The 144179-nt window shown below is 37.4% G+C and overlaps 4 protein-coding genes across 4 annotated transcripts; all 4 read right to left on the bottom strand.

Moving 5' to 3' along the window:
* Window positions 1-4098: 4098 nt before the first annotated feature.
* Window positions 4099-10117, bottom strand: slc17a5 (solute carrier family 17 member 5). The gene is made up of 11 exons (XM_046862586.1): window positions 9962-10117; window positions 9013-9206; window positions 7250-7483; window positions 7069-7156; window positions 6879-6965; window positions 6315-6433; window positions 6051-6212; window positions 5771-5903; window positions 5419-5566; window positions 5186-5276; window positions 4099-4349 (listed from the first exon to the last, which is right to left on the bottom strand). Exons 1-11 carry the CDS (start codon window positions 10041-10043, stop codon window positions 4218-4220), a joined length of 1470 nt encoding a protein of 489 aa, XP_046718542.1. The 5' UTR covers window positions 10044-10117; the 3' UTR covers window positions 4099-4217.
* A 3086-nt stretch (window positions 10118-13203) lies between these two features.
* On the bottom strand, window positions 13204-40034 carry rin2a (Ras and Rab interactor 2a). Its single transcript, XM_046870702.1, has 12 exons — window positions 39747-40034; window positions 31279-31380; window positions 28209-28297; window positions 27258-27456; window positions 26245-26363; window positions 25388-25459; window positions 24392-24483; window positions 20843-22147; window positions 16527-16835; window positions 16308-16439; window positions 16032-16195; window positions 13204-15228 (listed from the first exon to the last, which is right to left on the bottom strand). Exons 2-12 carry the CDS (start codon window positions 31336-31338, stop codon window positions 14905-14907), a joined length of 2865 nt encoding a protein of 954 aa, XP_046726658.1. The 5' UTR covers window positions 31339-31380; window positions 39747-40034; the 3' UTR covers window positions 13204-14904.
* A 3433-nt stretch (window positions 40035-43467) lies between these two features.
* Window positions 43468-47541, bottom strand: si:dkey-187a12.4. Its single transcript, XM_046863838.1, has 4 exons — window positions 47107-47541; window positions 44272-44489; window positions 43888-44047; window positions 43468-43724 (listed from the first exon to the last, which is right to left on the bottom strand). The coding sequence occupies exons 1-4, from the start codon at window positions 47402-47404 to the stop codon at window positions 43549-43551; spliced, it is 852 nt and encodes a 283-aa protein (XP_046719794.1). The 5' UTR covers window positions 47405-47541; the 3' UTR covers window positions 43468-43548.
* Window positions 47542-48735: 1194 nt separating this feature from the next.
* Window positions 48736-129090, bottom strand: slc24a3 (solute carrier family 24 member 3). Its single transcript, XM_046834938.1, has 17 exons — window positions 128507-129090; window positions 112828-112929; window positions 70878-70954; window positions 63224-63298; window positions 62556-62640; window positions 62328-62431; window positions 58864-58938; window positions 57770-57795; window positions 57524-57577; window positions 57303-57430; window positions 57010-57170; window positions 56059-56329; window positions 55729-55895; window positions 55534-55648; window positions 55068-55180; window positions 52592-52657; window positions 48736-52421 (listed from the first exon to the last, which is right to left on the bottom strand). Exons 1-17 carry the CDS (start codon window positions 128673-128675, stop codon window positions 52278-52280), a joined length of 1932 nt encoding a protein of 643 aa, XP_046690894.1. The 5' UTR covers window positions 128676-129090; the 3' UTR covers window positions 48736-52277.
* Window positions 129091-144179: the final 15089 nt, after the last annotated feature.

Below are 144179 nucleotides of genomic sequence, written 5' to 3'. Positions count from 1 at the left end.
TTAGTGAAATATCCACACTAATGTTACAGAAAATGTTGGCTTTGTGGTAGGACTCAGGCCATAAATAAATGTACAGGTTGATACATTTATTTCTAATTCTAACTCAATAAAAACTCAATAGAAACTGTTCAATGATGGCTTGTTATAAACACAGAGTGGTTGTAACCCCTTTATCAATAGCATCCAGTATCACTGAACTTCTGAATGGATGGTCATACCAGGCAGCCATGGCTGGGCCCTTAAGCTGCTCAACTGCTCAGTTGATACAGTAAATGAGGTAATAGTATTAATATGTCTGGTTAAGGGCATCTATCAAATGCCATAAATGTATCTATTAACCTACAATTTAAACCATTATAATTATAATAATCTGTACACTCACACTCAATTCATAAAATCATATCAAGAGCTTTAGTCAATGTTCACATCAAACGGTTCAGGAAGAATGATGTCAGTGAAACTGTTTGTCTGTTGTCCAGACAGCTATTAAGTATTTCAGAAACGAATGAACCCCTGGGATTTTCACTTTATTTGTCTCTTTGGTGTAAACCCAAGGGACAATGGTCTCGAGTTTACACAGAATTGTGAGAGTAAAAGCAGAAGAGAAAAACACTACATCAGTCACAGTAAATGCCGTATTGATGAGAGGTGTCTGAGACGATTGTCAGACTGATTAGAGCCAAACTCAGAAAAACATCTCAGACTTCTATCAGGCATTACAGGAATCTGAGACTACAGTGGATTTTTAGGAGTGTAATAGATACTGCACCCAACATTAATAGAAGGTATTAGTTCTACTACTTAATATGCTGAGATTTATTTAGTGTACATTTTGCAGCTTGGCGTGGATCTTTTTTTTTTTTTAATCCTGTGCAATGTTGCAACACATTTAATAAATCTTATAATTTATGAACACTTATGAACAATTTATGAACACAGCCTATTCTTTATTAAGAAATGTCTGTTTAAAATAACACAATGGGCTTGTTAGCTAATTGAACACACAACAGTTAAAACAAGCCATTCATGAATAGCCCATGCTAATGCAATGTTATTTTAAATGTTCTTAAAATTAGACCTAGAACCAATTTATTTACTCTCCACAAAATACAAAGAATATCCAAACAGTATAAGATAAATGCATTTTAATTGAACATGATGTATATATGGTCAGGGAAAACTAAGCAAATGCAAGACTTCTCACTGGTGAATGCTCAATTGACACAGCAATACACAATACTTCAGCTATGTAGCAAAATACGTTGGGACAAATGCTCTTTTTACATAAGGGGTTCATCCTTACCTTCTTATCCATTTCCATTCCTGAGGTATCTGACTTCAGTAAACAATAGATTACAATTGGCTACAAAAAAGTGCAGTGTATACAAAAAAATATAAAAAAAAAAAAAAAAAAAAACCAAGCAATTATACCTTTTCATATTATTCATTTTACCTAAACAAAGAAAAAGAGGGTCATGTTTATGATAAGTTTACAATGAAAGTAAGGCACAATACAAAAAAATACAAAAACTGCAAAAGTTATGTAGCTACTAAAATTGCTTTATATGAGGTTTTATTTTCTCCCAGTAAAAGAGAAACGAGATTCAGTTTTATTTTAATGATTTTCAATAAAAGAAATAACTGAACAGTCATTCTAAACAGATCAATTATAAATTGAACATAAATATACAAACAACAACATTTTGTACGTACAGTGTAATCAGTCACTGCTGATATCAAACCTGTGCGACTAAAGCGGAATTTTTGCAGACACTGAACCTTTTAAATGTACAAATGCACCAACATGATAAGTAAACCTCAATAACCAAAAAAGACTAAACAGAATTTTATTAACAAAACCAGTCTTTAGACATGGCAGCTTTTCCCCCCGGTGTGTGCAAAGAAACTGTACTGACTGTACAATTCAAAATAAGCAGCTTCTACAGTTTCTGCAGATTTTATTTGCCACATTAACAGTAGACGTTGGCACCTCTGTATTTTAATGTTAACTTAAATCTAAATGGAATATTGAATGCTCTAAAATATTTGTATTATGCTCTAAAAGAATTTATAGGAATTATAGATTTTGTAGGCAGGACAACATGATTAACAAATAAAATCACAGGGCTATCACACATTACCAGTGTGACAATCTAGTGAATTCCTGTACTGAGCAGTTGAGAGTCAACATCATACAGTCATTCGGAATGTCATTTCACAGCATCTCACGTTCACCTTTCACCCTAACACTGTGTTGGGAACAAGGTCTCCATGATGTAGACAAATTGTTCATGTTCAGATATAATCCATGCCATATTTCCCTTTTTAAAAAATTCCCTTTCCAATAAAATGATTCAGAACATCAAGGACACACAGTGTGTACTATTTTAGATTTAATTATGAACTGAGCATTATAAAATAAGATCTAATGGTTTTCAGACTGGCTAGTTTAAAAATATTCTGCCAGTGCTCTTAACGATCCTCCTATACAGAAAGTGCTGAAGGAGCTGTTAACCAACTGTTAAATCTCTCACAGAACAAGCTCTAAGATTCAAACCAATCTGGCTTCAAAGCGGCACATTTCACAGAGACGGCCCTTTTAGCCGTCACTGAGAAACTACATGCTGCTCGATCAGTCAAGCTGTCATCTGTACTTATCCTACTAGACCTTTTAGAAGCATTCAACACAGTCTTTCTTGTCTATCCTAAGGAGCCTCGGTATCCATGGAGCAGCATGGGAATGTTTGCTTCCTACCTGGAAGGTCGGTCATACCAGGTAACATGGAAAGGGTCTACATCTGCCCTACGCAGACTGTCCACTGGTGTCCCACAAGGCTCAGTACTTGGTCTCTCCTTTTCTCCCTCTATACTCATTTACTTGGTGAAGTCATATCCTTACACGAGTTTTCTTATCACTGCTATGCTGATGACACTCAACTTATCTTCTCTTCCCTCTCATATACCACAGCTTCCGCTCGGAACATGCCTGGTGGACGTGGTGCTCAACAACTAAAACTCAATCCCAGCTAAACCAAACTTCTGGTCATCCCAGGTGATTCATCTCCAGGTCAGGATCTCAGAATATCTTTTTAGAACTCTCCTCCCCTTCAGCCACAATTTGCAGCCTTGAAGTAACTTTAGATGATCAACTGCCACATTCAGATTTAAAACACTGATGCTTGCCTACAAAGTACCTTCTTACCTCAGATCCTCTAGCGTTGTTTAACTGGTACCACCTTTTCTCAGAGTAAGAGGTAATTATACCTCAAGGCTTTTCTCTGTTCTGGTACGGAGGTGGTGGAATGAACTTCCCCTAGATGACCAAACAGCGGAGTCCCTGGCTATCTTCAAATGACAGGTGAAGACCTTTCTCTTCCTGAAACACTTAAACTAACACTTTTCCAGGTTTGCTTTATCATTTATCAAAAAAATAAAATAAAATCCTGAGCAGGCTGATTTATCTTATGTTGTAATCTAGCGTACCAGAGTAGATTTATTCACTGATAGAGACTCAAAGCACTTTTGTACGTCACTCTGGACAAGGGCGTCTGCTAAATGCCATAAATGTAAATGTAAACTATTGGTTCTTGCACTTTGTTGCAGTTCAAATTTTGACCACTAGACGGAGTAATAAGTCTTTGGAAGTTAAGTTAGGAAATTCTGACCTGCCCCATGATTGTGCAACATCTAGAAAAGAAAGCAAGGCAGTGGATCATTGGCATATTTCTTTCAAACGGCAATATTTTCAAATCATTGGCCACTTAAAACGGTACATAGTAAAGGAGTTTTGAACAAAGACTTTAGGAGGATTAATGTTTGTGGAACAGATAAAGATCACCTCTGCCCTATTTGCCACCTCTGGTTTTAAGACAGACCAAGGTTTGCTAAGCAGGTGAAATTAACCGAAAGTACTCTTTAGACCAAGAATTTAAATATATGATATTTCTGACTGGTTATAGACGTATGTAATGTGGAAATATTGGCTCCCTAAAATAAACAAGATGCTTTAAAACTATTTAGACATGAAAAACACAGAATAAGCAACAAAAAACCAACTGAATCTCCTATAAAATTTGTTATTAGAGAACATTCATCCAGTTGTTTAACAAAACCAGTTTCATTTAATCAGCAGTACTCAAATCTTCAAACAGAATCATATGAATCCATCCCATGAATTCTTCATGCAATAGTGTTCTTCAGTCCTATAAGAGATTGTTTTATTCTATATTTACTCTCTGGACGGCCCAGGGCTGTATTGTACCTTTTCCAAACAAAGTGTAGAAAACAGCACCGAACAGATTTATCCCCGCTGAGATAAAGAAGACTGTTCGCCAATCAGCAATAGTGTTCTGAAATCAGAAAGGCACATTAACACATTATGCAGTGTAGACATACAGAGTGTGTTCAAAAAGCCAGAGAAAAATGGAAATATGTTGAAACAATTTCAAGCACAAAAAAAGCCTGTGCTACTGTGGCTGGGAAAACATGTAGGGAGAACATATGTTATAAGTAATAAATACTGAATTAAGTATACATCATTGTATTCTCATTGGTTCCTGACATCCTGACACCATGTTGATATGCTGTATGTAAATGCTGCATGCAGTTTGTTTCGTGACAGTAAATGTGAGCATTATTGACAGTCGAATTCTTAAGGATATATGAAATAATTTCCTTGTATGACTCATGTCATAATCATTTACAAGTAAAGTCGATATTGAACTCAAATCAGTAATTATCCAGAAAACACTTATTCCGCAGAGTCGGCTGACTGCACTGGTTTTTCTGGAATTGTGATGAGTAGCTGTGGGGAGATTTCCAAACGCAATCCTGTTCCATTTCAAATTGGACACCCTCGAACTCTCAGGATTTTAATGTAGAGAGGGTTCTGCAGTTGTTTTGTATAATGTATGAAATGACTTATTTTCGTTGTATTCAAACTTGTGAAGTTTCGGAGGGCCTTGAGAACCGGTTTATGAACAATGCACATGGGCAAATTGTTTATTTTGTTACTTAGCTGTTACAATTGCAAATGATATACTGTTCTCTAATAGTTTAATAAGCCTAATAGTTCTCTTATAAGTCTGAACCAAAAGTTAAACAAAAAGATAAAACTAATAGAACAACTATATCATTATAAGAAGAACTATAAAGATATGGAAAATACAACAAAAAACAAACTTACAGATTTGGTCAATGATCTCGCAATCACAGGACCCACCATGCCAGGTATAGTTGCAAATGTGTTTGTGATTCCTAGCAATATTCCAGCATACCTATGGACAGAATATAATACGAGAATTTACAGTTTTAAAATCTAATTTGCTGCAAATACAGAGGCACTGCATTTAGATAGTTTAGATAGATGCTTGTTAAAATACTTTAAAAGTACCATACAAGAAAAAAAGATCATCTTACGATGGTGCAATGTCAAGATGATTGATGTTGAAGCCAGATGCTGAAAAGCCTCCCAGACTTGAGGAGACAGTGAGAAAAACAACAGCCAGAGTGTAGTTGCAGTCAGTGTATCCTGCTGCCACCAGGAACACAGCTGGTCCCACCATACCTAAACACACACACATAATGCTTGAAACTCTTATCAGTACTCCTGCAGGGCAAGTTAATTTCGACATTCCATGACAGAGCAGTTTCTGAATTCACATCATTCACATTTCTGAACACAGCATCCCCACCCTTCGTCAAAAAAAAGAAGAAAAAAAGGAAAAGGTTTTTCCATGCTAGTTTTTTTTTTATCTGTTCGATTGCTCACCAATTATAGTGAAGGCCTTGCGCACAGACACAGTGTGGAAAAGGCAGGTCTCCCTCAAGTAGTCAGCTAACTGGCCTCCTCCCATAGACAGCAGCCAGCAGCCCAAGTATGGCAGAGCAGAAAGCATCCCATTCTACAGGAAAATCACAGCACTTTTCCTAATTAAAATAATCCATTGTTCATGCTGTACAACAATAGCATACTTAAATGCAATTTATAAAACATTCAAAATGGAACAAAAGCCATATATGTATAAGTCAAAGCCTTGAGATGAACTAACCTCCTTAATGCTGAAGCCCAGAATGTCATTCATGTAGGTGGGTAAGAGAGTCAGCAATGTGTAAAATGTCCAGTTGTAGGAGAAGTGTGCAACAACTATGGCCCATAATGGAAGAGATGTAAGAATGGATATCCAGGGGATGTGGGCTGAAGTTGGAGACAGCTTCACAGAAAAACAAATATATATAAGTTCACTTTTGGTCAATTTATTCATTAATGACTTCGGATAGAATAGCAGTTGACGTACTTAAAATATAATGCTCACCTCCTTTTTTAATGAAGCTTTTATGTAGGTCTTCTCAATCTCTGATATCCTTCTGTGTGTGTCGGGATTGTTACTGACCAGTAAAGCCCACAGGAAAAACCAGAGTAGCCCAATAGCCCCTGCAAAACACATATATACATATATATTAGATACAAGTCATTGTAACGTGTTGAGTCTGGGTCATGGGATTGCGTGCTACTCCAGTTACAACAGAAATCATATAAGCACAGACAGGTTTCCAAAACTCGTGCTTTTTTATTTTTCTTGGCAACAGCGTTAAGGCTTAGTCAAAGAAACTTAGAAATCAGCATCAGAAAATAATGACATAATCCTCGTCTTGAACACATGTAGTAATACCGTAAAAATGCAGTGGCATGCTATTCCCATTAAAGCCTGTGTAAAGTACATTATAGACGGCTTATAGAAGGGTGCAACTTATTTATGTTAAAAATTAAAATATTTTTAAAATTTAGTGGGTGCGGCTCATATATGGATGCGCTTTATAGTCCGGAAATTACGGTATGTATGTATGTATGTATGTATATATAAACACCTTTACCTTACCAAATATATAGAACACATATGTCCAATCCAGATAGAAACATATCTGACCAGATAGGGGAAGAGCAACTACCGTGCCAAGTTGGGCTCCTAAAATAAAAAGAGCAAAAAAAGAAAAAGAAAGAATTTTTTTCCAATTCTATCACAGAGTACATTACTATATATACACACAAGTAAACAAATCTAGTTCTACCTGCGTAAGAGATAGTAAGCAGTCGACTCCTCTCCAAGGGTGGAGCCCAGGAAGCCCACATAGCATGCATAGCAGGAAATGTCACTCCCTGACAGCCCATGAAATGTACAGCATTATAATAATTTCAGTGCAAACTTCAAGCCAAACTTTATATACACACATTAAAAATATGAGCACTTACCTCTCCTATACCCTCCAGTACCCTGACTGCAATGAGATAACCAGCTCCTAGGTCTGCAGCCACAGGCGTCAGCAGAGTGAAAATCACAGTTCCCAGGATGCCGAAGCCCAGCAGCCACTTGGCACCATATTTGCGTGCCACGTAGCCACCTGGTATCTGAGTGACGATGTAGCCATAAAAAAAGGAGCCCAAGATCCAGCCCTGAGTCTCTGAGTCCCAGTCATAAACACTGGCCTGGAAAAGTCAAATATCGTCTGAGTATCAACTCACATATAAGGTGTCATGTGTGGTTCTACATTTCAGAGGGAATATTTAATCCAGAGTTTGCATTTAGACTAGAGGTGTTATGGTACATTAAATGCATGATTCAGTACAGTTTTTGGGCAGAAATGCAAAACAAAATGTCTTGTCTTTTTTTTTTATTAAAGCAATTTATTATTATTAACATTTGTCAACATAACCAGTTTACATTTTTAAAACATTTGAAATAAAATTCCTTAAAAAATGGTTAAATAATATATAAAATAATATATTTAATATTTTATAAAAATAAAATAGAATAAATCAAAGTAATACAAATTTAATACTTTTGGTACAAAATTAAACTGATTACATACAATTAAATAAATAGAAATAATTATAAAATTATGACATATTCCATTAAATTAATTAAATAGTTTACATTTGTTAGACCCCATTTGTGTAATACAGGTGTTTATGTAAGTGTGTATGTGTTTTAAATTTTATATTTCATATTAAGACATTAAGAACATATTAAGATGTGATCTATTTAAATCTTCTACTTATTTAAGCAAACTTTAACAAATGTCTCTATTCCTTACATCCTTCATTCATTCATTCCCCTAAAATAAAAAATTATCAAGATTTTCACATTTTAAGAGAAATTCTTGAAGCTGTACATAAAACTCTGCTAACTCTAGCACAGTGGATTCTTTAGCGTTTTCGTGCATGCGCAAAACAAATGTTATTTCTGGTGAGAAGCCACAGTAACACTGCGCTAACTCTAGTTTCTTTTTATATCCCAGGTATTGTATGTTTTTAAATTTAATAACAATTAAGGCACATAAAGTCCAAGGCGGAAATAATCAAACTTGCGGTCCCCTACCTAATACGTTTCTGTGGGAATTCAGAACTATGTTCCACACATAAAAAGGATTGCATTCACTACACGTGTACTGAACTGAAAGCCCTGTAATGATAAATTTTGTTACGAATACGTGTACCGTTACACACCTAATTCATACTCATTTAGAGTGTCAGTGTATTCTTATGTATTGTGCAAATGTGCAGCTTTTTCAGGACTGTTTGTGGAAAAATAGTTTGTGTTGAGTTTGCTATCCAGCATTAGGCTATTTAAAAGCTCTACCACTTAAGATGCATTCTCTTTTCACTTTAAATGAAAAGAACAGTGAGCAAATAAAAAGCAGAAATCACAGTAGGGATATATTATTTTTCTGCTTGTTGGTGAAACATCTATTCTATAGCCACAGAATTGGACAATAGTCCCTTCATTAATAATTAAACATGTATGAGTATAGAAATCTAATAATCTAATTTAAAAATGTAAACACTCTGAGTGCAGATGTAGTTAATATATATGCATATATATGCGGTTTTTTTTGTTATAAAACTCTATTTTCATGGATTTGGCCACTTCTTTTTAAAACGCAAAACCAAGAAGTGTTAAATATCTTCATAGAAAGTAATAATAAAGGTATTGTGGTAAACTGATCTGCTCTTACTGTATGATTGTGTATGGGCCGTGCCGGACTGGCATGCCGTGGGCACACAGAACCACTGACATTGGTACTGCTGCTACTGTTCCTCAGCATATCCACCATGGCCACACTGAGATTCACCCGCAGTGCGTATGCCACAAAGAAGCCATAACAGGACAGTAAAGCCAGGCCATAGCGTGAAGAGCATAGCACAGGAGCTATAAAAACAACAACAAAAAGAAATCTTTCTGAACAAGTACACAATGGCATACAAACGGATAACTTGTGGGCAGTTTGGATAAGTTGTATTATTATATACTTATAACCAACATGTCTATCTCCAAAGCAAGTCACAGCTTGATTTCAAAGTTATTCTTGCACAATGTTTACCATGCAGATTAAATGGTGGTATGCAAACACATTTTGGTGGTGGATGAGCCTGGCATTAATTCGGTTGACCAAGCAACCTGCTTATCACATGGCCCTGAATGACGTCATGACTAGGTCAGCTGACTTCTAAAGATGCTCTATTATATTAAAATGTTGCAGTCCCACCAGGTTTTAGATGTATAAAATGAAACATGGATTAAAATATCATAGCCGACGCGATGCACCTAATGACTGGGTCAAAGCCAGGATGTAAGATATGTACCATGAATAAAAAGTCCAGCCGGTTCACTCAAAGTGAGTGCGGCTCAAGAGACCACGTGACTAATGCAGCTAACAATAGCGAGCTAGCTAGAAGTCCCGTAGTCCCATAAATAAAATAAAAAAAACATAACAACGGCCCATAATGGCGTGGCCTGTAACCTGTAACACACACATTCACAACACTCACAGCATTTGAACATAAGCCTGAGACTACTCCTGGTTATTTATGGTTTGCAAACAAACATCATGAGGGATCTATTGTTTTGGATTTCCGCCGCTGCTGAAATCAGAATACGCATGCGCACATACACCAACTATTCACCTCTTTTTACGTCGTCGTTTTTCCGTTGAAGCAAAGGCTGCTCATAATCATCGGTTTCTGTATCTGATGCGATGCGGTCCATCTCTCATGCAGTCTCTGTGAAATGTTTACTTCCCGGATATCGGCGTATCCCAGTTACGTGTCAATGCAAATCGCAATGGCGCCATGTGGGCGTGGCTTGACTCACAAATAACGGTCATTGGTTCATATATTAGCATACACCGCCCATTTATGGAACGTTACATACGCCCATATGATGACTGAGGCTGAATATGATACATTCAGAGCTGAAAGAACAAAATGTCGTTATTATTGGACTAATGTGCTTACTGCACATCCCATTACATTTCCCACTTATGTTGCAGCTGTAAAAGCAGCCACTCTCCTGGAAAGGCTTTCTACACAAGTTTGAGAACTTGTGGCAATTCATGCACAAAAAAAGCATTTGTGGGGTCAGACACTGATGGTGGAAAGAAGGACTTATTAACAACTTGGAAATTAGATCAGTGGAAAACTGTGCTTTGGTCTGGTCCAAATGTGGCTATAACTGCTGTGTCTTTCTTAGACATTTTAGGGTAAACAGATGATTCCTAAAGATGCGGCGTTGCATTGCTGCTGATTCTGATGATGATTTAGTCTTAATTGAGGACACATTTAACCAGCATGGCTACGACAGTATTTTGCAGCAACATGCCATCCAATCTGCTTTGCACTTAATCTTTTTTTCCCACAGGACAATGACCACAAACACATTTCTAGGTTATGTAAGAGCTATTCGTATAAGAAGAAGAGTGATTCCAAAAATATGGAATTGTCCGCTTATGTTGCAGTTGTAACAGAAGCCAATGTTCTGGAATGGCTTTCTACAAGATTTTGAGAATTGGTTTGTGAATTTGTGACCATTCAGGCAAAAAGCATGTCTGATGATGGATGAGAAGGTCTGGCTCACAACCGATGCCCCAATTTATCCTAAAGGTTTCAGTAAGGTTGAGGTCAAGACTCATCAAACTATATCTTTATTGACCTCACTTTGGGTACATGTGCACTGTCATGCTGAAACACGAAAGAACCTTTTCAAACTGTGATCATAACTATGGAACCATACTATTATATATATATATATATATATATATATATATATATATATATATATATATATATATATATATATATATATATGTCAGTATATGCTGTAGGATTAATACTGTCTCTCATAGCACATAGAGCTCAAACCCACAATAGGATAAGTGGCCACAGACAGGTATTCCTCCTTTACACACTTTACTGGTGGCAGTATGCATTCAAACAGGTAGCATTCTCCCAGTGTTCACAAACCCAAAAATAGTCCAGCAGGTTGAGACAGATCAAAGTATGATTTATTATTCCAGAGAATATCTTTCCATTGCTCCATAGTCAGTATGTGTTACACCACTCTAGTTGCATATAGTGATGTTAGGATTGTGTGCAGCTGCTCAGGCATGAAAGTTCATGAAGTTTAGGATGACCAGTTCTTTTATTGATGTTGCTAATGGATGCAGCATGGAAATTTGTTTTAATGCAACCGAGGACAGGCTTTTCTAATGGTACTACTTGCTTCAGCACATCATGGTACTTCACCTAAGCACTCCACATGTGTGATATTGCTTAAATTATAGTCTGAGTCTATAGGCTAAATATTATTTTACTATAATATTTATAATAATGCTGAGGAAAGTGCAGAATATACAATTTATAAATCAACGAGGTTACTGTGGAAGGTTAAACACAAAAACCATGAAGATGAACTTGGACTGTGATAATATAAACAGTCTTCTATAATGGCTTAGGACTACAATCACCATGAACAGTTTGACACTCAGGTCTCCATCAGTGAACAGCTGATAACCTCAACAATTTTGGAACTATAATCAATGGATGTTCAGTGTCACTCAGATGAGGATGGGCTACCTCTGGAGTCTGGTTCCTCTCGAACTTTTTTCCTTACCACTGTCACCCAAGGCTTAAACAATTTTAATGTATATGTTAATGCATATAAGTTTAGTGCCTTTAAGTTTGTCTCTAATGAGCTTAGAGACTAACTTAAAGGCACTAAACTTATATGCATTAACATATACATTAAAATTGTTTAACCTCTTTATCACTGTAAAGCTGCTTTGGGACAATGTTTATTGTTAAATTGAACTGAATTGAATAATGTTATGTATATGTTGTATGTATACTTGGGAAGTTTTTCTTCGACCTCTCTTAGGTTTTCTACCTGCTCAAATCAGACTAAACAAGAATCATTTTTGCCTTGAATGAAATTAATAACTAACAATCCCCTTTATTTATCATTTATTTGTTCATAGTGAAGTGGCCAAACGTGAGTAAATAGACCAGTGTGACTGTGACTCATGTACAGACAGTGAGACAAAAGCAATTACATGAAAAAATAATTTTTGTCATGTATGTGTAAAAGCCGCTGTCAACCATTTACTTCCCGGTTTACAGATCTGACTTAATATGGACGTCGCTGTGACCATTGACCAGTGTGAAATTAACCATACTCTTCTTTACAAATAGTTGCAAGCAGTCTCGGCTTTAGAGAAATTGATATACAGACAAAACTTAATGAAATCTATAAACTGACCATTCTAATCCCTAAACCATACTAAAAAGGTAATCAAACTCTGGCTTTAATAATGTACAGGGACCCAATGGCCACTGGGGAGCGCTAAAAGAAACCCTTGAAAAAAATGTGCAAAGCAGACAATCCCTTCTCTAGAAAATTACCAAGACATTTGACTAAGTGTTTGAGACATTTTCCCATATATATATAGATATATCTATATATATATATATATATATATATATATATATATATATATATATATATATATATATATATATATATATATATATATATATATAAATACTCATACATTCATACATCCTTATAAGTAAAAAAAAAAAAAAAAAAAAATATATATATATATATATATATATATATATATATATATATATATATATATATATATATATAAAAACTAGTCATTTGACTGGTTGTGCTAGACTGTTCCCAGATACAAAATGTGTCCGGATAAATTTTTGCTGCTCTTATGGACTAACATCTGATCCCAGTTGTATTCCTTTTATGCATCCAGTTTTCCCCTGGAAAGGCTGCAGATTTCCTGTGACCCGGAATAAGGATAAAGTGGTTACCGAAGATGAATTAACGAAGGGTAAAAAAAGATAGACAAAAGTGTATATATTCTTGTTTTATTGTGTGCAAAATAGTATTGTTCATGAATAAATGCAACATAAAAAACTTATGGGAGTGCTAGTAGTGAAACACTTACAAAATAATACACTTTAACACATTTGAATTTTTTTCCCAAAAAAAAAAAAAAAACAAAAGAAAATCTGTGAAAATCCCTGCACAGATCACATATAAATATATACTAATAACACTTAACATATCTAGTTAAAAATCACATTTACATTATATATTTAGACGATGTATCATCACGCCTTGTGTTTGTCCTGATGGCCATGTTGTTTGTGTCAATGCTACAGGGGTTACGTTTTGCATTGATCTGATCTTATTTTTACCAGACAGTCTAATTATCAGTCTTTAACATATTTACCATCGATATCCAGGCATAAAAATGCACAGCACTTTAACAGGAAATAACACAATGGGTAAATCTCAATCTTTGTAATTAGGCATACAATTATGATAAACAAAACAAACAAACAAACAAAAAACAATTTAGTCAATTGTTACCTGATCAGAATTTACAGTAAAAGGTATAAAACCACTGCTTGAGATGTTTTTCCAATGAACGTTATTCCATTCTTTTTATTACCTTCCAGGTAATCCATAATGATTTCTCTGCTCAACATTACATTCTACTTCTGTAAACTTTACTTCCAAAACAACCTTCCTGTCCTGCTGCACACTTTCAGAATGGACCATAAAGCACAGAGATGCAACTCAGCGTTATTCACACACAAGCCTTTAGCTTGTCAGTAGTACAGTATTCTCTACAACTTGGATTCAAGATTTGATTTATATATGTCTTCATACCAAAAACTGTTTATAAATTAACAGGGGTGGGAGCATGAACATGTTTTGTGGACTAGTGATAGATTACCAGCACTGACACATACAAATTCATTCATCCAAATATGCATATGATAAAACATCACTGGCAACAGTGCCTGGTTCTTAGTTATTATTTGTGACCGACAAATGCATGCATTGTTATACTAATGATATTTCAGATGTATAAAAAAAAGAAAGCAGTTTACCAGCAACTGCATACAAATGTTAACAATAAGGTTTTCAGCATATAAAAATACAAAGTGTAAAGTCTGATATAGATATCTAATCCTCCACATCCTAGGCAGTGGAATTGCTCATTGCTCGACATGTCAGACTATCAGCTAAGCAGCTTCCTGAAGCCAGCCACCATACGAGCATTAGCAGGCTATTTAAAACATTCCCAGTACACTTTACTCTTAAAAAAAGAGCAGTCAACCAGAGCACTGCATTATTCATACTGAAGCAGTATAGAAAAACCTCAGCATTAAAAAAAAGCACTAAACATCTATTAAACTAGCCTCACTCAATAATGGCCATGCACTGTCCCATCAGCTCTCTTGCCTAAGCCCACCTCTTTTGTAACGTACACAACATAAAAGGAGCTTCCTCAAATGTGATGCTCACGTTCCAGTTCCCAAAAGTTAAACAAAAAAAGAAAAAAAGAGCTGAAAATGCAGCATCTGTCAGACACATCCTTCCTTCCTTCTTTTTCCTCAGGGCCCGGCATCATTTTCCGTTTCTTTCAGATACATACATTTCCAAAACAGCACATTTTGTTTTATGGTGCTGTAAAAAAAAACTTGCAGTAAGTAGGTGAAAGGAAATGCACGGCACATACACTTCAGAAGCTTAAAGTTCAGACAGGGACCGAGTTGCCATTTAATTCATCTGATGGAGCAGTGAGGTTGAGGTTCTGGATTCGGCGGTACACAAAGTAAAAAGGCAGAATCTGTGGGCGACTGTGCAATTCTGCTTTGATCTTTTGTGGGTGTGTGTCCGGGGCCAGCTGCTGCGTGCTCTCCTCTGTCAGAAGGAACAGGGCGTGTTTGTCAGGGTCTTGCACCTTGAACTTTTCAGCACATAACTGACACACCTCCTCTGTAGTAGCGTATGGTCGCACCTGCAGAGTTTTAGCTGTACAACCACTGTCCGGTTCCTGAAGCGCCACTCTTAGGTAGTTCTACACACAGGGAAAATTACATTAGATTTTCAAATAGCAACACAAAACATGTGATTACCCTTTTTATACACCATACTATAAAAAAAACAACAAAAAAACAATGTCAACAATACCATATCATGACACTTGATAACAAGATACATAATATGCATAACAAAATCACTGTTTTTTTTTTATAGCAAATAAACAATAGATTTATAGCAATAATTCGATTAGTGGGGCGACAAAAATAATGTCCGTTTAAAAAAATCTGTATGATATAGGGTTATTATGCACATGTGCATTATGGCAACATTGAGTTGGTGATTTCCATTTGGACTATTTTAATCCTTATCAGATCAGTAAGGCTGTGCTTGTAAGTGTGAAATAAAATATAGTGTATCTTACATGCTGTTAAGTTAATACACCTTTTATCTCGTTAACATTCAAGTGAACCGTGATGTAATAGTAGATTATTTATTTTGTGTTGTGTAATTATACATTGCTTAAGCTTTTCCCACCCCGTCTTACATTTATGGCATCCTGCAGACAACATTATCCAGAGCGACCTACAGTTACGCCTTTTATACACTAAACGGTTGAGGGCAAAACGCCCTGTTCAAGGGACAAGCAGTGGCAGATTTAAACTCATGATGATCTCATACACTCAGTTTGTTTTCTGCATTCAAAAAGCACTTTTTGCAGGAAAGTGAGTGAATCAGTGCTCTTCATCAAAGCTAACCCCAACTCAAACACAAACATTCAAATTTGACCCTGGCCCACAATTAAGACGAGTCATTTGTAGTATGTGGTGAGTTTGTTACCTGAAAGTCGTCCACGGATGGTATGCTGCGCTGAGCTGTGCGTCTGCGGTGCCACTGGTGGAGTGTGTTACGGGTTTCTGAGCTCAGCACGCGTGCAGCCTGCTCTTCCTGGAAATTCTTGATGAGGGACATGGCTCCATATGCACTAGTCAAGTAGTATCCACCTAGAAAGAAGAAAAAAACATGTACAAGCATTTGTTAATGTTCAGCTTAGTACAATGTCTAAATGGTGCTTTTTGGATGTGGCGTCTTGCTCATAAGTCGAGAGTGCTATACCTTCTCCATGCAACAGAGAAGGATCCAGTAACTCCATCATGTACTGAATCTCGGTGTCCAGTTCAGGCATGTCACATTGAGCCAAAACATATGTCAGCATGGGTAAGAAGTCATCTGCCCCGTACATTCTCCCTAAAACCATACCGCATTTTAAAACCGGGTTCAAACATCACCTTAATAAAAACATGCTGTAAGTAACCCTTTTACATTATTTCTTACCTGAATTGTCTTCCATGATAGTGTAAATGAGCTTGCAGACACGGAGCAGTAGTGATACTTTTTTCTCAGGTGAGTACAACTTGCTCATATTATGGAACTTATGACGAATCTTCTCTATGGCCACAGGGTCTGGTGGCATGGCTCCATCTACACCCATCTCTTGTGGCTGCTTGGCTTTGGCCAGAGAGAGGTTCTCCTTTAGCTGCTGCCAGACCCCAGTTCTCACCTGGAAGCTGTACAGAGCCGCCTCCACCACGGGCTTCAGAGGTTTCAGGATGCACTTGTGCATGGCCTTCTCCAGTACCTGATCTGAAAATAGGAGATGGAGGAGTTGGTCAGAAATGGTCAGCACACACAAGTGACAGCTGAGGAGAATTAAAGAAGAGGATGATTCACACATTCCTACACATGTGAAGAAAGTAGAATCAGTCCCTGGAGTACAACTGATACATCTGTAAGAAAATAACAAAACCACTTTAAAAACAAAGGGTTTCCCCTCCCTATATATAGATATGACACTAGTTTCTGTATTTAGAAGTGTTACAAGCTGAAATAGCTGTGGCTGTGAATAAGCGACTGACACCTCCCACAGAGCTAATATTATATTTCTTTTTCAGGAAAAGGCCAAAATACGTTTATTCAATATTCCCAGAGCAAATTCCGCAAAACATTTCGCAGAACAGTTTAGCCATGCATTAAAAAGTAGATGTTTTACCTCTTTGTGAGTACAAACTGGTTCAAAGCTCAGGACTATATTGCAAAAAGGGAGTAATTGTGTACTAAAAGTTAAACCACAAGGCTCTAGTTGCAGAATTTAATGTCTAATTGCCTACTCAGGTGACCAAAAATGCTGACTAAAACGCAAAATGTGCTTCAGTCAGCTTAAATATCGACTTATTCGCTGAGGAAGTAAATTATTCTTTGTCAGTTCTCAAGCATGTGACGCTCTTTTCTCTCTTTCTTCTTCCCCACTCTGCAAAGAACAAGGTGATGTAATGTCTGTGGTGATTATACCTCTCTAATATAAGCTAGAATACAATAAAAACATACCTCGCAAAACATACTTCTTCCTGCATGTTTGCTACAGTATGCATTGTTGGGCCATTAAAACTTTAAAAGTCTAATGAGCAAAATGTAAAATTTATTACAAATGCCACAGGCTGGAAAAATGTATTCATTGAACATTCTTTCTAGTTGCAATGATAATCAGGTAAATGTGCAAATCAAGAGAAAAGCTGTACGTTTCCATGACGCCACAGCAATCATTTTAATTCATTAAAATCAAAGAGTTTTTTGCATTGCTTCCATTTATCCATTATTCATATCATGTTAAACATTTGTAGTTGATAGTCTTGTGCCATGCGCTGACCTTAACTCCAACACAGTGAAAATATTATAATACATTTTCTAAATGTAACCTTTTACTGTATGTTGTAGTGCTATGAAAGTGATTGTGCACCTCTCTATCGTTTGTGCCTGAGGCATGCACAGTGAATGCACTGTCTGTTAGTAATGAGGGGGAGTGAACCATACACTCAGCCTGCTGTCTTGTTTTTCACATACAGTACAAAGATGGTTGGTATTCATGAAGCCCAAAGCTTGGAGCAGCATACTTTGTGGGGGCCACACCATATGTATCCAATTTTCAACAAATACCCCACAAAGTAGGAGTTAAACAATCTCTTCACCACACTAAAATAAAATCATTTTGTGTCATGCAAAATGTCATTGTCCACCAGAAATAATATGTCAAGGTGACCGCACTTGTGTTATCGTCTTGTTAATATATAAAAAAGATAAACACTGTAACACCACAACACTATCACTACAGGAAAACATGTGTCTGCTTATATACTTATACATACTCATACATACAAAGCAGCTCAGTAATTAAAAACTATTTTTTGCCTCACAATATGCAGAAGGGGGGGAACGTTTTATTAACATATCAATTATTAACACATTATTCAAAACGTAATTTAGCTTCCAAGTTTGCTAAATGAGGGTAGCCTTGTTGTGTGATGTACAAAAAAGAGAACACAAACTAGGAACAGCAATCAGTCAAGGCCAGCCTAAATTTTCACCATAACATACACCCCCCCCTCCATCTAGCTTCACAGTCCAAATCAGGGAAACAAGCCACAGGCTAAAGGGAAGTGAATCCAGTGGTGCATCCCACACAAAAAAACGAATGTCCATCGTAGTGAAAAAAGTTGCGTCATTCTCCAACACACAAACTAAATAAAATAAAAATCCCCTCAATGTTTGCGGTAATCTTCAGTTCCTTCAAACACACCTTTAATTTGTTCCAAAAGGATTTTTACTCCCACCTAATTCCGTTTCTATTCCAGGTTCAGAATTTTGGAAAGTCCTCAAAACATTGTCAGTATACAGGAAACAGGGTTTCCTGAGGCATCTCAAAACCAAGAGATGTCTACTCCTTCTATCAACAACAAGTGGGTTACGTAAACGGATACAAACACTTTATCTCCCCCAACTTAAAATAGGCCTTTGGAGAGGAGACAGCTTAAACTGAATAGTTCACCACATGATAAGAGTTCATTTTTTGTCTTTGAAAACTTGTGTATACGAAGACCACTGACTGCTTACACATTCAACACACTATGCTGTCCAAGGGGGACACAGCCTAGTACAAAGTTCAAAGTCCCAATACAAGAAAAAAAAATTAAATAATTCCTTCTGTCCCCGCTTACTACAATCGCTAGTGACAGCCACCTACTCATTTACTAATCGGTCAACAAGTGAGAGGGGCTGCCTCAAAAGCACTAGCAGTGATTGGTGGAGAGCACTGCAGGGGCAGGAAACACTGGCCCACTTGGCAGGAGAGATATGCAGAAAACATCTGGAATGAAACACATTTACTGGAGCACAGAGCCGACTGTTTATGTCCAGAAACAGAACTGTACTACACAGCATTCCTGTGGAATTCAAAACAAGTTTTCAAGCAAAATAAGGAAAAAAGAATGGATTGTACTCCTAACCCAACCTATGCTGCAAAAAGGATAATAATCAGAATTGGTAATAACTGGCTCACATTACAATAGGTATAATCGTTTATGTGCAACATTTAAAAAAAACATCTCAGAGAACAGAAAACTCTGTTTCACAGGAACATACCTGCTGACGTGTTTCACCTACAATACTAAAGAACACCATACAAAATAAACACCTGCAAATCTGTTGCGACTTGCATTAGGAGTACACACATTTACAAGAATATGAGTCATATGGAACCAGTTACAAACTAAAAAAAAAAAATGTTACAGCAGGTGAATGATTTGAGATCACTATGGTATTGCTGGCACTTATATGAACTTTAAATACAAGTTAGTTTCTTTTTTCTTTAAAAACTTTTTTCAGTGAAAATGAGAAAACTCGATTCCAGTTACATCAGACATTTTGCCTACTTCTACATTTAGAACTCGGAAAAACATTACTGGCAAGAATGATATACTTTCATCATCCACATCAACTTTATAGCAATTGAAACACGGGCCTTGTCGTCATTGCCTGGTGACACTTTTGGTCAAATAATCACGATCATGATTTTTGTTGATTAAATGTCTTGTTAGTAATATCTTTTTATTTGTGGATTAAAACATTTTAAACCTCTGTCTATGGCTTTTTTTTTTTTATCACAACTAGACGAACTTTGCCAAAACAACGTAATCAAATCAAGATCCTTCCATTGCGTGAGAAGGGTTTTAGGCATCTTTAGGGGGATGACTTTATTTGCAAATGTTGCTTTTAAACTGGTTCCGTTCACAATTTTCTTTGCAGGCAGAAAGCCAGGCCAGGCCAGATATTGTTGATTATAGTTATGTTTTCATAACATACATATACTGGTAATGCATGGAATAAAGTATTTTACTGACCGAAAAATATATATATATATTTTCCCCCAAAACCTGTTTACCAGAATTCAACCACAGCTTTACCAGAACACCACAAAAAACAATACATGACACGTCCATCACACATGATTGTAATATCTACAAGCTAATTACTTACTACTAACACAGACCATGACATTTGCCATGATTTAGCATACCTTATAAGTATAGGATTAGCATTTCATTGAAAAATACAGCAAAGATGAAAGCAACAGACAGTGACTGGGATTAAACAAGAAAATTACATAACTGATATGGAAATACATTTAGGTGTTATTGGGTAGGAGGAATATTTTGCATATGTTTTGCAATTATCAGAATAATTCTGTTCGCCTTGCACTGAACTGTTATTTAGGTCACCCTCTTATGAAGATTTTGAAATGGATTCAAAAGTGTCCTTACCAATCTGGTCCTCTGGAATGAGGGACTCAATGGGAGGGTTGAGTTCGGAGCTTTGCAGCAGGTAGGATTTCATTTGAGTCATGAACTGCCGGACGGTCTGCAGCAGCTCAAAGCCTGACTCATGGCAGCTGCAATTCTCCTGCATGTAACTCATGTAGTCCTGCACCAGGGAGCCAAAGTAGGTGCCTTTGTTTTGGGACTGCTCTACAATCCTTTTGACCGCTCTTTTCTCAGGAGTCATGAGCGAGTTAAAGACGCCGCTGACCTTACGCAAATGTCCTTTGAGTGCCCGCTGCAGCACAAACGTTCCAGCGTTGTGCCGCTTCTTGGGTTTAAAGGGTGGTTCCATGCTGAGTTCCTGATCACTCTCTACACCAACTCCAAAGTCTTCCTCTTCTTCCTCCTCCTCCAGGCTGCTGTCAGCTCTGGACGGGCTGGCTGCTGCTGGCAGTGTGAAGCTGTTTGAGTAGTCCAGAGAGTCAGAGGAGGAGGTGGAGATACTAATGTCACTGAGTCTCTCTTGCCCCACAGGACTGCCCTCCTCTGCAGGGCTTCTACTGTCTGTGGCTGCATTCCTCAATGCCTGCTTGGCCAGGCTCTGAGACACTGCCTGCTCAATAATCTGGTCCTCCAGTGCCAGGTGGCAGAGTTGTCCGTCTACATCAGGAATGCTGGGAGCTCTTTTTCCACGGCGAGATGGCATAGGGATGGGTGAGCTGATCTTCTTCGGTGGTGAGGATGAGGGTGAGATGGAACTGAATGAGGTACTTAAACGCCCCAGCAAGCTGGTTTTCTCCTGAGGCATTTTAATCCAGCTAACACCAGTCTCAGGCATACTCTTCTGCTTGATTATAATGGCCGATCTACGCGAGATGGTACGTGGTGGGGGTGGTCGAGGTGGAGGGGAGCGTGACAAACTTTCTTCTCTATTGAAGCCTTTGTTTCTGGTGTAGTCTGTGCTGATGGCTCGGCGAAGAACGCTTTCAGGCCTTACATGGCTTCTGCCCTGAGTAGAGGAGCTGCTGCTGTGTGAAAGTGCACAATTTTCTCCAGATGCTGACGAGGTGGCAGTCTTTGTGGAAGCACGTTCAGAGAGGTGAGTCTGTAGGAACAGAGGGTTGATGAAGCACAGAGCCCCGTTTGACTGACTGCACTCTAGCTGGGACGGGGTTCGAGTGTGTGGGATGGGTGTTGAATTGTCTCCAAGGGATGTGCTTCGCTCTGCCTGCTTCACTCTCTGCTGGACAGCTGATCCATCAAGCACAGAGCTTGTCTCCGTTTGACACAGCTTAGAGTGCCAGAATTCTGAAAGAAAATAAAGACAGCAAATGACACAAAACCCACAATGTCATATAATGTAACAAAAAAATGTAATTTAGAAAAATAAAATTATGATTATGTCCAAGTATTTAATTGCTTGATGGAAAAAAAAAACATTTTCAAGAATAATAAATAACAATCATAATTTCATAGAAAAACTTTTGTCACAAAAATAAACACACATTTTATATATATATATATATATATATATATATATATATATATATATATATATATAAAACTCATACGATAAATCAACACACTATCATAAACACACACGAGTATCCCACAGTGTAACTGAAGAGTTGATCAAAGTATCAGCATTTAAAGAGAAAAAAAAAACTTTAGTCATAACTATATCAACACACTATCAACACACTATCAACACACAGCAGCTCACACTTACAAGAATTAAGTAAAACTCTTCTTGTCTGTGGTTCTTTCAGAGGGCACAGTTGAAACAGCTATAGCTCATAGCTTCAGCTCAGCGTGTGGAAACAGGAGTGCGACTTACACACATACTGAATGATATGAGTCATGCATGCTGGAGAGCTGGTGGGAGGAGCGCAGACGACGCTTTCTCTTCCCACTTTTTCTCACTTGCACGTTCATTGTAAAGGCCGCCCCTTTAAATGCATTCCACTCAACCTATATGCAAAAACAGAATTTTCTTCCCCAATAGAGACAGATTTCTACGAATAGTATAGGAGTACTTCCATTTTATACTGACAACCACATTTCCAGTCATTGTTATAAAGCCAGAAGTCAAACAGGTTTTTCTTATTTGTTCCTCAGAAATGAAACACCTGGCTGATGTGTGGTTGTATCGCACACACAATCAGTCTGGTTTCTCCCACTCTTTATTCCTCTCATTCTTTGTCAATTTATAAAAATGTGCTAAAACAAATTAACTTCCAAATGGGTGTTAGACTTTTATTTTTCTGTCAATTCTTCCTCTTGGCTTCCCCTCCATCCCAGTGTCCTCAGTTCCCCCGAAAATTTTCCACTCAGAATATTCAGGCTGAAACCTGACCTGCACCACCTATAGCCTGTATTTTATCACATCCTCTAGGTGGGGCCAATTTTGGCAGTGATCCCAGTATAAACATTTCCGAACCTTTTCTTCAGCCAGCAATGCCTAACTGGTTCGTATCCTACAGTACTCCAGTACACAACACGCACGCAATTTGTCTTAAGGCTGAAAGCGGTTCAACTTTGCATTCTGACTTCTGGGATTCTTTGTTCTGTATCAGGTGCCATAAATCTTCCTTAAATTTCAAGTGTTTATAACGTGATATGCCTTTTCCTAACACTTGCCTTGTTTTTGTATAATTTGAGCTCTTTCTTTGCATCAAGAAACACCAGAGTTGAAACTGTAGTTTTATTCAGGAAAGAAGATTCCATATAGTCTCCTCGCCGGTATTGCCGTCAGTCAGGTGCAAGTTAATACCTCGAGTTAAGTGTACTATTACGCAAGCCGTCTTTGTCTAGCAAACTGAGTACTGTGATAGCCCAGGGCCATAAGCAAGAAACTGCGCTTAGACAAGTTCTAGTTAATGACATCATCAGAATAAGCCATCCACACGCAATCACTTTAAAAATTATGTACAGAAAGCTGAGCGATTTCATGGTGTTTAAAATATAAGCAAACCGGCTTAGGCACTTGAAAAGAAGTTGAAATGAGTAAATTCATCCACACAAACATGAAAAATCAGATTCTATAAAAATCTATTATCGCAAACAACCAGTAAGCTGATGAGTGATTATCAGGTGGTTAGAAAAATTTATAGGAAAGGGAAACAGACTGGAAAAAAAACCTTACTGTGTAAGTTTCAATTAAGACTGCATACGTCAGTGTGGGGGGGAAAAAAGCAGAATTAAATGAATCTATTGAAACACTGGCAATAAGGACAAGCTCGACAACACACTTCACAAGTTGAGTGAATTTCCTCAAGGCAACGGGGCTCTCAGATGGCACCCATTCTCAACTACTCACAGATGCCTTATTGTATTTATGACGTTGAGTCTGATTCAAACACTTCTGAGGTCAGAGCTGAGTTGATATTTAACAAAGGGCTTTTCTGGTTTATTTACAATCAGAAACGTTATGCAATCATGATCAGTCATAGAACTCTGATAGTCTTATTGGGTCAGATGGCTTACTAGGAAGGCACACTCATGCTTGAATATTAAAAGAAGGAGTAAAGGGTAAAGATAAAGGCTACTTACCTATTCCTAACTTGGCTACTTCTTCAAGATCAGTAGTAGTCTTTGCAGCAGAGATTGCCTCAGGAAGCTTCAATGTAAATGGAAGAACATCCCTAAAGGATAGAGGTGCAATCAAAAGGTGCTAAGAGCATAAATTGTACTAATAGGACAGTTATTAAAACATTATAGAAGAAGCTCTGCTCTTAAAACAGAGAGAGACAGAGGTTTGGTTTTCTGGCTGTGAAAAGGCTGACATACAGAGGCTTGTGTTTGTCTACAGTGAGACACTGACAAAGATACAAGGCAGAGAGACCATACAGAAATGCACCACAGGGTATAATGAGGTTTGCATGGTACAATAAACTTGCAAAGCAGAATAACAGAAACAATTCAGCTTTGCACAAAGAAGCATATTCAATGATTTATGTTTTTAGTGGCAGTTGAGTCAAAGACAGTTTCATGCAATTATATACTTTTGGGTTTGTAGTTTTATATGGCTGGCACAGACTGGCTGGAATAAGACAAAAATAATTTTAGTCTAACAATCTTTTTGTGTATAACTGGGCAGTCAGCAGCAGCTCACCAGGATAAAGAGTTTTTTAGTAGACACCAGGTTGGCACGAAGGCTTAAGTCAACTGAGTGGCAATGCTGTGTCAAATTTGGATCAGAGGGCTAGGGCTCAAATATAATTTTGTAACATAATACCTCTTTCAGGTCACCCAGCGTTGATAAGTTGTTACAACATAAGCTCAAAACAAACCCGCTAACTTCCTTTCTATGTGATTTTAAAAGATAAAGGTAAGTAATAAAACCCACTATTCGCATACTGTTATTAAATCATCAAATGTATCTTAAAGCAGAGCATGGAAAAAAACCCACGATAAACACATTAGTGCCAACTAATGTGCATTAGTTCCCTGAGAAACTTTTGTTATTTGTTATACTGTTCACTCGCTCTCAGAAATTGCAGCAAGGGTTTTTTTGTGTCTTTTGTTCAGTGATGTCGATCCTCTTACCTGCTTATACAGCAAAAAGCCACCAGTCGAAAGAGATCGGCAAAGCTGATCCCCGACCCTTCCAGGAGAAGGCTGAAATACGCACATACATACACACAAGAATTACTACTAGCACTAGTAATGCACAACAAAGCTACAAAAGTTTGGGTTTGCTCCGCTGTGAAAGTCCACGTATGCACAAGTACCGCCCTCTCTTAGTGAAATATGGGACAAATACAGGGAGAGGACCAAATCTGGGTTAATGCAAAACAGATGTGCTAACTGGCAGCAAGTTACTGTGGAAATGTCATTACCCCTGTTGTTCAGCTTTAATAAACATTTCAATTGTCAAAGAACAGACTACAACTTTCACAACAAAAGATGGGACATGATCAGTTTTAGCTTTAATAAAGGCATACAGTATTTTCCCACCTTAACCACATAATTTAAACCTTGTCTTGTTGCTGCTGTTGTAAATGTTGTAAGCAGAATGTGAACCAATACGATTGCTGTCTTATAATGTAGGTGTGCAATAACAAACAATTATTAATACAATAAGTGTATAGGATACAGTAATACCCTTTGTGTATTACTAAGTGTATGATAAAAAAAACATCTTAACATTAAACTCTAACACTAACTACTTGCCTGTAACACAGCTGGAAATAAAAATAAAGCACTGACAGCACACAGTCTGAGAACACTAAGCCACACAGCTAAATCGAGTTCACACAGAGTCATTGTAATGCCCAGACAAGCACAATGGATCGATAAAAGGGACGAGTAGACAGGTAAAACCAGTCAGTTTTTTTAAGTTGTAGGCGAAAGGAAGTGAAAAAAGAAAGGAGATGTTCAGAGTTCTCTGGCACTTTGTAAACTCACTGTACTGGCTCTCTGTCACTGGGAAGTCCCTCACAGTCACTGGAGCACTGTCTGCGCCCATACGCAAGGAAATCACCTTCTTCTGGAGTTTAGATGACCGTCTCACCAAAAATGTCTACAGTACATCACATACGCACAGAAACAGGACAAAAGATAAAAGGCAAACATTACACTAATGTTCCACACTGTGTCGTGCTACTGTAAGTGTGATTAAGATTTTAAATGTCACTCAGGTCAAGTTGTGCAATGCAAGATCATGAGTTTAGATGTGGAGAGCAAATTCAGCAGTTAAAAAAATTAAAAATGTTCACTATACTATATACTACTCTGATGTCAAAACTTGCGTGATATTTTCCACTCTCCAGATTATAATATTCAATAGTCAAACATTAGGAAACGTTAGGAAACATCAGGAATTTCATTAGCCCAAGTGTAACATGCCAGTATGCATGCTACTCCAAGTACATTCCTATTATTTATATATAACATTTATATACGTCTATTATTGTATACATTTATCATCGATCGGAACCATAAAATCGCTTGCTTCAAAAATGAGCTTACTCCTAAATCTTTCTTACAGCAAGCAAAAAAATTCGAAAGCGTATTGTATTATTATTCTGTAACATTGATTCATCTAACATTGATTCAACTACTTCTGACTCAATACACCTGTATAATAAGCCATTACTAAATATACACTCCTGTGAATAACAATTCCAAATTAGTGCTTAATGTAGCCGTATAATGTTAATGATAAATAAATACCAAAATAATAGGAATTAAATATTGTTGTAACTGTTAGTTTCAGAGCAAAAACAATACAGAGCAATAATAAAAAGAGTAATCATAACTAAATTTAATTGAAACATTATACAGATGTGCCATACGGATCCTCTGTACATGTAATGTAACTTGATGTAACCTGACACCAAACTATATATATATATGTGTGTGTGTGTGTGTGTGTGTGTGTGTGTGTGTGTGTGTGTGTGTACAACAAGCTTACCCCTGGTGGCTGAGGCTGTAGGATGCGTTTCGCTTCTTCATCGCTGAGTGGCAGTAAAAGCCAGACTGGGTGTGAGTGTGTTAGTCTGTCCAGCACGCTCATATGCCGACGTAGAGAGTCATAGCCAGAGTCCCGGACCCCTGCTGCTCCAGTGCAGACTGAAGACTGCAGGAACAGACCACTCACCTCCCCCGCCAGACTAAAGAGAGAGAAATATGTTAATGGGATGCAGTGTCTGTCAGTTGAAAACTGGCCTGTCATATCTGATATTCATAGGACCATCAGGAAAAGTACTCCCCTGACCGTGCTCCCGAAGCACTGCTGCATAGCTTAACGTTTTCTCTACTCTGTTTGATAACTTGCTATATATAGATGAGTTAGAAAAGAGAATTGTAAAATGTGTAGTGCAGATGTTCTTCAGTTGCATGACAAAAAACTGCTAGCTCAGACTACCCTCCTGATGTGCCTCACTAGTGCATATTAAATCTTTGTTATTTATCTGCTACAAGACACTGAGTCTGGGTCATAAAATGTAAGACTATCACTTAGAGAACTGTTGTGAATACACACACACACACACACACACACACACACACACACACACAGTATATTGTACAGTATACTACACACAAACTATAAGTCTAGTCACAGAGTGAATGTTTCACAAAAAATATGCATAACTAGGCCAAAGACATTTTGAAAAGTCCCATTAGTATAGAATTCTAACAAAATTTCAATCACAATGAATATTACAAAACCTGGGTTTCCCTGCATATGAAAAACAATAAACATAAATATGTATTTTACTATGCAGAGGAGCTGAAGTGGAAAATGCCACCTAGTGGCAGGATGAGTACGAATGTGAGAGTGCGAGACAGTAAACGATCAGGAGGAAGCAAAGAAAAGAAAGAATATGAGAAAAAGACAGTGTGAGAGTTCGAAACAGCTCACCCTTGTAGAAGCTTTGTGTCTGGCTCTCGTGCTGTTTGAACCATCTCCTGCTTCAGCTCTGAGATCTCAGTGGAAAAAGAGTTGATCAGCTACAGAGAGAGAGAAACCCAGCAGTGTTAACGACCTGTAACATGTTCATGTGCACTTGTGCGTGCGTGTGTGCGTGCATGCAGCAAAAATGATTTTTGCAAACTCAGATGTTAGTCACTGCTCCTCTAAACCCAATCCAGAGCTGCTTCCCTTTTATGCACATTTACCCTAGATTCAGAGAAAACAAAACCTAAAGTCAAATTGCAAATCCAATTAAGTGGAAATTAGGAATAATTACATCATATATACGAAAACAATAAACGAAAACAATACTATTGCCGGAAGTCTACTTCAGCAAATCAGATGCCGCATACTGGAAGTCTGAGATCAGGATTTATTCATGTCTTAGTGCTCAATGATCACACAAAGGAGAAATGAAAGTTGGGTTTAGTCAAGACTACAATGTAAGTGTCGTGAAAACTGGAACTTTTTTTTTCTTTATGTGTTCCGGTTAAAAAGGATCAGTTGTTGTTGTGTAAATGTTGTATGTTGGGTGAACTGACCAGATATCAGATTTACATAACATTCTAACTTAGTCGGTTTACCGGAAAACTAGAATACGTTTTGTTAGCAACAGACTAGCTAATTCTTAGCAAATTACTAACACTAGCAATTATTAATTCATGAATTCATTTTTTTTATCCTTTCTTAAAACAGCCAACTGTCTGGTCTGCATTCTTTGAATTTGCAGTGTGATTAGTTGCTAGCAGAATAAAAAAATACTTCGCATGTGGATTTCTGTGCAGAAATTTCAGCCTGTTGGAAAAGTTTATGTTCCATTGTGAGTTTTTGTACTTACATGGGAATTGGAGAATAAAGGCTTTTAATCTTAGGGAGTTTTTTAAATGACATTATTGTGCTTAAAATCTATAGGGACTTCAATATTTCAATTGCACTAGAAGAGCAGTGCTGTTCAATACCAACAGGGAGCAGTGTCTCATCACTCTCTCTCTATGTCCGGATTGGCCTGTTTTAGAGTCTAGTATGATGACAAAGGTTTAGTAAAAACAGACATTAGTATGGAACCCCAAAAAGAAATTCAGAATTAAATATTTAAGCAAATTGTTATTTCTTGAAGCAAACTTTTTTTCTGAGCCAGCAAATTTCACTTACACTCTAGATTTACCCCACAATCCTAGTCAGCAAACCACAATTACACCCTAGTCTCTTGTACACTGCCTGCAGCTCACAGCCCCCAAAGAAAACAAAACAAGACAAAAGGCAATCCAGTATTAAGATTATTGTTTTAAGCATGTCATTGCATATCTTCTGGCAGATGACAGAAACATGTCAGGAACAGAATCTACACATTAGTGTTTGATACTGTAAGCAGTGGAAAATAGTTTTGCACAATTCCTTGGAAAGACCCGGTTTCCATGAGATCAGCAAGTATTTGTAATATTAGGTAATCTATAGAAGAAAATGTAAGCTATAAATGAAGACAATTAAGAAGAAACTGAGAAAATGTATGACAGATTTAACATTAAATGCAGCACATTCCTCAGGGCTAACATCAGTAAAAGGAATAGTATCATTTACAAGTAATACAATAAACAGGTTTTTATATAATGAAAAAAAAAGGACAGAGGATGAGAAGAAGACTCCAAAACATTAAATGAATAAAACATCCATGTGAAGGCTGCTAGGCAGAGTTTATGTGTCCAGGATTTTGCATTTAACAAAGATTAACTAAGAAGAAAAAAAACCCTCAATGTATTTTTTTTTTGCCTGCTGTAGGAGATTTAAAAGGAAAGTATGATGCCTGTGAGGCTGGCGAACTGGTGACTGGCACCTTTTTCAAAAGGTCAAAACTCACTCTCTCACACTCTCTCTCATACACACTCTAATGAGCTCCATGATTTAGTCATAGGCTGTGTGGGCATCCAAAATAGCAGCCCAGACCTCTGGAAACGACATATTCTTGGACACGTTGTTAACTTTTAGAAGACACACGAGATAGTCTAAACAGAACAAATGAATAACTGATTGTGGAAATCCTCCACACACACAAAAGAAAAGAAAAAAGTAGCAAGAGGATTTTTGTTAAATAGCACTGAGAGGAAAAAAAGAGGTAATAGAGCTGTTGTTCGTTCAGCTCCGTAATCCTCGCTAAAATCCACTCTAATCAAAGAAAATCTTCAGAAGTGTGCACGGCTGAATTATTCAAGACTTTGGCTGCAGCAAAACTCCGAACTGAATCACAGCCAGAGACTTAAGTCAGTGAGTAAAACTTCCTTCATAAAACAGAGATTACGTCACACTGTACAAAACAAAAGAAACATGAAGTGAAGGCTTCAGTATATCTGGCCTTGGAATATCCGATTGATAAAGGCAGTCCTTACAGACAACACACATTCAACTTTGAACCATATGCTAAAAGAATTATTGTAACTGCACATCTGAACCTCAAGCACTCGAGTTGGGTAAAATAACATTCCAGAGGTTTACACCAAATACTGAGGGAGCTGTGAGTGGTGTGTATTTCTGTCCAGCTCTAAAATCAGACAGCTTCAAGAACTACACATGGTGTGGAATGAAGTGCAAAAGAGCCATTAAACAAAGATACATGGACATAACAGCAGCATAACAGCACAAGCTGTCAAAGTCCTGATATACCATCCTAATATACAAAAGTGCTTACAAATATGTTATTTCATTTTTTTCACAGCAATTTATTAATGACTAGTTTTCATATTTGTAAGTGAAGTAATTAATGAATTAATAACTGGCAGAGTAATAACTGTGGACCGGCTGGTTTTCGGACATTCTCACTGGCTTCAGCCCCAGCATGGAGGCAGCACACCAACAGCAGACTAAACAGGCTGCTTCAAACCAGGAAGCACTTCCAACTACAAAGAGAACAGTTCTTTGTGAATTCTGTTTATATAATTACTGAAAGAAGATGGCCAATTTAACTCCTGAAACATACCAAAGCATTTTGCAGTTCGCAAGAAAGCTGATGTAAACTAGATACTGGTACCTTAAAAAAGCTGCCACTGCGGTCCATTTGGCAGGACTTCACCGACGCGTCTGCGGCCATGCTGGCGTTCTGCCTGTTTGGCTGTGTGCTGCTGCCAGGGCTCTGTGAAGCATAAACACACCGTTTATCTGAGGAAATTCCAGCTTATACCAAAAGAGCAGGTCAGAGTTCTGAAGATCAGATGGAAATCCGACAGACGGAGCAATTGCTGCTCTCATACTCCTGAACAAAAAATGATTTCGTAGAGTCCTCTCATCTCTCAATGTTTATTTTTTTGCTGCATGGAATGTATGCCAAACTCAAACCATCCTAAACCATCCACAAAAAGGTCTTCTCTACACACACAAGATCCACCCCTTCTTGTAAAGAGTGCTTCAAAAGTAGGTGCTTGTTGTGATGCATTGTGAATCATCTCCCATAGGCAATTTTGTGAACCACAAAAAGAAAAAAAAAATCAAAGCAAAGCAACGAAAAGCCAAAAGGCAACTTTGGGCTCTTGTGCAGTTGTACATGAGTGGGGCTTTTTCAAAAGCTTAAGACAGAAACATGTCTGGAACGTTAGCCTGGGGGATGACTTCAAGTAGTAGGTTAGAGGTCAAACCTTGTAAACAAACAGAGAAGGTAAAGATGAACAAATGGAGAAGTGCTCAAAAACAGTTCATTCTCAGGCTAGTGAAATACGACAGTGAGCAACTCATGAATGTACAACTTTATTACCAGTGGCATGGCATATTGAAGTTCAGACATGACATCATGAAGCACAAATGTCTAGATATTCTAATGAAGGTTTATGCCACTGTCTGTACTTGTTGCACTGAAATGACTGGTTTTCTAAACTGCGGTCATCTAATACAGAACAAAAACTTGCATTAGCAAGAATTCTTCTTTCTATTTCCTGTCTAGCATCATTAGAAATTACCCAGAAATGTGCTTTGCACACCTTAGATTCCATATGCCTGTGGCTGTTGTTAATGATGAATGAGAATAACTCAACCCGTAAATATGATTCTTACTGGCTGGAAATCAAGCCACATCTGATCAACTTGCACATGTTGGAAATCCTCGACACTCAGAAGACTTTGATCCAGCACAGCTGTGCACAACATATGCACGACAACTTCCTTCGTTCCTCCAGTACAATTCACAAAACCTCTAAAACGCAGTACAACCACTTTTGGTATTATTGTCAACAAAAGAAACAGAGCAGTTTTGTTTTTCTATACTCCTTTACTGGTGTGTGTTTTTTTGAGGGTAATACACCGTTTTTTCATCATTTGTAGCGTGTACTAAGTCTTTTCCCTCACCTCTTTTGGTCAAATGATCACATATTTTCCTTTTCTAGACTACAGTTAAATATCCAGCATGAAGCTGCAGAGAAACATAGACACACAGATCTGCCTGTAGTCTTGTTTGTTCTATAAAACCAAAGGAAAACAGAGGCTTGCTTTTCAATATTGTGACGCATGTCTCAGGAAATGATTGCTGCATCGGGGGGAGCAAGAGTTCTGCTTGTCCTAAAGACATTTCCTGAAAAGCATGTAGCCCCTGCTGATGGACACATGCCAAGTTTCTTTCTTATGGCACGGTTCTTTACCTCTTGTGCAAGACATCAACACACATTCATACTTGAATGAACAAAATCAAACTAGTATAAGATAGCCTTTGTGTTTTTTCTGGGTTGAACCCATTTGCCCTCTAACACAACACATACATGCAATCCGCCCACCAAGTGTTAGGTAAACAGGAAGGCCTCTAAACTGCCAAGCAGAATAAACATTGGGGAAAGTCATTACTTGGGTAAGTGGAGACCAGAAGCTCACTGATATGGTCAAGAAGTCTAACAAAACACATACTTTATCTTAACCTATACATATGAATAAAAGAAACATCTTTTTAGAGACATTAAGCCTTAATAATAGTCAAGTCAAGAAGCTTTTTATTGTATTTTCAACCATATACAGCTGACCCAGTACACAGTGAAATGAAACAACGTTCCTCCTGAACCCTGGTGCTACATACAACAACATAGAGCTACATCACAGAAAACACAAGGCTAAGGACTAGTAAGCGTCCTCGCCACATTAACTGCAAATAACATAGAAAAAATAATCAATGACAGAGCAGTGCAATGGGACTAAGAGAAGTCCATTAATATTTTCCCACATCATCATGCTCTGAATGTTGTTCTCTTAAACGACAGCAATATTTAAATTATTATTATTTTTTTACTTATTAATGAATGACACACAGTACTGTTTATATATGTATATATATTAATAACTGTTTATAGTTACATTTAATGTTGTGGAATGTTCATTCAAAAGTTAGTTCCTTTAGTATTATTATTTACTTTACAGGAGCTATAAACAGTCACTCCTTCCTCAGCCTTGTGACTGAGCAACAAAAACGCACCATTTTTGTTACTGCTTTTGAATTGTTTTTGTATCTGTCAGTCACCCAGGTGATGGTACACTACGCAAACTACAGTGACAAAGACTGCCTGCTATGTGTAAGTGAAAGAGTGTCTGAGTTTGTGTGAACGCCAAAGGAAGGCTCTGTTTAGAAACACAAAGGCACATCTGAGCTGCATATCACAGACTCGCTCTGTCTTCAGAAACACTCTTCCAATACATACACACATACACACACACACACACACACACACACACACACACACACGGCAGGTGCAAAGAATCACTAAGGCCCATGGCAGTTTTCTTGGCAGAGATCAACGAGTTTTTTGAACGGAAATTGGAAGAAGAGACAATTAAAGGGACGTGTTTTAAATCAACACATCAGCTACATATAGAGATTTGGAAACTTCTTATTCGCTCTCATACATAATGAAAAACACGTTTGTAAAGGGTGTGCCCTTGTGTGCATGTTTTTGCAGCTGCAGTTTTTCTGATGAATGGCACAAATTGGCCAAAATATGCTCAGTTTAAAAAAAGATCCCTGTTTGTCATTACTGTTATAACTCGTCTAAAAGGGTAGCTGAGGGCTGGACGACAATTCAAAGCCGATTGATCTGGTATGCAATAAGCCAGAGAAAATATTTCCCACTGCTGGCACGCATGTTCACAAGCAAAAAAAACAAAACAAAAAAACTTCAGAACAAATAAATAAATAGGTGTGTCCTGTACTGCACCCTAGGACGACAGATTATTATCTACATTAAAGAAACAAGCTAAAGTAAAATAAACTAAAAATATTCGTCAGGAAATCTGTTGCAAACTTGCCTTTATTAGTGATAAAAGAGTCCAGTTTAAATAACACCAATAGAAAAACACTCAAATAAGTATGCCCTTTAAAGGCAAAGAAATCATTTCTGAATGACTACAACCTCCACATTTCTATATTTTTTTTTGTTGTTGCAAAATTTAACTGAATTTGTCTTTAAAATCTGTATCAAGAACTCAAACCCTGGACTATTCAAGGAATTCAAGGTGGTACGTTCCTTATATTTCATTTCCTTATGCTTCAGAGAAATCAGTGGCGGCCTGGAAAAAACCCTACCTAAATCTAAACTTTATAAACCTTTTGAAACCTAGAGGTTTTACAGAACTGAAAAAATCTTTTGCTATTTTTGTAGACTCACATTTGTTAAATTAACTCTTTATCTACATTATGTAATCTGTGATGTCAGTAAGTTAAGAACATTTGGGGAAATATTTTTTGTCCTCTTAAACATGTCAAGTATGCTAAAGACAGAAAATGGTTTATTGCATTCAGTCCCCCTTTCATCTAACTGGTTTTCCCCGCACATATTTTTTCCTTCTTCCTTCCAGACACTGGGCCCAGACTATGCCAAGCTTGTCATTCACTTTTTGTTTTTATAGGTTAACATACGAATTCTGAACATAATGCAACATTTTGTGTCTGCTAAAATAAAGAACAGAATACAAATACAGCTTTACAGACACTGCCTTTCTTTCTCAAGATAGTGTACAGCAAAAATCTCTATCTTTCACAAAAAAAAAGAGCCAGAAAATCTATCAATATGCACAATGTAAAATTGTACATTTAATTTACATACATGGAAATCTGAACCCCATCAAATCCAGATGCACAACTCAGATTAAATTGCTTAAATCATCTCAGTCCATTTGATGAGGAAACTTTGTTTGTACCTCAACTACCGTAGTTAAGCAAAAAAAGGAAATCAAACTCAATACCTATAATTTTTCTGAAGGAGTACTCCAGCTTCACACTGAAGCAAAACTAAATTCCTGAAGTGACAGGTTTAATAGATTCGCTTCTTGTCGAGTTCTTCCAGTACCTGCTATATCTACTATAACTCCTAATACAATGAAAGAATGTAGATTTTTCCATTAGAGTTAATACAATACTTATTACATATTATAAGCGGTATAATTATTATAATATAATTCACAAATCACCTAAATAATATAAATGTAGGCGCACATTAAGTTCCACGGTGGCCTTTTCAGTTCCTCAGCATTTAACAGAACCACCGGTACAGAAAACACCTGCTGATAGAAATCATGAATCTAGTGTTAAATGCCTAGTAGTGCGAACAAAGTCAGTTTTCTAACACTTGGGGTTTCTTGCTCCTTATCTGTGAGGTTTAAAAAACATTCTGCCATTAATGCTAATGACATCAGGGAGTTAATACACATAGAAACCCACTGCAGGCCTGGACTTGCACACATGTACAGGACAGTCTAAGAGATACACACAAAGCAGAAGACACCAAAGCGAAACACTCACGTACATTCACAAACAATGAAAGTCCACAGTGAGGAAGTACATCCTTCTGTAAATATACTGTATTTTTATTCTGGCCAGGCCTTCAGGCAAATAGTGTAGGTGTGGCATAATAAAAAAGAAAATTAGATTTTGGCTAATGAAGGCTGAAGCTGTCTGTATTTTTTCATTAGGTTCCTAATGCTATGGCTTTCTGTCTAATTGGAGCACCATAAAATAAACTTGAGATGTGGTCTGCACAGACAGAAGAGGGATGGCTTCCCAGAGCAGCTGGGGTTACATCAATATCCCACACAGGAAGTGGAAGACATGGCAAGAAATGTATTTCTTGTACACACATGCAGCGGGCATGTTCCAATACGCGGCCCGGAAGTTCTTATATAATGTATAACACATTGGGTTTCTGTTGAGTTGCAATCTCTGTGTGGGATTGATATAACAGACAAAAAAAAAATACAATTGCTAAGTTTTCATAGGTGGAATTTGTATGTTAGCACACTCAAAATGATTAAATACAAATTTGCACCTAAACAAGCACATCTCTCCCAAAACACATACCCCCATTCACTACATAAGATGTCCATGGCTTATAATGGTCGGACCAAGGACTAGCACATGTACTGATGGAGTAATAATAAAATAGTTCAGCCAACACTTCACAGGATGTGGGAAGAAAACCTATCCAGCATTTCCCAGACACAGCTCCAGCAATTCAGAACGAGTCAGGAAATAATTCACATGTAATGGCAAAATCATACAGTAACCTATAACACAGTAGCAGTAAGGTTTATTTAATATTTTCTCATAGTTGGTTTATTGCTGCTCTCATTCACTCTGAGCATCTGCTTCTTCAGACACCTTCTACCTGGACAGTAATGGATTCAATGTGATTAGTTTTAAGTGGTCCTACAGAAAACTTTTTGCCATCTTGTCTGGTGCTCACTAGGTCAAAACAGCACTAGATCAAATGAGCCCACAGCCTTCTTTCCCTGGGAATGAACAAAAATGACCATGTTCTCAGTCAATCACAGCAACAGTAGCCAATCACAGATGCCTATGAGTGGCATCCTCAGAGTGTATTGCGCTGTATTGTGAGTAGGAGTTTGAAAACATGATTTGCCCTGTCTCTGATTAAGCACACATGGAATGTCTTCCACCAGCTCGGTTTATAGACACTGTATGAGTTGGCTGGTGGGTGGAAACTATCAAGATCAAATTAGCAGAACAAACAGGATTTCTTTATCTCTAAGTGTTCTTTTTTCTCTTTCTACAAATCTACTAAATCCAATAAAAAAGTGGAATTCTTCTCCTACACACAGTTGGCATGTTAGTCAATACAAATGAATACAAATAACATTTGTTAGTCAATACAAATGTCAATACAAATGAATCAAGGTGTCAATCTGCAGTGAATCTATTTAAATGCTTTAATTCCTAGTATCCAATAACAAAATCATATTAACGCTATTTACTTTTAGATGTCAGTGGCACCTGTATACAGTTGGTTTTTTTGTTGTGTTTGGTAAAGACTTGTGAAAGTAAACAACAACAACAAAACAATAATGTGGATATGACCTGATCATAAATTAGGCAAAAAAAAAAAGTCCTGTCCCTCCCCTGTAACAACTTAAGCTTACACAACTTAAGTTGTCACACTTCCTTACAAATATTAATACATAATAAATATATGTAGGAACTATTAAAATCTTTTGCATAGTGTGTTTCTATAGATGCTATTCCTGGTTTGTTTGTTTTGGTTTGGTTTGCTTAAGTTGACAGTTTCCTGGTTTCAAAAATGACTATTTTGTTTTTTATCCAGTGTTATCTGTAAGTTGTATATTAAATGTAATAACACCACACCTCAAAATGACAGCAGTGTTGTATCTATTGTATGTCTGAACTACTGTATTGCACTATTGCACACCTGTAGGAGAAAATTAAATTCTTATTTCCCAGCCAGCAGATTTAAAAATGATGTAGTGTATAACACACAGTGACAACTAAGTGAACTTCCTGGGCTTGTTACCAAATTGCGGTGGTTCAAATTTCATTAGACACTGTAATGAGACACTGCAAGGCAACTTGCCAGTTTTTTCACTAAGGGAACCCTGAAAATTGTTTCTCTATAAATCTATGCTCTGTGACTCCTTATTCCTTATTACTAACAAAAACAGCTAGGAAAAGAATGCAGGATTAACATTATGCCATATGGATTAACCAACTCAACTGACACAGAAAAGAACATAAACACTAGTACAGGTTCAGTACAATATACCTACTAATAATCCAGATGCCTAGCATAAACCCCTTGACATGCTGTAATGCTGAATCACGACAAGACAGCCTGCTATACTCGTTTCAGCAGATACTCAATTTTAAATCTGACTAACGCCATCAATCTCTTAGGAATGTAAAAAATCATGACATCTCCATTTCATCAAAACAAACAACTTACACTTTGTTTTCAACCATGGTTGAGGGAAAACATTGATTTATTACATGTTAATACTTTGTATAAAAAAAACCTTTTTATTACGTGCTTCGGGCATCCTGATCACCCTTATCTCAAATGATGTATGCGCCAGCATCCCACTGAAACCAAGTGTGTTAACCCATTTCACAGGCGTAGGAGAGACACGGACACACGGTTTAAGCAGCATATCTATTTTCTTAGCGCAATAGAAAAACAGCATGTCACTTTGGCTTGTATGAATAGAAGCACTGACTTCCGAGTTTAAGCTCAACCATATAATTATACGAATTCAATTCTTAAGGCAAAGGCATGATGTTGGTCAATCTGGCATGTTTTGATATGATTCTGATGAACTGAATTCAGAATTGATTTTTAAAATAGATCAATAATCTATTCAGAAAGACTATTTCTAGCCTAATAATGATTTCCTCTCATAATCAAATGTAAACTAGGCTATAAAACATATAACTAATTAATTGTACCAGTCATTGTTGATGGAATGTAACTTCAAGCGTACATCTTACGTACATTACGTCTCTTTTACCTAAAAAAAATAAACCTACAAAAATTAAAACCAAACCCTGGTTGTGATTTTTTTAACCTTCACCCAGACACCCTGGTTTCCACCAGATATTTCAAACCTGGGTTTTCAGGGAGAAAGAAAAACCAGTGATAAAAGACAGGTTTTCCTCTTCTTCATGATGCATTGAATATGTATCCAGATGAGACAACCATTAAACAAACACATTTCCATGTGAGATGATCCACTGAGTGTCCACAAGTTTTTTACAAACAATAACACGGGTTCGGTGAGTAAAACAGGAAAGATTTAATCACAGTAAATTGGTTACACAGTGTTTCAGGTTTGTTTTGTTCCCACACTGCTTCTTTGTGTGCCTGCACTTTACTCACTGGGTACATGAGCAGGGACTGGGAGGGTTTTTTTGGAAAGCTTACTGCAAAAACAGGTGCTGGTTCGGCATTTAATAGCCGAAATGTACAAAGTTGGTCAAGAAACTGTGCAACAAACAGGTGCAAACTAATTCTTATTAAATACGCGTACACAGCGAGTTCAACACTGTCACAAACAACCCTTCTTTCCACTCCTTTTCCTGGGCTTGTTTTTAATCTACAATGTGTCGCAAACAACGCAGAAACAGTGACGCAGAAACAGTAGTGGTTTTAACTGTTTTTGTTAAAGCTTTCGGAAAGAATTCTACAGGAACATTTCTACATCTCGAACACATAATAAAGGCAGAACGCTCACCTCGGCGATGTCCGGACCCAAAACACAACTCCAACTACACGCCGTTCACAGCCCACTTTTCCATCGCAAACACATACTTCTGTGTTACCTTCTGAGTTTGGTCCATAACTAAGCTAGGAGGAGTTCCTCTTCTAGTCTAGAGGAACGAGATCTTCCATAATGACTGGGTTCTCGTTTGGATAGAATATATGCGACCTCTCCCGGCAAAAAAGCGAGAGAGAAAAAAAAAAGACAATGTCCGGAGAACAAAAGTAAATCCGCGTCGGGTTTCAGGATCACGTGGTTTCTCGGTGGAACCTCCTGGCCGGGGACGTGGTCTTTGTTTGAGACATATCCAAATTCACTTATAAAAGCATGGCGATGTCCTGATCGATAGCCCGCTGAAGACCGATCACTCCATGCTGAAGCTAATGATTAACCAATAGACATCCAGCTGCAGTAAAACACGTCTATAAACATCAGGATTAAAAAAAAAGACAAACAAACAAACCTTGCACCCTTTAACCTCTCTTAACGCAGAAGTGTTTCCATAGACTCTGCAGTATCTCTGTGGGTTCATTTCAATCGTGAACCACAATAAATTCAGCTCATTCAAATGACAAAATAAATAAATGGATAAGATAGACATGATGTTTGTGTTTGTGATAACAACCACTGTTTAGTAACTCTTTAGGAACCCCACTGAGAAACAGTGTCTTCAGCAAGTACTGCTATTTGTTTACACTCACACATGGTAAGCTATATCAAACAGATGGAGCCTTCTCTACCCACCAAATATCATTTGTGGTTTTAATATGTTATAACTTTCCCATTGGACTCAAAACAAATAGCCTCATTTGTGTTTGTTCGAGTTTGTTTGGCTAGTCCCGCCTTAATTCATGTGCCAAAGCATATTTAATGATGATAAATAATGATACACATAACACAAGACTACACTAATGGAGGTACATTTAGATCAGATCGCAGGTAATATTGCTGACAAATAAACCATGTGCGTGATATCTGAGGTATACTGCATGTACACATGAGTAAATCCAAATATTCCAGATTATATACTAACATTTATTCATCTATCTTCACTGGCTGCATATGTATCTTGAGCAAGATAGTGGGGAATCCAGACCATATATCTTGGAACAAAGTAGGAATACAGCCTGAAAGGGTTGCCACACACACACACACACACACACACACACACACACACACATCAAGTCAAGAAGCTTTTATTGTCATTTCAATCATATATAGCTGACGCATAACACAGTGAAATGAAACAATGTTCCTCCTGAACCCTGGTGCTACATACAACAATCACAGAAAACACAGGGCCGAGGACTAGTAAGTGTCCTCACCACATAAAGTGCATGTGTGCAACCTGGTGCAAACAGTGCAAAGACAACACAGGACAGTGCAAGACAACACAAGACAGTACAAGACAATACAGGACAGTGTAAGACATAAACACAAAACACCAAATAGCTCTGCCAGTAAACCTGTTGTATATTACACACTGTGGTGTGTAAGAGACATAAAGTGAACAGTAGCAAAACATTTAAACAAAATGTTGTGCAAAAGAGTAATAACAGCAATCCAGAAAATATGTGCAAAAATGTAAACCTGTAAACAGTTTATGGTAATGAAGTGATGCAATGTGAGTGGTACTGAACACATGGATGTGTGAAGTGAGTATGAGTGTGTGTTGAGTCCGGGTTGTACAGATCAGTCACACAATTGTGTGTGTGTGTGTGTGTGAGTTCAGATCAGTTATGTGTTGACATATATACATAGGGCCAATTAAAGTAGCCACTCAACCTACCCAGGTTTTTGGTAGTTAAGAGGAAGCCGGAGAATATGAAGGACCCACACAACATATGAAACTCCACACAGACAATAACCTGAGCTCATGATTGAACTGTGGATCCTGTTGTTTTGAGATGATGCTACCCACTGTCTCACCAATTTCACTAAAATGAATAAAAAATATTGTTTTGCTTTTAGCATTATAGCGCAAGGTTCATTTTAAGGTGATGCTGATTGGTGACTTTTATTCATATAATTTATATAGTTTGGTAGCCTACATTAGGTCTTCAATGGTAGGACAATTGATATAAGGTGTGCATTAGTAAACCAATAAATGTGTAGAGCATTAATATTTTACAAACATATCTCTGTGAATTGATTAAGTATATAATCAAAATATGTGGTGTAACATGCAAGTCTGCATCAATATAGTCAAATAATAGCCTTAAACTCTTTGTTTGATTTTTTTAATCAAGTAAAATGCAGAAACAAATGTACATCCATTGACTGCCTACTGCTCTACTAGTGATCAGATTATCATTCATACTGATAACCCTTAATTATATTTTAGAGTTATAATTCCAATACCAGATTTAGCTAGAAATACTCATTCAAAAGATCAGTTACTCCTTTAAATCTTTCTTTCCCAAAAACACTTTCTGTACGTTTTTAAAAAGCCTGCTAGATATATGGCTTGCACAAGGATAAGATCACCAGGAAATCAAATGAAAGTCAGCAAATTAATCTCTATTCATTCTGATGCTTGAATGAGTTCATTAACAGAATCATTAACAGAATGTTTTATGTTGTCTTCTCATATGGAATAATCATATGGAATAATGCCCTGGACAAAGTCTATTGTCAATTTTTTAGAAAGGCACTTATGATCTTCACACATCCGGACAATCATATGGTGTGAAGTTTAAGCCTCACGAATGACATTTCAATTAAATTGTGTTATCTATAAGAATATAGGCGAGTAAAACTAGTAAAGCCAGAATATGTCTTCCAACTATTAAGTATTATGTAAATAATGATAGTGAACATAATCACTAAACAAATGAAAACATTTAATTATTCAGAAAACCAAAATATGTACTGCTTTTAAATGGCTTTAGGACATAAACAAAATTGTCTACACTTTACAGAATCCAGTGAGATCCATTTTCCTGTTGTATCTTTCTTTAGAAGTCTCGATATTGTGATTTGTGGTGAGAGTAGGGAGCAGGTTGAGAAGAGCCTGGAGAGGTGGAGGTATGCGCTGGAGAGAAGGGGAATGAAAGTCAGTAGGAGTAAGGGAAAGTATATGTGTGTGAATGAGAGGGAGGGCAGTGGAGTGGTGCGGTTGCAGTGAGGTGGAGAAGGTGGAGGAGTTCAGGTACCTGGGGTCAACAGAGCAAAGTAATGGAGAGTGTGTTAGAGAAGTGAAGAAAAGAGTGCAGGCAGGGTGGAGTGGGTGCAGAAAAGTGATAGCAGGAGTGATTTGTGATGGAAGAGTATCTGCAGGAGTGAAAGGGAAAGTTTATAGGACTGTGGTGAGACCTGTGATGTTGTATGGATTAGAGACAGTGGGATTGATTAAAAGACAGGAGGTGGAGCTGGAGGTAGCAGAGCTGAAGATGCTGAGATTTTCATTGGGAGTGACGACGATGGACAGGATTAGAAATGAGTTTATTAGAGTGAAAGCACATGTAGGACATTTTGGAGACAAGGTGAGGGAGGTGCGATTGAGGGACCCGGGGTACATAGGTAGAAGAATGAAGACATGCAGGTCGTTGGTTTTGAAAGAGGCAGATGTAAAGGACAGGGTAGTATGGAGACGGATGATTCACTGTTGCGACCCCTATTGGGAGCAGCAAATAGAAGATCTTCCTTTAGAAGGCTCACAAACAAACAAACAAACGGACAAAAAAAATCCTAATTCACAGTAAAACAAAATGTGTTTTTTTTATTGAAATATTACTTTTTGAAATGTGTTTGAAAACAAGATAAGACACTATTGTCACCCTTCTGTATCAGTATTATAATTAGGACACATGAATTCTACAGGAGGTTTGTAATGCTGTCTCCGCCCACTGCCTCCTTGTCTGAATGGAGCAAATCGTAGCCACTTCTTTACTACGTCTGCAAACTGGTGGTGTGTGGCCTCCTTTCCTACAGGGGTCTTCTTTAACGCTCCTGTACACAGTGTGAAAAACCTTAGTAACACATACTAGTACTAGTAACATAGGACCTAACCACACTTAAACATCACAAACCCATGCACGTTTTATTTAGCCTTCAAATTTATGAAATGATACCATCTTCTCGTACATAAACAACATTTCCCATGACTACTTACGAAACAAAACTCCCTGTAGTCTGGTATTTCTAAAGCTTCTTTTTTGTCCTCGACCAACCCAGTTCAGCTCGGAACCAACGCTAAAAGACAAAACTGCCTGCATCAAACGTCTAACTGCATCATCCACTGTTGCACCACCCATCCGGGAGAGGTGAGACACCTGGAGTTACACAGAACGCATACAAATGTGAGCAAATAATTTGTGATACATAAATTATACAACAAATATATATCGTTTTTTTTTTTTATAGTAGCATGAAAGGTATGAGAGACAGGTACATGTTTATGATTTATAACGTAAATTCGAAAAGTACTACAAGGTTTAAAAATGCCAGGCAACATAAATGAACCAAATCTCAGATGATATTTTTATTGGGTTTTTACCATTCTTTTCTGTGCTCCATCGTTCTCCAAATATCTCTCTGTTTCATCAAGCTGTTCCATTGTCTGTAGCGGGAGATCTATTTCCAGAGTTTCAACATCCTCCTCACACATGTGTCCTTGAATCATTACTTGAAGGTCTTTCAGTACAGCCCACTGCCTCTGTTGTTCTTCTTTTATCTCCAGCAGGAGTGAGATGATTTTTCTTTGAGACGCAGTTTCTAGTGTTTTAAAACGTAAAAGGACATGATTACGATCAGCGCTTGACCGGCTGAATTTTTTAATTTCTTCCAGAGAGCTTCATCGATTGTGCAAAAATAAGCATTTCTGTGGAATTATCAAGCTGATCCTGTGAAAATAAAGTGTGATGCACAAATCAGTTTTAAATGTAGATGTAAACATTTACTTTTAAATGATACGGACAACAGTTTGTGGACACCTGGCCACAAGATTCATATATGCTTTTCCACGCTTTTGGGAAGATGTTCCTCTAGATTTTGGAGTGCTCATTCAGCCAAAAGGATGTTAGTAAAGTCAGTTACTGATGTAGAGTCAGGAGGCCTGGGGTGCACTCAGTGTTCCAATTCATCCCAAAGGTGTTCTGTGGGTTGAGGTCAGAGCTCTATAGCAGGACACTCAAGATCTTCCTCTCCAACTCAAGTAAATCAATTTATCTTCATGTAGATGGCTTTGTGACCAGGGGAACCGTCATGATGGAACATGTTTGTGTCTCCTAGTTTAGTGCCTTTAACATGGTGGTAACATTATCAGAGAGAATCACATATGGTTGGAAAAGTCAAATGTCCCAATACTTTTGTCCATATACTGTATATTTTACTTCCCGCATTCAAGTGTTAAGGAAATTTCACAATTTATCAGATATGACAGCATGTTTCACCCATTCACACATTTCAAAATAGATAGGGTTAGGGTATGAATATAGAAAATGTATCAACACGTTCTGTAAGTGATAGGTCAGAACGTGTTGATAAATTTTCTATAACAGCCCCGCTCTGAAGTCAGCTGTCATTCAAATAATGTTTATATTCATACACTCATTCAAATAGAAGTAAACGAGTAGCTCCACAGAAACAACTCATTTATAGTAACTCCCCCACGCAAACGCTCCACGTAATCTAAGCCTATAACTGAACAAAATATATTGTCATTTTACAAAGAAAAAAAAATATTGTTGATGTGGTGACATGTTTTCTAAGGAGATATAAATATTCATGAAAGGATTCTTAAGTTACTGCTTTGTAACAGTTAGTACATTTTCAGAACTCCAGTATGGAATAAAGCATTGCTGCTGGTCTTAGGGGAGAAAATGACTATAGCTGATACAATGCAAGTCATAACAGGAACTATTCTGCAATGTTACGTTCCATAGTATTAAATGTAAAAATGTAAAAAAAGGGGGAATTTCAATCATTTTGCATGTTTACTTTTACTGCACTGAACTGTTCCTTGAAAACGCTAGAAAAAGGGAGATTCACTTTTATTGTCTTTTTGTTCGCAAAGGTAAACCCATGATTAAAATGTTTACATTTGTCGGGGTTCACGACATTTTCTAACTACACATCAACTACTTAATTCACTGACATCTTTCGAAATGTAACAAGGCATACGCATGTAAAGAAATCTAAAGAAAAACTGGAAATCTATCCCATACAAACTGACTATCTGCTTGTTTCATTCTTGTTCACGTCCTGATCAATTATTTATTGTCAGGACCATTAAAAGTACTTGCCATTTTTAAGTTTGGACAATTTTTTTAAACCAGGAGTGTTATTGGTATTATTTGTTATTTGGTATTGTATGAGGAAGTCAGGTGTGTCAGAGAAGTATGCGAGGGTGGTGCAGGACATGTATGAGGACAGTGTGACAGTAGTGAAGTGTGCAGTAGACAAAACAGATGGGTTCAATTTGAAGGTGGAATTGCATCAAGGATCGGAACTGAGCCCTTTCCTGTTTGCAGTGGAAATGGACAGGTTGAAGGATGAGGTCAGACAGGAGTCTCCGTGGACTATGATGTTTGCGGATGATATTGTGATTTGTGGTGAGAGTAGTGAGCAGATATGCGCTGGAGAGAAGGGGAATGAAAGTCAGTGGGAGTAAGACAGAGTACATGTGTGTAAATGAGAGGGAGGGCAGTGGAGTGGTGCGGTTGCAGGGAGAAGAGGTGGAGAAGGTGGATGAGTTCAGATACCTGGGGTCAACATGCTAAGTAATGGAGAGTGTGTTAGAGAAGTGAAGAAAAGAGTGCAGGCAGGGTGGAGAAGAGTGACAGGAGTGATTTGTGTTGAGAGGCCAGACTGTGATCATTTGGACATGTGCAGAGGAGGGACATGGGGTATATTGCTAGGAGAATGCTGAGGATGGAGCTACCAGGAAGATGGAAAAGAGGAAGGCCAAGGAGGAGGTTTATGGATGTGGTGAGGGAAGACATGCAGGTAGATGGTTTGAAAGAGGCAGATGTAGAGGACAGGGGGGTATGGAGACGGATGATCCACTGTGATGATCCGGGAGCAGCCGAAAGAAGAAGTAGAAGAAGTGTGTGTCAGTGTGTGGTATAAGGGGAATAAACACATAACACACATTTCAAGACATACTGTTATTGGAGAGTAATGATGGGACAATGTTGTTGAGGGCAGAAACGTTCATAGGTTTATTTCTTGTAAAACATCTTATCCTGAACTAATCTCTAGTCTTTAAAGGTCATTATTATGGCAGTAAATGATTGTCGTTTATAGAAAAGCAGGGGTCTGTTCGTTGTTAAGTGAAAAGGTGTGCGGTGAGCTGCAGGATGAACCTCAGTGCACTCCTCTACCCGCCTACCTGCTGAGGATGAGGATGTGTTTGCCATCAACTTTTTCTCGTCTACTGGCTCTTCGTTAGAAGACTCCGGGAAGGAGCCGACAAGGAAGTGCGGCTCAGTCCGCCGCGGGAAATCCTGAACCCTCTTAGAGTCTTCCCGTCTGGATATTTCAGCAGACAAATGGTTCATTTCTTGGGACACGGCCGAGAGTCGCTGCTGAAGTGTCTCCAGTGCCATGTCTGCCATGTGTTTGTTCACCAGCCCCTCCATCCGCCGCTCCATCGCCCACTTCGAGCTGCTCCCATTACTGCCCTCCATCAGCTTTATTTACACGAGCTTCTTATTCACCAGAGAACAAAACACTTTATAGCACATAAACCCCTTTTTTTCCTTTTGGCTACAACCTTTAACACAAAGACTTGCGAAGAAAAACAGGCGGAAGTGATTGTCAAACTGCCTCCAGCTCGCTAACGTTACGTCACGTTATCGCAACGTCACTGCAACGTTTCCAGAACCTGCAGAAAATACAATTCCCAGAAAGCACCGGAGCGAATACAGGACACAACCGAGACTACAAGGCAATGTTAGGGCAAAATGTTTCCAAAATTCAGGTTTAATTGAGGGCTGTAAGAATTGTTCCCGTACAGTCTATTTATTTTAATTTTTTTTGCAGGTTCCCTGTGTACATTTAAGGCTGGAGAACCCGGAACTGTGCTGTTACACATTGCAGTCTGTTCAGCCCCATACAGATCCTGCATATGTGTAGTTCAAGGGCAACGTGCACCCCTGATGCACCTTTTAAAGGCACCTTTAATCAATTACTTTCTTCTGTCTAAGCCTACAGTCCAGGGACATTACCTGGCAGTGCAGAGTGCATATAATAGTGTTATTTTTCATCGTGCAATTTATTTTTTATTTTATTTTTCCAGGTACACAATTACTATTACACTAATATACTATTACTCTCACTATTAAAATTGAGCATATTGTGCTACTTTGCATTTACGCAATGCACTTTTGTATGTCAAAGTGTGTCAAACCATAATTTAAAAATATATTAATAAATGTTTGTGTATGTAAATATACATATATGTACAAAAAACTTCAAAAGCACAAATCGGCTGTTCAGCACCTTTGCTGATGAATGAATTTTGTTCAAAGTGTCCAGCCTATTCAACACTTTATTTATATGTATTATATTATATACTTATATTTTTAAATCCTACATTCTTTAGGGGCCACATGGTGGCTTTAGGATCTTCTTTGACTGCTAATATCATTTATACCTATAAAACATCCCTTTATCTAATAGCAGTAAAAGCATTAATTTGCTGTGTTTTATTGTTAAATACAAAACAATCAACAAAACCTTACAAATATTTCAGACAAAATAAGCAATTATTTCAGGAAAAAAAACCTACATTATTAACAATCTTAAATATTTCTAGAGCTAAAATGGTAACAGTAAAGAACTGTAGCTTTTGCAGTTTGGGGCTGGAACAGAACCTTCACTGCCATATTGCAGTTTCCCTCCTTTCCTTGAACCTCCTCACCCATCAGCTGAGTCAGAGTAACTAATTGAGCCCATTCAGTCTAAACCCAAAGATAGCATTCCTTTTGCAGATTCACAGAAGAAAAAAAAGATCCCAGTCATTTCATGCGTGCTTGTATTTGAAATATTTTACTGTAGGTGGTTACAACATGAAGATTAATAATCAGTAGAGCAAAAAATCTTTTGGCCTTAACAAAGATCATTTTTATTTAAGTTGGAGTAGCAAAAATGTACTCTGATATACACTTGAATCACCTGAACAAAATACTTTAGTACATAAAGCAAACAATTCTTTTTCATTTTGTCTCATATTGTATAAACCTTTGATCCTGACTTAACCTGGGACTGACACTGTCATTAACGAATCGAAAGATCCAGCAGTATTCACCTGAAAAACATGCAATGATCTAAGAGGTCTAATTCCACTGCTGCTTTGCATCAGTGCCCACCATTATATAATAATAATAATAATAATAATAATAATAATAATAATAATAATAATCAACAGTTTTCTTATATTAAAATATCTTCATGCGACCTAGCGAACCGAAGGGCAAAACACAAATGAGGACCCAAACATCATACAGTATCTATGAAAATATAGTTAACAGATATACAGGTAACAACAAAAAATATAAATACATTTTCATATATGTATATATGTACATCAGCAATGCGCCACCATGTAAGTATCACATTTGTGTGTTCAGAAACACTGATCTTATTTAAAGAAATGAAACAAACAAACAAAAAAAACACCTCTCTCACCTCTGGTTAGAATATATGCAGTGGAAATGTTATAAGAACGCTGTAATAAGTTGTGCTTGTCCTCGCTTTTAATCAGTGTGATTGTTGTGTATATAAAGGAACAGCAGCAAAGTACAATACTAAAAACGATGATTTTTAACTGGCACTGGCCTTTTAGCGCAGCTCACAAGAACTGTATCAGTGTAGTAGCCTGTCTCTGACAGAATAAGTCTTAGAGAACGTAAGTAAAATGTGGAAGTAGCATTTTAAAGGTTGTAATGACAGAAATTAAATGATTAAGGAGCATGTTCATTTTAAATGCCGAAGTCGATGCTGTTGTGTACATGTTAAATAAAGCAAAATAAAGCAAAAGAATAACAAAAACAACAAAAAAATCAGTCTGCAATCTTATCCTTGACTGACTGAATTATGTAACTAAGCTAGAAGGTTGTAAAGTGTATTATTTTCAGGACAAATAAGAAAAAACACTGTATGCACACATGTATTATTATTGCATTATAAATAAAACCGGATCTTTAACTTGAACCCTGTTTGCCTTCAAGTGTCAAATAAACCTTTTACAACAGAACCACAAAAGAAATAACTAACTAATACTGAACAACCCTTATAGTCCAAAAACAAAAAAACCCAAACAAGCAAACAAACAAACAAAAAACAGTTCCATACCATACATTCTATCTGGAGTAAGCAAATTATTCATTAAGAACAAATGACACACATTGATCGGACCTATTGCTACCGCCTTTGCTGTGTTGTTGTTGTTGTTGTTTTTTTGGGAAGAGAGAATGACACTCCTACAAAGTAATACACCAACACATTTATCAATATGGCAAATCTAATAATGATCTTTTCAGATTTTTCTACCAAAGTAGCAAAAGGAAAAGGATATGGCAGAAATTGTAACTAGAAAGAAGCACTCTTAAAAGTTAACAGTGTACAATTGGAAAAAATGAGCTTTATGAGCTACACTATGTACATATTATATAAGTTGATGCACATCCTCAATTTGATAGCGGATAACCTCTTGAAACAATTTTGCATTATAAAGTACAAACAGTTTCTTTGTGTTAAAAATACTTTGCTGATTTTACAGTTAGGCTTATTTTAGCTAAATTCTCCTGTTCAGACATAAACAGCAAGACCATGTAAAGACCATATATATATATATATATATATATATATATATATATATATATATATATATATATATATATTCAGATAATGTGCCTTGTGACAGAGGGACTTGGGTTGTGTTATTGTAGCTGGATTTGGAGAGCTACTGAAAGTCTTTTAAGCCCTCGGATGAGATACAGCTCATAGCTTTAAAGATGCTGTACCACTATTCACAGTTCTCAGGCAGATTCATGATAACGACGTTTTTCATCTTCAAGTGAAGACACTCTCCCACCCAGATGATCCAATTAGGTTGTGTAAAAACAGTCTGAACATATGAGCCTTCCTTTATATAGAGATGATGTTTGGATTCATATTATCTGCATAAAATATGTGTTTGCTGAAATTCTATGATCTAAGACAATAGCGTCATTTTACCAGGATGTATACCTGCTAATCAGCTACTTGAGTTTGCATGGTCCTCATGGTGGACATCTTTTTTACTGAACAGAGTGAACCACTAAGTAAAACACTGTCTGCTGACCTCTCACACTGGTCATTCCACTCTGGCATGCTAAAAAGCTTTCATAAAAAAAAAAAAAAAAATACATTTCAAAGATAAAGTGACAAAGCGTGGCTGGTCTTTTCTTTGGGACAGCTGTGGATTGTTTTAGGACTACAATACAAAATTAATGTGCATAAATAGTTTTCAATAAATTAATAAATAGACAAATCTCTGCTTCCATATATACAGAGTAACTGGTAAAACAAATAATGAATAAAAAACATTTTTGAACACATTTCTTATATCAGCATCAACATATTATCTTTTTCAATGTTACCATAAATAGTTTAGTTTTGGCAAGACGACTACAGTACAGCCCTGACTGAAAGTTTATTCTACCATGTAGCAATGATACTTACATGTTCACCATAACCATAAAGGGAAAATATATCCAGAGCTAGTTAACTATAAATACCATTATCTGTTCATGTACAGCAACCTTTCAAGCTTTCCTACTCGTCATCTGGTCAATTATTAAACATACTCTTATTTATTATCATATTAAAAATCCTCCATTCTCGATAATCCCTGGCATCCAGACAGAGCTGGTAAGGGAGGTTTAACCTACACAGTCTGGGTTTAATGCCCATGATAATCTCCAGTCACATGATTAACCACATTAGTATTGTCCATAAGAATATGTAACAGGTCACCAGTACCTTTCAGCTACTCCTAAAGTAATCTCTTAAGAAATCTTTCAAAATCATAAATTCTGTGTATCCATAAGTGCTCAGTACATCATTGTCTTCAGTCAGACTTGTTTTAGCCAGTTTAGCAGCTAATAAATCAAAAATGAGTCAAAACACACACACACACACACACACACACACACACACACACACGAAATCCTAAATTATTTCAATAACAATTCAGTTATTAATATTCATATAAAAAATTCAAACCTTTTTGTTTTCACATCAAACCAGGCAGTAGTCATCTTTGTCCATCTCCCGGTCCTGTCAGAGAAGTTTGCATCATTGAACAGATCCACCATGCATATGTGCTCCTCTCCTTTCCTCTTTCCACTGTCCAAAGCCATTAACCGAATGCTCCATCACAAGTGGAAAAAAGGGAGGATTTACTGGATCGAGAAGAAAGTGTTCATAAAGGACAGGTCAGACTTTCCTTAGACAAGGAATGACAAGTCCTCATGGAAACCGACCAAGAGAGGGTAGTGATCAAGAAAAGTGGTGTCAATGGCAAGTGGGCAGATTGACAAAAATGAAGACATTGAATTCAATAAGGATGGAGAAACACAGGAAAACAGCATACATCAGGAGACACACAAAGCCAAGACGTCTGTCCAGGGTCCACTTATTCAGATGAACACCCAGAACCTGAAAAACAGAATCATCAGCTCTGAATTCTTTTAACAGCTTTATCAATTGACCTATATGAAGACAAATACAAAAATACTCAGAAACAATATCACTTTACAAGTTGCCACAAGCAATAAATAAATCGATCCATCTATCCATCTACCCATCCATCAATTCTTATGTCTTACCGTGAGAAACACAGATGCTAAGAGCAGTCCAACGGAGAAAATGAGACCTTTGCTGTTGAGATGAATCTAAATAAAACCACGAGATTTAAATATTAGTTACTATTAGTGTTTTTTAACTGGTACAGAGCAACAAAACACAACATGCACATCTTAGTGCCACAACCCAAACGGATTAGGATTTTTACTGTACAACCACTATCCCTGTAGTGCTCAAACTACAGACCACATTGTGCAAGAACAAAAATCTGAAATACAGTATGTGTTGACCTAGGAAAATCTTTACAGGGTGACCTTACTATATATAGTTCTCTATACATAACTGGCCTAAATACTGTATTAAACTCACACTCTTTCAGTGGGTGAAGTTATTTGAGTCCAGTGCTCAGCCTAGTCTAAGCACTGGGTGAGAATTTGATAAACGTTATATCTGTCCCTGGTTTCTGGCTGTGACACCTATTGAAGAGGAAGCTGATGCAAGTCTAAAAAAATGATTACCATGCACACATTTAAACGAACACACAACACAAAACAAAAACAAAAGGTTTTTGTGACATGTAACATAGTCCCATGATGTGCAGTGGCTTATAGGGTACACAATTCATGACAACACTGAGAGATTACTTCCTATCACACAGGCTTTAAAACCTGAACGCACACATCTGTTGAAAATCTACTGCTCAAAACAAGTGGATGTATTTATTTCTAAATGTGGAGAAAGAAAATTTAAGGTGTTGGTTAAATCAGCAGAATGCCATGTATCTTCCAAGTGGACTAGGCTTTAACAAAAAACGACAGACCAGCAAAACAGATCGGCTGCACATCGCTTCCAAAATAAGCTCTCTGTATTTGTGTAAGAGGAGCGGTGGAACATTCTGAACATGTGCAAGGAGTAGACAAGAACTTTCAAAGTCATCTAACAGGTGTACACAATGTTTCTCTTGGATACAAGGAGTTTCATCCTTCTTCTAACTCTTTCATTTTGATCACTCATTCCTCATCTTCCTACATTAAGAAATAATATATATATATATATATATATATATATATGCACATTTCAGCAACCCTCTTCTCAAGAAATGAAACTTGGATATAGTTTAGAGTAGTCAATGTGCAGCTTTTATAACAGTACAGATTTACTGTCCTCTGAAAATAAAACATATATGACTCAACATACAGCCATTTTTGGCTGTACGCCGTGTAACCATGCAAAGCTGCATGACCTATTTATTATGTTCATTTTGTGTCTACTTGACAGGACCAGACAAATTTGTGTATCTTGTATTAATGCAGTTAAAATTTTGTGCTTTAAGTACAATTCTCTCATACTGACCACTGGATGTTTAGGCCTTGGCTATTAGAAGATCAATAACACCATGAAATTGAGTTACAGCACAGTGGTCAGGGTCATACAGAGGTTTTCCAAGACGGGTTCCACTCAGAACAGGCCTCACAAGGGTCCATCAAAGAAGTTTAGTCCTCGTGCTATGTCTCAGAAGCAGAACATGATGCTCTCCTTTCAGAAACTGGTCCGAATGGCAATTTTCCAATATAATAACTATTCCAAATACACCACCAATATGACAACTGCATTGCAGAGGAAGCTGAAGGTGAAATCTGTACTGCTATACAAACTGCCCATTCTTTTTCGTCTACTTTTGGCTCCTCCCATTAGGGGTTGCCACAGCAGATCATCTGTTTCAATACCCTCCTGTCCTCTACATCTGCCTCTTTAAAACCAACTACCTGCATGTCTTCCCTCACCACATCCATAAGCCTCCTCCTTGGTCTTGATCTTTTCCTCCATCCTCAGCATTCTCCTACCGATATACCCCATGTCCCTCCCCTGCACATGTCCAAACCACCTCAATCTTGCCTCCCTCATCTTGTCTCCAAAACCTCCTGCATGTGCAGTCCATCGTCGTCACTCCCAACGAAAAACTCAACATCTTCAGCTCTGCTACCCCCAGCTCCACCTCCTGTCTTTTATGCAATGCCACTGTCTCTAAACCATACAACATCACAGGTCTCACCACAGTCCTATAAACTTTCCCTTTCACTCTTACAGATACCCCAATTGCACCACTTCACTGCCCTCCCTCTCATTCACACACATGTACTCCGTCTTACTCCTATTGACTTTCATTCTTCTTCTCTCCAGCGTGTACCTCCACCTCTCCAGGCTCTTCTCCACCTGCTCACTACTCTTACCACAAATCACAATATCATCCGCAAACATCATAGTCCATACTATACAAGCTGCACATTGGCTACTCAAAAATATATCCAAGTTTCATTTCTATACTATTGTGAGAAAATATGTTCTACAATGATTGCTGAAAGGTTAGGGGTGTACTTACCTTTGTTCATTATATAGTGGCTATAATGTGAGAAAATTCATCATATACAGGATTTCATACATTATAAACAGCACATTCTGTTGGTTATGTCATAACAATCATATTTGTTGGTTACTCACTGTTGAGCCGTACTCGACAGCGAGAGTCTGAAGAGTCCAGGGCAGCCCCAGACCAACCAGTATGTCAAAAACATTACTGCCAATGGAGTTAGACACCGCCATGTCGCCTAGGCCTGGCAAACAATATAAGGAAAACAAAAATGAAAACATCTAAATAACCAGCAGTTAAAAATACATAGTTTAATCTGTCCTTGAAAGAAATATCCACCCAAAACAACTTCCTTAATACACTTTACAATTAATCTGTAATCGTTAGTGGCATCCAAGATTTATATATAAAATAAAAAAATAACAATTTTTTTTGTGTGTTAACATCTAAAGTACATAAGCGAAAAATATTAGGAAGTCAAGAAAATCTTAACAATTATTATTGATAGACTAGAATTACTTAAGAATGAAATTAAGATGGTCCATATGACCAGTTTTTACAATTTGTTGGATTATTTCTAGTTTCTCTTGAGCCCACCTTGCCGAGCTACTATAAGGCTCGCCATGCAGTCAGGGACGCTGGTGCCTGCGGCCAAAAATGTAATTCCCATGATAACATCTGGAATGCCCAACGTGAAACCGATGATTGTGACCTGAACAGTAAGAATAACATCAAGTGTTTAAAAAATCTAAATCATGAAAGAGAAATGAAGTAGGAAGAAGGTGTTCTTACCATCCAAACCATGACGTAAGAGAAGCCGGCGATCCACATTGTAGAGGTGATGAAGGTGACCATGAACCAGCGTTCCCAGCGAGGCGAGGCACAGTTGGGTACCGTGAGGAAAAGCAGCAGACTCAGCGGCCATGCCAACAGCCACTTCACCTTATTGCACGTGCCTCCTTCACACACACAGACACACAGACACACACACACACACAGAGAGAGAGAAAGAGAGAGAGAGAGAGAAAGAAAGAGACAAATAATGAAAGAAGATCATGAATAGAAGACTTATGTCTTATGTCTACTTATGTTTTTGTGTTTAATCAGGCTATTACAAGCTACCTGGGCAATGGAAAGGAACCAAGGGTCCTTCATTCTCGTCTTCCTCCTCCTCTTCTTCATCATTCTCATTGTTCTCATTATCCTCGTTCTCATTCTCTGTATCAGTGCCAGGATCTGCCCCTCGTGTGTCGTCATCACGATGCCCATTCCTCCATGTATTTAAGCCTCGCTCTACACCCACTATGCCGTTCTCCATGCCACGCCGTACAGGAAATTTGACGGTCACCTCTGAATCACCATTGCTGAAATGACCATTGATAAGACGCTGCCTCTGTAAACATACGCAAAACACACACCGATCTATCTGCTGAGCTACACAACCTTTTATTTTTTACAACAGGCTTAGAGACTTGAGTGATTCACAGTCTTTCTCGATGTCTAGGTTTACCAGCAGGTGTCTGTTTTTGCAACTGTTGCAATCTTTGTTTATTTATTTATTTTGCATCAATGACAATTCACTTTACAGAGTACGGTTTATAAATATTTTTGGATATCCTGCTCTGTGGAAAATCTTTCAGTAATTTTTAAAAGATTAAGCTTTACAAAAATGTTTGCACAGTACAGGCCCCCCTAATTGAAACCAATTCAACTTCAGATACTGATTTAATAAAAAAAATAAAGTTAGTACTAGTTTTAACACGAGTGTAAATAGCATATGGTTGCAGATATACAGTATTTTTTTTTTTTTACCTAAATGTAGATGCAAAATCCAAATAAATCCAAATAAATAATATACATTTCATAACTGAATAGTACACATATATTCCTATGTACATACTGTATAAAGCATAAGATGTATTCCTTAACTTACTTAAGTAAACAAAATAGCAAGGTGTATGTAATAAGGTATCAAAAAAACATTAAAAAAATTAGTTGCCTTGTTGAAGAAATTGATTAATGTTTGTGAAAATGCGTGTGCGAGTTTGTGAGTTCCAGAAGGGTGCTCCTGACCTCCATGATGAGCATGCGGGAGGCCATGGTAAGTCGGGTGCGTGGAGAAAAGTGGCTAGTGATCATGATCCTCATGCCAGCTTCAGAGAAGGTGAGCTGGTGTGGGTACGCAGACAGCAACTCATCCACCATCAGTACTGACGGCTTCCTGTGGAAATTCGCTGCACAGAGAAGAAAAGATGAACACAGTGGAAACATCCACTCTCCTAATCTTTACTCAAACATGACAGGATTTGTTTTTATAATAATATTTAATAATACATTATTTATTTATTGTAATTTATAGTTGTTACCTTTTTTAAGTAGCACAGCCGTAGCATCACATCCGTCATCAAGGTCTGTGCTGCTCGCTGTACCATTTCCCAAGTTTGTAGCTTTCTTCTTTCTCCGCTCAAAAAAATGCACCACGTAGGAGTTACACCTGAGTGACATAGCGGTAATCAAAAATCATACGTTTTAGCAAAAATACTTATTACACATTTAATTCGACTTTGAAAAAGACCAGTAAACTTACTTCATTAATATAATGTACACCAGGTACATCAAAATCAGGACAAGTGATTCCCACCTTTAAAAAGCAACACACAATTTTTGATTCAAATATAATGTATAAGTCTTTATAGCACAAATCAATTAAACTATCGCTCCAAAATATAACTGAAATGGTAATAAATATATCACACTGTAAAGCTAAGTTTAATCTGTTGAATTGTAATATACACAATGATGAATTCACTGTGAATTTATGTAGCTGACTTACCATGTAACCTTCTCGTCATAGATAAACTGGAAAAAGAAAAACATGTTTACGTTAAACAGACAAAAAAAATTTACCTGTATTGACTCTAACTTGTCACCAGGGGGCAGTAATATACAGCTTTCTCAAAAATGACCTGAACATATTATTGAAGTTACTATAAAAGTCAAATGAGTTTTTACATATTGCACTTTTTATTTACTTCTTTACTTCACACACACACACACACACACACACACACACACACACACACACACACACACACAAAACCACTAACAGGTAAAGTGAATAACACTGTTACATTAAATATCTCTGTAGAATGTGACCTGTCAAAGCAGAGTATATATCAGGCAGTACGTTGATATGTTTGCATCAGGGAATTGGGAAAGATAAGGAAAAGTGCCAAGGAAAGACCAAAAGCCTGTGAAAAAGCCAAACAGGGTCATTGATGTGCTTGGGTAACAAAGGCTGGCCTATGTCTTCAAATCAACTTATTTTTCCAGAAAAAGTTAATGCTGACTCTGGTAGAAAGGTGTCAGACCAGTCAGAGTGCCCGTGCTGACCCCTGTCCACCACTGAAAGGAGCACAATGGAGCAATGGAAGAATGTACTGTAGAACTCATTCGGAGATCTGGTGGAGTCAGAGCAGTTTTGGTGGCACAAACAGGACCTGCACAATATCAGCCTGGCGGATTTATTGGCAATTCGGTTTACATAAAACAGAAAACACACCCTTTATTTGGCCTATTCATTCAAAGAACACAGCAGGCCACTTATGTAGCTTTACAAAATGTAATGGAATTTGTATTGAACTCATATTTACATAATTATTGTTTATTCAACACAGTCCAAGTGTATAATAAGTCAAATGTACTCAGAGCAACTACTTTAAAAAAGCAATGCAATGTGTATATAACGCGATTCGCAGAAGTGTTCGCATCGCTCGACTCCGGATATCATGCTGGGTGTGTAGAAAAGAGACATGTCGAGGAGTGTATGGGTCCCCAGGGAAAGCTACTTGAATCTCTTCTCTTTCTGTGTGAGAAGAGTCATGAGCTTCAGAGGAGCATAAGAAACTCCTTAGAGCCTTTACTCACCACGATCAGAGTGGTCACTGAGATAGTGTAGTACATGGAGTCCCTCATTAGTGTCCAGCAGGAGAGACGCACAGCCTGCAGACCAGGGAAAGACCAGGAAGGAAGAGAGAGTGAGAATGTAGTGAGCATCAAAGTATCCAAACAAATTGCAGACAGTTGAGAGCAAAGTAACATATTGAGTAAATTAATGTTTCCTGATAAGCCTATATAGCAGGTGGAAAAGGGTTTTCACTGTAGCAAAAAATTGAGAAAGAGTTATGAGTGGATTGATCTTGTCATAGTTCTGCGTATGAATTTTTCTGCAGCGTGTTTATTTTTCAATCTATGTTCATTCTGATAGGTCATATTTCATTTTATCCATGTAGCGTTTCATCTATCATGATTCATTCTTTTTATATCTGTCTATATGAAGTCAGTTTGCTTGAGCAAGTGTGTGTGCGTGCGTGTATGCATAGTTAAATGTCACCCAGCACATATTACATTGCAATCACGTTTGAACACACAGCCCTTACTGCCTTCCCATAAAGTAGAAATCCACGCTGAATGACTTGTAAATCTTTATAATTAGCACGTGAACTTTACTGGCATTTGTATAGGATTTATTTTACCATGAAATTATTAATTCACTTTTAAGTTGAAGCTTTCAATCAACTTGTTGGCCTATTTTACAACAGTTTCCGAACTTTCCCAGTTTTCAATTGGGTGCTGATAGTGGCACCAACTGGTACTTAGATCCTGACCATGTCCTTTAGCCTACATCCACATTAATCAGGCCGGTTCTGATATGGTGTTTTTACATTTGATTTGAAAACAATTTGAATCTACATTGACATTTTTTTTTACATTTTCTGCTTTAATTTTATCATTAATTAAAATGTTATTGGTTACAAAAAGATTTTTCCAGTCCACACTACAGCGTGAAAATGGTGCTTTCAAATGTATAACCTTCGAAGAGTTTTTTTTTTAAATAGCTCAATTTTTGCTGGAAAAAAAAAGCCCTCAGTGTGTCAGAAAATAAAATGGTTTGTTTTTGGAAAATCGCTAAAAGTTTTTTTTATCCTGCTTGATAAAGATGTGTTCTTACTCTGTCAACCTCCCTGTACTCTCCATCTGTAGATATGTGTGAACATGCAGATTTCTCATAACATGACAGTGAACATCCCAAGGAAATGGCGAGAATTTTTTTTTTTTTTTTTTTTTTTACAGACAGTAAAACTTGGCCACTAATCTTGTGTGACATGGGATTTTTTTCATTTTTTCTCCTATTAAACACAATTGTAAAACAAAAATTTCACTCTACGATGTCAGTGTGACATACAACTGAAAAATTCTCACATCAACCGACGACTGAAAAAGATTATTTTTATGTGCTTCTGGGTTGCGTTTTATTTTAACCACCATGATTCAGTTCCAGATCCATTTAACCAAGATTATGTGATTATTCTAAGGGAAATTGCCTAAAACTACAAAGGGACAGTCTGCAGATCGGTAGTGAGGCAGTAAATACCATACAAAGCCACACTTCTGGTCGAGATCTGGTGAGTGAAGGGAAGGCGCAAGCTATAAAATTGTGTAATGCTGATGTAAGTAGTGTATATGCTTGCTATATAAAGCAGCCGAAGTTGAAGCCTGAGTGGTGGAAGTGGTGGACCATGGCAACCCAGGTATCTCATGTCGCTGTCAGCGTTGTCATGGTGACCAGAGGTTGCACTGCAGTGGAGGGCTTTTAACACCACACACGATGTGCACTTGCTCAGCACTTCATGCACCTTTGCTAGGCAGTTCAATCTCAGTGAGGTCAGTTTCTTATGTGTGTGGGTGTGAATGAGAAGAATTGTGGCCAGGATGAAAAAAGGACACAAGAAAGCAGGTCTCAGCACTTTGAATTAGTCAACATCCTGTTGTTTTCATGAAAAGAGGAGAAGGCATGTAGATATGACCATGGGTAAAGGGGGTGAACTAAAACTGTCACAAACCTTCTCATGCTGCATATTCTGTGTAGGACACTGAATAGTTATACATTATTTGGAAGAAACACTTAATGTGTTAGAAAAGAAACACAGACGGATCCAAATAGGAGGCATGCTATTCATGGTTTATATTTATATTTTTATGCTTTATATTCATATTTTATATTTAGTTTAGACCAGGACATCTGGATGCACCAAAAGATTAATGTTTTTAGCATGTTTTTTCTTTTATATGGGTGAATAGACAGATATCACAAGCAGTTAGAAAGAAAAATAATAGTTTTGCAAAAAAAACTAAACAAAAAAAGCAACAAAAAACCCAAAGTCAGTTGTCCTCCAGTTTCTTTGGTTTAGACCACACCCACTTTCTGTTTAGATTCAAACCAAGACACAGATATGAATATTTAGAGCACTAAACAGATACAGACACAGATATTGGCATTGTTTTACAATCCATATTGGCAGTCATAATGCCACAATAATCTGACTCCAAGAAACTACATAGTACTCTCTCCAACACAGTTTAAACACAGATGTGGTAAACAATCATTTTGCAGATGAATCATCGAGCAGGCTAATGTTACTGCAGTGTAGGCTGTGTTATGTGACTTTTCCTCTCAGTGCCTTACACTCCTATATACTACTACACACTCACGAGAATGAGAGCAGCACGCTATTTACACTATGACTGTTTCAATGTCAGAAAGTTAATTAAATGGGCCAGGAAAAATACTTATTTCTTATTACTCTAACCTAACAAGACTGCACTTATGAAAGTAGCCTGGCTATAGCTGCTCCTTACTGTCCTCTGTATTTAAAGACACAAATGAATTTTTAGTCTGTAACTAACACAGCCAAATAATACGTATATACCATAACAACTCTCAGCAGCCCCTCTCAAAATAACACATTCATCCCTTCAGCATTGCAACAGATCAAACTCCTGTGGAGTGAATGAGATTATTCAATTTGTCGGTACAGAGTTTCTTGTTGCAAATGTCCACCGGGACAGATCCAGCCAGGTAAAAAAAAAAAGAGAAGCGAAATGAACAAAGGAGTCTGAAATGTTTCGCATAATACCTGTCTTTTGATTTCCTTCGGACAACTTTCTATGTAAACTGTGCGTTCCGTCCGAGTGTGTTCACTTTCTGTGCTGTTTCCTTTTGATGTGATTAATGACCTGTTTTGTTCAAGTGTACAAGTTAAGTTTTACACTTTGCAGCGTAATCATGTTTATTTTGTAATCCTGTATGATACATTAATTTTACTACTCCATGTTGAGTGTTTGTATTACTTGCTTCAATCCTGTTAATCTCCGCTCTGTCTTTACTTTCTATCCTGCATCTTTCTGGTCGGTTGTTGAACACATACTGTAGTATAGCTGCATGTGTATCACTTTAACAGCTATAGCGTACGATTGTATTTATGCCTTGATTTTAGCCTCTGCCAAAAGAATAGACCGAAAGATAAATATGTGTGCACTGGCACGTTTACCTGCCCTGCAAAGATCCCACATACTCCAATGATGCACAGGATGTTGAAGACTGCAGAACCTACGATTGTTCCGACTCCCACATCTCCCTTGGTGATAAACACCCCTAGCCATATAGAGGAGAGTTTGCAGCACAGTTAAAGTCTCTCACACACAAAATTCAGTTAGTTATGTTGCCATTAAAGGCAGAAGCTTCAACAAAGTAAAAGCATGACAGCAGGTAATTTTACCTATGACAGAGGTAAAGAGTTCAGGCGCTGAGCTGCCAGCTGCCATGAATGTTGCTCCAGCCACATCCTCGCTGAGATGGAGGCGCTGAAACACAAATAACACTCAAATTTAAGCATGGCACATATTTAAGTAATGAGACACATTGTGATTGTGGATGTGGCAGAAATATTCTTAGTATTCTGTTAGTAATCCAAGAACAGCAGAATAAATGTAAAAATAAATAAATAAAATAACATCAATTAATCTGTGTGACTTGGTGTCAAGTCAGCCCCTATAATTTCTCTTATGTTCTATGTATCAAATGTATATGTATTTCTCAAATATGTACAGAGCAGTACAGTAGGTTTTCCATTCACAGATGGTGTTTGTGTGTGCAGATAAAATAATTCAGTCAGTTGAATTTAGCCAGTAGGCAAAGTAACCTATTGATATTAAAGTAGGTATAGGAAATTTCAAATTGTGTCTGTCAAAAATTGGTATGAGGGTGTTAAGTGTAATTTTGGACAAAAGTGGTTGGAAATGCCTACATATTTAACATGTGCCATTCTTTACACTGCACTCTATTATCGACTGTATATCCTTATATCCACAAATAATGACAATGTTTTATGCTTGAATAAAAACACTAGCTAGTTATTAGTTTTGTAAAATGTATTAAATAGTTTACCTCACAAATCTTTTCCAGGGATGGCACAAAATAGTCATCACACACCAGGGCCAGGGCATAGAACATGTACATAGCCTTTAGAAAAATGGACACAGATAATTCATTCAAACTACTGTATGTAATTAACACCACATACAATGCAAAATTCCTGTTGTGCAGGAACTTGACTTAAGCTTTGTTATCATTACATTTTGTAAAATTCGGTGTATACTTTTACCTCAGGTGCTCAGCAAATACCGTACAAAAAGATAATTCCTCATACAGTATTTCGGTTAGAATATTTTTCTTCTTAAAAAAAAAAAAAAAAAAAAAAAAAATATATATATATATATATACAGGAGTGCAGAATTATTAGGCAAGTTGTATTTTTGAGGATTAATTTTATTTGAGGATTTCATTTGAACAACAACCATGTTCTCAATGAACACAAAAAACTCATTAATATCAAAGCTGAATATTTTTGGAAGTAGTTTTTAGTTTTAGCTATTTTAGGGGGATATCTGTGTGTGCAGGTGACTATTACTGTGCATAATTATTAGGCAACAACAAAAACAAATTCATACCCATTTCAATTATTTATTTTTACCAGTGAAACCAATATAACATCTCAACATTCACAAATATACATTTCTGACATTCAAAACCAAACAAAAACAAATCAGTGACCAATATAGCCACCTTTCTTTGCAAGGACACTCAAAAGCCTGCCATCCATGGATTCTGTCAGTGTTTTGATCTGTTCACCATCAACATTGCGTGCAGCAGCAACCACAACCTCCCAGACACTGTTCAGAGGTGTACTGTTTTCCCTCCTTGTAAATCGCACATTTGATGATGGACCACAGGTTCTCAATGGGGTTCAGATCAGGTGAACAAGGAGGCCATATCATTAGATTTTCTTCTTTTATACCCTTTCTTGCCAGCCACACTGTGGAGTACTTGGACGTGTGTGATGGAGCATTGTCCTGCATGAAAATCATGTTTTTCTTGAAGGATGCAGACTTCTTCCTGTACCACTGCTTGAAGAAGGTGTCTTCCAGAAACTGGCAGTAGGACTGGGAGTTCAGCTTGACTCCATCCTCAACCCGAAAAGGCCCCACAAGCTCATCTTTGATGATACCAGCCCAAACCAGTACTCCACCTCCACCTTGCTGGCGTCTGAGTCGGACTGGAGCTCTCTGCCCTTTACCAATCCAGCCACGGGCCCATCCATCTGGCCCATCAAGACTCACTCTCATTTCATCAGTCCATAAAACCTTAGAAAAATCAGTCTTGAGATATTTCTTGGCCCAGTCTTGACGTTTCAGCTTGTGTGTCTTGTTCAGTGGTGGTCGACTTTCTGCCTTTCTTACCTTGGCCATGTCTCTGAGTATTGCACACCTTGTGCTTTTGGGCACTCAGTGATGTTGCAGCTCTGAAATATGGCCAAACTGGTGGCAAGTGGCATCTTGGCAGCTGCACGCTTGACTTTTCTCAGTTCACGGGCAGTTATTTTGCGCCTTGGTTTTCCACACGCTTCTTGCGACCCTGTCGACTATTTTGAATGAAACGCTTGATTGTTCGATGATCACGCTTCAGAAGCTTGGCTATTTTAAGACTGCTGCATCCCTCTGCAATATATCTCACTATTTTTGACTTTTCTGAGCCTGTCAAGTCCTTCTTTTGACCCATTTGCCAAAGGAAAGGAAGTTGCCTAATAATTATGCACACCTGATATAGGGTGTTGATGTCATTAGACCACACCCTTCTCATTACAGAGATGCACATCACCTAATATGCTTAATTGGTAGTAGGCTTTCCAGCCTATACAGCTTGGAGTAAGACAACATGCATAACGAGGATGATGTGGTCAAAATACTCATTTGCCTAATAATTCTGCACTCCTGTATATATATATATATATATATATATATATATATATATATATATATATATATATATATATATATATATATTTATATTTATATATATATAAACGGAATGCTGGGACAGTATTATCAATAGTAATTTAGATCAAACAAATAGCGGTCCTAAATCATGCAGTATGTGCCCTGTGGCTTTATTTACAACCTGCTGAGTGGTCTGCCATCCAACATAAGAAAGCAGCTTGATACACAGATGCACTCCAACAGACTGTTGCTCCTGATTGCATACGCCACAGTTCGTGGAAATATTACATAAGGAATTAGACTGGCTTTGGTGTCTTTCTGGTGGACAAGTGACGCTTTTTTAAACCTCAGTTTATGACTTGCATATAAATTAATGATCTCATGGTTACAAAACGTTTCAAAAGAGTCGCATATACGCTGAGAGCATGCTGCCAACAGCGTCATCCTTACATACACAAGTTTTCACACTCGTGCCGAGAACACTGGCCATTTCTGAGAATGTGTGGTTATATCAGAGCTGAGCCCACAGCAGGCACATGTGTGTATGTGGGATTAGTTCAACATCTGCTTGTTCTAAAATACAATGGCATCAGCAAAGTCTCTGAGTGAGGTTGTGCAGCATTTCTCTATACACCTAGAAATGTAAATACACATTTATATGCCAGTGGTTCCTCTATATATTTGTGGTTGGGAGGAAATGAATAAGACAAAATGTACAAGTGCAGTGGAAAGATAAAAAAGTAGTGGATTAGGTCTTTTGAATTAGGTTTAGAACCACTACAATGCTCCCACATGCACATACACACACACAATTGTTATTTTATTCTTTATACCCTTTCTTGCCAGCCACACTGTGGAGTACTTGGACGTGTGTGATGGAGCATTGTCCTGCATGAAAATCATGTTTTTCTTGAAGGATGCAGACTTCTTCCTGTACCACTGCTTGAAGAAGGTGTCTTCCAGAAACTGGCAGTAGGACTGGGAGTTCAGCTTGACTCCATCCTCAACCCGAAAAGGCCCCACAAGCTCATCTTTGATGATACCAGCCCAAACCAGTACTCCACCTCCACCTTGCTGGCGTCTGAGTCGGACTGGAGCTCTCTGCCCTTTACCAATCCAGCCACGGGCCCATCCATCTGGCCCATCAAGACTCACTCTCATTTCATCAGTCCATAAAACCTTAGAAAAATCAGTCTTGAGATATTTCTTGGCCCAGTCTTGACGTTTCAGCTTGTGTGTCTTGTTCAGTGGTGGTCGACTTTCTGCCTTTCTTACCTTGGCCATGTCTCTGAGTATTGCACACCTTGTGCTTTTGGGCACTCAGTGATGTTGCAGCTCTGAAATATGGCCAAACTGGTGGCAAGTGGCATCTTGGCAGCTGCACGCTTGACTTTTCTCAGTTCACGGGCAGTTATTTTGCGCCTTGGTTTTCCACACGCTTCTTGCGACCCTGTCGACTATTTTGAATGAAACGCTTGATTGTTCGATGATCACGCTTCAGAAGCTTGGCTATTTTAAGACTGCTGCATCCCTCTGCAATATATCTCACTATTTTTGACTTTTCTGAGCCTGTCAAGTCCTTCTTTTGACCCATTTGCCAAAGGAAAGGAAGTTGCCTAATAATTATGCACACCTGATATAGGGTGTTGATGTCATTAGACCACACCCTTCTCATTACAGAGATGCACATCACCTAATATGCTTAATTGGTAGTAGGCTTTCCAGCCTATACAGCTTGGAGTAAGACAACATGCATAACGAGGATGATGTGGTCAAAATACTCATTTGCCTAATAATTCTGCACTCCTGTATATATATATATATATATATATATATATATATATATATATATATATATATATATATATATATATATTTATATTTATATATATATATAAACGGAATGCTGGGACAGTATTATCAATAGTAATTTAGATCAAACAAATAGCGGTCCTAAATCATGCAGTATGTGCCCTGTGGGCTTTATTTACAACCTGCTGAGTGGTCTGCCATCCAACATAAGAAAGCAGCTTGATACACAGATGCACTCCAACAGACTGTTGCTCCTGATTGCATACGCCACAGTTCGTGGAAATATTACATAAGGAATTAGACTGGCTTTGGTGTCTTTCTGGTGGACAAGTGACGCTTTTTTAAACCTCAGTTTATGACTTGCATATAAATTAATGATCTCATGGTTACAAAACGTTTCAAAAGAGTCGCATATACGCTGAGAGCATGCTGCCACAAGTTTTCACACTCGTGCCGAGAACACTGGCCATTTCTGAGAATGTGTGGTTATATCAGAGCTGAGCCCACAGCAGGCACATGTGTGTATGTGGGATTAGTTCAACATCTGCTTGTTCTAAAATACAATGGCATCAGCAAAGTCTCTGAGTGAGGTTGTGCAGCATTTCTCTATACACCTAGAAATGTAAATACACATTTATATGCCAGTGGTTCCTCTATATATTTGTGGTTGGGAGGAAATGAATAAGACAAAATGTACAAGTGCAGTGGAAAGATAAAAAAGTAGTGGATTAGGTCTTTTGAATTAGGTTTAGAACCACTACAATGCTCCCACATGCACATACACACACACAATTGTTATTTTATTATGCTTGTGAGGACCTTCTATGAACATAATGATCGCTGCAACTAATGGATTCCATGTCTGCATCTAATTTTAACCCTTAACTTTAATAACGGCTAACCATTTGACTCAGGGTTTTTTTTAACAAAAGCTTCACGTTTTTTGTGTGTGAAAATGCAGATTTTCTCATAGGGGTCTCTTAAATGGGCACACCATGAAATAGAATCAAACACACACCTTCCTGTTGTCACAACAAGGTCCAACCCTGTTAGGCAGGTGACCTAAATGGAAAAGCCCCTCACCCAAACACTAATATTTTCCAAATGTATAGTGGCCCTGTGGACCTTTACATAACACATGCTAACAGACCGTAATGTATATATTCAAACGAAATCTCAGCAGTACTGACCAAACACAAGAACAATTAGTGTGTGTAATCTGATTAAAACACACACACACACACACACACACACAAAATATTGCTGTTATGTAATTAACCCCACTCTTATCCTGAAAAAAGTAAATACCATGAAGATAAATGAAGTATGGAAAAGTTTCCTGTGAGTAACTGCTCACTAACTGCACAAAAGTTAATTACACCGCACAACATAACAGCAGTGTCACATGAGCCCACAGAGGACTTCAAGAGCCACATGAAGTGCATTTAAGTCTTTATCTTTCAATTTAAACTCGAAAACTCGTACATCAAGTCACACAAACGGCTTAAGACTGGCAGGACTATATACAGCCTTTGAGTAGCAAAAGAATATGTTAATTCAGCATTTTTATGCACAAATTAATTTATGGTGTTATTTAATTAGAAATATAAATATATTTGTATATATTTTTTGTTTATTAATCTGTAAAAATGTCTAATTTGCGTACATATGCATATAGAGTGAGTATAGACACGCACACACACACACACACACACACACACACACACACACACACACACACACACACATATACATACATACTGTAAATCAACAAATCCAAATGACTGGTGCCAGTCAGTTTGTCACACCAATCCAATAGTCTAAATACACACCAGTATAAAATCAGTTCAGTTCCTTTTTTAAGCACATGGGGCAGTACAAAAATAAAAATAAACCCATTTTCACAGGTTTTACTAAATAATAATAATAATAATTTTTTAAATAAAACAAAGCAATGCAACATACAATGCACAAATAATACAGCATGATATGTAGTATGACATTTAAGTGACTCCTGTCAAATAAGAACTAATTAAATAAAGCTGGAGAGTGTATTACCAGAAGCAACAATACTAATGGTAACTATGCAATTGCAAGAAACCCACCAGCATCCAGTATAACCATTGGTTGAAAAGCCATCCAATGTGTCATTGTGTTTAGTTTCCATTATAGTTCCCCTTCAGCAGCAGAGTTGCTCCTACAATAACAAACTCTCACATATTCTTCAGAAAACCACCTTAACCTGACCAGGGTCATGTTGAAACCTCATTGAAACTAGTCCATTACAGGGACCGCAAACATATTTTACATAAACAACTTACTGGTCTGGTTTACGAACATGCATGACTGTGCTGAAATAGAAAACATGCGATTATAAAACTCAGCAATTGTATATCAATTAAAACATCTGTGATCTGCAAATCTGCATAATTTACAGCAGCCACACTGTCTCAATGACTAAGCCACACCATTCACTCTGTTCTTGTCTCTCTAAAGGCCAGTTGCCTTCCTACACCCACAGTCCACTTGGGTTTTTAAAGCCATTTGTTAACATTTCTGAACTGGCAACAGTGTGACTGAGTGAATGTCAAAAAAAAAAGGCTGCCAGATGGAAACAGAGAGATGATGTTGGAGATGTAAACCATAGAAAACCTGAATGGAACAGCCTGCAATAAATCACACTGCACTCTTTCTGCTCTATTCAACATTGTGCGGATATGCATTGTTTAGATGTTAAAGTGAGTACAATTTTAAAACCTAAAGGAAACAACACAAGCAGAAGCAATGAGGCAAAAGCAATTATATTTGCTAAAAAATGATGTGAGTTATGTGTCATCAGGTCAAAGATTTGGCAAAAATGCACACACAAATACATGCATGCAAATACATACACCCTAACTGCCAAAGTCAATCTTCTCAGAGGTTCCACCTGCGGTGTTATACAGAGTTTTTAAACTTTATACCAACTACTCTGAAACCATATAATTGAAGAAAGTCATGATCACAGGCTATAACTTAAATAAAACTATTCAGAAAGCAGCAGGAGAAGGTCCATCTATTTCTCTGCAAAAACAAGTATCTAAGAGAAGCCATCCAGGCAAGGCTATGAGTCCCCTGAGCTAAATCTTACCAACCCAATAAATTAATAAGATTTCTTAATAGCAAAGCTTTTAAATAAACCAAATACTCTTACTACTTTAGGTGAAAATATCAGAATGCTATAATAGCAATTTAACCTTTTCTTCTTCCTGAATTGTTCCACTAAAACTCTATTTTTATTAAATGTTACTGCTGCTTTAAATTTCCTATAAACTTTGCTCCTTGGTGGAAACAACATTGACCTAGTTGTGTTTCCATAAACTTTACAGTGTGTCCAAATCCTTCATCGTGGTTTTCAGGTCGGAAAATCGAAGGTATCCGTGTTATTTTCAGCCTTGTTGAAAAGTAAATGTCTCCGTGTCTGAGCTGTTGCAAAAAAAGCCATAAAATTCTCTTGGAGTCTGATTTTGGAGACAAAAGTAAAGGTAACTAGGTCAAATGTCTATCCTTCAAGCAAGCAAATGAGATATATCGGTGTTGAATGTTCGACCAATCTCTCTTGTGATTTCATTTGTACCTGCCCAAAACATAAGCAAACAAGTGTGACACTAAATGTTATGGTCAACTATATTGCAATCATGTTAAGGATAAAATCTTTACTGAAGATAAATAAATGTATTTTTTTATTTCATGACAATTATTTTCTTACTAATTTTTATTTTATAACTATCTTTGCAAATCACAAAACTGAGCTACTTGATTAACATCCACTGCTATGGTACATTTTTGCATTTGTTATTGCATAGATACACACACACACACACACACACACACACACACACACACACACACACACACACACACACACAGACACACACACACACACACACACACAGAGACACACACACACTTACACCAATGATGTGCAGAGCCACAGCTCCCTCCATTCGCTCTTGGTTGGTGAAAATGTCTTCAGGGAACTCATGTATACCTGAGAAAAACAAACACATGGATCATTACACATAAACCACTCACATGCACACCGACATGCCACAGGGGTCCCTCAGACAGGCAACTGGTTCAGTTAATTTATCAAGGAATTTCATTGACAATCATAAATATATTCCCATTTGTTGCAATCACTGGCTACAAGAAGTCCCCCAAAAATCTCTACTACTGTAGGTCCCGCACAACTTTCAGTATATATGTTTAAACTGGGCAAAATAATTTCAAGCAGAAGCTCTCATTTCACTGCTACACTTATAATTTATATTTATTTGAATTCGCTAAGGCATATCCATGAGTGTTTTGAAAATGTCAAAATCTGTCCAGCAAAATCCAACCCAAGTCTTAAAACAAACTGTAAAATTTGGCATTGTTGTAGTTACCTGAGCCTGCTTCTGGTTATCTGATTAACTCGTCTGTTGTCAAGTTCAATGTACATTTATATAACTCAGTGTCAATTATAATGTTTTGCATATTGGAGATATTAATTCTTCTATAGCATACCTGTGACTTGTGCTGAACTCACTTTCAATTGCAGCATCTACTATCCAAGTCTTTCTATTCATCTTCATGAATTGCAATGATCTACATAAATGATAGTGACCTAAAGATTGAATATGGTCCGAACATGAGATCTTTGGATCTGTTGCCATGTGCTTATAAATGCTACCCAAAAAGTGTGAAACCAGAATCCAACCTACAGGAGATGTGAATGCACAAACTGTATTGCAGACACTACCTGCAGTGCCATCTGGATTCATGAAAACGTTATTCTGTTCGTTTTGATTTGACATTTCAAAGAAATGATGACGCTGCTGCCTTCACAGTATACTGTTAAGTTGGTGAAATCCCCAATAAGCTGCTTTTTTAAAACTGTATTCAATCTTCAGCTAGTTGACCAAGCACTAAAAGAAAGGTAGTCAAAGATGTTGCTTTTGTATTGAACCCTCACATTGATGCTCTTTCCTTCAATATTTCCAAGAATAACTTCTTTTGATATTTTTTTCAATACACTTTCTCCTTGCATCATGTGTTAAAAGTATGTTGACCTTTATGGGCTGATTAAATTCGATTCGGTTTGTTGTCAGCACATGGTATATGCATCCTCATGTTTGGTTTCTTTATCATTAAAATGTTTACATACATGTGAGCTAGTTGAATATTGCATGAATTTTTACATTTAACAACAGTAAAACTAGAGCAATCCTCTCACTGATTATGGATCAATATTGAATTGTCTACTGACCACCCTCTTCATGTCCACTGTTTGGTTGGTTGTTTTAATAAGCAGATATTTTATAATCGTCAAGGTCAGCAGTTTGAAAGCTATTATGGAGTCTGTTACTTGATATAGTACTCTTGCTCTACATACAGATGGTCCCCCGACAAAATTGTAAAAATATAAAAACATTTCGTGCAACAGGCACAGGCAGCAGCGCACGATGTACGATACTTTGGACGCGCGGCTGGGATGAGCGTATCTTGCTAGCGGTCGACGGAATAAAGTTGTCTCAGTGTGGATTTTTTAGTTTCAAACGGTTTCAAACAGCAATTCCAGTGATGAAAGCATGTCTTTCAAGCGCCAAAGTGTGTCTCCTGATTGTAGTGAAAAGAAAGAAGAGGAAAGCCATCAGTTTAGAGCAGAAAATGAAAATTATAAAGAAGCAGAAAAGACTGCCACAGTCATAGTACCATCTTCGACTTACGATATTTTTGACTTACGATGGGGTCGTCATAACGTATCTCCATCGTAAGTAGAGGACTGCCTGTACTTTCCTGAAACTTTCTTTAAATATAATGCATTAATAGCAAAATAGGCTCAATGGTTAAGATCTTAAAATTAAGTGATGCCCCTTCACCACATTTAAACAGAAATAACAACAATCAGACTGAGCCAGACATGATTTTCACCTGCTGATTGCCATGCAGTTACTAACCAGGGCATCTCAGCTCAGAGCTACTGTTAACAAGCCATTCCCAAACTCAGCATGCCACACTGATGGCTGCATTGATCAACTCTGGCCCACAGACTGAACTAGGACTGTGTGAGTGTGTGGAGTGTGTGGAGGGATTATATAAGGCCATGGCTGGATTCTAAGTGATTGGAAATGTCGAGAAGAGTGAAGTCAGTAGTGAGCTCTCTCAAGCGCTGCAATTGTGTTCGTTATTGTACTGGCAGTCATGACGTCAAGAACAGAACTACTTTAGCTCTCTATTAAAATCTATGAGACACTTTGTCATAGTACAAAGACGCATGACCATTTATTTGAATGTTAAACTCTGTCAAAAATCAAATATAAAGGCTGTACCGGCTCAACATGGCTATATTAAGAATCAGTATAGCTACTGCTTCCAATATTTCTAGTTTTCATTTTATTCTATTTCTATTTTAACATACAGCTCGGACCAATCCTGGTTCCACCAATCCTGTCCCTTCTTATAACAAATTTGACCAATCCTGGCTGTTTTTGATTCCATGTTTGATCAATCCTGGATCCTCTCATAGCAACCTAGACAAAACCTGACCATTCCCACTGTAAATCTGACCAATCTGACTAACTGCAACCATAGCATGTTGATCTCACTTGTGCTCACAGAGCATTTAACCAATTACCAATCCCACCAACACCACCAACTCCTGCAGATTTTATTTATTTTTTTAAAAATATAAACAAATTAGTAATTTGAATGTTTATTACTAAAATAAAGCAGCTACTGAAGATGCATTAAACAGTATACAGTATTAAATGCAGTATACACTTCGCATAAGCAACAGACATCCATATGAATTAGGGCTGTCAATCGATTCAAATGTTTAATTGTGATTAATCGCACATTTTTATCAGTTCTGAATGCATCATAATTCAATACTTTTCAAGTTTTTAATACTCTAATCTAGGGCTGCAACTTTCAATTATTTTAGTAATCAAGTATTTTACCAATTATTCCATCGATTAATCGAGGAATCAGATAAAAAGTACTTTATTAAAAAGCATTACCAGATATATAAGAGAAAATTTGACAGGTCTCTTAAAATTAACAAGTAATTTGTCTCCTTTTTAGAAAAATGAAAATTTTTATTGCTGAAATTGCATAAAAGAATATCTGTGAAACTAAACCCATTTAATGCATTTAACTGCGATTTTACATCAAGATGCAAATGCAAATATATAAATAAATACAAATATAGAAATTAATTTCAAATGACTTTAAAAGGAGAAAAACGCACTACGAGGTTTTCTTTATGTTTTAGTTTTGAAATGATCCCAAATGTTTAAAAAATCTTCTGTTGTGTTCTTTGGCCTGAATCTTCCTCCATTTTTCATTCTGCAGCATCTTTGGTGTTGTATGAAAGCCCGTTTCCACCACATAAAAAAATATTGCCTAATACCTCGACTTTATTTCTCTCTCTTTTTTTTCAGATTTTTTTTTTCTTTCTGCAATTCTGACTTTTTTCTTGCAATTGCGACTTTATTTCTCACAAACATCCAACATTTCTGGTGCATCCACCGGCCCACAGTTTGAAGCTGTTGGTGTAACAAGGCCTCCTCTGCTTTATCTGACTTGTTTCGTCTCCTCCAGAGCTGTAGACAGAGTTCTCTCCAGGGGTCTGAGGCTTAATTTGATATCATGGAATTCTATTGATAATAGCCTATTTAATTTTTAATGTGTAAAGCTTTCTTTACACATCTACAGAGGGGGTGACGCTGCCCGACTGGCTAAAAATAAATTGGAATTGCGAGAAAAAGAATTGGATTAAGCAAATGTTTTTTTTATGTGGCGGAAACAGGCTTCCATAGTGTTTACCTGTCGACAGCGCTCTAGAGTTTAGCAGGTGGTACGTCAGTAATAATGGTCCTTGAGGATGAACTATGGACTAAACAAAGCATTTTTGCATTCGAATCACACAAGTTACACGAGTTACACAAGGAATTGTTTCAGCCCTCCTTTAATCAACATGAGCATGGACAAATATGGATGCTTTAGACAAATATACCGTATGTTTATTATGAAACTATACTCAACATAGAGCATAACGACAAAATATTCTTGTAAATGTTGTAAAGTAATTATGGTGTTTTAAATTAAGTAAATCAAACAGACACCAAACAGAACTTTTGCTATGTTTCCACACGGATGATTTTAGTTGTCAGATGTGTGCACCATGGTGGATTTTGGTGCTTGATTTGAAACAGTAAAATAAAACAAATGTGTAGTAATTACAAAAAAACTTTTCGGTGAAATAAAAAAATAATAATAATAATAATTTATATATATATACAGTACAGACCAAAAGTTCGGACACACCTTCTCATTCAAAGAGTTTTCTTTATTTTCATGACTATGAAAATTGAAGAGTCACACTGAAGGCATCAAGGGCTATTTGACCAAGAAGGAGAGTGATGGGGTGCTGCACCAGATGACCTGGCCTCCACAGTCACCGGTCCTGAACCCAATCGAGATGGTTTAGGGGTGAACTGGACCGCAGAGTGAAGGCAAAAGGGCCAACAAGTGCCAAGCATCTCTCTGGGAACTCCTTCAAGACTGTTGGAAGACCATTTCAGGTGACTACCTCTTGAATCTCATCAAGAGAATGCCAAGAGTGTGCAAAGCAGTAATCAAAGCAAAAGGTGGCTACTTTGAAGAACCTAGAATATGACATTTTTCAGTTGTTTCACACTTTTTTGTTATGTATATAATTCCATAAATAATTCCACGTGTTAATTCATAGTTTTGATGCCTTCAGTGTGAATCTACAATTTTCATAGTCATGAAAATAAAGAAAACTCTTTGAATGAGAAGGTGTGTCCAAACTTTTGGTCTGTACTGTATATCTTAGTAAAAAAAGAACGTTGTGAAAAAATGTATGTTGCGTTCAAGGTTTTAAATTCTACTCTTTTATAATTAATTATTTATATTTGTAATAACAATGTGCGCTGCATTAATCATGCGTTAATAATAATAGTCCCGTTAAAAAAATTAATTTGCGTTAACGCGGTAATAACGCCCTAATATGAATACTTATGTTAATGTCCCATGTTAATTAATGTTGCCTTGTCCTGCAACTTTGGTTCCCATAGGATCACAGTTTTGATGCACACCTTGAATCACCTAATCAGTCCCTTGTTAATAAACTGCTCAACAGAATCAAAGTGACACTGCTTATATGTAGAATATTTGCAAATATAATGATGTTGACTGCATGTAGAGATATGATGATAGCTATATGTTTGTGCCATTTTTTGTAATGGTCAATGATGTGACAACATTAAAACAACAGGTGGTTGATACACACTGTGAGAAGAATAATATCATATTAGGCATTCAGCAGGGAAAGATGAACATATCCAGTCACTCTTGTACAGTGATATTTTCTTAGTGAGCAGCTCAATAATTTGTGTGCCAGCAGGCTTCAGACTGCCCTCTTGACCCTATTAGATCTGAGCCAACTTAAGCCACATACTGTCAAACCATATTCACACAACTACAGGGTAGACAGAAACAGCTTAAACCTATGAACATTAAATAGGGTTATTTTTTTTTATAATTTAAGATTTTGTATTAATTTATTCATACAGCCATATTAATATTTATTTATGTATTTTAATTTTAATTTACTGTCAATTTTATGGCAGTACTTTTTTACTGCATATTGAAGAATTAGTAGTAGGATGAAGTAAATGAGTATAAGAAGGATGATGACCATAATTACTGATGTTTATTGATAATTACTCTTCTTCATGACCTTCTTTTTGTTCTTTCTAACTTTGTCCTTTGGGCTTACTCCAGGATTTCCCCTTCACAGTTCATTTCCCAAAAACACCTCTATACCAAACATATGAAAGAAAAGATAATGAAAAACTGATCTGTCTGTTTTTGTTCTGAGAACAACAGGTTTGCAATGATGCTGTTGGCCAGCACTGGGACCCACTGATGACAGCACGATTCATTAGGGAGACAGCAACACTGAGACTTGGTCCTCTTGCAGGGAACAGTGCACTGATGCATGACTGTAATGAGTGTATTCAATAGGCCATGATGAATCTCATTTCAGCTGCATTACCACAGCACACAACAACACTAACCATATGTCATTTGTTAATGCCAGACCGATTAGAAGATTTAAAAAGTACAGGTTAAAAGCAGGCTGGAAACAGTACATAACATCAAAAGTATCTGCTCCTGAAACTGTTCTAAATGTTTGAAAGAGCAACAGGTGGACCATGACCTTAAACTTCTCTGCAAAGACTTGCTTCAAAACCGCTATAACTTAATACTGAAGCCTCAACTTTGTGAAAAATTAAAAGAGGTCTTCAAAGAGGTAACATTGAAACAGCCTAGCCTGGTGTACACAAAGAAAAGCCTCAAATGTGAAGCACCCATCAATCACACATACTGTCACACTCAAATAACAGACACCCGGCCTCTGTTATACAAACCAAAGGAAAAATAACATCTGTTGTCAAATAAGCTGCAGTGATGCAATTTATGTGTTTATGTATCAAAGTAAGGTAAACAGGTAAGCATGAAGCTGAAAAGCTTGATTTCATCTGCAGCAGTTTCTGCTTCTGTATTTGTTCCAGTATAAGTGAAACAGTCTAGTCAAGAAGAGAGTATGGCTAGCCTTCTGCTGCTGACTGATTTTTGCTATATTATTCTCAACCTCCAGAAATATACACTGAAAACAATAGCTGATGCAAGAAAAGAAATCCAAGAATCATCAGTTCAATGCTTGTAATCCTGAGCAGAGATTTCAGCTCACATCTGCACCTGCCAGACAGGCATCCTATACAGCTCCAGAACCGAATGCAAAGGGCTAGCCCAGGTTAGTTATAAATAACCTGTAAAAATTGATCAAAGTTAAGTTAATTTCTTAATTCAATTTAACAGAGCGATTCTGACTCCACATATTGTACTGTCATATCTACAAAATGCATACCATGCTGCAATTATACTCTAATAGATGCATGAGAACGACAGAGAGAGAGAGAGAGAGAGAGAGAGAGAGAGAGAGAGAGAAGAGGCATAATGAATACGATGTAAAATCTTTGTAGTTCTCTCATGTAATCACCAAAGACAGCTGTTCTGAAAGACTGAACAAGGACAGATTATAGCTGATCTTTCTTAGGAGAAAGAAACTTAAACTATTTTAACCGACTGATGAAACCCTAATGTAACAGAAGAGTCTGCATCATTCTGTCCCTGAAGTAGATGCTGTCAATTCTTTGATTTATTAAAACACCCACTCATCTGAAACATTTGAGATTGGAGCCCACTGCAGTCAAATTGGAGCCCACTGCAATATCAGCATTCTAAAATCCCATATTGCAATAACGGTTATTACATAATAAAGCTACTGTACATTACAGATTCCTTGCATTGAACAGACAAATGTAATAAGTAGAATATACTTCATTATCTCTCGGGTATTTTATTTATCATCTCTTCAAACATGGTGCGCAACTATAATCACTTGGGAGAAACCGAAAGATTTACCATGACTATCACTAATTAACAGCATTTAGTCAAATGTATGTGGACACCTGACCAATAACCTTCCAAAGTTGGAAGCACACAATTATTGACACTGTCTCTGGATGTTCTTTGAAGAAAATGTTACCTCTCTTGGACTAAGGGGTCCAGCATGACAATGCTGCTGTGCACATAACCAATTATGCAGTTTAAACTCAAGCAGCTTGTACTGATCACATTTGTGATGTTTTTTTGGTTGAATAGGACAAATTTCCACAGTCACATACAAAAATCTTCTGCTAGTGGAAAGTGATAGTTCAGTGGTTAAGACCTTGGACTTCTAATAGGAAAGTTTTAGGTTTAAATTACAGCATCAACAAGTGGCCACTGCTGAGGCCTTGAGCAACACTGATCAGGTGTATAAATGCCATAATTACAAGTTGCTCTGGATAAGAAACTTTATTTCAAAACCTTGCTAGAAAGGTATTATACTATATACATCATTTAATAATGATAATTAATAAATAATATATAGAATAATATTATAATAACTGAGCAAAATCTGGAATCAGATGTTAAAAGCACATTAGTTCAATGGTCAGGTGTCCACAAATGTTGGTAAAATAATATGTTTTGCCTAATGGCAGAACTTAAAATCTGACTGTCAATAGAGTAAAACAGTAGCAGAAATTACAGTTTTTCTTTCTATAAAATACAATTTTGGTATAATAAATAGTTTGGCTAATGATGATATCCTTCTAAATGCAATGTTTTTCCTGTGTCTTACTTTCAGAACTTCCATCATTAGCAAGAAGAATTAATTATCCAAAATGCTAGCATGATTAGCTTCAGTGATGGACAAAGTACATAAACCATGTAGTTGAGTAAAAGTAGAGATACAGTAGGTAAAATATTACTCCAATAAATGTAAAAGTGCTCCTCTTTAAACTTTCAATTGAGCAAAAGTACAAAAATATTTTTCTTCAAATGTACTCATGTATCCAAGTACTATGATTTATTATCGCTATAATGTTTTGTTATAATTTTGTCACAAGACTCTTGTTTAATCAACTCAGTTTATGTGAAAAGACTAATGTTAATCTTGGCACATCAATCTATTAATAGAATGATATTTATGAGTTAAACACTGATTGATATCTAATCATTTATCATGAGACCAGAACCTTCTATTCAGCAAATTCAAAAATATCACACAAATAAAGCCATGAGTGTTGTGGAAAGTTAGAGTCAGGAGTTTCTTCCATAATTTATTTCTCCCAAAATATTCTGCTTGCTGTTGAACTGATGCTGAACTGTATGTTCGTGCTTAGTAGATACCACCAATGGTAGTTCTAGTTGAATGACAACCTGGGTGAACCACACCATGACCCAACGTCTGTCCCATTGATTAGTTTCAGCTTTGAAATGCTCATCTCTCCTTCTGACATATTCTCAGAGCAGTCCGCAATACATTTCAAAGAGCTCCCTTCCATGTATAAATATCTCCCTAAATGCATTTATTGCAAAAATTAAATACACGTCATTGTGCATAATTTATAAAACTCTCAGAACCAAGAACCATACAACTCTTTGGCTAATTGTAGCCATTTATGACATCACCTGTTAAAGGTAACCAAATTAATAAATGGCAGTTTAACTACAATCCAACTACACTAGTGAGGCTGTAATTGTTTTGTTGCTACACACATTATGATAAACTACATACTATACATTATATGTTATGCAAACTAAAAGAGATGTTGCCCAATGCATAAAATCACAGCGAGCAACACAGCATTACCTAAAAGTGATATACAGTTTTGAGCCTATTTCATTAAATGCATTAGCCTTATAATGACTTATTATAAAAAGTGATAGAGCTGCATACACACCTTTATTTTTTTTTGCATGTTTCTCATCTTCTACTTTCCTCCTTTTTTTCTGAATTGGGCTCCTAAAGCTTTAGACCTTTTTTTGTTATCCATAATATTATTTGGGTTCAGCTCACCATACTGATACCTCGCCCCTCCTTTTTGAGTGTATGAGTAAGGAAAATTCTCCGGGCAAAAAAATTATCGGTAGATTGCTGTGTGCTTTACCAGTTAAGCTTTAATCCACTTATAAATAAAAGGAATGAAGTTAAAGTGAAAGTCTCCCCAAACCGAAATACTTGAGTAAAGTACAGATATGCAGAAAACTACCTAAGTACAGTAACGAATTACATTTACTTCATTACTGTCCACCACTGATTTGCTTAAACATTTCACAATCATCATTTGTTCGCTGAACGCTTTTTAAAACTCTGATTCTATACACTATATCTGCCATATTAAATACAAGACTATGATAAATAGCATGGAATTTAACTTATAGTATATTGATGCAATGTAGGAAATAGAGATGCAACAATACAGTTAGCCCACGGTTCAATACTTACCTCGGTTTTTTAACCACGGTTTTCAGTTCGGTTCGGTTCTGATGGCTTAACACATAAAATTGTTTTTTTGTTATTCTATGCTTAGGCAATAGGAACAGTAAGAGGATAGGAAGAAACAAATAAAAACGATTTATTGCAATACTCCTTTATTTTACTTGAAAGCTTCCTAGTGTTTTGTATAATATAAACATTTTTTATTTTAAAATTAACACTGACATCTCACAGCTGCTGATAGCCCATGTACAAACTGGGGAACACATAAATTCCTAAAGATATCTGGCCTCCTCAACTTGCATGTATTCACTGCGTTTGTCAACTCTTCTGCCAAATGAGCGCTTGTATGACTTTCATACAGGGGACGGGTTTGGAGTTTTGGAGGACATGTAGTGAACAGTTACAGTGAGGTAACTCACGGTTGCCCGCGAGGTCCAACCATCTGTGGTCAGAGCAAGGCTCTGTGCTTGAGCCAATTCGTACACAATACTGTTGCATGTCTTTTCATAGAGGTCGGGAATTATCTCGGTGCTGAAAAAAGTGCGAGACGGTAGTCTGTAACGCGGATCGAGCGTTTTCATAAGATGACAAAAGCCCGCATCTCCAATCACCGAAAACGGCTGCAAATCTTTGGCAATGAACACCCCCACTGCCTGTGTTATTTTCATGTGTCTCTCGGAACCAGTTGGGTATGTATGCTGGAAGGATTCAGCGAGGGACTGTTGTTTTTTGGAGGACTTTATTACCTGCTCTGCTATCCTGCCTTTAGACATTGATATTGCTGGGTGATGGCGCCGCAGATGTGCAATCATATTGGAAGTGTTTCCGTTTGAGTAGGCTACACGTGTAAAACAATGCTTGCAGACAGTCATTTTTTTGTTTACCGTTTTTTCTTCCTCGGCATTATACTCAACAGCAAAACCGAAATGTCTCCACACCACAGATTTAAAAGACGCCCGCGCCTCCTCGTACTGTAGCCTCACTTCACCATGTTAAAGTGTGGAATGATGGTTCAGCGCCCCCTAACTTTAGAGCATAGTGATTGAACATTTACTTGTGGGGAGGAGTTTCCTCATCTCAGCTCGTAGACTTACAGGCACACTCAAACAGTCAATTCGGAGAGAAATAAAAAGCACATAAATTATTTTCATTTCATTCAATTCACAAGCGCGTATTGAACCGTGGATGTCGTACCGAACAGTTCAATATTATATTGAGAATTGTGGCATCCCTAGTAGGAAACTTTTACTATCAACACTCTCACTACTACATGATACTGTAGCTACCCAACCTGGGAGCAAGATGCCATTTTTTTCCTCTATGACATGTAAATCCAGGCACTACATCTTTTGAGACTGTCAGTCATATAACAATGCTGGACACACTTGGACAAGAGTGTTAACTGTCTTTTAAATTATACATGAGCCTCCTGACTATAGCAAATGACCAATCTTGCTCTGATTTACTGAGGAGAGAGAATGCAGCTACCTAGAAAGAAGATCTAATTATGCTCTGTGGGACTCAATGCCATAGATAAGAATGGCATCCTCACAACGAACACCCAGCATTCTCCCGAATATAGATTTTTTTATTATTTATTTTTACACAAAACTTTTTTTGCAAAAAGGTTTTTTTTTGCAAAAAAAATAAAGAATAAAATAAGATTTTGCATATTTGGCAGTGTCTTTCTGGATACATTGTGTTCATTACAATACAGAACCACAAGTGTGATGACAATATTGCAGTCAAGCTGCAGAATTCTACAGACCAGAATAACAGTATTCACTCTCCATGTCTAAAAATGCCATGGCTGAGAACAACACTGAGAAAGCATGAATTTGACAAAAGGCTGTTCAATGAAGTTTGGAGAATCTTAAATATGACATTCAAGCGTTAAAATGGGTAATAATGAATTTTGCAACACAATACCTACCAAATTGAGTGTAACAAAAAACAAATCCCATGTGCCCATTTCCTATTCACTTTAAGTCTGCAATAAAGATATAACAAAATAAAGACTGTTCAGCTAATGTCACATCCCTGACCACAGCAAGGGGATACGCTGGAAAATGCACTAAGATAATGTTACAAGCTTTACAACTTTACAACCATGTCCTTAAACTGATTGTGGTTGTTACAAAAGCCTGCTGCTATTGGCCAATGGCTACTATTCGATTAAATATGAATTTATCCCTCCTGGACATACGACTGCTTTGATTATTAAAGCAAACTAGCATCAGTATCAGCACAGACTACGATTTCAACAACTTCTTTACAGATTCAGTGTTTTAACAAATGTCCTATTTAGTTTTCCTCCTCAACAGGTGTGACAATTTTCCTTAATCAGTGTGACTCATTCACATTTACTGTTCTGATTTCTTGAGAATATGCCTTTTTGAACTTTAAGTACTGTAATTCATACATATGGCTACCAGAGGCCACACTTTGCTTCTATCCAGTCACAACTCCTGTAGTAAAAATTGGGAATGTTGCACAGGAGACTTTCTAGTGTTAACAGTGCAATGCTTATGGTGTGAACACAAAAGGAAGGTGGAAAAGCCAGCCATCACCTCAACATATCATAATAATAAACCTATTAATCTATCTTGTCCAGGAGTGGAGAATGTGCCCAGACCAGCCCCATGTCCAGTGTGGATATTCGAACACTATGAGGAAAAGCCTGCCAGCTACCACAGTACTATGTGTGGATTCTCACTTGTGGACAACTGTGAAGCAGCCACATGGTGTGCACTGTACAGATGGATGTTACTTCATCGCACCTCATGTGGAGGTGACTTTTATTGATTTTCATTCTCAGTAAAGAACAATACTCTTTCTTTTATCGTTGGTAGAAGCAATTTTAAACAAAGTTATCCACAATATCATTATTCTCAGTGATTCTCGCTATCAATAGAAAGTAGTATAAGTAGTCTGAATGATCATCCCCTGTAATAATGCATGAAATACTTTTGTGGGTAAGGAATATCATGTTACAAACACTTAAGATGACGTCTAATATAGCTCCCTCACTTGGTCCAAAGTGGCTGAGATGTAGAAAGGGTGTGGGATGTGGAAAGTAGAATAACAAAATATGCATGTGGTGGTTTAGTGGTTCCATGGCTGTGTGAAGAACCCAGGCCACCCTAGTCATTCTGGTGCAAAAATGTATTTTTTTTTCCCACTACCCAACATTGGGGTTAGGTTCATGGTAACAAAATGGTTTGTAACATTTCTATTGCTAACATGCTCACAAGGAATTTGCTTCTATCGCTTACAATCATACACTCATATGTAAAAGCATGGATACCGGCATGACCTCAGATTCAGCATGCATCTCTTCTTTAAAATCTTAAACTCATTCCTTCTTGCTTTATTGGATGATAACATGCCACTGAGTCTTGAACAAGGGTATAGATTTTATTTAAACTCAGAAGCTTGTAGCAAAGACCAATCCGAATAGACAGCTAATATAACATTCTTTACTGACAATACTGGCACAATACCAAACAGTGATAGGAAGTGTTTGTGTCACATAACAATGTTGGCATGAAATAGTCCACATTCCTGTAACAAGCATTTTTGCTCAATTCATTTAAAGAAACATTTACAGGCAAAAATGCTGCAAAATGCTGCAAAAGAGCCAAAACCTGTATCGAATGAACAATACAATAAGAGTCAAGGGCCAAGAAAGAAATCCAGTCAAATACTTGCCAACATCTGGCACAATGGGAGTGAGGAAAAAGACCTATAAGGAATAATCTTGTATATGTGTATGAAAGATTGATAGTTTTGTAGCCAGCAAAGTAAAAGCGATTGCAGCGTATGAGTTCATACTGAAAAGATCATACTGTAAAACTTGAAAGCGCCTTCATAATAAACGATAAGGTTGCTTAATTCAGTGACTAACAAATTACAGACACATGGCAATACTCTGACATTCAGGACAGTGTACTACAACATTAATATTGAAATACAAAATCACACATCCCAGATAAACAATATACAACATTGCCTGGCATCTAGTAGTGACATAAATCCAAGACTCTTGCTTGCCAGAGGCACAAGCATGTCAGAAGAGCAGTGAAAAGCCCACAGCGTCTTCTTTGCATACACAAGTCACAATGTTTAGCATCCAAAACACAAGTTCAGTTGTGTATTTGAAAGAAACAAGAAATTTCCACACCCCAGCCAAAAGTTCCACATCTGCGACCTAAATTAGCTGGGAAGTTAAATCAGTTGTGCTTAATGATGTACAGTGTTGTGAATGCTCTGGTTTTCCAAAACACCATTGATATATTAATGTACAGAAATGATCACATAAGAATACAGTTTTGACATAGCTAATTACATTAAGAAGAATCAAACAGGCTGGTTTTTTTTTTGTTTTGTTCAAGACAGATATAGTAAGTAAATAACCTCTGATTGAGGTATTGTCTGCAGAAAACATTTTACAGCTCATATGTCTAAACCCAAGTCTGATCATTCTAAAACTGAAGCTTAAATTAATACATTAGCTCTACAATCAACATTACAGAAAAGAAGAAACCCTACACATCTGGGAAGTTTTTTACTCCATTTACCAATGTTAGAAATGTAGTCACATACTGGAAATAAGTGCAGTAACAACACAACACATTATTACTGTTTCATGCTAAAAAAAATGAACCTGCCATTGTGATCAAGTATAATGCTATTTTCATATCTACTACCTGTAACTTTCCTGAGAGAGATTTTCAGTAAAGCTTTTGCTGTACATTTAATATCCGAAGGTCCGAAGGTGTGTGGCATAGCTCTGATAGTAGTTCGAGCTGTAATTTATAGTACTGCTTTTGCTCTAACACATTGTTTCTATAGCAACAAATCATTTGCATGCCTATTATTGCAGAATCTATGCCTGATAAGAAACAGATTTCAAAAATGTCTTATATAACATAGTACTTTTTTTTTTTTACATTTATAAAAGGAGTCTCAAATGCTTTCTTATTGAAGTGTTCCACCATGAGAAAATCTCCAGGACCAAGAACTTTGTACATTTCTTTAATAGAAAAAAAAAGACAGGTTGGTGAACGAACCACAGTTTATATCCGCTATACTGTGAATGACAGCAAGAATCAACTTCTCACGGATGGTCCATAACCCTTCAAAGTAAAAAAGCATGACTTGACATTTAGTAACATATTATTCATTGTAATCTTTGCCAATTGTCTGTAATGTAAAAGGAACATGGGACATAATGTTAATCCGCATGTATATGACAAACACACGTGCCATGGACAGGTGGAAATCTTGCTTACTTCATTCAGCCATTCTAATAACAGTCCTATTCTCTTCTAGCATTTAATAGAAATACATCCATGTACAGGTAGTCGTCGACTTGCGACCTATGCAACTTACGACCATTCGACCACAATCGCTAGCCGCGGCTTACGACAGTGCGTACCAGCTTCCGGCATCATTTCACAGTACTGTACATATAGCCTACTCTACTTATGACCAAATCGTGTTACGACTGTCGTACGCTGCGGCTACCTGTAAGATATAAATATCTTACAAAATCTAATATTCAAACACTAAAATTTCAGTCAGATGTTTATACTGTTTACCAACTTTCCCATTCTCTGCTTTTCTTGTATTCAAGATAACTAGCATTTATTGAGATGATTGAAGATTAATGGTTAAAAACAAAACAAAAAAACTTTTGCTTAAGTGGCCATGGTACATACACAATGGCACTAAGACTGCTAATTAATGACATGATCCACACACTCACCATGCAACTGTTCCTGGCAATCTGTCTCCTCAGCTTTTGCCTTGACAGTGTATCCAATTAAGCCTGGATTCAATTAATCCTGTTCACAAGTCACTGGCTGCTTTAGTCACATCACAATTTAGTCTCTCTCCGAGCGCCAAGTTATTCGCGGATGATCAGTTGCACAGTTTGCAAACGATCACATTGTAAAAGATACGCCATGCATTTTAGGGGTTGCTAATAATGTGCATTTACGAGTGCTGAGAAAACAGCATGGCACAGGAAGACAAACTAATGCTGGAATATACACTACCAACATTGCTGTATTACTGACATTATGAGCATGGCATAAGACGCCATAATGGTACACTGTGCCCCCATAAAATCCCTGACTTTTAAATCTATGCTGGATCAAGCTGGATATTCCAGCACTGCTCCTGCCCCTGGGATTCTGCTGGAATTATCATGCCAGTCCATGATGATTACCTAACCATCCGAATGTTATATAATTCAAACTTTTATACATATTTCATCTGTACGTCATTAAAATAACTTGGGCGATAAAACCTTTTAGAGAACAGTGCATAACAGTAGTGCTGTAATCTACATGTCACTGAATGGTCAACAGATGCCAGTTTGTGTTTGTCTGCAGCAGGAATAGAGGAGGTGGACGTTAAAGGGGCAGGATGTGTGATTAAACGAGTGCTGTGGCTTTTGTTTCCTCAGCCTGCCATTGGTGTTAATGATAAGCTGCAGCATCGTGTTAGGCAGAAGTGACACTACAACTAATGAAGTCATTAGTGTGATTAGTTTACGGTATTAATATATGCAGTGCATTGGGTTTACTGGCTGCTATCAAGTCTACTCTCTCTCACTGACCCAGTTATTAGTGTCAGTGTTATTTTCTGGATTTCTCTCAATCAGTGTAAATAAATGAACCACCATTATTTATCTTTAATGAATAGACAGTGTGTAAAGTCGCAGCATTATTTTTTTTTCTGAATTACCCACTCACTTTGCTTAATAAACCCCCCAAAAATTACATATAGACTATTTTATGACCGCTTGAGTCTCGACATTTGTCTTTCAAGGACAAGTCCATACAACGGTACTGTTTCTTATCGAAGCTACACAGGCTGCATCACAGTATTGATTCTGTGGCTGTCCTCAACCACATCTGGCCAAAGTTTTGTTGCTCATGTAAATGTTATAAAATGTGAGAGAAGGTTTGCAGCTTTTTCAAGAAACACTGCATCATCAAAGAAGACAAAAATAACATAACTGACTATATCTATTCTTCCGAAAGGTGCAAACACTGACTGTACATTTACTGTAATACTGTACTTTAATAAAATAAAAAGCATTCTGCATCTAAACATAGACATGGGATCTCCCTATGCATTTAATTTCTATTTATTTTAATAGTTCTAAAAATAATGTACTTTTTAATTACATAGGCTTGGTTTTTTGTTTGTCTGCTTGTTATTTCCCCACTGATTTTACTTGAGTACACTGTCAATTTAATAAATGCAGAAGTATATACAATGAGTCATACACAAATTAGTACGATTAAACATATGCATGACATTCTTATTTACAGACATATTACTGGCGTGTATAAAATCTCATCCCTGACATCCTTTCACAGCTCTTTTGTCTTGCCCATGATGGTGAAGAGGTTTGAATGGAAGAGTTTAATTGTGACTGATGTCTTTTATACACATAATGGGTTGATATTAGGAGTACTTTCTAAAAAGGTACAAGACTAAGTTTGGTCTGTGGAAGTCAGAATTCTTGCTGGTTGGTATGGGATCAAATACTTATTTCATTCGATCAGATAAAAATGTATTAATAAATAATATTAATTGTTTTAATATTAATTTCAGTTTTTTTTTTTTTTTAAATATTTATTCTCTTTCTGATAAAACAAACCTACCATTAAAATTCTAAAATATTCATTTCTTTGTAAGGGGGTAAATTTACAAAATCAGCAGGGGACCAAATAATTATTTCCCTCACTGTAGTTCACAATGAATCCAGCTTTAATATAATAATATACTGAATGAAGTGCAGAATTGGACAAAACATTTCACCACATTTATATATGGCAAATCTTATGGTTTTATTCAACATTCCACACTCTTAATGAAGAATTGTGTGAACCAAGAACCATGGTACTCAAGAATAGGTGTCCTCAAGAATAAGATATTTAAAGAGCCTGCATACTTGCGGGGCGGTTTTGTCAACTGCATGTGCTCCTGGCCCTTTAAATGTCCACCTATTCCTGCTTCTGACAACACTTACCAACATGCACATATGGTTGCAGTTAAGTTTTTTTTTTTTTTTGCCACAAGTGTTTAAAAACAACTGGGTGGCACATTATCTAATGCAGGAGTCATTTGTCTTATGGAAGAGAAGGAAACTCAGGGAAAGTGTAATCTGCAGGCAGAATCGTGAATTTGTGACATGACTGCATTACTTAATAAAAAAAACATCATATCAAATCCTATTTATGCTGTATTTACAATATGTCTGTACAGTATGTACAGATATGTAAATATTGCAAAGAATGTATAGTCAAATGTCTAGTTCTCTTACTATAATGTAATGACAATAAAGTTGAATCTAATCTAATCTAATCTAATCTAATCTATAAACAGAGAAAGTCTCAAAACTGATTCCAGGGATGTTTGTAATACAGAAACACACCAGTCTCTTTAAACTGAGCAAGGACATAGAGTATTTGCAGAATAAAAGAAAATGCTTCAGGCTTTTTATGCTTTGTGCACATGTTCGGGTGTGTGTGAAGAATGACTCTCAGTGAACTGTGTAACCTGGGGTAAATGAGTCAATAGACCCTAACACACGCCCCACCAGCCAAGCTCTCACACTCCACAGATCAGACCTCAAAGAAAGAACTGGAGACAAAGTAAAACAGAGGGGGAGTACAAAAGAGGGATCAGGTGAGGAAAAATAAGCCAATATGTTACTTACTTTTGTTCTCACAGCAGCAATCATGCACAGATTTCCGTGCATGTGTGTATGTGTGTGTATTTGTATGTGCAGCTCTGGATCATTAGAGCAACATTGTTCAGTCAATGTAAAATGCAGTGGCAGGAAAATGAGACCTCCTCATGTGGGAGTAAAGCACTTAATTAAATCTTCGCAACATTCCATTTGTGGGTGAGCGTCAAATCTTTTATTTCATGCAGGAATAACCTCAACTAACAGCCTCTTTACTGAACAATAATCGAATACCATTTATCTTCCCGCATTCAAATGAGTCATCCACCAAGATCACAATAATTAAAGGTGTTTTAATTTCCAAAAAAAAAGGAAAGAAGAAAAAAATAAACCATGGTATCTAGCTCACAGCACAGCAGTCTATTCGGAATCTTAATCAGAAATTTGAGTAATCGCCTCAATCACTGATCAAATGCGTTTTGCTCCCACATATGCGCACACACACATGCACGCGCTCGCACACTCGATGTGTGTATCGCTTGTCAAGCCTAAAATAAAACTCTGTTTTGGAAACGTCTGTCCGCACTCTGAGGACTAAACCCTGCTCTCTGAAGATGTCATATTCCTGGAAACACAACTATTTCCGCCAGCGTGTGTGGCAGTGAATAATAAATCATGCAGCGAAGAGATCAGGTCAGGTCCAGATGGAGAGTAAAAACTGGAGAAAGGGACATGGGAGAGAGAGAGAGAGAGAGAGAGAGAGAGAGAGAGGAGAGAGAGAGGGAGGGAAAGAGAGACACTTGTAGAGAGGTGAAAAAAGAAGTGTTAGTGGGACAGGACTGTCATGTAAAAGGCTGCAATCAGCCAGTGGGACTGCAGAAAGGGCACATGGTAATACTGGCATTTAATCGGGCTGCCGCTGGACGTGGTGAGAAAGTGCAGCAGCACCAGCCTGAGCCTCCGGAAACCAGATTTCTGGGGCAGTGAGTGAGTGAGAGCACTAAATAATCACCCCATCATTACAAAGTCCTTTTGATCCGCCAAGGAGACTCTACGGGTTAAACCGTTGCACTGCATTTAAGTGGAAGACGGGAATGCACGCACTCCGACTCGTTAAAACCATTAAGTCGTCACCTCCCAATGCACATAAAGGTTAAGCGCACTGATGTGAAAGTTCTCTGCCTTGGGAACTTAAAGTTTTCGAGCGCAAGTAAGCTTTTCCATTGGAACTACGCTAATACAAACAGCTTCACAATGGGAGCCATGTGCAGCACGCTTTTGTGCTTTTTATCCCATCTTTTCCCATCCCGTTCCCATTTACTGGGTTATACATTGTGGGAACATTTAATGGCATAGCCTCACTCCCACACTCACACACATAGACACATACACACACACACAAACTGAAAGATTAGAGGAATTCTAAATGTGGACATCTGAATAATTCATTGGCTGCACTCTTTACTAAGGCCCATTGCTAAACTCAAGCTTCTTCTCCCTCTACACACAGGGAAGCACATACAGCAACCTGCAGCATAAGTGTACACACACACACACACACACACACACACACACACACACACACACACACACACACACAGCTGGTCTTACAGGTACTGTATGGTCTACTCATTGTTCACCACCTTGTCCATTCAGTCTGCCCTACAGTATATCATGAGGTTGGGGCCTGACACGTGACTGAGGCTGTGTTTAATTGCAAACACATTTATTGAGGTGGAATGCTCGTAAAGAGGAGGGTCTGTGCCAGCGCACTAAAGAAAGTGAGGGAATGGGAACGGAAAAACAAGCCATTGCGTGAGGTGTTGTTTTGAGCTGTGACCAGCCTGGAGAGACACTGATGGATCTAATCTGACACGAGTAAATGCAGCAGCTTGAGGACTGACTCCACAGAAACACGGCATAAATAAAAGAAGCACAATAGACAGGTCAAATGGGATACAGAAATCTTCTTATGGTGTCATTATTCTTTCCCTCTCTCTCTCTCTCTCTCTCTCTCTCTCTCTTTCGCTGGCTGTCTCTCTCCATCTATGCTTGTTGTGTGTTCCACATGACTCATTAGAGGTGTTTTATTGACTTTTCAAGATCTTTGGAACTCGGGGACTCACGAGAGGGAAGAAGAAAGCAAACACAGTAAAGCAGACAGGACAAGAGGAGTGAAACAGCGGATGTGTGTATGGCACGAGTGAATCAATGAGCAATGTAACTTTATATAACAAAAAATACCCACACGCACACACACACACAAGTAATAAAGAACCATTTGTGTTTTACAGCATCAGCTGTAGTTTTCCCAGTGCCTTTCCCAGGCACAAAGATTTTTTGAATTATTCACATTTTTATTTTACAATAGGTACCTTTGTAGGTGAAGATTATTATTATATTAAAAAAAATTCATGATCCTTAAAAACACTTTCAGGATCCTTGGCCAGAAGTGACTCTTTTCGTTAAAATAAGAAAGTGCTTACGCGATGTTTCACTCAAGGATTTTTCACTACAAACAGGACATCCCGGTCACTATGCAGACCACATACTGGAGGTGTAATGTAATGCCATTCTCTATATCAGTTTAGTGCTAAAAATATTTATATCCATCTCTGTATTTAGATTTTTCAAAAGGGCAAGGGTGTAGTCTAAACCACAAGTTTTTTTAGGATTCTTTATTCTGTAATGCGACCCATACTGCTATGACCCTAACAAAGAAATAAAAAAAAACACACACAGGGCTGCTGGGAATATGTTTTTTTTTTGTGCTGTGGGATTCCAATCCACACCTCTAGTCTTAACCAGAAGCCCCTTAAACCTTTCTGCTTAAAAAAAATCTATAAGATACCTCTCCTCTTAGCTATTTTTGAATTCTTTTGGAATTTATTATTCTGATCAATCTGAATAACATTCATATTTATTTACATTCTGACTATGTGTAATTCTTGTCATTGGATAGATTTATTGTCAACTAGGTTTTGAAGCATCATGTCCTAACGAAAACATTGGTTTGTAAATAACAAAGCGATTTAGTAGCTTTCAATGAAGCATTAATAAATGAATGAGGGAGAAAAGGTGGTACAATGGGTATTGTTGTCAGGCTACAGCGCTAAGACCCATGCTTGAGTTCACATTCCTGCTTGTAAAAAGTTTTGGGTATTCTACTATGTTCATGTAGGTTTCTGTTGGGTTCTTCTCTTTCCTCCCACATGGATGGATTATAAATGGATGGATTAGGAATGAAAATAAACTGATGGGAATCCCTGCTATATATTAAATTTCTCTAGCCAAACCCAGGCCTGATTTCTGCCACACCTGTTCACAATCAAAAAATCTCTTAAATAGGACCTGCCTGGCAAAGTGAAGTAGACCAAAACAAATTAGAAAGAAAGTAAGTGAGATCTATCAGTCTGGAAAAAGTTTATAAAGCCATTTCTAAAGCTTTGGGACTCCAGCGAACCACAGTGAGAGCCATTATTCACAAATGGCAAAAACATGGAACAGTGAAGAACCTTCCCAGGAGTGGCTGGCCGACCAAAATTACCCCAAGAGCACAGCGACGACACATCCAAGAGGTCACAAAAGATCCCACAACAACATCCAAAGAACTGCAGGCCTCACTTGCCTCAGTTAAGATCCGTTTTCATGACTCCACCATAAGAAAGAGACGGGCAAAAATGGTCTGCATGGCAGAGTTCCAAGACAAAAACCGCTGCTGAGCAAAAAGAACATAAAGGCTCGTTTAAAATTTGCCAGAAAACATCTAGATGAAACCCCAAAGACTTTTGGGAAAATACTCTCTGGACTGACAAGACAAAAGTTTTTGGAAGGTGTGTGTCCCATTACGTCTGGCGTCAAAGTAACATTGCATTTCAGAAAAAGAACATCATACCAACAGTAAAATATGGTGGTAGTGTGAAGGTCTGGGGCTGTTTTGCTGCTTCAGGACCTGAAAGACTGTGATAAATGGAACCATGAATTCTGCTGTTTACCAAAAAATCCTGAAGGAGAATGTCTGGCCATCTGTTCGTGACCCCAAGCTGAAACGAACTTGGGTTCTGCAGCAGGACAATGATCCAAAACACACCAGCAAGTCCACCTCTGATTGGCTAAAGAAAATCAAAATTCAAAAGTCTTTGGAGTGGCCTAGTCAATGTCCTGACCTGAATCCTATTAAGATGCTGTGGCATGACCTTAAAAAGGCTTTTCATGCTCGAAAACCCTCCAATGTGGCTGAATTACAACAATTCTGCATAGATGAGTGGACCAAAATTCCCCCACAGCGCTGTAACAGACTCATTGCAAGTTATCGCAAATGCTTGATTGCAGTTTTTGCTGCTACGGGTGGTCCAACCAGTTATTAGGTTTAGGAGGCAAACACTTTTTCACACAGGGCCAGTTAGTTTTGTATTTAGTTTTCCCTCAATAATAAAAACCTTCATTTAAAAACTGCATTTTATTCCATTCTATTATATTGCACCTAAGCATAGTTCAGTAATACTTCATGAACATTTTCTTATTTTTACCATAATAACTATGCACTGTAAAATTTATACATTTATTGCATTGAACATTTACACTGTACTACAAAAATTTGACACATTACAAATCTTTCTTTTTCATTTCTGAGGCCATTAAAGCCATTAAGCACCATGGAGTATTAACAGCATGGTGCGTATTTATGAACTGTATGCATTAAAGCACACTGGAAGCTGGGGAAAAAGAGGAAAAGGGGAGGGCCTCACAGGATATACACAAGCATGTAATGACAGGTCCAGGAAGAATACCGAAGAGACAGACACACAGACACAGACTCAGACACAGACACACTCAATATAGACAGTAATTGCTTGTACTCATGTACTCATACTGCAATCACGCATACACAGTGCAACTTGCTGTTACAGCTACTGAATGGTGGCTCAATATATGAGACATATATAGATTACAATGCTCCACAGCCTGCTACCTCCCAGGCAAAAGAGAGCAAAACACTCTGTAGGATTCGGCACGCATTGCTGGATGCCAGCTGACACTATTTAACTCACAGCTTTGTTTGCAGCAACATTTAAGCTCTTATTAAACCAGATTCAAATAAAAAAAAATAGTACCGTTGTAGCAAAAAAAATTGTCTACTTTAAAATATGAATCACCAGTGTAATGTCAAATATTCCTTTACTGTCATGCTTGGTCAGGATATTAAGTTCATGCTTGGTCCATATATGAAGTTTTTAACCACACACATAGCAAACCTCGCACATGCTCACTAGGAAAGATATACACATATCCAACCATAGCACGGCATCTTACACAATCAGCTCAGTTCCACAGAGAGAAAAATAAACAGATGCATAAACACCACCAATCAGCATACATTAATTCTCGATTTAGTAGCAAACAAGCTCAGGCGTTCTGATCCCTCACTGATGTCATGACTTTCTCGTGGCTGAAAGTATCAGTTTACATAATCTCAGTCAACTCAAGCGTCCCAGAAGCACTGACGATGACATCACATGCTAGAGTATTGCAGTCCATCAGGCACTAGAGGGGAGGAAGGGAGGGGCTAAACTGGGCACATGTGCATCAATGCAGCAGTAGAGCATAAAAAGTCCAACAGCGGTGCTAAAAATAAACACAGAAAACAAGGCAGAAGAATAAAGCAGCGGTAGAGACAAGCCTTCCATCAAGCGTCACATTAGTTATGAGTGAGTGCTTTTCTGCCAGCTATTACTGCCTTACTTCAACACACAAAAGGCTAGACTGGCTATCTTTTGCCAGAGCAAGCTTGGCATGAAGAGAATGCATTGGAAATATCAGATATGGAGATATCTGATATCTGATAAATATATATATATATATATATATATATATATATATATATATATATATATATGGAAATATCGATAGATCAAAGAAAAATTTGGATTTGAAATGTACAAAATAAGATTGAATTGTTCTCCAGCTACGTTGGGAACTGGAAAAGATCGTTGGTAAAGAGGAAAAAGCAGGTCAGCACAGGTCACCCTGATAAAGAACTGTGAGCTGCTGGCCCTGAATTCTTTTCACAGAAATCTGAGTCGAGAGAAGATTATTGGTATCAGCAGATTAAAAATATGCAACTATCAGCCAGTTTTAAAGAAATAGCTGAGAGTGCTTCTTGTCAGTCTAATGGGGGGAAATAAGAGGAGGCAAAACATTTTATACCTGTATTTTCAGAATACTTTATATTTACATATTAAGAGAAAAATAATTTGGAATCATGTTTTGAGTAAGAAAGAAGTAAATCTATTTAACATCCTAAATAAATTCTTAAAAGAATAATATGTTGCAAATAAACGCATATTTGACTCTATGTAGAACCCAATTGTAGGCTTACTGTACATCCCAATCCAGATTTATTCCCCTTTTGCTGTTATAATAGATTCCACTGTTCAGATGTTGGGTGAGGAGAACTGGGGTGTAAATGATGTTTAGATTCATAGCTAAGGTGTCCAATTCAGTTAGGAATCTGTGCAGGCCTCTTAAGATCTTCTGCATTAAACATGGCGCTCTCTTTGTGCATAGGGACATTGTCCTGCTGGAACAGGTTGGAGCTCCTTTGTTCCCTTGAAGGGAAATTGTAAAGCTACAGCATTCAAAGACATGTTGTGTGCGTTCATATGGCCCACATATGGGAGTAATGATGAGGGATCTACAGTCTTTTGCTTTACAGAGTTTCTGTAAAAAAAACAGCAAAAGTCCATTGTAGACAAAACATATTACTAAGTATCACTAAGTTAAATGATTGAATTGCCTTTTCATGATTTTCTTTGTTTAAGAGAGCAAAATTGATCACCTTTTGTGGTCTATATGCAGTAATGCTATGTTTATTTCATCTTGGAAATATCATCAAAAATATTCCATTACTAATTAAGACCTGAACCTATGTAAGATGATTCTATGAAATTGTGTGAAAGACACAATAAGGTAAAAAGTAGGTGTCGCATTATAGGTGATGGTCCTCTAAGAAAAAGCCAGCTGTGTGTCCTGGCTCTGCATCTTCAAGCTACAGCAATGATGAATATGGGCTAGAGAGGACAGAACCAACTGAATCTCTCTCTTATACAAACACACAACACACACCCACACCCACACCCATACCCATGCATGGAAAGACTGCAGTCCTGCACCCTGCATAATTATACACAGAGAGATGACATTTTTGAACCGAGTAGTGGGCAGCATCGAAAACTCCATGTTCATAGCTTCCCTCCACCCCCCATGCTTTTAATTGGTTTGAACTATTCCCCTTTCTTCAGCCAAACTCTTCTAGTGGTCACTGATTCATTTTCTACTGAAAAAAAAACAGAAGCTGTTGTGTGATTTGAATATCCATGAAATTCCATGAAATTCAATATCTTGAGTGTTGTGATGTTTTTCTAGGTGACCAGAAACTGACTTCAATTTCCCTAAATAATGTCTTGCTTGAAGAAATGCCCTTGGGTATCCATCTTCCCTTCCCAGGGAGACAGATCAAATATGTTCGGTCAATTAATACCCGCTTTCTTATTGCTGCATCCCTCCTGTGAAGAGATGCTCTGTCCACTTTGATTTATTGCTATAGTTTAATGGCAAATCAATTGCAATTTGTAGATGAGATGTCAGGCTTTTGTGAGATGTGAGATGTGGAGAAAGTGTAGAAATGAAAGTTGGGTGTTACTCCTCAGATAATTAACACATTCTAGAAGCCCTATTAACAATATGCGTGAATTTCTCCTATGAATAAAGACAGTATATCAAAAGAATTTTACCATGTTATCCATTGTATTCCAGTGGATGAGACAACAATTTTGATTTTGCAGATAATTGCTAAATCTATCTAACAATAAGCAACGAGAAAGTAACTGCTACCAGAAACTAATGTCAGTTTCACCTCCTGTGTCCATTCTTCTTTATTTCTGTCAGGAGAAATTTATTTGCCTTTGGTCTACCCGCTGCTTTAGTTGTACAAGCAAAAAAAAAATAATACCAGTACTGTCTCCAGCATTGCATAGCAACAGGTCACAATTCATAAACAGTTTGGCGAAACCATAGTGTAGATCATAGTTCTTCTGCAATATCATTAAAAAATATATATAACCCCAATCTCAATCACTAGTTTTATTATTTGGAATGTGCGTGTTTGTAGATATATGTGTATGTACCTATTCAACACTGGAGCCATGGAGTTGCAAAACCTGACCAGAAGCTACGACAGCTCACACTGCTGTCTGAACACCAGTGAATCTTTTTTTTTTTGCTGTGGCTCCCCTTGAGTGTAACGATGGCATGTTTTACAAGCATATCGCACTTCTTGCTATACTTTCCCACTAGTGCACAAATCTCTGTACTCTAAAAATCTTCCCATGGCAACAGCATATACATGTAGACAAAATATGTTCATTTAACTTCCCAGCACACAACTATCAATAAGATAATTGCAGGATTATGTTAAGCGGCTAAAAATGGAAAATAAGGACCAAACCATTCAAAATCTTTTTACCAATGAAAATGAGAATCCACAATCTTCCACATTATTTAGTAGAATTCAGACAGATCCAAGTGTCAAGTGACCCTATGTGTCAAACCAAAGATATTTTGCATCTGTGTAGCTGTGAAGTGGAAACGTTGCAAACATATGCAAAAAACACATGCATGAATAATTAAAAGTCCATCCACAAGAAAAATATACACTCACACACACACAAACACAAATGGATAAAGAAAGAGAGATGCTGATACACAGAGATACACTGTGGTGGCTGTGTTGTGGTACTCATCACTATTATGAGTAACGTGACATGTCCCTTCTCTCACTTCCCCTTACTCTGCTTCCCTTTTAAGAAAGACACTGGAGTTGATCTGTTTTACCGTTAGATCACGGTCACACACACACACACACACACACACACACACACACACACACACACACACACATATATATATATATATAAAGAGATTTCCTTATTCAAATGTTCCCAAAATATCTGTTTGTCCTTAATATAACATGGCAATAGACAAAGGTTATTTAGCAAGCTTGGTACAGGGTAGATATGTCTCTTTACAGTTTGTATGTAGATGCAATCTGTACACAGATCATGCACATACATTAAAGTCAAGCAATGCTAGAACCTTTTGTTGCCTCCACCTATTTGAGAGTTCTCCCAGTCATCTGGAGAACCTGGACGTCCGGGTAAGAAAAGCTAAGAGGTTAGATATTTTACTGTGCAAACACTGTTAAATGAACAATTATATGAACAGCAGTTTCATTTTTATTTAATAATTTATGTAAGAATTTCATTTGCTAAAATGTAATATTTAGCAATTACCTGTGGTAGAACGTAATATTCTGTAACGCTGTTTGTCCTTTTCACTGACATTAACTTACTGTAAATATTAATATGTCTTCTGCTGTCATTGTTTTTAAATACTAAAGGGATGAAAATTAAGAAAGAGAAAGAGTTTAGACTTTTGAACAAATTTACTCTTAGGCTAAAATCGGGTTGTTAACCATCTAATGCTAGTGGTATATACTCTATTCTATTTTCTTCAACTCATGTAAACCTAAAATTAGATAGCTTACAAGCAAGTAACAAGCATAACTCAATAGCTAGCTATACTGAAATAAATGGCTCAAAATATTACACTACTTACTATTTTACTATATATAAAATATTTGAAAAAGGTCTAATGTTTCTGAAAGAGGTCTAATCAGTAGGCTTGTGGCCAATATCCTGTAGCGGAGTAGCCAGGCCAAGGCAAAGCTGGATTAAAAAAGCAGCAGCCTCCCCCAGAAAGAAAAAAAGCTTTCCTAAATCACATATCCCATCTTGTTATGTACAGTGATACAGTGTCCCTGGAGAAAAGAGGGTCAAGAGCCTTTATCAAGGGTTCTACCGTGGCAGCTTAATGATGTCAGGCCTTGACCCCCAACCTTCTGATCAGTAACCCAGAGCTTTAATCACTGAGCCACCATTTGCCAGCACCTTGTATGCAGCTATTGCAGTTTTTGTGAATTTCAAGAGGTAAAGACTCTAATAAATATTAAAGAATAAATATAAATATGCATGAATTAAATTTGTGACACATTTATTGGGAACTAAAACTTCCTTAAACTGGCCAAGTGAAATCCCTGAAATGTACGCTATTAACACATGCTGGGATCAAAAGGCTATAAATCTGAATTAGAGAACTGAACAAATTACTTTTCCATAGAGCTTTCCAGCCGAAATTTGCCAAAGTATATGAAACATGTCCAAACAAAACAGATGACCCAAACCAGGCCAAACAATTAGTCATTTTAAAATGGTCTGGAATAAAAGATATATTAATCATTCGAAAAAAATGAAATAATATTGACAAATATCTATGCAATATGGTCTTATCATGATATTTTATCATGCATCTTATCTCGTATAACAAATTTATATCATCCCAGTGGTCTGAAATTGAGCTTTCAATTCTTGCCAAAAGGACTGCATCCAAACCAGTATCGGACAGAAACCTTCCTGCTTACACTGGATGCATATCCAGCAGTTGTTCTGTTCTATGGAACTCTGGTTCTCTTTAGCAAATACACAAACACACAGAACAGTGTGCACACAGTGCGCATACACAGTGTTTCCTGTAATTAAAGGCATCATGATTGAGAGGGAAGGTGCCAGTCATAGTGTTCACAGCAGCCTCCTCCCATCATGTTCCGTTATCCTTTTTGACTCTTACCACAGCAGGATATTCTAGAAATGACTGTTTAAGTGCTTCTTTCTCTGTTAATGCCAGACTTCTTATTTATTCAAATATCTCAACAGGGACAACAAGTATCTACCAAATAGGCGTTATTTTAATATTTGCAAAGAGGGGGTAAAAGTACACACATCCTTCACTTAAGTAGAAGTACAGTTTTATTAATTGATGGAGACTCAAAGCAGTCTGGACAAGGGCGTCTGCTAAATGCTGCAAATGTAAATGTAAATGTAAATGTACAGATACTCATGTTTTAAAAGACTCTGTTAAAAATTTAAGTACTGGCTATACTTTTTAAGTCAAGTAAAAGTAAAGAAGTTTGTACTCAGACATGTACTTAAGTAAAAGTAGCCTTTTTACTACCTGTTTTAGTGTCACGCTGGTAAGTGGACATCACGTCATATTAATATTAGGGCTGGTAATCGTTTTAAAGTATTTAATCAGTATTAATCGCATGGTTGTCTCGAGTTAACTCAAGGTTAATCGCAACTTAATCGCACATTTTTATCTGTTCTAAATGTACCTTAAATTAATACTTTTCACGTTTTTAATACTATAATGAACATGGGCATGGACAAATATGGATGCTTTATGCAAATGTATGTTTCTTATAAGTGATACCAAACTCAACATAGAGCATGAAGACAAAATATTCTTGTAAATGTTTTAAAGTAATTATGGTGGGTAAATTAAGTAAATCATCAGGACACCAAAAGGAGAAATTGTACCTCTTCGACCTTTCATACAGATTACATAATCATAGAATACAGTAATCCCCCGCTTTATCCGAGTTCGAATCTCGTACCCCCCGGTTTATTGCGGAATTGCATTTGCCACATCACTAATTTGTTTAGCTGATTTTCTTAATTTTACAAAAGCACAGCGTTTTGTTGTTATTATGAGATTTGAATGATGGATTGCGTTTATCTGTAGGATCAAAAAAGACAGAGTAATTTAAGTTTGTTTCGGCGGTATGAGGAAAAAATGCCACAAAACGCACTGGCATGTTTGTCAACCCCAGAGGGTTCATTGACGGATGTGTGACTTTTTCACCTCTTTCATAAGTATTTATTCATATTTGTAATAAAAACTGTCAAATGGAAACGCGCGCTGCATTAATCACGCGTTAATACAATTAGTGCCTTTGGAATGAATTTGTGTTATTTACATGCGTTATTAACACGCTCATTTTGACAGCCCTAATTAATATATTAATACAAAACGAATTTCAAATTTTGTTACCTAATTAATGTATCCAGGCTGAACATCCACCACATAGAACACAAGCAGAGCAAAGATGATGATCAGGAATGTCTCTGTTGACTCCCTCTGTCTCATCTATGTTAACTATAATTCTTGTTGCCTTCTGCATTGCTCATTGTTATTTTTGTAGACTAGCCTACGTCTGTGGTGTGAAAATGGCACGCAGTGAGAACAAAATAGATTACAACTAAAGTACTTGTACAGCGGTATATTTCAGCATCTATTGTTCACATCCACCTTTAAAGAAACCATTACTTCAGAAGAACAACAAGAAGAAGTTGCTTGGCGGAAAAAACACAAGAAATGAACATCCGATCAGAAATGTCCTTTGGTCTGATGAATCCTATTTTGAAATGTTGGTTCTAATGAATACGTCTTTGTTAAACACACATAGGGTGAATGGACAGTTCCTGAATGTCTGGTTTCAGCTGTGAAGCATGGAGGAGGAGGTTTGATAGTTTGGGGTGTTTTGCTGGAAACACTGTTGGTTATTTAATAAAAATTGATGGCACAATTAACCAGCATGGCTACCACAGCATTTTGCAGGAACATGCCATCCCATCCAGCTTGCACTTAGTGGGACCAAAATTAGTTTTTTGACTTCATGACTCCAAACACACCTTTAGGTAACATAAGAGCTATTTGTTCTAGATAAAGAGTAATGGTGTGCTGCATCAGATCACTAGGTCTCCACAATCACCTGATCTAAATCCTGTTAAAATGGTTTGGCTGAGTGTGACAGAGTGTGAAGGAAAAACGCCCAACAAGCACTCAACACCCCTGGGAACTCCTTTAGAGTGTTGGGAAACCATTCCAGGTGACTATTTCATGATGCTGACTGAAAGAATGCCAAGAGTGTGCAAAAATGTCATCAATGTAAAAGGTGACTACTTTGAGGATATTAAAAATACAAAATATATTCTGGGTTTTTGTCTACTACATAATTCCATATTTGTTCATTCATAGTTTAGAAGTCTTCTGTATTAATGTACAAGGTTAAAATTAATAATAAAAAGAAAAAAAACACTGAGAAAGTCTAAGCTTTTGACTGGTACTGTACTTCTCAAAAAGAGTTGAGTTGGTTCTTGATACTGAGCTTCCTTGGTTCTTTATGTGGTGTATGTGGTTTGGGGGCCTTATAAGCTTACTGACAAAAGGGAAGTGGTCTTGTGTTCAATTTAAACAGTGTGGTTCAAGCTTCAGGCAATGAGAATATTTTTTGTAAAGCCTAACATGAGATAGAAGAGCAGCAACTCTATACTGTAGCTCATTGGCCTCCATTACTGAAATTCCTGAGAGCAACTAATTGGGATTGGGTGGTCTCTAAAACAAAAAGTAAAAGTAAAGAGAAAGAGAGAAAGAAAAACAGAGAGAGAGAGAGAGAGAGAGACAGACAGAGAGAGAGAGAGAGAGAGAGAGAGAGAGAGAGAGAGAGAGAGAGAGAGAGAGAGAGAGAGAGAACAAAATGGAGAAAAAAAGAGGCTGAGAAAAAAAGCAAGGGTGATACGAATCTCCAGGTTGCCATCTTCTGCACATGCTGAGATATTAGAAGCACATTATATAGTATTGTAAACACCTCTGTAATATAGATATCTTTCCATTTTCTCTTCTTGCTTTATACATTTAAATTTCAGGCCTACTGTGTCTGTGAAACAGACTTGTGGAAACAGTAAGAGCTACAGGTATCATGACTAGTAAAACTGTCAACAGACACCTAAAATCTCCTTTTGCCTGGTCACTGTTGCCATGAAAGTAGTTTATACTTTTTAAGGCCATTCTTAGCTTTTTTTGGAGAAAAACTAGAGTTGAAGCTTCAGACATAAAATAGCTATTATTAGTAACATTAATAATAATAAAGATCAAATTTACAGTCTAGCTACTGTATAAAGAGTGACACGGGTGACAAAACATTACAAAATGAGCTTATAGCACTAGACAGGCCACTATGTAGCCACATATCTAGTTATATTTAATGTCAGTTAAAAAATTTACATTGAAATACCTCCAACTGAATCATTGAGCAGCTCATTTTTTTGTGTAAGGACCCTGCTCCTTGTTGGTATTTCACACTTGCTGCGGCCTGAGTATTGGGGAATTACAAAGTGCTTGATGTTGCTCGGTGTCACATTGTGGTTGTTTTTCACAGCATTGTGTGCAACCTGCAGTCCATTAAGGAAACTCAGTTAGAAATACACTTTTTACAGCCTATTTAGCCTATCAAAAAAAGCTGAGTGGAAGGTGTAAATATAACTGTGTCATAGCTGTGTGTTGAAGGGATTATCAGAGAAATTAACCAAATTTTGACTTGACTATGCCATGTTAATAAAGGAGTCATGAAAAAAACTAATTTATACTCAGAATGTTACAAGTGATTTAGCTTACAATGTTGAGTTGTTAAATGTAAATGGCCCCTGATTTTGCCAAATCAGGTAAAAGTTTTTAAACTATAGCATGACTAATCTACAGGTCACCTCAAAATAAGATGTGAATAATTTTAAATGGAAAAGACCAATGTTATTTGGCACAGTGATGTCAGGGACATGCACCCAAGGGATTTTACATCACTTACATTTAAACAGAAAATAAATCATAATGATAATTCTAACAGTATAAAAACAGATATATTCAGAACAATAGTAAACGGTATATCAGACTGTAAGTAGCATTCAAATGCTATTAAATGTGTTACCACTGAAGAAAAGTAAAATAGTATTTATCAGAAAAACAGATAAATAACTAAGCAAACAGGTCGATTATCATTGCCAGCATGACTGGAAAATAATATAACACTGGTCACAGCATAGAACAGCCTTTTATTCTTCTTATTTTTAGACTTTGTTATTAATAAGACACAATAGGTGTATCAGAATATCAGCTTCCTGATGTCAAAGAAGCAATAATAACTATCTTTTAACACATAAATGATAAATGCTATGCATATTGTGTTGCCAGTGTGTTCTTTTATCATTTATATGAGCGCTGCGAATGTGTTTGCATGCACAGGGCTTGACAGGCCACTCTCACACTCACATTTTCCAAAAAGCCATAAGCTTCCCACTGTGTAATCACTCGATCTCACTCACAAACTTCCCTCCTCTGCTCCTCACCTGCTGCTTCTCTAGTTCCAGCTGCTGCTCTCATTGGCACTCATTTTGTTTTCTTAAAAACAGAAATAAAGGTTTCAGGGAAGTGATTAAAATCATTATGCTGACTGCAGAGCACACCCTGCTGTATGAATTGCTTTGTTGGAGAGCTGAACACTAATTTCACGTACAATTAGAACCTCAGGGAAGCCCCTCAGACAAAGACAGCACGACGAAGTGACGAGTAACACTCCAAAGTCTATGTGGAGTCTGATTTCTACACAGCATTATATTGTCCTGCTGCTATCTGAACACGGTTTGCATACTCTTTCTTTGGCATGTGACACATGACTCAGCTCACCTGCCCTACTAGCTACAATTGATCAAATATACGGCAGGAAAAATGACAACACATGGACGGACTGGACAACCATACGGTATGTATAACAGCTAGTGCAAAAAGGTCAATTAAATAAATAACACCATGTAAAGCTGAAGAATGTGTAAATGACATGACACTGAATGCTAAAAAACTTCCTTTAACTTAATTCCACTTTATAGCTACAAATAATGTCTCTAAAGTAAGAAAAACCTTAGCGTGATTATTGAGTCCAGTCTTTCAGTTGAAACTCCTGTAGACAATATTATTAGGATATATCAGAATATTGCCAAGAAAAGACATATTATATAAATATTAATTTATGCTCTTGCTATCTCTAGGTTGGATTATTGTAATGCCATCTGGATGTTCCAGTAGGTACAATAACAGGCTCCAGTTAGTCTAGAAATTAATCCTTACTAGAATACGAATATGATTTAATAACTCCTATTCTTTAGACACTGCAATGGCGCCCATTAAAATTTTGAACCGACAATAAAATACTACTATTGACCAAAAAAGTGCTACATGGTCTCACACTGCAGGACCTGAAGAAAATAGTGGTCTTTTAACATTTGATCAAAAGGTGCAGGCTCTTTGTTGGTACGTTGAATAGTGAACGTTACAGCAGGGGTGGAGCTTTCTTTTACAGTCCTACGATTATATAACAGCTTTCCAATTAGCTGTCAGGATACAGGCATGGTCTTGGTTTATAAGTGTAGGCTGTAAAAACATTTAAGCCTTGCATTAGTCTTTTTGCAGGTGAAGGTGCAAATCTGCACAGGCATGTTTCAGTGAACGAAGATGTTTGGATACTGACTCAATTTAACAATAGATGCTATACGAATAAAATGGAACTGAACTAAATAAAATTGTTAGTCTGCTATACAACTGGAGTAGGCTTATGCAATATTAGACTGAAAATGACAGAGTACAGAAGGGTTTGTCAGGGTTTGTCAGAGTGTGTCAGCATTTTAGGTGGATTTTTAGGTAATTCTGTACATGACTGACATGATGCTACTCTCATTGAAATGCATCTGCTTCAGCTGGTTCAGAAAAGTGGTTAAAAAAACAGTGTTAATATTCAGTTCATAAATATCACCATAAACGTGATTAGTTAATTACACTTTATTTGACACTTCTTTGCAACCTTATTTTATTTGGCTTAAAATCTGAATCCTTATTTTTTTATTTAAATAAGTCAATCATACACTGATAGATTTCATTTCATATTAATGAACTCAAACGTTTCTCAATTTTCTGAGTTTTGTTAATAACATGCGAGATTGGGGGAAGTGCTTCCAGAGATTACAGCTGTCGAAAGAATACTTACAGATTCAACAGATGTCATTTATTTCATCTCATTACTGGGAAGGAATAAAAACAAAATTTTCAGTGATTACAGTGATACTTCATAGTTAATCACTCATCATCTAAATTACAGAGCTAAGAAGAAAATTCAGGTCTAATGTGCCAATGCAATCTGAGAAAACATCACTAGATATTATTACAATATAGCTGCAATTTGTCTTTCTACTACTGAGTAACCCCTTTCCCTCTAAGTGTAGATGATACAATGCAGCCTCTGAGTGATATATACACAGAATGGCCACATAATTAAATTGATGGTGTTCATTATTTTTTTTATAACAGCAAAGCAACAAATAGACAGGGAGGCAAAGCAAAGATTTATATTATTGCACTCAGTTAAATATGTTTCTGTAGTGACAACATACACCAGGACTTGTAACTTGTAACTAAACAATAAGGTTCCAGAACATTAAATTTGACTATTTACAGATTTAAATAACAAAACAAAAAAACATGACTTTTTTTTTAAGAAATGCTATCATGACAAAACAAACAAAAAAAAGTCTCAGAGTTGGGAAAGGCTATATTAAAAGACCTACTCATTTACTACTTTCCTGTGATGACATAAATCCTTACCTTAGAGAGACAGATACGAGACAGTAAGAAATATAGATATATATTTATACTGTACTTGCTCAATAGCTTCTGCACATTTTCACTGCTTATAGCCTTTACATTTATTTATTTACAGTATACACAGTACAAGCCATATTCTGTGGCTTGAAGTACATGATGCACGAGTGATGCAGGAGCTAATGAGAAGAAAACACAGTAGTAAGCAGAAACTGTATAATCCTCATTGTGTAAATATGATACAGTTTATTGAAGCGCTATTGTGTAAACTGTTTGTTTGTCAACTTCAAGACAGTAGCACTGGATCTGTTCTGTCGTGACTCGCGAGCATCAGGTTCGCTCGAGAAATAGTGATAAATTCAATTACAACAGTGCAAACAAACACGAAATCTAAAAGCAGGAAATAACAGCAGCAGTAAATGATTAAATTTTTAGTCACTGTTATGGTTTTAAGCGAATGCTTTGCATTTGCACACCAATGCATATTTATTCCTTTTTTTGGACAGGCCTGTTAGATTGCTGCATTACTCCATTTTATTCTCTTTTATAGAATTTCTCTACTACAACAGTAACTTATCTGTTTTCAATAGTGATTTACTGTGGCCTTACTATGTTTAAATGCTCGTTTTTAATTACCGTATATATTCTAGATCAGGGGTAAATCCAACATGGTGCACCAGGTCGCCCGCAAGGACCACATGAGTCGCCCGTGGGCCCTTTCCAAAAACAGCTCACCATAGCGCCACTTACCAGTGAGCTGCATCTAATTTTATTTGTTGCTATTCTTTTTTAAATCACACTTGCACTGGTATAAAGTTATATATAGTTATATAAGTTTATATTAGTTATATAAATAAAGTTTTGCATATTGATATTTATCTGTTTCCTACCTTGTTATATCATTGTTGATAATTATTGTGAGAAATCGATGAAAGGATGGATGGATGGATGAATGGATGGATGAATGGATAACCTTTTTTTTATAACAGCAAAGCAAAGAGTAGACAGGGAGGCAACGCTGAACTTTATATTATTGCACTCAGTTGAATATGTTTCTGTAGTGACAACATACACTAGGACTTGTGACTTGTAACTAAACAAAAAGGTTCCAGGACATTAAATTTAACTATTTACAGAAAAAAAACAACAACATATGCCTTTTTTAAGAAATGCTATTGTGTACTTGTAGTATGCAGTGACAGACTGACAGACAGACAAACAGACAGATATAATATATCTGTCTGTCTGTCTGTCTGTCTGTCTGTCTGTCTGTCTGTCTGTACTATACTATACTGTAATATACTATATTGCACTATAATACACTATACTATATCTACTCTCGCCCATATCAAGTGTACATGCTACTTGGTATTAAACAAATTAAATAAAATTTTTAATAGTTATTTTTTGCCAACGGGAAAAAAAATGCCAAGAAATCTATGAATATCATAATTCAGTAAGCTTACAACCAGAAATTATAATTAGTAAGTGCCACTATCTTATGTCATTTAGAAAATAAGCCAGGAACCAGCACTTTTAATCATTCAATCTATTTTTTATCTATTACCGTACTTCTTTGTTGTTTTGCTTTGTTAGCTTTATTGTTCAGTAAAACAAGCATATCAACAGTCACACTGTGAAGAAATTTTGCTCTGATAAGGCTGCCATTATTAACAGCATTTTTAGCAAACATTCTCTATATTTTCACTAAGATTGAAGAATCTTATCTATAACTTGTGTAACCTCTGATGCTACTATATAATTATGATCTCCCGCAATCATATTAATTAAATTCATGTTCTGGCTGCTAGTGAAAAGCATGTGTGATCAGCTGATATCACTGAGAGCTAGGGTACCTCAGTTTTTAAATCAAATACATTTTTACTAAAAAAAAAAAAAAAAAAAAAAAAAAAAAGCTTTTAGGTGGTTATAAATACATTTCACTCAGAAGAGATACAATAATTACAAATACTTATAAAAAATAATTACAATGATTTAGGAGTAGTTATGGAGAAACAAGCTATTGTGATTCTTAGTTTAAATCTTAATTATATATAGCAATCCTGTTTAAGAGAACACTATATAATGAGATGGATAATAAAAAGCAAACAATCTAATACCATCTGTTCAAAGCCAAAACTGTGGAGGTGTCATGGTAAGAATGAGCAGGATGAGAAGGAAACCCTTGTTGTAAGCTAAAGTGCCAAGCTGATGATGTGGGTGTTTCTAGATTCCCAGCATCGGTAAAAGCTTAAGAATTTAACTCCTGCTTTAATGGCAAGATCAAGAAAATACTTAGCAACAGCCTTCTAAAACACCAGGACCCCACTCTGAAACATTTGCCAAATCTGCCCACAAAACACAACATGAGAAAACATGGACAGACCATTTAAAACTATAGACAGCAAGCTGCTCTTTCAACATGAGAGGAATGAAAGTAAGAGATTTTAAGGTTTAAAACCTTCAAATAATGCTGAAATAATAATAATAATAATTATTATTATTATTATAATTATAATAATAATAATAATGAGTGAGTGAATGAATTAGTTATTTATATAGTGAATGAGTATGTAAGTGACTAAATAAGTGACTGACAGTTATTAAGTGAGTGAGTGAGTGAGTGAGTGAGAGAGTAAGTGAATGAGTGAGTAAATTAGTGAGTGAGTAAATGAGTGAGTGAGTGAGTGAGTAAATGAGTGAGTGAGTAAGTAAATAAGTGAGAGAGTGAGTAAATGAGCGAGTGAGTGGGTAAATGAGTGGGTTAGTAAATGAGTGAGTGAGTGAGTGAGTAAATGAGTGAGAGAGTGGGTAAATGAGTGAGTTAGTAAATGAGTGAGTGAGTAAATGAGTGAGTGAGTAAATGAGTGAGTAAATAAGTAAATAAGTGAGAGTGAGTAAATGAGCGAGTGAGTGGGTAAATGAGTGAGTAAATGAGTGAGTAAGTAAATGAGTGAGTGAGTGAGTGAGTGAGTGAGTGAGTAAATGAGTGAGAGTGGGTAAATGAGTGAGTAAATGAGTGAGTAAGTAAATGAGTGAGTGAGTGAGTGAGTGAGTAAATGAGTGAGAGAGTGAGTAAATGAGTGAGTGAGTGGGTAAATGAGTGAGTAAATGAGTGAGTAAGTAAATGAGTGAGTGGTGGTGAGTGAGTAAATGAGTGAGAGAGTGAGTAAATGAGTGGTGAGTGGGTAAATGGTGAGTAAATGAGTGAGTAAGTAAATGAGTGAGTGAGTGAGTAAATGAGTAAAGAGTGAGTAAATAAGTGAGTGAGTGGGTAAATGAGTGAGTAAATGGTGAGTGAGTGAGTGGTGGTGAGTGAGTGAGTGAGTGAGTAAATAAACAAGTGAGTGAGTGAGTGAGTGAGTGAGTAAATGAGTGAGAGAGTGAGTAAATAGCGAGTGAGTGAGTGAGTGAGTGAGTAAATTAGTGAGAGAGTGAGTAAATGAGCGAGTGAGTGAGTAAATGAGTGAGTGAGTGAGTGAGTGAGTAAATAAACAAGTGAGTGAGTGAGTAAGTAAATGAGTGCGAGAGTGAGTAAATGAGCGGTGAGTGAGTAAATGAGTGAGTAAATGGTGAGTGAGTGAGTGAGTAAGTAAATGAGTGAGTAAATGAGTGAGTGAGTGAGTGAATGAGTAAATGAGTGTGAGAGTGAGTAAATGAGCGAGTGAGTGAGTAAATGAGTGAGTAAATGAGTGAGTGAGTGAGTGAGTGAGTGAGTGAGTGAGTAAATAAGCGAGTGAGTAAGTGAGTGAGTGAGTGAGTGAGTGAGTTCCATTGTTCAGCCACTTTATCTCTCACTTAAAACTGCACTTATTAGCCACAATGTGCAAAAGAAACAATTATCCTATTTAAAAAGCACCACTATACAACTAAACTGCAATCATGGAAAACTGAGGATAGATGGACTAAAATAGTAATTTCATTGTTGGTCTAAATGGGCAAATACAACCCTGTACAAAAAAGCAGTACAAAACTTTCTCATTCATAATTGCAGGACAAGATGGCAGAGATGTACCAGTAGGTTTTTTAGAATCAGCCAAAAAAGCTCAGTTATACCCACCGGCAATATAACACACTTTACCTGTGGTCCTTGCTCATGAATAAATTATCACTGGTTAATAAAGACTTCCTCGTTGTTATTTTAAGTGTCATAAAAATGTTCATGAAATGATTACTACTTTGTTCAATATTAAAATAAAATTATTTAAATATATATGACATTATTTATTATATGCCAATTTAGGAAAAAAAGATTTTGTTTTCTTGAGTTGCATTAACCAGTCAGATCATTTATATGGTAAAAATATCAATCTGCTAAATTTTAAATATAAGATAACTTAGGGCTATGTTTAAAGTCATTATTTAGACATTAGATGTTAACTACAGACTTCAGAATTTAAAATCTGTGTAAGAGTTTAAAGTGTACAGTATATGATTTTTATAGCTGTGTATAGTGCATGCTTTCAGTCCAGCACCACTGGCTGGTTCCAAGTGCCAAAATGTTCTGCTGAAATGCACCCAGTTCCACATTTTTTACCGATTTTGGAGCGTGGATGTGAAGATTTGTGCTCATTTAGCCACAAGGGCATTTGAAAAGTAAGATACTGATGTAGGGTGCAGACAGCGAGGATGAGGTCAGAGGTCTACAGCAGGCAACTCAATATTTTTTCACTCCAGCCCGTGTATTCCATACATTCAAGGTGTTCACAGGGTCATTGACATGCTGGAACAGTTATGCCACTACATTCAAAGAGTTACAGGTAAAGTGTGTTGCAGATGCTTAATCAGATTGTTCTTTAGGCCATTGGCTGTTTTCTTATGATAAATTAACAAAAACTCTTATTATTTTAATAATGAAACAATGAAAAATACCCGATTTGACTGTGCACAATGCAAAAATCGAATGCAGCATAATAGAATGTGCTGGATCAAGTGCTATTTTATAAACTGCCCTAAAATATAAGCTATAATGTCAAATTAGCTTGATTTGCAGTGATTAATGATTAAAATGATTATTAATACAGCAATATATTGCCAAAATAATACATATATAATGTATTAGTCTTTTTTATGCACTTTTTTTTTATTTTCATGCACTTGTCTCTTGCTTTTGTACTTCATTATACTACATTAGAAAGCAAAAGGGAAAACATACACAATTTACTTTGCTTTTTTATATGGGTAAAAAAGGAAGTGGTTGTATTTAAAGATGGTCTAGATGCAACCCCAGAGTCATTTATTACATACAGGTAACATATGCCATTGATATCTGTAAATATCTGTAACTTTTGGACCTGAATAAAATATTTTTTATTCTACTCATCACAATGTTTGAAAAGCAGATATCAAGATATTGTTTACTCATAATGCATAAGTATGGAACATTAGCCAATATAATAGCTGGTTCAATTTTATTAATCAAGGGAACTGATAATCAGGCTTACAATTAAAATATGATTCTCTGTGCAGCTGCACTGTGTTATCATTTGCTTCCGCACTCCCACAGGCAACTGTGAGCTTCCTGATCAACAATAGTGTTGTCTGTGTCAGCTGGATTTAGCACGCAGAAGGCAACAAAAGAGGCAGTCAGATCAGGCACTGGCCTTCTGCTGTCCAAAGCCAGAGCAAACTGACCATCAGCATCCCCCAAAGTGCATGACACAGTGACCTTTTCACACAAACATTGTAAAACAGTGAGTGCTTTGCCCGGAAGTAATACGGCATATTTGCAGAACACATACATACAAGGCTATGGAAAACACTGAAAAACTCAAACCTAAAATTGTCTGACATGATGCCTGCTTTTTACCTGGTTGAGTGCAGTTCCTTGTCTCATTGGTGAAGTGCTGCAGAAGCTTGCGGCTCTCCCATGTCTCGCTGACTTCAGAGGACACGCTGGACATGATGTAACCTGTAAAACAGAGATTATATTAATCAGATCAGGTAGTAGCATAATGTAGCAGTGTAGCAGTGGCAAAACGTTTGTGAACACTTGGCCATCACAGGGGCCTGTAAACATTCATTCATTTAAAACATTTGGCACATGCCTATATTCAGAGAGACTAACAAGTACCTTATTCATACAACTAAGCAGTTGAGGGTTAAGGGCCTTGCTCAAGGGCCCAGCAGTGGCAGCTCAGTGGTGCTGGGATTAAACATCTTAACCACTGAGCTACCACTTCCCTAATGGCAATTGAGCATAGCTATTCCACTTTCAGGCATGCTTTCTGGATGGTGGCTGTAATCCAGGTAAATCTAGAGGAAACCCAAGTGGATTCAGGAAAAAACACAAGCTCTTGATTAAACTAGGCAGCCTGTAGTTGTCAGGGCAACAACAGTCGCTGGTGTATCTCCCCGTCACCTCAGCAGATGAAAGGTAATCTTTTTTCTATATGGTAAAATGATATGTTCCTGTAAATCAATATAAGTAAAAGATTATCCATCCTGAAATGATAAGCAGAAAAGAAAATGTAATTACCCACAGCAGTTATTAGTAGGGATGTTACAAATCTGAAATCAGGAGTTAATTCACCTTCAAATGCCCTTCCAAACATCCAACAAACAAAACGTCAGTTGATGGATTTTTGGCTCATGAAATTCTTTTAATGTTATTGCTGTGAAAAATGGCCATGGCAACTGGTGAGTTTCTGTATAAATGGTTATAAAATGCATTAAATGCAACATGGCATTTAGAAATACTGAACCGTATCTAAGAATAAAACAACAAAACTGCAGCGCTGTGACAATGGTTCCTAGTTTTTACGGCTACCTAAGGTAACAAATCAAGGTAAATGGGCCGTATTTGGTAAATGTAATTGCTGCCAGTGTGAGGAAGCTGCATATTTCCACTGTTCAAGTACGTTACTAATTCCTGTTGTAGAAATTGGTCAGTGACTATGCAAAAGCAGAACTTTTCAGCTCACCCAAAAAAAATAAAATAAAAATACTTGTGGAATTAAAATGTCTACCTGTAAATATCTTAATAAAACCTTCATGCTGTAAAGTATGTAGCTTGTGATGGGAGTAAGACAGTCACGATTATAATGCTTTATGTTCAACATTATACTTTTATAAAAGAATGAGATGTACAACAAATTCATTCTATTCAGGAACGTTATGTCTCCCCGCAGATACTGATAAACCATCTGGTACCTCATGTGGCACCGGTCACCTAGAATTCCTAGAATGTGTAGTCACACACAGAGTGAGTTGAAAATGTTATACAGTGTGACAATCTCACAGGCGTAGGAGCTCCATGCGTTACTCTGTGAGAGTGCAACAGCCAACATGCAGTTGTGGAATATTTATGAACCCCGTCTGTTCTACTGAGCATGGAGCTTTCCTGCAGTAGGGCCAGAATCAAGCCTTATACTGAGAGAACACATAATTCTGCATGTACATCAAAAATCCAGTCCTCTGGATTCTGTGAATCGCTCAGAAAAAAAAGGCTGACATACAGCTCCTAAGGCTAAAGATAAAAAATCTATAAACATGACTCGAGATAAACAAAGTGCTGCCCTAAACATTAAATGCCACTGATGAGTCACGAGTGCAGTGAAAGAAACACAATCATTCAAAAGCCCTGACTGCTATTATTTAGTTATCTTTACAGATTTGATTGTAGGGTCAGAGACCCTGATAGCCATAAACGTACCAAGCACCAAAAAGCTGTGTCCACATCCAGAATATTGTTTAGGGCAGTCCTGTGGGAGGCTGATCTTTAATTTATAGCACCCAGAGGATTTCCAATGTCAAATCAATTTTACAAAGGAAGGACATTAGTGACAGCGACATTTGATGGCATTTTCCTTCTAACATGAAAAAGACAAAAGTGTCATCTTTCTGAAGAATAAGTCCTGAAAAATCCCTTCATTCTCTATTTACATGAGTCAAATTTTTGGTCCTAATATCACTTCCAGGCCAAAGCACATGAGCACAACTTCCTGGTTAAATAGTGTAAAAAGCGGTGCACTGTGACATCTAAGTTTAAGCTCATGTATAATAGATTTTGAACATTGCTCGACTCGGTTTAAACACACGCATGCCAGGGGCTGTTGTGTAGCTCTCTCGAACACTTGTGTGTTGAGTGTTGTGTGTATTGCCGTGTGCAGCGTATATGCATCTTGTAAATATATTTTAGACTCAATAAGACGAAGATAACATTTCCGTGAATTGGCAAGCTAAATTCTCATATATGCTTATATAAATTAAAAGTCATAATATATTCTCACAATAGTCATATGATGCATGATGTAAAATATCGATGACTTTGCCGATGTGCAACATAGCAGAACTCATATTTTAGATTTAATATTTTGTAAACATTTAGAACTTCAGCCGTTATAGGCCATTTCTTTTCCTTCATCTCTTATTTGTTTGGGTTATGATTTATTTTTTATTATTTTGTATTCTGACATGGAAATGTCAATGCTCCAGTAATTCAGTCCTGTTAAACTAGCATCTGAGCATGTAAAAGGAAGCTAATTAATGTAAAAAAAAACAAAAAAAAAACAACAACAACAAGCAACAACTATGTAGTGAATATGTAAATTATTTACATATTTAAAATGAAGAAGAAACAGTTATAAACAAAATGCAAAGCTTCATGCTTATGTCACATAAACTTTATGCTTATGCTTATGCTTTATGCTTGAATGCATCCCTCTTATACAGTGAGGAAAATAAGTATTTGAACACCCTGCTATTTTGCAAGTTCTCCAACTTAGAAATCATGGAGGGGTCTGAAATTGTCATCGTAGGTGCATGTCCACTGTGAGAGACAAATCCAGAAATCACAATGTATGATTTTTTCCACTATTAATTTGTAGGATACAGCTGCAAATAAGTATTTGAACACCTAAGAAAGTCAATGTTAATATTTGGTACAGTAGCCTTTGTTTGCAATTACAGAGGTCAAAAGTTTCCTGTAGTTTTTTACCAGGTTCTGGCCTGTCGCTGAGAAACACGGAGTTTGAGCTCCCTCCAAAGATTCTCTATTGGGTTTAGGTCTGGAGACTGGCTAGGCCATGCCAGAACCTTGATATGCTTCTTACAGAGCCACTCCTTGGTTATCCTGGCTGTGTGCTTCGGGTCATTGTCATGTTGGAAGACCCAGCCTCGACCCATCTTCAAAGCTCTAACTGAGGAAAGGAGGTTGTTCCCCAAAATCTCGCAATATATGGCCCCGGTCATCCTCTCCTTAATACAGTGCAGTCACCCTGTCCTATGTGCAGAAAAACACCCCCAAAGCATAATGCTACCACCCCATGCTTCACAGTAGGGATGGTGTTCTTGGGATGGTACTCATCATTCTTCTTCCTCCAAACTTGTTTAGTTGAATTATGACCCAAAAGTTCTATTTTGGTCTCATCTGATCACATGACTTTCTCCCATGACTCCTCTGGATCATCCAAATGGTTATTGGCAAACTTAAGACATGCCTGGACATGTGCTGGTTTAAGTAGGGGAACCTTTCGTGCCATGCATGATTTCAAACCATGACGTCTTAGTGTATTACCAACAGTAACCTTGGAAACGGTGGTCCCAGCTCTTTTCAGGTCATTGACCAGTTCCTCCAGTGTAGTTCTGGGCTGATTTTCCACCTTCCTTAGGATCATTGAGACCCCACGAGGTGAGATCTTGCATGGAGCCCCAGTCCGAGGGAGATTGACAGTCATGTTTAGCTTCTTCTATTTTCTGATTGCTCCAACAGTGGACCTTTTTTCACCAAGCTGCTTGGCAATTTTCCCGTAGCCCTTTCCAGCCTTGTGGAGGAGTACAATTTTGTCTCTAGTGTCTTTGGACAGCTCTTTGGTCTTGGCCATGTTAGTAATTGGATTCTTACTGATTGTATGTGGTGGACAGGTGTCTTTATGCAGCTCAAACAGGTGCATCTAATTTAGGATAATCAATGTAGTGGAGGTGGACATTTTAAAGGCAGACTAACAGGTTTTTGAGGTTTAGAATTCTAGCTGATAGACAGGTGTTCAAATACTTATTTGCAGCTGTATCATACAAATAAATATTGTGATTTCTGGATTTTTTTTTCTCTCACAGTGGACATGCACTTATGATGACAATTTCAGACCCCTCCATGATTTCTAAGTGGGACAACTTGCAAAATAGCAGGGTGTTCAAATACTTATTTTCCTCACTGTATATACACATACGTTCCTAAATACATGGCCTACTTGCAACCAAGACATTTTGACTCCCAAAGAATTATTGCACCACAATTGCACTGTATAAGCAGCTTTTTAATAGCAATTGTTTTTACTTTAATGCATAAGTCACTCAGGAAACACACATGATCTTTACTATCCACAGAGACCAGAGAAGAACATTGAGCAGTGATGATATAACACTAAGAGGAGCATGCAAATCAGCTCACATGCAAACCCAAAGGATAGAGTGGGCAAAAAGGCAGAATTTATTAAGGGATTTTTAAAATGTATGGTAAAAAAAAAAAACATTAGTAGAAAAAAAATAATTACTTTTTCTGAAGTTACTGATTAGAATATATTTCTCTAAATGGCCAAAAGCCAGGAGACTGATAAAAACCCCAACATGTTACATAAAACACAATAGCATAAAACATTCTTTTCTCATCTTTTTACACTTGTGTTGTATGACATTTGTTTTATCCTTGGAGATGTTTATTTTATGACGTACAAAGAACATATGGTGTGTGTCATTATACAAGCAGGCATAACCAAACATTTTTTAATAGGTCGACCCTAAGCATAAGCGTCACATACTGTAAATACTCAGATGGGAAAATATCAAAAAGCATACAAGATTACACATGATGACTGGTGAGATATATAGCCCAGTTCTGAGTAAAGCCCAGACTGTCCATCTGGATTTTCTAATAATTTTGCAAAGAACAGATATGACTACGACAGGTTATATAACTTTGCACTCATCACACAAGTCTTCTTGTGTGGAGGCATTTGCTTTGTCTGAAACTGTTTTTGCTGTCCGTATCCAAAACATTTCTGGGGAAAAACAAATATGACGGCAGCAAGATGTTTCCTCTAATCTAGTTATACTGCAGCGCTGTTAATTTCTCGAGCCTGATTGGTTAGAAAGTGCTGATGAATGGTCTATAAAAGCACAGCTGTAATTCAATTATCATGTGAATAATAAAGCCCTAGTAATAATACAGTACATTATCACTTCTCTGGTGAGAATTCATTCATTGCAACTTGGATGGTAAACATTAACATAATGGACATTATGTTCTCTGAGGAGATGTTTTACATTTATGAAAGAAGACTTCATTCAGTGTCAGTGCTGCAGGGTAAAGCAGCTTCACTGGAAAGGTTTTTCTCCATAGGTGAAGCGTTCATTTAAGCTACTAGTGAAATAATTATCTGTTATGTCAAAAACAACAGAGGCATTTTTTGTCACAGGTGCTCCACAACAATAAAACTATAAAATAATAAAGAAACAGTATAACAATGTTTTTAGGTTTGCTCATAAAAGAGGGGAATAAAACACATTGAAGCATAATGTTTAGGAAAAAATATCCTGAAGCACTTTAACCATTACTTAGTCCATATATTACATCTCCATTGGCTGTTTAGAATGCCACATGTATCCCTTTGTTCTAGCCACATCACATCATCAAACCTCTACAAACAACATAACAATGCCCATGTGTGTGCTGGATCTTGGTGTCCACTTGTATTTCCTACAATGGCAATGCTGTTGATTTCTTTTGCACAAAACATATTCAGTACATGATCTGTACAGTAAGTCTGGCCCAAATACGAGCTGCAGTGGGGAAAACATGATCCCATGTATTCGAATGGCCGTGCACACCCGACCCCATACTGTCAACATAGAGATAAATTTATCACCACAGCTGTCCACCTTGCTAAAGTGTAATTACCTAGTTTATCTTCATTAGCTATGCAGGTGAGATGCTTAATGTGGGACAGAACTAGTTGTAAATAGGAGAAGCTGTTAAATAGACCTGTGCAGCTAAAAAAACAAAACAAGCTAGCCCTGTACTAAAATCATTCATTCATTTTATGTCCTCACAAACCAAATAAAACAAAGTAAGATAGAATCATGTGTCTGGCTTATTTCTATTAGCATGCTGGCTAAAAATACTCCTGTCTGTTCAATCCCTAGATAACACATCAGAAAAGAAGAAAAATCAATACTGTTATATTTACAGGCAGTGATTGGATATCAGTAATAGGTCGTTTAAGGATGTGACAGGCCATTAGCAGGCTCATTAGAGACTGAAGACTCCTGCTGTGTGTGTCTGCTAGCATCAAGATTAAGCAGGAGAAGGAGAGCTTCATCTTCATGGTAATGTTGCTCCTTCAAAAGGCTAGAAGAGCAGGCTTTGAGGTTGGGGCTTGCCCAGCAGGAGTGGAGGTTTCTGGGACGTCACTCAGCAGTGTGCAGCCCCTCCCTCCAGCTGGAGATTCCACTGTGCATGCAGAAGTGCACAATGTACAATGAGCTGGAGTGGGAGTTGGGAGTCAGTTCAGTTGATACACAGAGTGAAATAATGATGCATTCTTCACCACTATAAATACTTCAACACACGTCTCCAAAAATAAATAAATAAATAAATAAAATATATATATATATATATATATATATATATATATATATATATATATATATATATATATATATATATATATATATATATGCTGCACTTAGCAGCACATAGCTGTAGGCTTGGTGCAGTCTGAATCAAACTTTATTCCAATATGTCAGAATGACAGATTTTGGTCCAAATGTTCTGCTGTAAAACAGATCATCTAAACAAATGCTTTGGATGGAGTATATCACACTAAGCTTATTTTGTGTAAGGCGAGAAATGTGTATTCACTTCTTGTTCATTTGTTATTTTACTTGAACTCCACTGGTTCAGTGTTTTCACAGCTTACATCAGATCCATTTCTATTTGTGTAGCTTTTACTTCAGTGCCAAACATTGTTGCTGTTTATCTTGCCAACATATTTGAGGAATTTTCCTGGAAACAGGAGACATACCAATAGTAAGCGGAAGCAATGATCTATCCGAAACTGGCATCGATTTCACACGTAACAAACTCTCCCAAAGTAAAAGTATCATTTTCTTTTGTTCTACTGTACAACACGACCAAATATTTCAGGTTCCCCCAGATGGTTTCCATCGACTGAGTGCTGGATGTTGTGTGGCATTGGAACATGATTACATTAGGCTTTCTTTGTGTTGATTCCTGTTTCTGCTATATCACTTGCACATTTTTTGAGCCTCACTTTGTATGTTTAATGTTGTGTGGTAGAGGCTGTCTTTAAGCAACTAACCATACATTTACAAAGAAAGAAGCCAGGTAATTTTTTTAAAGTTTCTTTAGGGCGACACCCTAAAAAATTTTTTTCTCTGTAAAGAGACACCTATAAAACACTTTTAGGCTCCCTAAATAAAACTATGATCCATAATTCTCTTTGAATTATGTTTGTTAACAAAATATACCAAATCATTCTCTACCACAAGTACCTTTCCATACAGTGCTAACATTATTATTGGGGAAATGCTTATATATATTTATATATATATATATATATATATCTGTAACAAATAGTTTAAGTGCAATTCTCGGAAATCAAAAATATATCTCAAATTGGCATCATTTATAAAACTTTTTTTTCCAGACTGGGCTGTAGAAAAAAACTAATTTATATTCCATCACAGGGGCTTTCAAATGTCCAGTTATATGAAATTGCTTGTTTACAATTTTCCAAATAAACAGGACTGAATGGCAACAACAGTTATATTTTATCACTTGACCGATAACGAAGCATTTAGACAAATTTGACAAGTGACATGGACTTTGTACAGATGAGGCACATCTATTTTGAACTGGGGAAGGAGTGCTAACTCCTCTTATTTCAGAATTATTCATTATTACATTCTATAATCTATAAAATCGATAAATATGTATAAAAAGTCATTTTTCTAAACTAATCTATCACTCTATAGTTAGTCTCTAGTCCCCGGACTTGATTTAGCAATATAATTTACATAAATGCATGTGAATGACCAGCCTACCATTTCAAAATTATTGAAGAACTGTAGCTCGAGGGCAGTTGAATCAAGCCTGTTTCTCATCAAGAAGGCAAGCTATATCACTAAGCATGTCGAACTATTAACTAAATGTACAGCACCCTTTCATAGTCAGAGAGAAATTCAAACAAATGCACATCAATCCAAAGCAATACATAGTTTAGTACCGTAATTTCCGGACCATTAAGCACACCCAAATATAAGCCACACCCACTGAATTTGACAAAGACTTTTATTATGAACATAAATACGCCGCACCTGTCTATAAGCCGCTGTCTACATTGAAACTAATGAACTTCACACAGGCTTTAATAAAAGACAGTGTCTATTACACGGTGTAACAGTGTAACTGTAACAGTGTAACTGTAACTGTGTCTGTTACAGTTTTTCTTTTGGCATCGTCGTGCGTTTAAAAATCACCATCGGTGAAGCTTTTCTCCCGATGCTGTGCAGCTCAGAACACAGGTGAAGTGTGTTTTTTCATGCGCGGTTGTTTTCAGCGTGACGAATGATTCACATTTCCTGTAGACAGTCCGAGTGAGAGGCAGGTCAGACGTCAGAGGAACCTTATCCATTTTTATGATGTGGTGTGGCCCGATTTAGTGGGAGCGCATCTGATTTAATATAAAGAGTTTCATTGGTTCACTTAAACCCGTTCAGCAAATTCATTGGTCTAATGTTATAGGGGTTAGTTTTTTGGCTTGAAGTTTGTGAAACCGGTAAAAAACCCAAGAAAAATCCATAAATTAGCCGCTTCATTGTTTAAGCCGCAGGGTTCAAAACGTGGGGAAAAGTAACGGCTTATAGTCCGGAAAAAAAGGTACTTTTTTCCCTGTGGATTAAAAGCACACTCCACAAGTCTCTTTCCAGGGGTTAAATACAAACACATCTTAAATAATAATATTTAGCATGCCTACACTTCCTTTGGAATATTAAATTCCAGCACCCTTGCTTGCAATTTCCTTTCCATCCCACAGCTAACTTACAATTAATCCCAACTAAGCAATTCAGAGGCTAATCAGTTACTGCCTTTCAATTGTATCAGCTTTGTAAATGTGAGTAAAAGGTGTCAGGATAATTACTCAGCCGGGAATACATGATGATGTGCTGTTTTCCCACTCACATGTTTGATAACCGGGTCTGGGATGTCTTTTTCTTGCAGTATTAAATCAAAGCTTTTTCTGTCTCTGGTATCATTCATTTTGAAAAATATATACATAAAAAAATTGATACACAGATCAGCCATATCACTGAACCCATCTGCCTAAATCATGTGCCCCTGTGCTGTGGTATCTGGCACTAGCAAAAATCTGTAAAGGCTTTGGACTGAGATTGATTTATGTTTCTGTCATGCTCCTTAAACCATTCCTGAACATTTCACATTGTGTGTAAGGGTTCTGGTGCCATGAATGGGTGTACTGTTTAGGTAGGTAGGAGATACACACGCAACTGGGCGTTCACATAATGCAAAAGAGAATATGTTTAGTTTTGATGCTAATTCCCGTTGTAGGTGTTTTTCAGAAGTGTACGGGGCTCAGCATGTGCATTGTGATGTCAAAAGCATTGACTTTTTCAGGTATCTGTGAATCAGACTAGAAAGGATAAAGCCTTTGCTCCCCACAAATGTCATCGAGCCTTGGGCAACCATTAACATGTTGCCGGGTCACCAATTATTTTTACTTACACCACTTTTGGGTGATTACTAACCACTGCATAACAGGAACACCCCACACAACTTGTCATATTGTTGACACTCTGAACCAGTCATCTAGCACTCACCTTTCAGACATTGTCAAATTTGGTCAGATGCTTATGCTTGCCCATTTGCACAACTGGTCACATGCTGCCTAATCTATCCTACCCCTACACTGGTGCCACTGTAATGAGATAATCAATATTATTTACTTCACCTCTCAGTCTAATTCTAGCACTTAAAGCTTGCATTAAGAATAATGCCATCCAACAAAGACATCATATACATCTTACTCCAAACAAAAAACTAATTTTCTCCTAAAATTAGAACTAGTAACAACTACTTGAATCAATCTTCCCAATTGGTTCGTCCAGTCCACAACAACAAGATTTATTATTAAGTACTTAATATAGCCCAGTATTTGTTTATTGTATAAATTCCACTGCTGGTCCTTAAAAACTTCCCTTACTATTGCATCAGCAGGATGAGTCTGCTTTTGTCTCTGTACCAACTTAAAGCAGCCAGGACAGAAGGACATCGTAAATCATGTCTCTAATAAGCATATTTAGGGTGCCCTATATATAGCAGGTAGAAAAGGTATGTAGGACGCCACCTTTCTCCTCAATTAATGAACCTGCACAAGTACCGCAAGTCACTGAGGAAAGGACACATAGAGCCTGCAGATAGGAAAACCCTTTCTTCTTTTTCATATCTATCACGATCTGACATGTTTTTACCTGATTACATACTCCAGAGCCACAGTGCTTCTTGTCTGGACTAAGGCATCCAGCGGAGTGGCTAAAATAAGACTGCAATTAATAGGAAGATTTAAAATATATAGACAACTTTAATTACCAAAAAGATTTGTCTCTAATATCGACATACTAACCAAGTGAATGATTTTAAGGATTTTGGTCATCTGTGATGGCAAGGAAAGCAAATGGAATGTAGAGAAATTGCTATATACATAAAGCCAATGTCTTAAAGTTGAAACAGATAAAAGGACAGAAACAAGCTCCATTAAATGCAAAGTTGTGCATAATACTCCTGATGCAAATGATACAGCAGCTTCTAATGAGCAGAAGCTGACCAAACATAGTGGGCTGAGTTGAAACACTGCTAAAAAACTCTCAATTAGCTTTACAAACAGAGCTTGCACAATAATAGTATTGTGCCTGTAATGAATATAACCTCGTCACATGCACAGCACAGAGAGCAGAGAAGTGTTGTTTTTTTTTTTCGACATCAACAAAATGTCCTGGCAGATACAAAAATCACAGAGTTCGGCTTGTACAGAAATAATGCAGCTGATTTTAGCAATCAGCATCTGGAGAAGGCGCGTAACTGCCAACATTCTGACAGCAAGATCATTATTTGCACTTCATCCCCGAATCAAATAACATGATTACCTTCAGTCACTGTGAAAGCATTCGAGAATGCGTCAGTAATATGGCTCATCAGCAGTAAGGATGAATGCAGTATTTGACAGGCCTGAGGGGTTTCAAAGAGAATCATTGATTATTAGACATCTGAGGCAAAGAGAGATGAGGATCATTTTATGTGCACAAGCATAGTAGCTGGTTTACAAAATGGTATTTTATATCCCAAGGGAACACATACTCTTTTTGAAGAATTACATGAATGACTGAAAGCACTGAACTAACGGTTTTTGGGCTGATGGCAAATTCTACACACACCAACAATATAGACTTAGAGATGATCCCTGGAAAGAATATAAAGTTTTGCTTGCTGTCCTGTTGTCTCCTTGTTCTATAGTCAACACAGTATTTCTGACAGGATTTACAGAATGGGCCACGGTAAAGTAACTCGTCGCCTATCCCAAAAGGAGGAGGCCATAGCCCTCTGCCTGCCGACTGTCCGTCTTTCTGGCAGGCTACTTTTCTACTTGGTAACAAGCTATTAAAATTAAAATAACATAATATAATAACAAATGAATAACCATGAAGTACCATACTGTTAGGAGAAAAAAAAACTGATGGGAACCATGGGGCTTTCAGACTTTTATATCCTGCATGTTAAAAACAAAGCGTCAAGAGTTTTCTAGTGACCACTTTCTTAATGCGGAAAGATTTTTTACTGACAATGATGACACTTCAAGCTTTCCATTTTTCTGTGCCATTGGAAATCATTCATCCGGGACAGTCTGGCTGTCAGCTTGTGCCTCAGCATGGTGTCAAACTAGCTAAAATAATAAAGCAGAGATTGGGTAAAGAGACGGCTAGTGGGGATGATGAATGGGAGGATCAGGAGGGACTGGGAGTGAGAAAGAGGTAACCACACGAATAGCTGTCAAGCTTTCCTGCCTCTTTCTCGTTCTCGTTCTCGTTCTCTCTCTCTCTCTCTCTTTCTCTCTCAGGGGGACAAAAGGTGTTTTTGATTATATATTTCAAAAGGGCCCCATTTCCACTTGGAGTATAATATATATGTAGAATTTTGTGTAGGAATGTGCATAAGCTGCTGGAATTTAAACAAAACTTTAGTAACTCTTATGTGACCTGTCTACCAATTACTGTGTATGCCAATGAAAGCCTAAACTAAGAGTATGAATATATATATATATATATATATATATATATATATATATATATATATATATATATATATATATATATATATATATATATATATATATATATATATATATATATATATATATATATATATATATATATTCATACTCTTAGTTTAGGCTTTCTAGTGTCTCTGTGATTAACAGGAGAAAGAGTAAACCATCGCTTTTACCCAGAAAGCGTAACCAATTTTGCTCACTTGGCACTTGTTTGGGTTTAAATTGAGTATTAGTTTGATGGACTCCATTGGAAGCTTTTTAATGATTGAGGAAAATGATCAAGATTTCCAACACTTAGTACAATAGCATTTTAAATGGTCTTCATATAATACTTTCAGATGATACTTTAGGAAATAAATAAATCATGCTGTAGCAGTATCCACTGGAAGAAAAAAAAAATACTATTCTTATAATCTTTATATTCACTGCCAAAACTGTTCAGAAGGTGCTTTTACAGAGTCTGCATAACCTTCCACGTGCTACCATTCTCTTTTATGCTGTTATCTAATCAAATTAGCTCAACAATAGGATTTAGTGTAAAAATTCAGAGCAGAAAAAAGCTATGCACTGAAAAGCCAAGCACTGCTTCTCTGTTTCCTTTTCCCGTACCACTGAGGGGAAATTCTTGAGTGCAGCTATATTGCAGACAGAGAGAGTTCTGGCAAGTGGGAAAAATGTAAAAAAAAGCAACGCAGATAAAAACCAACATCCTCAAAGACAGTAGGAAAAATGTTCTTCCGATGGTCTTTTTACACAGGCAAATCAAGCAAAAAAACTCAGTGCAGTTATTTATAGCCACATTCTAATACACTGTATTAAACAAATGAGACACACTCTGTCTGTGGGAGTGAGTGAGTGAGTGAGTGAGTGAGTGAGTGAGTGAGTGAGTGAGTGAGTGCTAAGGCAAACCGACGGCGCAGTCACCTCTCATCCATCTTTTTGTAGTCTGACAGGCTGTATGTCTATCACACATGGCCAACCGTTTTTTTCCAAGTTACCGTAAGGGACTATACTGTACATTCTATGTTGCATGCAGAGTAAAAGACAAGGGGTTGTGGTAACTCTCAAATTACTGTGTGACAATAGTAGGTGTTAACTGAGCACAGCATTCAATGTAAACTAGTTCAACTGTGTCATTTTCACTCAAACTCTATTATTATGAAAGAAATGATACTACCCTGGTTTTTAACCAGACAATCAACTGTATTTCATGAATGGACAGCCACTCATTTTAATGTGGGGATATGCATTTTGTCTTTAATGACACAAAGCTCTTATAAGCCTCTGGAATGGCAAAGGCTGCATAATAACAAATCGGTTAAGTAACTGACAGCAAAAGATCAAAAGGCAGGAAGTAATGCATCAGAAACCAGATAACATTCAGAGATGTATTTTTTTATTATTATTATTATTATTATTATATATATATTTTTTTTACTTATTGTGTAAATCACTAAGTATTGAGAGCAGGCGATGAAAATACAAAGCTGGTAACGGTTAAGTATTAGGTTATACATCTTCTGTATTACGGTCTTTATTTCCACAATGTTCTGTAATGTGTAACATTTGGAGGAAATCTTTTATCGACCGGAGACACACCTTGAAGCTGCGCTGGAGTTATTTGGAGAGGAAAAAAGGGCTGTCTGTAATGTAATGTAATAGTCTGCCCAGGTGTATAACCATAACCTACTCAAGATGCACTATAAGGACTGGGGTCAAAAGGTTTAAGAGAGGCGTACAAAATGGTTTGTGGTGTGCGCTGCATCGGAAAAAAAGAAACAGCATCTCTGTGGAATACGTACACAGACGCAAATACAATGTACGACCAAAGGTTTGTGGACGCCTGACCATTGAAACAATATGAGCTTGCTGAACATCCCATTCCAGATTTATTAACCATTTGCATTATAATATCATCCATTCTTCTGAAAAGGCTTTCCGCTAGAGTTTGTATGTATGGTTGTGGGAATTTGTGCTCATTTTATCTACAAAAGCATTAGTCTGGTCAGACACTGATGTTTAGTGAGAAGCTCTGGGGTACAGTTGGCTTATGAGTTCATCCCAACCCACATCCCAGGCCATAATTATCTTCTTGGACGCTACATTGGGCCTCCAATGAGTGAAAGTCATCCTATATTACTCTGCTTCCACTTAGACCCACATATGAGTGTGATGGTCAGGTGTTCACATACTTTTGGACATATAACAAATGTAAAAGTGTGATAAGTTCAAAGTCAGAAATATATACAAGTACAATAGTGTTTTGTTTCTGTGAGTTTTATTACACACAATGTACAGGCAGTATCACGAGCTGTACAAATAGAAGTGCTTCTAAAACTAAAGGAGGTGAAAACAGTAGATATTTAAAATGGTTATTTGTGCAATTGTTGTCAAAACAAGACATTTGTACCATGGGATTCCACTGACGGAGCAGATGAGGTTCTCTTTTTCTCTTGACACCTCACACAAAAGGCAATGCAGTGTTCATGTCTAAACACTAACACAACAGTCACAACAGAGGTGAGGACTGATTATATGGTCTTTAGTCATGAAACTCATCATCCACCAAGATATTTACATTTTAAAAAGTTATTTCTATAGGAAATGTTAAACTTGTTTTTACTAATATGATAGAAATTGATAAAAAAGCGAAAGAGGAAATAGATAAATGGACATGGCTGACTATAGTGGATCTACACATCATTCATAAAACAACTGTAGCCCGTGGACAGGAAGTTAAAACTCATTCGAGTTTATAGTAACAAACTATTTTTGTTATCGACTTTCATGTTTACTTCCGTCCTATAAAAGATGAGTGTAAAGAATGAATGGCAGAACAGCAACCTTTTCCCCAAGCCCTGAGTCCACGCCGTTATTAAACCCAGATGTGTGTCGTTCTCCAAATCCTCACTGTTTTAAAGAAAACGCTCATGGTTTCTTTCTTCAGATCAAATCTCCTTAAAAAAAATAACTATTTTTTGAATGTGTTGCTTGGTTTAGCTTCCGGCACAGTGTGCAGCAAACACTGGAAAGCCGAGCAACCGAGAGCGGAAACCAAGAACCCTGGGTAGATTTTCCATCGCTCTCACGAACATGTTCGCAGTTGGAGCAGATGGAAGAACTTACCGGAATTGCCAGTCCAGTTGGCCAGTCCTGAGAGCACGGCGAGCAGCAGCCCCATCACACACAGCTTCACCCCGAGCAGCTCTGATCTTCTTCTCCTTCGCACGGTGCTTCTCCTCCGCGGCGGGCGTGTAGATCCGCACCGCAGCCGGACACACACATCCCCGTCCATCAGGAACGACGGTTTCAGAGAAAGACTGTGTTCCGTGGGAAGAGCGGCAAAAGTTTCGGTAAAGATATGGGGGATATCGAGGATGGCCGCAGCTCGTTGTCGATAAGTCTAGATAAGTATCTCCCTATATTATGTCCGAGTCTATCGGGACGGAGTAGAGATGCTGTGAGCGGAAGAGGAGCGCCATGGATGCGACAGATCTGCAGCCACTTTTCACAAGACAAGGAGGAAACTGAGGCGGATGGAGAGAGAACGCAAGCGAACGAGCGTAGGAGGGAGGAGGGATAGGAGGAGTGTGTGCTGTAGGGGGTGAGAGAATGATAGAGAGAGAGAGGGAGAGAAAAAGAGAGATATCGTGCGCTGTAGACATGTGCAGGAAGTGCCGCTGAAAAGGAGCCTACCTGAACCATGTGAAGTTCACTCGGAGGGGCGGGGATAAATGGGGTGGGAGTGGCTGAAGGAGGGGCCGACTGGAAGCTTTCATTTAATCATGTAGAGCTGCCTAACTCTGGACTATGGTGTTTGCGGATGATATTGTGATTTGTGGTGAGAGTAGGGAGCAGGTTGAGAAAAGCATGAAGGGGAATTAAAGTCAGTAAGAGTAAGACAGAGTACATGTGTGTGAATGAGAGGGAGGGCAGTGGAGGGTTGCGGTTGCAGGAAGAAGAGGTGGAGAAGGTGGAGGAGTTCAGGTACCTGGGGGTCAACAGTGTAAAGTAATGGAGAGTGTGTTAGAGAAGTGAAGAAAAGAGTGCAGGCAGGGTGAAGTGGGTGCAGAAGAGTGGCAGGAGCGATTGAGTCCCCCTAAATTCGAGCACTAGTTGTATGGTTTAGAGGCAGTGGCAATGACTAAAAGACAGGAGCTGGAGTTGGAGGTGGTGCAACTGAAGATCGTCTCTAGGTTACATATGTAACCGTAGTTCCCTGAGGGAACGAGACGCTGCGTCAAAACACTTTTTGAAAGCGCCTGTGTGTTCACGCGCTGAAATAATGTGTGTAATCTGTCAAAAATTGGACGCTGGCCGTCAATGGTGGGATGACGTCACGACCAGGAAGTCTAAAATGCACATGGATAGAAGCCAGCAGCAGCTTCTGTAAAGGAGAAGGAAGCGCTGCAGGGATGCCGGCAGTGTGGCTTAGAAACGCAGCATCTCGTTTCCTCAGGGAGCAGCCGGTTCAATTTCTCCTGGTCTGCCTGAACGGAGAATAGAATGCCTGTAACCTTACAGGTCGTGGGATGACCAAAGTCACCTTGGGGATGTAACCCGTTCTGGGGTACAAAAAAGGCACCGGCCATACCTGGAGTAAACTCAATAAAGGAGAGGGCCACAGAAAGGGCCTCCTCCTACTCTCTTGAGAGAGCAGATGGCCAATAAGAACACAAAATGGAAAGATGTCTCCAAGATGCCTCAGCTAGAGGCTCGCTAAGGGGGCTCGGAGAGAACCCCCAAACAACGGCCAGGTCCCACCCAGGCACTCTAGGTCTTACCGGAGACCTCAGCCTCCGGGTGCCACAAAGAACGACTGCACAAGAGGGTCTCTGCATGATACGCCGAAATGGCGGACGTGTAGACTTTCAGGGTGGGCGGAGACAATCCTTTGGCGAACTGTCCTTGGATGAATCCAGCACTTAACCAAACAGGCAGTGGACTGGATCCAGCTGGTGGTGCTCACACCACGAGCAGAACAGACGCCATCTGCAGCATACGACCTTCTTGTGGAGGGAGCCCTGGAGTGGAGAATGGTCTCTACCACTCTGTGGAGAGGCCAGTACCTCCACCACAACTCCGGGCGGACACGGCATGTGTCACAACCTCCATAAGCTTCTCCTGAGAGCTTTGGAGGAAGAGAGGCGAGCTGCATACGCTCGTCACAAGGGGAAGAATCCGCCGAAAGGCGTGTTTCCGAGCCATGCAAGCGAACGCTGGACCGAGCAGGTGAGGTCAGAGATAGGGACAAGTCTGTTTTAAAACCCTCTGCAAGGTCCATCTGAGAACCGCAAAGAAAGAAGAAGAAGAGTGTTGCCTAGCGTGGATTGGTTTTCTCCAGGGCTTTACCATTATTGCATTGCGAATTTTCCCAACTTCATCTTAAAATGCATTGATTTACAACCGGACATATATAGCAAATAAATATACGCGTATGTATATATGTATGTATATATTTAGTGCCACCCAGATCCCAGATGAGGATGGGTTCCCTTTTGAGTCTGGTCCCTCTCATGGTTTCTTCCTTATTCCATTTCTTTTTTCCTGTTGCTACTGACTTGCTCATTAGGGACTAAACTTATTGCCACTAGCATATAAATAAAAAAATGATAACCTCTTTATCTCTGTAAAGCTGCTTTTGGACCGTGTCCATTGTTAGAATGCCTATACAAATAAAACAAAATTTAACTGTTACATCTCAAATATGATTTTGGACTCTATTCAAGCATTCTTGTTCACACCTAGGACAAACCTTGCATAGACAATTCACAGGTAAATCTTCACCCACAGAGAAACCTGAGCTTATGATCAAACCAGGGATCATTGAGCTGTGAAGTGATAGCATTATCTAGTACCTTTTTGCAGAATTTTCACAAGACAAATATTATTGCAATTATTGTTGCTTTATTATGCAGAACAATAAAAATGTAGCTGACTCAAATTCAGCTCTCCCCCAGTTATTAAAAAAATTGGTCTTGGCCAATGCCTGTCCACCAACCAGCTCTCCTCAATCATATGACTGCTACCGATTAGGGAGGGTGAGTGGTGACACATTCTAGCCAAACTGTTTTTTTTTAACTGCTGCTCATGCTGTATCACAGAGCAATGTAACAGACCACAAGAAAGTGTTATCTGCTCTCTTCCGCATATGTAAACTCACAGACATGCAATTGGTTGGTGTCATGTGATTGATAACCCAAAAATATGCTTCATTAAAAGTTGTCTAAAGAATCATCTGGGATCAAACTTATGATCCTCCAGACAATTGGCAAGCACCCCCACACAAAATTCTTTACTAACACTTACACACAGTTACACAAAAAGCATTACTGCTTTACCATAATGCAGAAAATTAATGTTGTCACATATAAAACATGAATAAATTGAAGAATGCATATATATATATATATATATATATATATATATATATATATATATATATATAAATGACTCCACTCAACAAGAGCTGCATCAAGCCTATACCCCCTCACATTGTTCCGCTTGCTAAGGTGCTTAATGCCTGGGCTGTGTGGGGACAATAATGCACTTTGCTGGAGGAAAAAGAGAGAAGTGAGTGGCGAGCTCATCAGATTAAACCATGGTACAGTGCTGCAGGACAGATTGTGTATAATCTCGGAGCCTTTAGAGGATTCTAGAATGACCATGAAAAATGGAATCAGTTGGATTATCATGAGAGGCTTCTGGGCCTTATGTAATGCTTTTTGTGGCTGTTCACAATACATACAGTTCATCACAAGAGCTGATGTCATGCTTAAAACATTTGGACTCTATTTAATTTTGTTGATAGATTTGTCATAACATTTAGCAGTTTGTAACTCTTGTAAGCAGCCATTGTGTCTAGTCCATGAGGCATCTTTCTTGTCTTTAACACCTTTCATCTGATGCTTGTGATCTGTGCTCCACCCTGTTTGTTTCTGTGTGTGATTCAGCCTGTGTTTTGATGTGCTATTAGGGATGCATTGTCCAGATCGTACAGGTGCATCTGTGTTATAATTTGTTGTCACTAAGCCACAATGTATTTCCATCAAGGCTTTGATCAGGCTCTATAGAACATGAGTTCTGGGTTTTAGTTCGTTGTTTTGAAATATTGCATATATTTTTTTACTGAAATAAATGCCTACAGTGAATTTTCACAAAATGAGGCCATTAGTTGTTTCTTTATTTATCTCAAGTCCCGGGTAGCTGATACTTCTGTTATCTCAAGCCGCCTGGGAGAAAATACTTATTTTGATAATTAAGTGGAAAATAGCCTTTCTTTAATATCTTTAAAAGTGAAAAGAAAAGTGTATGCAACACTAATCATAGAAAGTTATTTACTTGCCTTGTAACTCTTCATATAAATAGCTCTAGACATTTCAGCATGTACAGAAAAAGTGCTTAGGCTCAATGCATCTAGCTTTCCCCTTTAGCTCCCATTAGGTTCTGACTCTCATGAGGAAAGGGAGAAATTGTAGGCTAGAAATAGTGTACAGAAGGATATTAATTCATTTATTGTTTCGTTCGTTTGTTCTTTTGTTCTTTTATCTTTAGTCACTGTTACACACATACACAATAACATAAATAAAGACACACATAAATTAAACAAAGACACACAATAAAGACACACATAGACAATAACATTGGTTTAGGATCTAACTGGAACTGTGAGGTGGCAATACTACCTGCTGCTCCACCCTGCTTTTCTAGATATGCGTTGAATGGTTTATTTTTTTTTTTATGTGCATTACAGTAAATGTATAAACCCTAACACTGTTGTTATGTATAACAAACAAAACAGTATTAATTAAACCTATAGTACCTGGATTCTGTTTTTCACCTCACCATAGCATCTTATCTCTCATTTAAAGAGGAACTGAATGTTTGCATTTGGTTGTATGTTTCTCCAACACGTTCTCACTCAGAAGGAAGTATATGTTGCTCTATGTATGTATGTATACCTGAACTCAGCCAGTGGTTCTTTTTTGTCTCAGTAAGTTTAAACAACATATATGTGGTGGGTAATATTTTAAGTCAAGTTTTCTGTGATTTCATCCCATAGTTTGAATCAAGTCAAATTCTACAACCATATCACACACACACACACACACACACACACACACACACACACACACACACACACAGAGATAAACAATGTGTTTCTTTCTTTCTTCTTCTTTTTAAAAAAAAAAAGCTAAAATGAAAGTCTGCGCACATTGAAACAGCATGTATGCATTGCAACAGAGAGATGGAGGGAGAAACAAGAACTAAGGTAACAAAAACTGAGGTAACAGGGCTGAGGATGATGCATGTGTGCTCCTTTTGGCTTTTTCAGAATATTGTTTCGTGCCACATTTCTCTTTGTCAATTACATTTGTGCACTTTATCTTACAGGTCAAGTATACAGATGGTAATTAGTGTGTATCTAGCAGGATGACACAAAACACTTAAAAATAACAGACCATAACTGCTTACTCTTTACACCTTCACCTCTTACTCAATTTAAATTGAGATTGCTGCTATCACACACAATGGATCTCACATAGAATCAGGCTTTGAAAATGGAAGCTTCAGATCTTTATGTTAAGTTATGTTATGTTACGTTACCAAGCTAACTACATCTCACCCTTCTGATTTGATACTCCTTTCAGTTTTGTAGATGAAACATATTAGAGGTAATATTTAAGCATACATCAGACCACAGGTAATTTAGGACACAATGATCAAAGAATGGCCTATTTACACACACCTGGGTTCCTGTTTTTACCTCACCCTAGCATCTTCGCTTTCATGTATAGAGAAACTGAATGTTTGTATTTGGTTGTATGTTTCTCAGAAGGAAATGTAGATCAAGTGAATGGACTAGAAGAGTTAAATGTGTTTGGGGTGGTTGTGACATCAGGACTAGCATGATACATATTTCAATAAGGAAATTTTAGGCAATAATAAATATATGCATGTTTGAGGGCTGGAAAGGTTCAAGTTGGCTGTATTATTGTGTATAGAGAGTCACTGATGACTGAGAAATTAAAAGAAATACCACACCTCGATTTTGGTTCAAAGTGTCAAGAGGAAAAGAGGTGGCTTTGAATGTGAGTTTATTATTGTAGTGTAGATTGCAGGAGATTCAGTCACAAGGCAGCTCTGTCAGCTGTGTTGCAATAGGAATGGCGACATCTGCATTTAGATCTGTTGTTAAAAACAGCACATTTAATGACAATGATGCACTTGCATTAATGCAATATATATTACGGTATGAGGAAAAACAGAAGGGGAACTGCTTTTAATGTGAATGAGAATGCCTGTGCAGGCTGTGACACATTTATGAAACACTTCTTTTCTCATGTGAGTGGATTAGTATGAAATAATTTCAGTCTAAAGTGCCACCAGATTTTGGCATCATGTGTTAGATAGCACCTTATAAACACCAATTAATGGAATGTTTTTTTGGAAGAACAGTGTTCTTGTGCATATGAACTTGTAGACTTTGTCATGATTCATTGAAGCTTTTGTTATTTTCATGAAGGCCAAACATTTAACACTTTTGTGTTAGATTTTCCTTTAATTTAACACTGTCTCTAGCTGTGACTGCAACTGGATTCGTCCTTCACTACATTTGTAGAAAGAGCAATGAAGTGTCTAATACATAATCATTAGCAAAATTGAAATATTACAGATATTGCTATTCATATACCCTTTGTTATATATTAATACGAATTATAAAAATTTTCATAAGTGTTATATTAATAAGAATGATACTACAGGCCATAAAAATACATTTACATTTACATTTGTGGCATTTAGCAGACGCCCTTGTCCAGAGCAACGTACAAAAGTGCTTTGAATCTTCATCAATGAATAAATCTACACTGGTACGCTGGATTACAACTAAAGATAAATCAGCCTACAACTCTGTTGAGTTTTTTATTTTATTTTAACAAAGCAGACTTGAAGAGTGTTCGTTTAAGTGTTTCAGGAAGGGAAAAGTCTTCACCCGTTGCTTGAAGATAGCCAGGGACATCTAGGGGAAGTTCATTCCACCACCTCGCTGCCAGAACAGAGAAGAGCCTTGAGAGAAGGTGGTACCAGTCAAGCAGTACTCGAGCATCTCAGGCAGCATGGTGCAGTGTGAGGTGTGATGAGGTCTCTGAGGTAAGAGGGTGTTTTGAATCTGATACGTGCAGCTACTGGAAGCCAAGTGGAGGGAGCACAGCAGTGGGGTGGTGTGGGAGAACTTGGGCGGGTTGAACACAGGTCACACAGCTGCGTTTTGGAGTATGTTTTACAGTATGTTTTGCCAAACATACAAACAAACAAATGTTTGACCAAACATACAAACATATGTTTTTACCATTGACTAATCACATGGCCACAACCCTTAATAAAATATAAGACTTTCCTACAATGCACTAATTCAGGTTGCTGAGTTATTAACCATATAGTTTGTAAATGTTATGCATTTCAATGCCATGCACTCTTTCTCCTTGATGTGTACCCTTAAGCATCATGCTTATTCTATGCTGTGTTACAATCAGATTGGAGTCATTCATATTCATTAAATAAGGCAAAAATAATTGAGCAATTCCGTCATTTACGTAATGTCAGCTAAAGAGCAGAGTTAAAATATGGTCAAAATACCCCCTTTGCAATGTAAAGTGATACACTCTGGGTGCTTTATCCTCCTGTCCTTTGAGGGAATATTTAGTCCTTTTTCTATTTCAGTTCAGCTGCTTAGACACATATAGCATCCTAGTTCTTCCTTCTCAAATCTCAGGAGAATTAAGCTGGGTGAAGAGAACAATTTATGCTGTCCTGTTACTCATTACTGTTACCGAAACACACAGTTTCATTAAGACACGCTATTAAAATAGTATTACCGGAATTTTAACCCGGCTTTAATTTATTTTTCTACTTTCCTACATAACTGACAGAAAGTAAATGGAACTTAAAAAAAATATATATTTTTAGACCAAATATTAAAAATTATACATTACAACTTTCATTAAAAACGAAATTATTAATTTTAGTTCTGCACCATTAGCCTTTTCTCCATAATTAAGAGTTTTTTACTTGGTCACCTTGCAGTCACCTTGCATGTACCTTTAAAACACACAATATGATTTGAGATTTGTGACCTTTCAGGTTTGGGTTACTATGATATTGTTAATTTTATATACTGGTCTTCATATTCTATTAACATACAGTATGAGCTTAATTGTAATTAAAAAGTTGTATTTTGACTGATCTAACAACTTAACAATTTGTTTCACTGTCATGGCAAAGTTAAGACAACAACAACAAACCCACTTCCCACAGTGTTAAAACTAAAATAATGTGCAAAGGTTTTAGCTTAAATTAGCAACATTCTAGCAACATCATAGTTTTGAAAATGATTATTGGCAGGGAATCAACTGAAGAGTTTACAGAATAGCGGCTGCCTGTGACACTGGGTGTCCTTGTTTGTCTATTAATTTATTTTTCTTTATCTAACTTCGTCTTTCTTGAAATGTTCTCACATTAAATCATAGATCGCTTACTATTTTGCTCATCTATTTTCCCTCACCTGACCATACTAGAGTTAAAATCTGCTGCAAAATTCCACAGCACAGTTCTCATCTAAAATTCTCATCTAGCTTCCCAGTTCCATTTGAACAATCATGATTATGGTCTCCCTGTCGGAGGACCCATATCTCTGTCCAAGCCTAAAACACACAACAGTCCTAGAGTCAATATTGATGCTAATCACAGAAAGAGAGACCCATCAATAAAATGACAGATAAAAGAACAACAGAACTGTAGCGCTTTCCTATCTGTCAGACAATCTCAGTAAAAAGAAGCGAGATTTCAAAACAAATAATACATCAAATTTCACTACTGCAAAAAAGCAAGAAGAGACATGAAACGATTCCATCTTTTATTTTTATATATAACATTTTCAGTGGATACTTTTGCATTCTTTGTCTATTTCTTTTCTTGTAACAATTCCTTCTAAATATAAAATGTTAATCTTCAAAAGAACCAAATGAAAAGTAATGGACTGCTTTTTTTGTCTTTGATCGTTGCACATTTCAGATCGAGTAAAGGAGGCAAATGTGGAGATATATAATATTGATTTGGTGAAAACTAATATTGGTGCTGCTGCATCAACACACCAACACTGTTTGATTTTACCACTGAGAACACAAAAGGCGTGTCTATTCTAAGAGTCCCTCATTGTCTTCGGTTTCTCTATATTAGGCAAGGATACATTAGCCATGACCAAAGTCAAGCCAAGGGCAGACAAGCACTATTAGAAAGCAAAGTGCTCCCGATTTGGAGAAGCAGGAGGGGTCCTGTGATAGAACTCATTTAGGAATCTTACCTGGAGGAAGGACAAAAAGGATGAACAGATGTAATGAAAGGCATGGAAAAAGATATGCTGTAAATCATGCCACCTCCCAGAGATGGCCTGCTTTTGTTGATTTGCTTGGGCATTGACCTACTATATGCAGTAATGACACGAGACTTACCAGCATGGAAATAGCAATATATTGACACTGAGAAAGAATAAACTAAAAGACCACAAAGACCTGATATTTACTCAGAAATCTAAATGTTATTTAGTATATTAGATTGGAATAAACACTGGATGCTGATAGACATTAGAAGGGTAGTTAATACTTAGTTAATCATTGTTGCCATTGCTTGTGGTAGTGCTGCATTAATGCTAAACACCTTTACACACTGGTAGGAGTGGACAAACTGCTGTAAAATTATACTGAAATAAAAGTTTTAGTTGAAGAATCCAACCAGAAAAAGTTGCTAATTTCAAATGTACACATTCATTAAAACATAATGGTATAAGATTTGAACTCATGACCTTCGGGGCCAAAGTCCCATGGCTTAACCACTAAGCAACCACCTCCCTAAGTTTAACTGATCAAAAGCTGGTAAAGAAACATTTTGGTTTTAAATAACTTTATTTTAGCCAGAACACATTACTTAATGTCATTTAGCAGATTTTATCAATATCTACCATTAGCCAGAATTTGAGATACTGCCTAGTCATTTATCTTAGTTACTAGAATTAATGCTTTGTCTAACCTAGCATTAGCAAAGATAACAGGCAAACTTAGTCAGTTAATGTCTACAAATAAGTTAAACTTACCTCGATATGTTTTTCCAGGTTTGATAGAGATCCTGCTAGAAAGGCACAAGAGACATTTTTATGTGAACTTTATTTTGGCATATAGACCCATTTGACCGAGGAAGGGCCAAGCAACAAGGTTGACATTGAATAATTTTATCATGTATATTATAAGATCATATTCAGTAATGAATTGGTACTATTATTAATAAGTATTGTTCTGTTTAAATAAACAATAATGTTGCTTAAATGATCATCCCAAAATTATCAGATGCTACACTTAGTCCATTTGAGTGCTGTATTGTGTTTAGTCATTAGCTGTATAAAAGAAGAAATTACCTTTAATCAGGCTTTATTAAAAGACTATTAAAAGTCTTTCTTCTGGGAAATGTAATTAAGTAGTAGGACAAGGATTCAATTTCAATAATACTAAGTTAAAGTTTAAATGCTCAAATATTACATATTTCCACCATTACACAATGTCTGTTCTAAAAAATATATATTATCCATTTCTAAATACACCACCAAATAATAAAATATAAAAAAGTTTTGCATTTTTAATTTAAAGGTGACTGTTAGTTACTGTGAAAGCCATCAGAAAGGAAAGACAGCTGACCAGACAACAGCTCTGAGATTTGCCTGCACTTTACCCAAACACCACATTGGACTGGAGGAGATGAGGCCCTGCAGGCAGACCATGACTTTTTATGTGTTTGGACAGCGCTCTGTCCTCTGAGGAAATCACTGCACCCTGCTGTCACATTGAGGAGAAGGAGAAGGGGATCAACTGAGAGGTGCAGAACTCAGTTTGTTTGTGGCATTGGTCAAAGATGTATTGTGCTTTTTTGCAATACTAGCAAAAAAAACATAATGATAATGATGAATCCTGTAAGTAGCTATTGGGCATAATGACTAAAGAGAGTTTTTTTAAGACAGAGTAGTACTTTCTTTATGAAAAGTTATTTAGAATTACCTGCTGGTCTCTTACAAACCATGAATCTGACTAGTGTATACATCGAAAATGTGAAGAATAATAATGAGGTTACACTGGCATTTTCTCAGTGTGTAGACTGTCTTTATCATTTATTGTTTTTGAGCCAGAGTGCATACACAAATATATACAAGTATGTGGGAAGAATCTCAGCTTGACCGAGGCATGCTGAGCCAAGTGAAGATTCTTGGAATATTTGGTTCAGGGCTGTTTAAGAAGACTGCTGAGAGACAGGAGTCAACTTTATATTATTCTTCTAACCACAGACCCACTGTAGCACAAATGAACTTAATGTCTGTGTAATGCATAGGGCCTAGATTATTGTTTTTCTAGATTTGGATGATTACATTTTTCACTTTGGAACTTTCTATTTGATTTCAGTGTCAGGAAAACTTATAAATTACATGATTTTAAAAATAATACATAAAAAACACACAATTCATGAAAACATCATAAAATCATCAAATAAACTAAAATTATATACAGTGGAACCCGGTTATCTCACCCTCGGTTACCTCGACAACCCTATTAAGTCGAACTTTTTTGAAGTGGAACCGCCAAATTCTCATTTTTTGAAGAGAGTTTCTGATAAGGTGAGAAATGTGAAGCTGGAAGTTGAAAGGGTGATGATAAATGTCATCAGTGCCTATGCTCCACAAGTGGGTTGTGAGATGGAGGAGAAGAAAGAATTCTGGAGTGAGCTAGATGAAGTGGTAGAAGGTGTACCTAGGAATGAACGATTGGTGATTGGGGCGGACTTAAATGGGAATGTAGGTGAAGGGAACAGAGGAGATGAGGAGGTGTTGGGTAGGTATGGCTTTAAGGAGAGGAATGTGGAAGAGCAGTTGGTGGTAGATTTTGCTAAAATGACGGAAATGGCTGTGGTAAACACTTATTTTAAGAAGAAGGAGCATCATAGGGTGACGTATAAGAGTGGAGGAAGGTGCACACAGGTGGACTATGTTCTATGTAGGAGATGCAGCCTGAAGGAGATTGGAGACTGTAAGGTGTTGGCAGGGGACAGTGTAGCTAGACAGCATCAGATGGTGGCCTGTAGGATAGTTTTGGAGGTAAAGAAGAGGAGGAGATTGAGGACTGAAAGAATAATAAGATGGTGGAAACTGAAGGAGGAAGACTGTAGTGTGAGATTCAGGGAAGAGGTCAGACAGGTGCTCGGTGGTGGTGAAGAGGTGCTGGATGATTGGGCATCTACTGCAGAAGTGATAAGGGAGACAGCTAGAAAGGTACTTGGTGAAACATCTAGAAATATAAAGGAAAACAAAAAGATATAGTGTTGGAATGAGGACGTGCAGTAAAGCATAAGGAGAAAGAGGTTGGCAAAACAGAATTGGGATTGACAAAGTGATTAGGAAGGAAAAGGCATATGAGGAGCTGTAGGAGAAGTTGGACACTAAGGAAGGATAAAAGGATGAAAGAAAAGTATTATGCCGATTGGCCAGACAGAGGGACCGAGCTGGGAAGGATGTGCTAGTTAGAGCAATAAAGGATGGAGATGGAAATGTGTTGACTAGTAAAGAGAGTGTGTTGAGAAGATGAAGAAGGTATTTTGAGCAGCTGATGCATGGGGAAAATTAAAGAGAGAGAAGGTTGGATAGTGTGGAGATGGTAAAGCAGGAAGTGGATAGTATTAGTGAGGAGAAAGTGAGAGCAGCGATTAAAAGGATGAAAAGTGGAAAGTCAGTTGGACCAGATGACATACTGGTAGAAACATAGAGGTGCTTCGGAAAGATGGCAATGGAGTTTTTAACCAGATTGTTCAACAGGAGTAAGACAGAGTACATGTGTGTGAATGAGAGGGAGGGTAGTGGAGTGGTGCGGTTGCAGGGAGAAGAGGTGGAGAAGGTGGAGGAGTTCCGTTACCTGAGGTCAACAGTGCAAAGTAATGAAGAGTATGTTAGAGAAGAGAAGAAAAGAGTGCAGGCAGGGTGGAGTGGGTGGAGAAGAGTGGCAGGAGTGATTTGTGATAGAAGAGTATCTGCAGAAGTGTTTATAGGACTGTGGTGAGACCTGTGATGTTGTATGGTTTAGAGACAGTGGCATTGAGTAAAAGACAGGAGGTGGAGCTGGAGGTAGCAGAGCTGAAGATGTTAAGGTTTTTGTTGGGAGTGACGAGGATGGACAGAATTAGAAATTAGTTTATTAGAGGGATAGCGCATGTAGGATGAGGAGGAGAATACTGAGGATGGAGCCACCAGGAAGGAGGAAAAGAGGAAGGCCAATGAGAAGGTTTATGGATGTGGTGAGGGAAGACATGCAGGTAGTTGGGTTAAAAGAGGCAGATGTAGAGGACAGGGGGGTATGGAGACGGATAATCCGCTGTGGCGACCCCTTATGGGAGAAGCCAAAAAAAGAAGAAGTTTTTAATACCCTAATCAGCATGGGCATGTACGAATATAAATGCTTTATGCAAATGTATGTTTATTATTAGTGAAACCATACTAAACATAAAGCATAAAGACACAATATTATTCTAAGAGTATTAAAGTAATTATGGTGTTTTAAATTACATAAATCATCAGGATACCAAACGCAACTTTTGAATTATGATGGATTTTGGTACTTTATTTTAGACTTGGCACATCAGTAAAACAAATGTTTACGATTAAAAATTATTTTTTATTTTTTGTTTAGGTTTTTCTTTTTTTTTCTTTTTTATATCTGAGTAATGAAAGAGTGTTTTTATGTTTATTTATTCATATTTCTAGTAAAAATGGTAAATCAAATATGTGCTATATGTGTTTGTATATATATAAACACCAGATTTTAATACTTGGATAATAATACTTGAATGTACATTGGGTCCTTGTAAAGGAGCTGTTACTATAGAAACAATAATGTATAAAAAATAGTGTCAGAGGCATGTTGTAGAAATTGATTCAATCTATTCTGACAAATCAGATTTGAAAATTCAACAGCAAAAAAAATCTACTGATGTGATATAATAATAGACTTTTGGACTTTGCAAACCTGCAGACTGCAGAACTGTTGATGAATGCATGGGGACCAGACTCAAAACATTTAAGGAAAAATTATAAAACTTTTAACAAGTGCTAGAATATTCACAACACAAAACTGTCATTACCAAAAAAATGCTCTAAAACCTCAAACCTTTCTGTTGGAAAAAGAAAACACTCTAATACATGCAGGGCCGTGCACAGACCTTTTGAGGGGCATGTGCTGAAACTGAAAAAGGGCACCCCCCTCCCTTTTTTTATATCAAGATTATTTAGTAAGCCTGCATAAAAGGAAGAAATGGTCACATCTTCATGACAAATTCAATAACACAAAATAATAGTCTCAAAAGCTTTAGATTTATTCACGATTAATAACAACCATAATAATAATATTAAATAATTAGATAATATAGATAAACAGGGTTTATATAGACGGAGCGCTCAGTTTTTCCTGTGGTAAAATGCATTTGGCCAAAATCGCATTTTATAAAAGATGAAATGCTACTGTATGCACAGGCTATTTAAGTGTTGGCTATGTATTGGCTATGACTAGATGGCAAATGCTAGCCCTCTCTCTCAGGCGACGTCCCACATGTCTCAGTCAGTGAGTCAGTCAGACATCAAATAAATAAAATATTAGCCTTTATAGACATAGTGTTTAGTAGTACTTATTCAAACAACAAGATATTTATTTACCCTTCGCAAAAGCTCAGCTGTTGTCTACTGTGCGGCTGCTGTGGAACTTCAGTTGATTCAATGAATATAGAGGGGGCAGAGTTATCAGCGTACTGACAGCTTGAGGATCGAATAAGATTTACACAAGCTCGTTTTAAGAACTTTCATTTGCTAAATATTTGCTAAAAACAGACAGACAGACAGACGTAAAGGGTGACCAATAGCATTGATTAAAAAAAAAAAAACACCACCAAAAAAAGGGCACTTCGGAGTGTAAGGGCAAAAGGGCATGTGCTCTGCACAGGTTGAGCCCTACCTGTGCACGTGCCTGAATACATGCTGTGAGGTACATAGAAGGGACAGGAGAAGTGCTGAGGTGCCCAAAGGTTTGTGATAAAACCTGACCTACAAACTGCTATTCATTTAACATAGCATCTATTTCAACACAGCCTATGCCCATGAAAAACAAGGCATTCTAGTACTATCAGCATGAATGCAATTTCTTTGAGAGAGAGAAAGTGAAAGAGGCAGCTATGGGAGAACATACTTGCACTTTAAATATTGCTTGCTACTGCAATATTACTGGAGTTTTCATGTGGGATAAACCGAGTTGTTAATTCATAAAAGTGACTCTAACAGAACTTGTGTTTGCCATGCTCAGCATTTTCCCATAAGGTCCATGTGGAACTCTGTGTTTTTATTTATTCTCAAAGCATTATTATGAAGAACTTTTGGCAGGGTATCATCATGCCTATAAATAAAAGGCAGCATCATCAATAATAGAGCAAGGTATTTATGGAAGACTTTTTTGCTTATGAGAAATTTTGTTATAGGTTGAAATGTCTGCAGAAACTTTGCACAGCAAACAGCTGCCCTACTTTTAGTGTGTAGTTTCTGTGAGTCACCTTCATTTAGGTACAGCAAGGTACCTAAATCCTGAATACAATACAGAGGAGGACATTGCTATGGGATTGCAATAAGATGCTTAGTTCACAGAGGAATCTGGCTCATTTCGAGCAGAAAGAGAAAGAG

Source organism: Silurus meridionalis, chromosome 2 (genome assembly GCF_014805685.1).
Source record: "Silurus meridionalis isolate SWU-2019-XX chromosome 2, ASM1480568v1, whole genome shotgun sequence".
NCBI lineage: Eukaryota > Metazoa > Chordata > Actinopteri > Siluriformes > Siluridae > Silurus > Silurus meridionalis.
The sequence above is the reverse complement of the archived record's forward strand: the minus strand, read 5'-3'. Positions and strand labels throughout refer to the sequence as shown.

What these genes read in the sequence shown, in the direction of transcription:
- slc17a5 (XM_046862586.1), bottom strand. Translation starts at nt 10,043, where the DNA reads ATGGACCGCATCGCATCAGATACAGAAACCGATGATTATGAGCAGCCT. An exon ending in TACTGGAGGGTATAGGAGAG is followed by an intron (nt 7,157 to 7,249) that starts GTAAGTGCTCAT and finishes ATGGGCTGTCAG; the next exon opens with GGAGTGACATTTCCTGCTAT. An exon ending in CAAGGCCTTCACTATAATTG is followed by an intron (nt 5,567 to 5,770) that starts GTGAGCAATCGA and finishes GTGTGTGTTTAG; the next exon opens with GTATGGTGGGACCAGCTGTG.
- rin2a (XM_046870702.1), bottom strand. Translation starts at nt 31,338, where the DNA reads ATGGCCGCAGACGCGTCGGTGAAGTCCTGCCAAATGGACCGCAGTGGC. An exon ending in AGTAGCCAAGTTAGGAATAG is followed by an intron (nt 22,148 to 24,391) that starts GTAAGTAGCCTT and finishes ATTTTCTTTCAG; the next exon opens with AATTCTGGCACTCTAAGCTG. An exon ending in TTCTCTGTTGCATGGAGAAG is followed by an intron (nt 16,196 to 16,307) that starts GTATAGCACTCT and finishes TCTTCTTTCTAG; the next exon opens with GTGGATACTACTTGACTAGT.
- si:dkey-187a12.4 (XM_046863838.1), bottom strand. Translation starts at nt 47,404, where the DNA reads ATGGAGGGCAGTAATGGGAGCAGCTCGAAGTGGGCGATGGAGCGGCGG. An exon ending in ATGGAGCACAGAAAAGAATG is followed by an intron (nt 44,048 to 44,271) that starts GTAAAAACCCAA and finishes GTGTAACTCCAG; the next exon opens with GTGTCTCACCTCTCCCGGAT. An exon ending in ACTACAGGGAGTTTTGTTTC is followed by an intron (nt 43,725 to 43,887) that starts GTAAGTAGTCAT and finishes CACTGTGTACAG; the next exon opens with GAGCGTTAAAGAAGACCCCT.
- slc24a3 (XM_046834938.1), bottom strand. Translation starts at nt 128,675, where the DNA reads ATGGACGGGGATGTGTGTGTCCGGCTGCGGTGCGGATCTACACGCCCG. An exon ending in CCCTGGAAAAGATTTGTGAG is followed by an intron (nt 62,641 to 63,223) that starts GTAAACTATTTA and finishes TTTGTGTTTCAG; the next exon opens with CGCCTCCATCTCAGCGAGGA. An exon ending in CTGTCGAGTACGGCTCAACA is followed by an intron (nt 52,658 to 55,067) that starts GTGAGTAACCAA and finishes GGTTTTATTTAG; the next exon opens with ATTCATCTCAACAGCAAAGG.